A 144,179-nucleotide genomic window follows, 5' to 3' on the forward strand; every position below is an offset into this window, starting at 1 on the left:
AAAATGTCAACATTTCTTGTGTAGTGATTCACTAGAAATGTTCCTGAACACACAGTCACCTTTAGTGGAAAAGAGCAAATAGCAAATGAGAGACTGTATGTTGCAGATAGGATGCAGGAGTCAGGAAGTCTATAGTCCAGATTTTGTATTAGATAAGTGTTATCATTGTGACCCTGGACAAGTAACTTGCCCTTTCTGAGTATCGAATAATACATTGAGAATGGATGGGGTACACCTTTGTAGCAAGAATTAGCATGATCTTTTGTCCTTCATGTTAGGGGAGCAGGCAGGCTCTATTTACTGGATACTTAGTCTTAATATCTTTACCTATAAAATGGGAATGATAAAGATAACATCTACCTCAGTAGGCAGTACAAAATTCATGTATGTAATTTTGTTAATCTTTAAATGATATGTAAATATAAGCTTTTATTTTAATCTTGCAACTAAAATATGTAGTATTTGGAATATGAGTAGGAATCCATTCTGTCCTAATGCCTGGACTTCTCCATTGAATTAGTCAATCAAGAGATATATTTGTAATAGGCATAGCACAATGAAGACACTTTATCAATTCTTGTTCCCTCTCCTCTTCAATCGAAAGTATAAATAAAATAGGAGGAAACAATTCCTAAATACTTCTATTGACTCAATCAAGAAATTAAAGGAGTAAAGTAGGGACAGAAAATAATTAAATGATTTGGAAGGAGAGAAATGCTTTTAGCCATAGGACAAAATGAGATGATGTTTGATGGTAAGCACATTGAGGTTGGTTAATGAGATTTGGTCAGGTCTTATGAAATTTGGATAAAACAGCAAGCCATTTCAGAATCTAGTATTGCAATAGTAAACCAGACTTATTGTTTTTCATTTGTTTCAGTCATGTCTCCATCTGTGATTTTCTTGACAAAGATACTGGAGTGGTTTAATATTTCTGTCGTCAGATGACAGTGTTGGTGATTGGGTTCCAGTCAAGCCCTTAAAAGACAGTTGCTTCTAAATGGGGGAGGAGAGAGTCTCAATGCCCTCCTTTTGCACTTTACCTGGAGATAATCTTGTGAAATTCATTCAGAAGATTTGGATTACCCTTGGACAACAGGAAGAGTGTTCCCAGAAGACTAGTAACTGTCAGCAGCATCTTCATCAGGAGAAAAAACAAACAAACTAGAGGAAATGGGTCCAATAAAAAAACTAAGGAGAAATTTAATAAGGATTCTATAAAGGACTTCTATGAATAGAGAAGGTTATTTCCCAATTTCTCCCCATGAATTTTCTGTTATTGTTGCTGTTCAGTCTTTTAGTCATATCTGACTCTTCATGATGTCATGGATCATAGCTCTCCATGTCCTTCTATCTTCTAATATTTCCTGATGTCTGAACATGTTTTCTCATTGCTACCATGATACCATCTATACTTCTCATCTTCTTTTTTCCTTGTTTTTTGGGGGGATTGGGGGTTGGGGCAAGACAATGGGGTTAAGTGACTTGCCCAAGGTCACACAGCCAGGTAATTATTAAGTGCCTGAGGCTAGATTTGAACTCAGGTACTCCTGACTCCAGGACTGGTGCTCTATTCACTGCACCACTTAGCTGCCCCTCCATCTTATCTTCTATCATCCCCCTTTTTTTGCCTTCAATCTTTCCTGTTCCAGGGTCTTTTCCTATTAATCCTCTCTTCTCATTAGATAGAAAAAAGTATTTAAGCTTCAGTTTCAGTATCTGTCCTTTCAATGAATATTTTTTTAAAAAATTTCATCTATTTATTTAAATTTATTTAAGGCAATGGGGTTAAATGACTTGCTCAAGGTCACACAGCCAGGCAATTATTAAGTGTCTGAGGTTGGATTTGAACTCATGTTCTTCTGACTCCAGGGCTGGTGCATCACCTAGCTGCCCCTAGAAATTATTTTGAATTTTTTTTAAGTATTGTTACCTCCTTGCTATCCAAGGGACTTGCAAAAATTTTCTCCAGTTTCACAAATGGAAAGCATTAATCTGTGCTCTCACTTTTCCTTATAATCCAACTATTAAAGCTCTACATAACTACTGGAAAAACAACAACATTCTTTTGACTGTGTCACAAGGGTGAAGTCTTTGGTTTTTAGTGAATTGTCTATATTTACCATAGTTTTCCTTCCAAGGAGAAAGTATCTTTTATTTTCATGACTACAGTCACCTCCTACAGTGATCTTTGAGCCCAAGGAAATAAATTTGACACTGCTTCTATTTCTTCTCCCTCTATTTTCTAGAAAGTGAAGGAAACAGTTGCTATGATCTTAGTTCTAATTCTGAGCCTACTCTAAACCTGGGCTCTCTTGTTTATAGAGATATTCTGTATCAACTATCTCTATTATGAGATTTCTTCTAAAAGAAAATTGAGTCTATTCAAGGGGTAATAAATGTGGACCACATTGGTGGGGACTCATGAGCAATATGTTAGATAAAATCACCCCACTTCTCTAACCTCTCAGGCAATTTTGCCCTCTATTGTGAGTGAGAACTAAGAGTCTAGAAACTGCTCTACCTTTGGTCACACATTACTATTCCTTTTTGCTTTGTTTTTTCAGCATAAAATACTGAGGCAAAGGCTCAAGACATATGGGGTTTTATTCATTTCACAATCAGATAAGAATTCTACTTCTATATTAAATAAACCTCTGCCTTCATTGATCTGGGTATTACCTCATCCTCAGGCTCTCTTGTTCGTGTCCTCCTATAAAGCCACCACTGGGGTTCACCCAGGTTGCTTGGGCTTTCCTCAAGATTAGTAATTCTCAGACTTTTTGGTGTCAAGACCTCTTTATCCGACTAAAAATTATTGAAGTCCCTGCCCAATGGATCTTCTTATGAAGGTTATACCTATTGAGATTTACTATATTATAAATCAATCCATTTTTATTACAAAATAGTTTCTACCTCATTCAAAATAGTTTTGGGATACCTACAGGATAAGAACCACAAGTCTAGATATTTTTATTAGCTATAGATGGAGCAAGCACTCTGTCCATAAACTATAACATACTCTTATTACATGAACATCCCTTGTTTTGTTTCAAGCATATATCTCCAAATTACTTATTTTCAGGTTTTTTGGTAATGTTGCTGACTGCTGCCCATAATGCACTTCTCCATTGTCCTTCAGATGAGTCTCAATTTAATTCTTCAGATACAGTGATATTCCATGATTTTTGCCTATATTGTATCACTTAACCATACTGATGTTAAAAATTTGGGATTTTTGTTTCAGGAAGAAGCTCAGGATCCTTAAAAATATTGTCAGATTTCCCAGTGCCATTTCAGGAAAATCTACTGTTTAGTTTCTGGTCCAGATTTTCCATTTGTTTGTCTATATCTTAAATTCTATCTATCTATCTATCTATCTATCTATCTATCTATCATCTATCTATCTATCTCTAGCATATAAGCTCTTATATGGTATATAGCATATTGCATGTAAGTATATTTATAGATACTTTATATATATTTATTTATATGTGATATATATCTGTATACGCACACCCATAGACTAAATAGTATATACTATTCTATTTCAGAAAATAACTTCTGAAAAGGTTTCTACAATGCATATATATAAAAATAATACAAGATTCCTTAGAAAATGCAATGACAGGTTGGTTTGATGATTCCTCAATTATTCGTGAGGCATAAAATAGAAAAACAAATTTTTGCTAAGGTATTTACCATCATTGTACACAATGTCAACTGTAACTTTTACTTTTTTTACATTCATCCATATGCATATGTATGTTTTTAAATTACAAAATTCCATCCTCCCTTCCCACCCTCCTCTCATCAGTGATGAACAGTCACGTTTAGCATTGTACATACATATTTGTGATAAAAACATTTACAGATTAGTCATTTTTGGTATGAGAAATTAGGATTAAGGGAAAGAGATTTTTTTATAAAGTGTATCAGATTCTGAAGGGTTTTTTTTGGTTTTGTTTTGTTTTTCTTCCTCTGGATGGGGTTAGCTTGTCCATAGGCAATCTAATACTGTTGTCCTAGCTCTCTGAACTGCTGAAAGGAGCTTCTTCCATCAAGGCTGATCATCTCACAATGTTGTTGTTAATGTGTACATTGTTCTCTTGGTTAACTGTAACTTTTACATGGAAGATGCTGGGGTACTCTAGAAGCTTCTGTTTATGGATAGCATTATGTGAATTGCCTCATGGGTTAGGGAAAATTTCAGAGCCTCTTAAATGATAGCTATAATCACTGAAAAGAGTTTGTCCTAATTATCCATAATAGAAACACAAACAAACAAACAAGTAGAAGATAAGTGTCTATTCTTCATCTAGAGAGCAAGACTAGAGAATGTTACATCTCCCCCCAAAGAACTGTTGAATCTTAGTTTTGGAATATATCTTAGCTTATTCATACCACAGTGATCAGATGAGAATACAATCTGAAGTATTGTATTCAGTTCAGGCAGCACATTTTAGGAGAACATTTGCAAGTTGACACATTCAGACAGAGTGACCAGGATGGTGAAAAACTTCAAGATCAAGGCATTTGAGCATCAAGTGAAAGAACTGGAATGTTTAGACCAGAGAAAACTTGAACTAGAGAGGAGTATGGACAGTTCCTTCAAGTATTTGAAGGTCTGATGTATATAAAAGAGTTTCTATCTGTTCTGTTTGGTTTGAGAGGGCAGAACAAGTGGTAAGAAGTTCAAATTGCAAAGAGGCAGACAGGAATAATAAAAGAAAAAAAATCCTATTTATTAAAACAATCCCAAAGTAGAAATAGAATGCCTTGGAAGGGTTGCACTGGACAGCTTCCAGTGAAGACTGAAGACTTTTTAGATAGAATTTAAGGACTATGCATGTTTAGTGGGGTTCTACAGAGGACAGAGTGCTGAGTTTGGGAGTCAGAAAGAACTGAATTTGAATTCTGTTTCATATACTGACTGGCTATGTAATCCTGGGCAAGTCACTTAAGTTCTCTCAGTCTCAATTTCCTTGCCTGTAAACAGGACTTTTCTAAGGATCCAATAATGAGGTTGCATATGTAAAACACATTGCAAACCTTAAAGCTCGTCATTGTTGTTTGGTATTCTCCATGACCCCATATGTGATTTTCTAGGCAGAGATGCTGGCTTGCCATTTTCTTTTCCAGTTCACTTTATAGATGAGGAAACTGAGGCAAACAGGGTTAAGTTGCTTAAGATCACACAGCTACTAGGTGTCTGAGGCAAGATTTGAACTCATGAAGATAAGTTTTCCTTAAATCAGACCCAGGATTCTTTCTACTGCAGTACTTAGCTGCCATTAAAGCACTATATACATATAAGCTAAAATTGACTCTTATTCAGATATGGGTTGGACTCCATATAAAGAGTCAGTGTGATTCACTAGAAAGAAAATTGATTTTGTAGGCAGAGTTCTCAGGTGCAGATCAATACTCTAATGTTTTTTGGCTGTGTGATCTTGGGCAAGTCACTTTTCCTTCTCAAGTCTCAGTTTCTTCATGTGTAAAAGGAGGGAACTGGATTAGATGGTTGATGGGGTCCTTTCCAGTTCTATATGGATAATTCTACATGCCCCACCCTCTGACTTCAAGATTCTGTAATCATCCTTTTTCGGCAATATTAGGAAGCCCATGCTCCAGCTAGAAGAGATTTGGCAGGATTTGTTTGAAATGCAATAAGAACTCCAATATGGCATGGTCAGATTATCAGATTTGAATTACTATGCGTCAATTAATACTACATAAACTCCCCATAGGAGATCTTCAGTATGCTTCAATTCAATGTTATGGTTTGGGACATCCACTGAGCACTTAGAAACCCATCATGAGTTCAAATGCCCCTTGATGCCCATCAACCTCTATTCTCTCTCCTGCTGCTGTTGCCTAGAGACAGCCCTGAACTAAATTGTATGACAAGCCCACCTGGTTAAAAGAGGAGTTAGCACAGTTTAAACAGAGGTGTTAAAGGCAGATTAGCATCTAATTGAGGCTTTCTTTCTCATGGCATCAGGAGAATTGAAAGACTATTGGAAAGGGAGGGAGGGGAAGAGGTCTAAAGAGAAACGGGGGGTATCACTCTGAAGCATTTTGTACAAGGAACAAGTACTAGATTTTTCTCTTCTATGACCTGTTTCTAGGAATGGGGATAGTGATTTATATTCACAAAAAGAGCTGGTAACATAGGTGAAAATCCTTTCCATGTACCTTCCACTTTAATCTAAATATCTCAGAATAAGCTAAGACTTGATCATATATACAAGGTTTTATAAAATTCCATCTTTCTAGCATTCCTGGCAAGTTTTATAGATTTCACATTTTATAGATTTAGTTAGAAAGGATCTTAGATATCATTTAGTTCCATCTTCATCATTTTTATAGATAAGAAAACTGAGGTCCATAGAAATTCAGTGATTTGCCCAAGGTTACACATATAATAAGTTTCAGAACTGAGATTCAAATCTGTGTTCTTTGACTTATATCCAGGACTCAAATATATTGCACTTAAGCATGGTTATCTTTACTTTTTGTTCTTGTTTTTCAATCTTTGTCAGTCATGTCTGCTCTTTCTGATCCCATTTGGGGTTTTCTTGGGAGATACTGGAGTGGTTTGTCATTTTCTTCTATGATGATGATGATGATGATGGTGTTTTGTCCTTCACTCTTAAATAAGGCAATGACAGCAAGGCAGTGATGTCATGACAAGCACATGAGTTGGATTTGAGTGATGGAGTTCTGTGCTAGGCCACCAATCTTATTTTCACCTCCAGAGCCATCTGAGTCCAATGGCCAGATATAAATCAGGATTCATTATTGGAGATGGCCCTGAAGGCTAGGTAATCAGGGTTAAGTGACTAACCCAAGGTCACACAGCTAGTACATGTCAAATGACTGGATTTGAACTCCCATCCTCCTGAGCCCAAAGCTAGTGCTCTATACACTGGATCACCTTGCTGCCTTCATTTCCCTCTATAGTTCATTTTAAAGATGAAGCAACTGAGGCAAATAGGGTTAAATGACTTGTCTAGAGTCACACAGTCAATTAAGTGTCTGAGGCCAGATTTGACCACAGAAAGATTCATTTTCCTGATTCCAGGTTCAGCACTCTATCCACTGTGTCACCTAGCTGCTCCTATCTCCATTTTAAAAATAAGAAAATTGAAGTTTAAAGAGATAAGTGGTTTGTCCTTGTTTACTCAGCAAGCTTAAGTTGGAACTGGTATATGAACCTGTATCTCCTGACTCCAGGACCTCATCGGAAATGCTAGTAGTGTAGTCATTTACACCAAGCCCTTCTTTCAGAATTTGGATTACTGTTCTCTTTGACCAAAGACTTTCACCCTGATCTGAGACCATTTAGTTTAAAAGTCACAGTTTAGCAGAGACAAGGGGTATTTGGGGGGAGCAAGGGGAGAGGAAGAGAAGCCAGTGCCTCATTCAGATGCTAAGCTCTAAGTAGAGAAATCATTGCAGATGTCACTGGGTGAAAGGTTCCTATAATGGGTTCTCATAAAACTCATGTCCATTATGCATTGTGGTTTCTAATCCCCAAATAAAGTGCAGATCCTACCAGGATCATCAGCATGGTCTGATGTCCGACAGGCAGATATTTTATTCAAATCATCTCACGCGGCTCTGTGGGAAATACCATTTTCATTATGTTTGCAAACATGTTAGCATTCATTAAAATGTACACTGCCTGAAAGAAAGATTCATGTCGAGTTCCTTCTTTAAAAGGACATATTTGAGAACAGCTTTCCCAAGACCAAAGTCTAGGGCACTGATCTTCCAAAGTGTGCATTATTCTGTGGTGCTGCTCATTAGAAACCAATAGCATGCAGGTGTCCATCACCATTTTTATCCCTTTAGCCATCTGACACTATGGGCTTGAATAGGCTTTGAAGTTCATCAGTTTATATTTCAGCAGATAACATGAAAATACTGTACTTTTCAACTTGTCAAAAAGAAACAAAGGTGATAGATGGGAGCCAAGGCAGGTAGAATACAGGACAGGGATTTTTGCTTTCCCAGATGAAGACAAGGAAATTATTAGAATGATGTTTCCTCCCCTTGGAAAATGTGCCCTGGATTAAAGAGTATTAGGCAAGATTACCTTTAAATCAGAGACTCTTTGTGTTGAGAACTTAAAGTTTGTCTTTTTTTTTTTAAATTTCACCTGTCCAACTTAAGTCCTTTCTTCTTCTTCTCTAGCTTCATTCACAGTTTCTTCAAAACTTTCTAGGTCTTCCTGAAAAATCACTTATTGGTATACTGCAACATTTTTGTCATTTTTTGTTTTTTCCCTTTCTCATGAGTTATTTTTTGTTATTTTATTGACTCTATATCCTCTCCTTCTGCTACTGTTCAGTTTCTTATTCTCTTTATTTCTCTTTATTTTTCAACCACTGCTTTAACAGAGGTGTGGCAAACCACTCTAATAGGGTATTGACATACCATGGTCCATGGTGTTATGAAGAGTTGGACAAAACTGAACAAATGAACATTAAGGTATCCATTCCTGCTGTAACAGGCAAAAGGAATGTAGACCATTCAAAAAAGACCACAACTTACACTCAACTCATAGGTAGAGTCAACTTAAGATAAAGATGAACATATGACTTCGACTTGCCCTTATGGCATGGTTTTGGGATCTGTTTCTCTTCCTTTGAATGTCCTATCACTGGCAGAGACCAATGAAAGTTCTCTCTCATGGCTAATTCAATCTCATGAAGTAAATCTGTAGTAAGGAAAGGCCTGATATAGAGACAAACTCTGCTCTGATCACACACACACACACACACACACACATATATACATATATATGTATATATATACATATATATGTGTATATATACATATATATACATATATATATACATATATATATATATATATATATATATATATATATATATATATATATATATATATATATATATCCTCTGGCCCTCCAAAACTGAATGAATTAAATGATAGATGGGGATAGGGAAATTTAGAATAGGAATGGATTTTAGGGAAGAGATACTGAGATCTATTTTGGACATGTTGAGTTCCTATGGGACATCAAATTAAAATATATAATAATTATTTAGTGATATAGAACCTCATAAGAATGACCAAGTCTGAGATTTTTCAGAACTTGGAACTCATGTGATCAAGAGAGGGAAACTGTAAAGGAAAAAAAGGGGGGGCATAGGATCCAGGACATGGATTACCATGTATAAGATGCAACCTCTTTTGAAAAATTTGGGGTCTAAAAACTGATAGTGTCTTATACAGTGGTTGTAGCTTTTGTTTACTTGCATTTCCCATTTTTTGGTGCTTGTTGTCTTTGCACTCATTGCTTTCCATTTGTTACCAGTATGTTAGATTATGTTTTGTCACATTCTATGTCAGTGCTGAATTCAAATTCAAAGTGATCCATTTTGCAAGAGTGAATGGAAATTGTGCTGGTTTGGTCCTCCTCCAATTGAGAAAACAATTCAAGACTGGCTATGGGAAGAAGAAACCATACTGAAAATGTCAAGGCAGAAGAAGGCTGTGAGAGGCACGTCAGCAAAATGGTCTGAGTTAGGGAAGGAATTGAAGATATGGATTAAAGAGCAAAGGGCCATTAGAATTCCTGTTTCTACAAGGATGGTTCAGTTTGAGGCAAGAAGAATTGCTGATGGAAAAATAGTGATTGATTTCAAAGGAGGACACAATTCAGGTTCATGAAACAATGGCTAAGCATGCATCCATGCACCAGATTTGCCCAAAGATGCTTGAAAGATATAAGCAGAAGGTCCTTGAATTTCATGATGAATAAAACTTGAGTTCAATTAATTTATGCAATACAAATTTTTTCAAACTTTGGTCCCCAAAATTAAGGTGCATCTTATACATGGGGAAATATGGTAATTCCATAGTAAGAAAAGACAAGTGTCTTGAGGTGTCATGAGGAAACTGAGGCATAGAGAAGATAAGTGACTTGCCCAGGGTCATACAACTAAAAAACTCCAGAAAGAAAAGAGTATTCAGAAGACATAAGTCAACAGATTTCCTTAGGACATGAAGTTCCTTAGATTTGTTCTTAAATTCATAGAATGAAATTGACATTATTATGTATTGTTGCTATGATTAACAATAATCCAATGCCCTTTGAAAGATCTAAATTAAAATTATCATGAAAATTATAAGGATTATAAACTTAGCAATAATCTATTTACCCAATCCCTCTAATTGTACATATAAGAAAAATGAAGCCCAGACATGCCACATGACTTGCCCAGTGTTATCTAAGCATTAGATGACAGAGTCAAGGTTTGAACTCATGCTCACTAATTATATATAGATAGTATCCATTGAACCATAGGACTTAAATGTGGAAAGTGTTGTTTCCAAAAACCTCATCTTTTTGTGGCTCTTAGGGGATTAGTTTTACTGGGCATAATTTTGAGAATTCATAGGGATCTGACTACCTGGGGAGGATGGGATTATCAATGATTCCAAACAGTTCTCCCAGCTTCAGATATGTTCCCAGAAGAAGGGGAAAATTCTATGGAGGGTGGAGGGTATGAGGTTATAGGTCATCTTTTCTGCCTTTCCTCCTTTGGGAGAGCATGCACATTGGGCTAAAATGAGAGAAAAGAGCTAATTTCAAAACATTAGAATTGATTTAGGATCACCAAAACTTCTCTGTTTTGGTCCTGAAGGAATTATGGAAATCGAGTCACATTTCAAAAGCAATGACTCTCAATGAAGGACTGACATTCCATTTAGCAAAACAGTCCATTTACTATGACTCCAGGCTTTGCATTGAAACATTCCAGGAGAGTTTAAAGAGCTCATTCTTTCCAAAATTTTAGAGAACATTTTCCTTATGGGTCCCAATGGCCTTGACACAGTGTGCTCAAAGTCTATTGACAGATCCGGTTGGAGGTGCTGGAGATTACTGGAGATTATTATTCAGTTTCCTCTGCCTTAATAACCACCCTCTGCTTTAATAACTATTCAGATTTCTCATGTCCTGGATTTTTGTTCTCTGAGTACTGAAAGCTTTGCTCTTTTAATCTAACACTATCTACAACAGCTGCAACTTTATCATCTCCATGATTTGTTACCATTCTGTTATCATGACATTAACATTTCCTGAGCAGCATAGAATGAAAGTAAGGTTTTAAAGAAAATTAAGCAGAAATACTGGAAGGGGAAAAATGCTAATATCACCTAAAAGCTGGTAGAAATAGAATAGCAATCCCACTAATACCCAGAGAGAAACCTTGATGGTCTATTTAAGGCACATCCTTCTAAAGGACTGTCTATAGTACCATCTATAGAGTCTTTTTAGATCTCATGTAAGTGTGTTTTCTAGTTGTTTGTCTCTTGTTGGAGGGGGAAAAGTATTAAACTTATGAAGCCAATGGCCAATTTCCAAGTCTTTTTTCTCAACAGAAAGAGACTCTTTCATGACAAAGAAAAACAAAATAACCCCCCCAATCTCATGATGAAAATAATAATAATAATAATAATAATAATAATAATAATAATAATAGCTAATACAAGTACTGTGTGAAGCATTTTACAATTATAATTTCATTTGATCCTCATAACAAATTTAGAAAAATACAATGAACCTAATGGGTGCTTAATAACTGCTTCTTGAAATATATTTAATTAAATTGGATCCCAGTTTCCCTGGGTGGTAACTGCTATTATCATGCCCATTTTATAGAGGATCAAACTGACGTTAATAAAGTCAAATTAACTTGCCCAGAATCATAGAGGCAGTAAATATCTGGGGTAGAATTTGAACTCTGATCTTTCTGATTCATGGTTTAGTTTTCTATCCACAGCATCATCCATCTGAAAAAAAGACTATCTATCTATCTATCTATCTATCTATCTATCTATCTATCTATATCTATATTTATATATCTATATCTATATCTATCTATCTATATCTATATCTATCTATATCTATCTATATCTATCTATATATATATATATATATATATATATATATATATATATATATAGTCAGCATTTTAAATAAAAAAAAGGACAACTGTTCTTAGCTCCCAGGCTGCATTTGGTGCTGAATCTGAGTTTATTGAGCTCTAAATGGATTAATATATTTGATATAGAACCTAATTCAAGTTTATTATGGGCAAAGTCTGTTTTGTTTTGTCTTCGCAGACCACTTACCTAGTAACATGGTAGGTTAATAAATGCTTGCTGAAATATATTGAATTAAATGGAAGTGAAATGACCTATGTGTGTTATAGTGCTGAACTTGCCATTAGGTTACTTGAGTTCAAATCTTGCCTCAGGTTTTTATTTGCTAAGCTACCATGGAGGTAATTGCTCAGAATCTGTTTTCTCATCTATGAAATGGGGATAATACTTATAATACCTTCCTTATAGTATAGTTCACAAGAGCCCTTTACTTCTGACTGATGAGAATTCACCTTCCCCCCCCCCCCACTCTAAAGACATAAAGCTTTTCTTAGGAGATTTTGTTTTTGTCATGCTCCCTCAGCTCCCACTGTCCTCCTCTCCACAAAGAATCTGTGCTTTTTTCTAATTTCCCCCCTGTGTGCTCCAGTCTCTACCCTATGGCCCTTGCATTCCCTGGCTACCACTCTTGTATATGGGTTTGATGTTATCCATTCACATCTGACTCTTCATGACCCCATGGACCATACTGGCCATGGGATTTTCTTGGTAAAGATCCTGGAGTGATTCACAACTTCTTTTCCAGCTCATTTTATATATGAAGAAACTGAGGCAAATAGAGTTAAGTGACTTGCCCAGGCTCTCTCAACTAGTAAGTGTTTGATGCCACCTTTAAACTAGTCTTCCTAACTCCCAGCCCGTTTGGAGTTTTCTTCTCAAAGATACTGGAATGGTTTGCCATTTTCATCTCCAGCTCATTTTACAGCTGAGGAACTGAAGTAAATAGGGTCAAGTGACTGAATCAGGATCACACAGCTAGCAAGGGTCTAAAGCCAGATGAGTCCTCCTGACTTCAGGTCAAAGCATTCTATCTGCTGCCTCTTTTAGGAGGGATACTGACATATTATAGCATAGCAAAGGAAGAAAGACTAGGTTGAAAACATGGTATGAAAATCAATTCAAATATCTAATAATGTTGAATTGAAAAGAAAATCCCAAAAGAAAAAAAAGGATTACATGAATATGGAATGAGCCTCCTTCATAGTCTTAAGATTTTGTGATTCTGTAATCATTCATCCCTCATCTCTTTTCTACTTCGTTGATGATGATGATAGTGGGACATAATTTGTCAAATGTGGTTAGAGGATTGCTATAGTTTTATCAACTTACAGATAAGAAAATTGAATCCCAATAAGATTTAATGATTTGTCCAGTGACTATTAGGAAATTTTTTTTTTTTATTTTTCCTCCTGGCATCAAGTTGAAATCTACATCTTTGTTTCTCCTACTCATTGCCTCTACTCTTCAGCACAGTAAGCCTTCACAATTTTGAAGTCATTTATCATATACTTTCTTCCTTGTCTTTTGTTCTTTGGCTTAACCATTTCAATTCTTTTTTTATTTGTTTCTTTTGTTTTGTTTGTTTTGGTTTTGGTTTTTGCAAGGCAGTGGGTTTAATTAACTTGCCCAAGATCACACAATTAGGTAATTATTAAATGTCTGAGGCTGGATTTGAATTCAGATCCTTCTGACTCCAGGGCCATGCTATATTGATTGTGCCATCTTGTTGACCCCCTCCATCCCAATTCTTTCAGCCAGTTTTCAAAGATTTCAAGCCAATTGGCACAGAAACCTTAACTTGCTCCATTTTTCTGATCTGTGTTGATTGGGTTATCCTTGGTAACCTGATGACTCCAAGCTTCTGGGAGCTTGCCATATTATTGTTACCCTTAGGGTAGGCACCTAACTGATATTTTAGCTTTACAGTTGTTCAAAATTTTCCAACTCAATTGATTTACCAGTCTCAGACCACCCCCCCCAGAAGCAGGGATAATACTACTTTTTGTGGATCTCCTTGTATGTATGATGTTGGGTAAATCACTTCCTTTTCCTGGACCTCAGGTTCTTCTTTGTAAGATGAAGGCTTTTAGATTAAATCATTCCCTTCCATTTTTACATCAATGATCCTGCCCTTTCACCTGCTTTTCCAGTTCTATATCTTATGAATGTTTTTCTCCTTTTAAATTTATTTCTCATCCATGATAGAGTGAAACAAATGTAATCAATTTTTCACTTACAGGTGGTAATACTTGCATGTTTCTTTTTCTATCCTGTCTCCTGACTGGCAGCAGGGAGCACAGGCACCACATGGTGAAGCTGAAAGTATAATGAGGGAATAGATTAGAAAGGGAACTGATTGAGAAATAATATCCTCACATAGACTTAAAATGAGGGGAAAAAATCAGGAATGGTAATAAGCTCTCAAAGTCTACCTCTGCTTAACACTCACATGGAACCCTGGCAGACATCTACAGAACTCCAGGGTTCCATGAAGCAGAGTTTGGATAACCCTGCTCAATGGCTTAACTAATAATCACTGTTCATATCCCAGGGCAAATGTGCAAGGTGGAGTCTATGAAATTAGGTCCCAGGAGGTGGGAGAAAGACACAATTAGCTTCTTAAAGCAGCCAAGAAGTGCATTTATCCTTGAATTTGAAAGAGCCTCCATTTCTGCCAACTCAGACAGTATAAACATTTATATTGTGCTAATTCACTTTATTTCTTCATCTTTTAGAGTTCTGTCTATGTTTTTAAATTGGTTTTATCCCAATCATTATTTACTCCTGGTATATAGCATTCGCATGTCTATACAATGTGAGGATGTCTTTGTATGAGCAATTGCTAGGTGGTGGTGAGTGGTACCTCAGTTCAGTCCATAACATCCCATGAAACTGTGATTTAAATTCTAGCAATCCTCACCTCCCCCTTTCCCAATTTGAAAATTTAGTTTTACTGCTATTTCTTTGACCTGACTTCACTCTGTTTCAGGTTTGTGTACTCATGTTCCATGTATTAGCGATGATTCCAATTACACGCTAGGTAACAAGAGTTTAATAAAATGTGGCAATAAATTGTGGAAAGACCTCATGCATGTGAGGAAAAAATGTATTAAGAAATGTGTTCCAGGTAGGGCTTCCAGTATTAAATGACTAATCACTTCTGCACCCATATACAAAGTGAGGGTTTGATTTAATGGAACTTGGCCTTTCAAAATGAGAAGACCCAGCAGTTTTTGAAAAGGGTTCTTTAGCCTGTTGGAATTGTGCAGCAAAAGTTCTCATTCAGAGGTTCACTTCTCAGCTTTCCTGATGGGACTATTTGACCTAGAAGCAACATACAGATTTAGGCAAGTTCAGCCTTGGTCTTATTTGAGTGGACTTGAACCAAGGAATTTGCAAATGAGTGCAATGAAATTAATATAAGGATAACTCTGGTCAGAGATACAGCTGTGGTAAGGCAGTTGATCTTTACTCTATGGTGATGGAATTTAAAAGGTGCCAACATCATTTGTATTGCTTCAGCAAATAGAGACAAGGGGGTTAAATTTCTTGTTAGCAAGAATAATTAGTGATAATAGTAATCAACTTCCCCATAAATGACCTCTTGTATCCCGGTGTTTCTGATTACTATACACTGGTCAGAGTCTTGTTCAATGGGAACTGTTGTGATATGTTTTGAAGTTTCTCTCTGACTCTCTCACAAGCTGAATTTGTCTTAAAATAGCACCTTTTGTGCTATTTGCTATCATGTGTTTTGGAGGGTGCTAAAACAGTGATCAAATGGCTAGTTTTGGTTCTGACATCGACTTATATTGTACTTTCCAAATGGAACCATAACAGAAAACACATTAAATATCATTCAAGTGCAGCATGGAGATGTTAGGGGATGCAAAAAGTATATTTAATACTCAGCTGAGTATGGTCTCTGAGCTCCAGGGACTTGCAGTCTAGAATTGAATGAGATAAAAAAATGTTTACTATACCATGTGATAAATACATTAGTACATGACAGAGATGTACAACCAAAAGCTGTAAGACATCAGTGAAATTTTTCAGGCAGAGGAAGAAATTTAGTTGGGATTTTAAGGTAGAAATGACAGATGTACAAAAAAAAGGAGAAAAGGGAATTCTAGGTACAGGAAAGAGTGGGAACAAATGTATTGAGTTAAGTGAGGACAGTGTTTGTTTAATAGGGTCCAGTTTGATTGTTTAATACATGGTTGTTTGTATGGGACCTTGATTCTCAGGTAGAGGAGGTCAGATGGTAAATTATTAAGTCCTTTATTCACAAACATCTTGAGGTGGGTTATATAAGATAACTTCCAGTTAACCAAGTTCCTATTGCAGGAATCAATCTTATTTTTTCATTATTCCACATCTTTTCCATCTAAATGATTTTAATAATAATTAATAATGCTAGCCATTGTGCTAAGCACTTTATGATTACTATTTCATTTGATCCTTATAACTACCCTGGGAGGAAATTATTTATGGGAAAAGATCTCATGATGTGAGAAGAAATGCATTAAGAAATGTATTCCAGGTAGGGCTTCCAGTATTAAATGACTAATCAGTTCTGCAACCCATACTCAAAGGAAAGGTTTGATTTAATGGAACTTGGTCTTTTGAAATGAGAAGATCCATCAGTGTTTTGAAAAGAGTTCTCTAGCTTACTGGACTAGGTGAAAAGTGAGTGAGAAAAAAATGTCAAAGTATTACTCTCTCTTTTTTTTAAGGTTTTTGCTAGGCAATGGAGGTAAGTGACTTGCCCAAGGCCACACAGCTAGGTAATTATTAAGTGTTTGAGGCTGGATTTGAACTCAGTTACTCCTGACTCCAGAGCTAGTGCTCTATCCACTACACCACCTAGCTGCCCCTAAAGTATTACTCTCAAAGTGAACAATGAGATGCTAAGTAGATGAGTAAGTTTATAAACAGTGATGTGCTAAGCAAACATATTTATTAACATCTCCATTTTATAGATGAGAAACAGTGACTTGGTTAAGTGTCTTGATCAACTGCAGTATCTTATTGATCCTTTCTTCACCAAATATCTTACATCTTTTCTCTTCTTTTTCCTTTCAGTCAGCAACTTGGTTCAGTCCCTTAATTACCGAGAATATTGCAATAATTTACTAACTTATCTCCTTGCCTGGCTTCTCTTCCCTCTCCAATCCAAACTGCACACAGCTATTTAGGTGATTTTGTAAAGTATAAGCATGACCATGTCACTCCCCTACTAAAGAAACTTCAATGCCTCTACTGCTTCTAGGGCAAATGCAAATTCTTCTGTTTGGTAGTATACATCCGATATACTTTTCCAGGAGATTATATATAGTCCCTATCATACAATCTCTTTCAATCAAGTGGGCCATCACCTGCTTTCATATCTTTGCAAAGATTCCATTTCTGGAACATTCCTCCTCTTCATCCATGCCCCTTGGGACCCCAAGATTCTTTCAAGGCTCAGTTCAATTTAAATTGTTTATATGGAGTCTAAATTCCTCTAGTTGTTAGTATTAGTAATTCCCTCTTCTATCCCCATCAAAAAGCTATTTCTTATTTATTTTGAATGTATTTCATATTTATTCAGTTGTGTTCATGTCATTGCCTTTCACTTTCACACCTTGCCTTGTGTCCTTACAATAATTATTGAATAAGATGGTCTATAATGTGTCAATACAAGAAATCTTTGGTACCAGCTTCTTAAGTTCTGGCTATCTTCTAATTCTTACATGCTCAAATTGCATTCATTCTCATTACCTGTTCTGTTAAGAATGTAAATATGTTTGCCTTCATCCATGGCCTCATTTATAAGGTTATATAAAGAGCCCTTGTAATGCAATATGTCTTATTGGAGAAGAATGCATATAGCTCATCAGGTCTGTCTGTTTTCATTTTATTGTGCAAGCCTAAAATGGGAATCTGCGGGATCAGTATCATTGACAAACAGACTGATTTTACTGCAAGTACCTATTTAAAACCCCACAGAGAAGGAACTGCACTATATCATCTGTTCTCTCAGATTGTCTATGAGAATGGAATGTCATGACAGACAATGGTACCAGACAATCAAGTGAAGCAGAATGATATCAAGGTAATTTCCACTAATTTCCACTTCCTTTCAGGAAAGTCTGATATAAAATGTCTGTGGGAGGACAAGGCAAAAAGAGGATGATCATAGTGAATTATTTTTCTTAGTTCATTTCTAAATAAGAAAGAGAAGTATTCCATCTTCTCTTTCTCTATGTTTTTATTTTGGGGCAAATATACATATACTCTTAAATGGAATTGTTTTTAGTTCCCATGTTTATTTTCAACAATAATTTAGACCAGGAAGGAATCTTAGAGATCATCTAATTCAATTTCTTACTCAACAGACAAGTAATTAGAACAATAGAAAGATTATGTGTCTTACTCATTGTCTTTGAATGTCAAATATGACAATCTAATTTCTTTGATTTATAATTTAGTCCCTTTCCATTGCACTATATGCCCTGAAGCATTAGCTAAAGCATTTTTGTGGCCCTTTTGGCCTCCTTGTTATAGCAACTGTTTTGCACCCATAAAGCTTCTTTAAGAAATGATATTAGTTTCTTCCACTTTCATTTACATTTTTGAATCATAAGGTTATAGTATTGGAAAATACCTTGATAACCGTAAATTCAACCACTTTCCAGATGAGGAAATTGTCATCCAAAGAAGGTAAAGTGTCCTGTCTGAGGTCATATATTCTTTAATAATAGAAATGAGATTTGAACTCACCTTTTCTGACTTCAAATCCAAAACTCATTATACTATGTAAGACTGTCAGTGATTGAACTCTAGTAAAGATACAAACACAAACCAGACACATTCATATATATATATATATATATATATATATATATATATATATATATATATATATATAAAACTCATCTTAATCTTTTCTTTAATATTTACATTCAGTTTTACCCTAGCCATTCAGTGATAAGGCATATAAAGATAGTCAGACTAAAGTGATTACTATTTCTGTAATTAGTTCTTTTCTGTCAAGATATAATCAATTTTACTGAATATTCCATAAAAATTCCTAAAAGTTGAGGCAGCTTGGTAAAGCAGTGGATAGAGCATCTACAATGGAGTCATGAGGACCTGAATTCAAATCTGGCCTCAGAAATTTAATAATTACCTAGTTGTGTGAGCTTGGGCAAGTCACTTAACCCTCTTGCCTTGCAAAAACCAAATAAACAAAATCCTAAAAGATAGACCTCCAACTCATACTTGTTATCAAGTCTACAGAATTACTTGAGCCAACTTCTTATGGGGGCTTCCAACTTCAGAATCATCCCTTTTCTCATCTACTCAGCACCTCATTGTCAAGTTTGAGAGCAATATTTAACTTTTTTCTCTCAACCGTCCCTTACCGTATCTTATCAACTTACTTTGCCATTACCAACCACCATTTTCTTTGGGCCCTTTTGTTTAAATTTTTCTCCTCTGTCCCCTTACATCATTCTTTACTTTCAGCTTAGAATTTCTCTCTTCAATCTAGAATTTCTTTCTTATTTCTAGCAGTTATGCTTCAATTCAAGTTAATCACCATTCTATATTGCCTGGTACTATAACAACCACCACAACAAAAAGTTGTGTATTTAGTACTGATATAGTAGTTGGGACCATTCTCACCCATGATTCCTTGACTCCCTCCCCCACCCCACCAGTTAATCCCTGGATTCTGCCTTTCTGTAACTCTGGATCTTCTTCTTCTTCTTCTTCTTCTTCTTCTTCTTCTTCTTCTTCTTCTTCTTCTTCTTCTTTTTGTCTTTGCAAGGCAATGGGTTTAAGTGATTTGCTCAAGTCACTATTAATGTAACGAGACCTGATTTGAACTCAGGTCCGCTTGACTCCAGGGAGGTACTCTATCTACTCTGAATCTTCTAAAAAAAGAACTACCTTGTGAATCTGCACCAAAACCAATGTTTTTTTTTAATTAAAATGGCTTAATATATGCTTTAGACAATCTTTGTCTCAAGGATAAAAACATAATTAAGGAAGACTATTTCCCTTGAGTTGATACTCCCTGAAAGAGATGCATTATTCAGAGGAAAGATAGGACCTTATTAGGAATAATGCATGTGGTAGTCATTCCTGGGCAATATGAGTGGCCAGGGCACTTTTGTGGAGGATCATACATACAGGGAATGCATAATCTCAGCACACTCATGGAGAGGGAATCTCATGCATCTTACATTACAAAGTTGTGCTTATTTTCTATTATTGCTGAAAAGCAGTTTTGTTATATTCCTCTTTCCTGAGCTGATCTTCAGAAAGTATTACTCCAGGTTTCATCTCACCTATTACCTTCTTCACTACTCCCCACCAAGCATCATGTTTCAACTCCAACTGGTTTTCAGCTATAAAGCTTTTTTCAGAGTCACTTAGTACAACATCCTTTAAGAAAGCTGTAGTTAATAAGCCTTGTCCCTACTAGGAGGGCTTCAAGATTTCTCAGCCTCCTACTGTGCCTCAGTTATATCTTCAGTTGAGGTGCCATCTTCAGAGTCACCTGCTGCTCTATCCTATATGTCCTGAAAGTGTTGTTAATAGTAAGTCTCTCCACCACAGAGATAACCACAGGTCTCCTCAGTCAGTCTTCTCATAGGATGGAAAGTTTCTTAAATCTCCTTCATCTTTCTCCCACAAGTAAACACAAAGGACCACTACTGCCCCAGCCCTTACAGAACATATTTAGCTGGTCTGCTGTGATTGCTTCTCCATTGCCTGCCCCTGTGAGATTTCTTAGTTAGATTTCTTAGTCAACACCTTAGAAACTTAGCCAATGGTTAATAAGGTCTTCCTCTCATTTAGATTGCAACACAGTGTCAGTTAAGACCACATTTTGACTTGTTTTTCTTTCTTTTGTTTATTGTCTTTTGATTCTCAGTCCAACTGTTATCTAGCTATGTTATCTAATTAAGAATGATTTGTTTCTGCTCTTTATCATACTCTCTTAAGTAAATTTCTCCAGCCATGCACTTCCTTAAAAGGAAAGGAAGCTGTTTGGACTGGTAAGAAACTGTTTTTAACTTCTCCATGAAGCTTCTCTGCTCATTGCATAAAGCAATGGCTCTGCTACTAAAAGAAGACTGAAATATTATTAATTTTTGTCTCATATCTCTGAAGTAAGTCATTAAAGCCAGGTCTTTCTTGGGTCTCCCTACCTCAGCAACTACTGACCCATAGGATGGAACGTTTCTTAATTCTCCTTCATCTTTCTCCCACAAGTAAACACAAAGGACCACTACTGCCCCAGCCCTTACAGAATATATTTAGCTGGTCTGCTGTGATTGCTTCTCCATTGCCTGCCCCTGTACTGATACATACTGAGCATATATTATCAAGATATAATAACCAAACACTAACATTAAAAACACTTACTCATTCTAACAATTACTTAAGGGAGAAGAACCAAGACCAAGACACTAAAGTTCTACAATCTTGGACTTCTAAGTCTTTTCCATTCTTTTACCACCAGGTCTTTTTTTCATACCTCTCCAGATCTCATCTTCTTAAGCTCTGAGAATGTATCTATCTGGTCTTAAAATTTTGGTGTAAAATTCTGTATTACAGACCACCCATGGTTCCAAGGATGATCTTATCCATTATCAGTCACGATATACTAACACTCTGCTGACTTCCAGACATTAATACCCTGTTCCCTTTTTCATCTACCAAAGAAGTTATGAAGTGTGTGTTGAGGGAGTCCTATACTCCAATCTGCACTACAATTCCACTTTCCAAATCCATTGCAAATCATTGCATCATGGCTTCTCATTTAGAAAAATGAGAAATTCTATTACATATTTATGCAATCTTTATCCTTATTTTTATCAGAATTCAGAGGTCATTCACAGATCTGATCCCACTTATGTCTGACCTTGGACAGTTTGCCACTCTTTAGGTTCCACCCTCCCAGAAGCTCACCATTTTGAAACTAGATAGTGCATACATTCAATCATCCTAGCCTATTTCCTTTCAGAACTCATGAACTCAAGACATCCATTGGCTTTCAGTCTCCTTGGTAGCAGGGATTATAGGCTTATGTTACAACACTCAGGTCATTTCTATGAAATCTTAATGATATTGACCTATGGACATTCTGAGAACAACTTTTATGAAAATGAGATGAGGGAGAATGAAGACTTTCATAGCGGGTTTTCCTAGCAGACTGTGTCTTTATGTTTCCACCCATTGAGAGATATAGAGATTATAAAATTCTGCTGTGCTTATTTTGTATGTTTTAAGAAAAAAACCTTTGATATTGCAGAGCAAAATGTTGCCTTTAAAGTTTCAGAAAAGTTGTTTTTCATACCTACATTAATATCACAGAAGAATCTTTGAAAGATGGGAAAAAAACCCCAAACTTTGTTTAATGATCTGCTGTGTATTTATATTAAGTAGTCTAAATAGGGAAATACGTTAATCAAAGGTTCTTATTTTGGAAGATATCCTATGTAAAGTCCAAAGGATAGATTCCCTTTTATTGATAATGTTTTCTATTTGCAGATGACTATTCCAGATACAATAGGAAAGCCCTTATTTGAAAAAAACATAACAGAGAAATTAGTTCAACCATACACAACAAAAATTGAAGCGAATGAAATATTTATTTGGCAACTCATCAACTTTATCCATAAATGTATATATTTTAGCCAGGCATCAGATGGACAATGAGCTGGCTCAGAATTTAGAAGGAGAAATAAATAGCCTTAGATACCATTGGGGAAATTGTGCAGTTTTAAAAATGATATTAAAAATGGATCAATGTCACAAAGTTCATTTTTTTATGCCAGTATTCCCCAGAGATGTATATGACTGCTACCAGCCTCTAGCTCTATGAATATACATATTTACACACATACATATATAGGTGTTATATGTGTATAAATAGATATGAATATTATATATATTATATGTAATATATCCTTCTCCTTATCTTCAGATCTATCTTCATGTATCTACTTATCTATATATGTATGTATCTATATATCTGTGCATATGTATGTATGTATGTATCTAATTTGTGACTAACTATACCATAGCTCCTAAGATGGCTACTTTCTTAAAGTCAGCTGGCAAGATATTTGGATATCTTTCTGCTGCCTATTGTTGTATTACTTAATAGATTAAAAACAGCACTAAAATAATAATAATAGCTAGCATTTATGTAGAGTTTTAAAATTTACAATAATATGTAGAGTTTTAAAATTTACAAAGTACTATTACAAAGTATTACAAATTTGTTATTTGATTTGATCATCACAAAAGTCTTGTAAGATAAGTACTATAATTATATTATTTTAAAGATGGAAGTGGGGGGGTGGAGCCAAGATGCTGACAAGAAGGGATCGAGTCTTAGGAGCTCTCTGATAAAACTCATAAGCTAAGTACTCTAACTAAACTTTCAAGAGACAGAACCCACAAAGTGACCCAGTGAGGCGGTTCTCCTACTCAAGGTAACCTGGAAAAGAGCAGAAAGGCTCTGCTCCCCAGGATCGGAGAGGCGGCCTGCCAGAGGGGTGGCCCGCCAGAGCCAAAGAACTTCAGCCTCCTGGAGGCAGCCCCAGGGCGCTGGGAGCTGCGGCTCACAGCAGCGGGGGAGTCTCCAGAGCTGCACCCCGGGGAGCACCAAGCACAAAGTGGGGGAACAGCGGGGAACCTCTACCAGAGCAAGCACTTGGAGCCCAGCCCTCGGGGCACACAGGGAGCAGCTTGGTCTTTCTGCAGCCCAGAGCTGGAAACAGAAGCAGGTGGAGCTGGTAAGCAGGAGCCTCCAGGGCATGAGCCCATTGAGCTGAGGGAGGGGAGTGAAGAGAAACTGAGAGCTGGGTCCTCTGCCCCTGGAAGAGGACTCTGGGGCTCTGACCACATTCAGATACTGATCGAAGTCTAGCCCCCCCCCCCCAATAGAACAGCAGGGTCCCCCCACCACAGCCCCATGGCAGAGGGAGGTGCTTATGGTAATTCACAGACCAGGAGGGAGGACAGAGCCTCACACACTGAGACCCTTGTGGGAGTGTCCCAAAAGCCCAGGAAGCACCCCAAAACAAGGCCCAGGCAGGGAAAATGAGCAAGCAGAGAAACAAGAGGAAGACTATTGAGAAATATTTTGCATATGAGCCCAAGAAGGATCAAAATACTCAGTCTGAAGATGAGGAAGCACAAGCTCCTGCAACTAAAGACTCCAAGAAAAACAGAAATTGGGCTCAGGCTATGACAGAACTCAAAAAAAGACTTTGAAAATCAAATGAGGGAGTTGGAAGAAAAACTGGGAAAAGAAAGGAGAGAGATGCAGGAAAAACATGAAAATGAAGTCAGCAGCTTAGTCAAGGAAATCCAAAAAAATGCTGAAGAAAATAGCATGCTAAAAAACAGCTTAGGTCAAATGGATAAAACAGTTCAAAAAGTTATTGAGGAGAAGAATGCTTTAAAAAGCAAAATTGGCCAGATGGAAAAAGAGATAAGAAAACTCTCTGAGGAGAACAAATCCTTCAGACAAAGAATATAATTCAGGGAGATTGATGAATTTACCAGAAATCAGGAATCAATACTTCAAAACAAAAAAAAATGAAAAATTAGAAGAAAATGTGAAATATCTCATTGAAAAAACAATTGATATGGAAAACAGACTTAAGAAAGATAATTTAAAAATTATTGGAAGACCTGAAAGTCATGATCAGGAAAAGAGCCTTGACATCATTTTCAAAGAATTGCTACAGGAAAATTGCCCTGATATTCTAGAAGCAGAAGGCAAAATAGAAATGGACAGAATCCACCAATCCCCCAGAGAAAGATATCCCAAAAAACCAACCCCTAGGAATATTATAGCCAAGTTCCAGAACTCGCAAGTCAAAGAGATAATATTACAAGCAGCCAGAAGGACACAGTTCTAATATCGTGGAGCTGCAGTCAGGATCACACAGGACTTAGCAGCAGCTACATTGGAAGCTTGTAGGGCTTGGAATATTTAATATACCGGAAGGCAAAAGAGCTTAGAATGCAGCCAAGAATGAACTACCCAGCAAGGCTGAATGTCCTCTTCCAGGGAAAAAGATGGACTTTCAATGAACCAGGGGAATTTCAAAGGTTCCTTTTGGAATGGCCAGAGTTGAACAGAAGGTTTGATCTTCAGATACAGGACTCAGGTGAAGCATGGAGATTGGAGGAGAGGGGAGAAATAGGAGGGACTTAATGAGGATGAACTGCATGCATCCCTGCATAGAAAAATGACACTGATAATACTCATATGAACCTTCTCAGTTAATAGAGCAGGTAGAGAGAGCTTTTATAGTTGAAGCACAGGAGAAAGCTGAATTCGAAGATAAAATATGGTGTAAAAATGGAGTCAATAGAAAAAAAGGGAAATGGAATGGAAGAAAGAAAAAGGAGAGGGGGAATAGTCCAAGATATTTCATATATGAGCTATTGCAATGATATGGAAGGGGGGAGGCAAGGGGGAATGAGGGAAGCTTTGCTGTCATCAGAGATGGCTAGGAGACGAAACAGCATATATACTCAATGGGGTATAGACATCTGGAGTAATAAGGAGGGGGGAGCAGGGGGAAGGGGTGGGGATGTAAATAAAGGAGGAGAGGATGGAGCATGGGTGGAGAGTGGTCAGATATAACACATTTTCTTTCTTACTTCTTGCAAGGGGCTGGGATTGGAACACCTGCCCAGGACCATAGGGCCAGGTGGATTCTGGGCCTAAGGGGTATACCAGCCGGATTTGGGGGCTCAGGGCTTCTTGGCCCCAGGACCAGGGATCTGTCTGCTGAGCCATTCAACGACCCTACAGCAGAGTCAGAGTGAAAGGAGAGAAAAAATAGAGTACTTGGTAGTGGAGAAATAAGAAAGGAGGGAGTTGCGATCAGCAATGGCAACAGTGGAAAAATACGGAAGTAACTTTTGTGATGGACTTATCATAAAGAATGTGATCTACCCATGACAGAGTTGTTGGTGTTGGAACAAAGACTCAAGCACATTTTTTGTTATTATTATTTGGGGGGGGGTGCAGGGCAAGTGGGGCTGGGTGGCCTGCCTGGGGCCACATAGCGGGGTGATCTTTGGGTGTCTGGGGCCGGATTTGGACCCAGGTGCTTCTGGCTCAAGGGCCAATGCTCTGTCTGCCATCCAGCCACCCCTACACCCCTACTATTATTACTATTTTACTTTATTTTAGGTCTTTTTTTTCTTTCTTTCTTTCTTTCTTTTTTTTTTTTTCGTTTTTGCAGGGCAGTGGGGATCTGGTGGCTTTCATGTCACACGGCTGGGTGATTGTTGGGTTTACGAGGCTGGATATGGGCTCGGGTGCTCGTGGCTCCAGGGCTGGTGCTTCGTCCATTGCGCCACCTGGCCATACCTACAATTATTACTATTATTTTTTTTTTATTTTAATTTTTTTTCTCTCCCCTTTACTTTTTTCGCCCAAGCAAGTCTATCTATATTCATGGGGGAGGAGGGGTATTTTGTTTACTTGTAAACAAGAATATTTTATTAATGTAAAAAAAACATTTATACAAAATGAGAATAAAAAATAAATTAAAAAAAAGATGGAAGTGATTTAAGAGGTCATCTAGTTCAACATTCCATTCTTATTTTCCAAATAAGGAGATAGTCTTAAAGAGTTTCAGTGTCTTGCCTACCATCACATAGACAATAAAAGGCAGAATAGAAATCCAGACTCAGGTTTTCTGACTTCAAATTCAGCATTTTCTGCTCTCTCACAAATCAATATAATAAATCAAATTCAATTGTTTAATAAAAGATAATAGTAATAATATTATTATTTTATTTTTGCAAAAAAAGGAAATGTTTCTCTGTAAAGGATTTATCAAAGGCTTCTTTCAAAGGAGGATACCCAGGTCAATTAGCTATTTGAGGTATAATTCAAATTTGACTTTTAACTTGGTCAATTTGGCCCTGTAAGAGCAAACTATATGGCCCAAGGTGGTTGGGAACATACAAAGGTTTTAGATGAATTGTCTAGGCTGTGGTACTATGAGGTTGGGAGTATATTCAACTAGTAGAAGTAGTTTAAAGGGAGGATCAATGGGCTCTATCTTCCACATCATCACCAGCAATATAACTAACTGACCACTTACCAATAACAGACAGGTGAATACTCAAGAATTGGGAATGGTAGCACCACCAGGACCACTAATCCTACTTTCAATCTAGCCCTAGCCAGTCATCTGGGGAAGTAAATACTATACAAGCTCAAACCCCAAAAGCAGTCAAGTCAATCTAACAGAAGCAGCAGGAAAACTTAGGGAAAAATCAGGAGACAGTATGTGTCAGGCAAGTCGAACTAAGATCATTTCCTTTTGAATTCTGATAGAGATAGCTAAGAAGTCTGAGTCCGAGAACCTTGGTTCACATGCCATAGTGAAGTAGTGGTCAACAAGACAGTCCCACTGTCTGGACTTTTGTAATAGGTCATAGCTGTGGGAGATTCCAAGTTCTTCTGAATGAAAGACAGCTTTATTAGAATCAATGGAAGATGATTTATAATTTTGGAATGCATTTTTTTAAACTGAGTGAGACATGAAAAATATTTTAAATATCCTCATCAAATAATTATTCACTACTATTGAAAATAAATAACTGAGATCCAACTGCAAGTTCCAACTAAGCAGATGATATCACAGCACTTGCTAGTTTTCATTATAAACCTTGTTTTGCAGCCTGTTTATCCTTTGATTTAATATAAATTTATATATTTTTGGGTATACACACCTTATATATATATGTATATATATATATATAAACTATTTTATTATATTTTAATGTAATTGGTTCTTTTTATGACTCTATATTTTATGTATTTAAAATATAATTCTGTAAAGGAATTTCTCAAGATAGCCAAAAAAAGATCCATGACACAAAAAAGGTCAAGAACCCACGTTCTCAAAAGCTTGAGCTCTTGACATGTACATGCTGAATAGTTGATCAGGGGTTGCTCACATATCCTGATTTTAGCCTTATTCTTGATTGAATCCTGAAACCCTGATTAAATCCAAAAAAGACCTAAAACTCATCTTGTTTTCCTATGTCATATTGTATTGTCCACTTTGATATTCTTTCTATAATGTAGAAAAAGTGGTTTTAAATGCATGGAAGGAAAACAAATGTTGAAAAATTCAAAGCAAAGTAAGTTGGTAAAATGAATAGTCCCAGAAAAGTCAATAAATGTCAATGAAGGAAACGAAGGGTCAAAAGAAAGAGAAGTATGACTGGGAAGGGAAGGCACATACAATAAAAAGATCAGAACACCAAAATATCCGAAAAAGTAGACAAAAAGGGCAATTATGCTTAATTTTGATTTCTAGGGTTTATTTAATGGACAATAAGAACATTCTGGCAAATCAAATGATTCTTTTTTTGAAGGGTTTCTTGCAAAATGAACTTATTCCAAGAAAATAAGAGACCAGAATTAATATTTTTATTCTGATTAGCATTTGTTGATTAGACACACACACACACACACACACACACATCGACAACCACCATTACTAGCCTAGGATACTTCTTGGAGATTTCTAAATTCAATTAGCCTTCACAGCCACTTAGGGTGCTGCCGTTCTATTAATTCCACACACAATCCAGTTGTTCACTTGTTGACTTTTGTCCAGATGCACTCAATCAAATAAACTATCAAAGAAAGATACCTATTAGTTGTTAATTTCATATGCTAGATAGGAATCCTGAAGCTCCTGTTTATATCTGCTTGATAACCTCCTAATCTTTGGCACACTCTTCCTAACAGTGGCATTAACTAGTCTGCCATCTATCTTGATTCACAGCACTAGAATTCAGAAAGATACATAACTTCTGATAAGCCTGGGCACAACCCCAAACTTCAAGCTAAATGCCTGTGATACCGTGTATGGGAAAAGCCTGCAGTTTGGATTTCTGCTCACATACGTTTGGTAAATTCTATTGAATTGAATTGCCAATTGAATTTTTGTATGTTCTTTTGACCTGTCTAGATAATCTCATCATATTACATAAGGAGGATGAGATCCTAGAATGTAGGTTCTCTTTCTGCTCTAAGTTAGGATCCTATTATTTCTTTTTAAAGAAGAGAATTCTTTTGCACTACCTTCTCATAGAAAAAGATCTTCAGATTAAAGAGGATGATGATGTTTCTTTTATTCTCAATGAAGACTATGACATCAGGGAGGTGATACCATGACATTCAGGTGAATTTTTTGGGGGGTGGTGTTGGGCTAAGTCACCAATCTCACTTTCTCCTTCATAGCCATCTTGGTCCAGGGACCAGATGTGGATCAGGATGACTTGGACATGGCCCTGGATGTGAGGCAATCTGGGTTAAGTGACTTGCCCAAGGTCACACAGTTAGTTTCAAATATCTGAGGCCACATTTGAACTCAGGTTCTCCTGACTCCAGGGATTGTGCTCTATCTACTGCAGCACTTAGCTGTCCTCATAAAAAAGGATAGAAGAGAAATGGTTAAGAAGGTTATGATAAGAGAGCTAGGACAACTGTATTAGACCTGCTATGGACTATGTTATCCCTATCTAGAGGAAGAAAAACAAAACAACACATACACACACACACACACACACACATAATGCTTCAGAATCTTATGAACACTTTATAAAAATTATTCCTTATGCATCTCTTTCCCTTAATCCTAATTCCTCACACCAAAAAGATCAAATCTGTAAACACATTTATCAAAATATGTATGTTCAATGCTAACCTGACTGTATCCCACTGAGGTGAGGGGGATGGGTGGAAAGGGAGGGTGGAAGGAAATTTCATAACTTAAAAATATACATGTGCTTATGGATGAAAATAAATAAACAACAAAAAGAAGGTTGTGAGAAATAGTATGATGTAGTGGGCAGTGAGCTAGTATTGAAGCCAAGAAAACCTTGATACATAGTGGCTGTGTAACTCTAGGTAAATCACTTAACCTCTCAGTTCTGAACAACTCTCTTAATATAAGGAGATACCAACCTGTATTGATAGAGGGAGTTTCTTCATCAAGGATTTTCCTATTTTAAGATAATCCTAGATAGAGTATACATACTTATCCCCAAGAGAGTAATGAGAGCTATATAAGGAAGCTCTTAGTTGTCTTAAAGGAATTCAAGTAACTTGGACCAGGTGACTTGTATCTGAGGGTAATAAAATAACTTGCTAATGTAATTGTTAAATAATTGCTAAATGTAGTTAGAGCCTTCAAGAAATCTGGTTTAGTACCTCTATTCATTCTAAACATTTTTGATCAATGACCTTTAATAATGTCAACATACTAAGTCAGCAAGCATTAAGCCCTGACTATATACAATGCTAAAACACCTGTGAAATGAAGGAAAAAAGGAGCCTCAAGAGGCTCACAATCTAATGTAGGGGGAAAAGGTAAGTGACTGTGTAAAAAATAATGTATTTAACCAGGAATATTCTGGAACCAAGTCATACTTAGCTCTAGAATGTTGTTTGTTAACTCTGAAGTGTGACCATTTACCTCCCCCCCCAAAAAAAAATCAGGGTTTGATTTATTATTTTGCTAATTTTCTTGACTTAAGAAAATACTGGAGAACTGTAGATTAAACTTAAAAAGCATGTAGTACATACTTTTTTTTTGCAAGGCAGTTAAATGCTTACAAGTATAGCATGGATACTGTAGATAATCACAAAGGGAGATTACTGGCATTATATACATATATATGTATGTACGTATGTATATATGACTAGAGGTGGTTAAATGTTTTTATATATATGTATATATGTTTGTATGACTTAGAGTTGGTTAAATGGTTCCCCAATTTTATTTTTAATGAGAAAAAACTTTGGCTTCCAGAAATCATTACTTCGGATCTTGATATCAATTTCTGGCAAAATTGTAGAGCAGATTATCCACAAGATCATTGATTAATACTTGGAAAAGAAATACTGCTCTCATGGAACTGATGCCATTTGTCCGAGAATAAAAGGAAAAGTGTGGCTTAATGGAAGTAGTATTGGAATGAGAATCTTTGGCTCTAGTCTCAGGTCTGTGACTAACAACTCTGTCTGTAGATTAAAATAAGCCCATCAGACATTTATAAACCACCTACTGTATGTATGTAAGTACATTGGACTTGATATTGAGAGAAATAAAAAAAAATTTAGACAAGTTCTCTGCCTTCATTTAGTTTGTAGTAGGATGAAATGACATGTCCAAATAATTACAATGTGATACATTACATGACATATTTGTAAAAGAGGGACATAATAAGGATAAAACTCATTATCATTAAGAACAATACAAAATAATCTGACAGTTATTTGCTAAATGTCTAATAATAAAACATTTCATTTGGTTCTCTCAGGATAGGTGTTATTCCAACTTTATTAAAAAAGGAGTTAATCAAAAAATTTAGTCATTATGGAGCTATTTCTTCATCTGTACAATGGGAATAATGATATTTTCATTCTTTATCTTACAGTATTGTTATGAAGAAAGAGTCTTGAAACATGTTAAATGCTATAGAAATCTGACCAATTCTCTGTAAGATAAGTGGGTTGCATTAAATAATCTCTAAACTTCTTACCAGTTCTGAAATTCTATTATTGTGAGTCAGGTTAGACTAGCTTCATGTTCTTTTCAGTCAAATTTACTAGACTAGGTGATGTTAATTTAAGAAAAAAAAGTAGATTGGAGTTTGCGTGTGCTGTGGATAGGAGTCTCGATTTATATTAATATGGATTTCAGTATGGAATTTGACACAGCCTTTGTTAGTCTATGAATTATTAAGATCTTCAGTACAATGCTTATCAAATTTGTGAATGTCACAAAATTACAAGAGATGTCCAGTATGTTTAATCAGATGGCATCCAAAAGGATTTCAAATCTCAACAGGTTGGAATATTAGAAGCAGGGGAAATTCAACATTAAAAAAATATAAAGCTCTGTAATTAACTTCAAAAAAATCAACTGTTCAAGAAGATTATTTGAGGTTAGGGAGACAAGACTTAATGGGAACTCAGATTTAAGAAACAAAAACTAATTTAATTTTAGGCAGAATTAGTAGGAAAAATAGTATTTAGAGTAATGGAGTTGAAAACCCCTCTTTTTTTTGGAGAGTCAAATCTCACCTAGTATCTTGTGCTTAGTTTTGGGTGCTGGGAATTTAAGAAAAATATAGATAAGTTGCAAAAGACCTAATGAAGAGATACCACAATGATGAGAAGATTCAAATTATGTTAAATTAGAATCAGTAGAAGTAACTGTGGACATTGAGCTTTGGAATTGGTTTAACTTTTTGTTTTTGGTTTTTGAAAGGCAAATGGGGTTAAGTGGCTTGCCCAAGGCCACACAGCTAGGTAATTATTAATTGTCTGAGACCGGATTTGAACACAGGTACTCCTGACTCCAAGGCTGGTACTTTATCCACTACGCCACCTAGCCGCCCCTTTAACTTGTAATAGATCTTCAGACAGTTGGTAAATGTCTAGAATTTTAATTTATCACTATGAAAAATAGATGCACAACAAGTCCTATTAAAATGGTTCAAAAATATATGTTTTTAATAGAAATTTGTAATAGAAATTAAGTGGAAGAGGTATTATGCTAATTTTGCGTGATTTAAGATGGCAGAATTGGATGAAATTTACTAGACCTGAATGAGATCAAGCAACTGAACTATCTGAAAATGAATTGGTTTAAACAGTGAAGAAGTAGTCCTCTGAATTTCACATAAATTGATTAAAATCTGCTATGTGACAGACAAGGTGATTGATAGATTCTGGGCATGCAAACAGAACAGTCCATATCTTCAAGCATGTAACATTCTACTGGAATGTCAAGATGAAGTGTTCAATCAAGGTTTAATTTCAATACTAGTGTGGTTGAAGAAACTTCTACATGGGAGTTGAATTTGATGACATCTAAGAGTTCTTTCCAGTTCTGAGTTTATAAAACTTTCACTATATCTTGGTAATGATGATAATACTTTTATACTTAGTTCTCAAAGAAGACCATGGCATCAAGGAAGTGATGCCATGACAAGCACATGAATTGGATTTGAATGAGGAAGGTGTTGTGCTAAGTCACCAGCCTCACTTCTTCCCCAGATCCATCTGAGTCCAGTGGTCAGATATAAATCAGGAGTACTGGAGATGGCCCTGGATGTAAGGCAAACAGGATTAAGTAACTTGTCCAAGGTCACACAGTTACTTAGTGTCTGGTATCAATCAGATTTGAACTCCAGTCCTCTTGACTCCAAAGCCAGTGCTCTATCTACTGTGGCACCCAAGCTGACTTGACACTTACCTTAAGTTAGGTATATATGAGTATCATTATATACATATGGGAACTCAGTTATCTTAAAATTTAATTAACCAGAATGCCCATTTCCCATGTTTTTGAATAATAAATTAGCATTTATATAACACTTTAAGATTTTATTATCTCTTATTATCATTGTAATAAACCTAGCAGGTAGGTGCTAACATTATCCCCATTTTACAATTGAAAAAATTGAAGCAAAGAGAGGGTACATAACTTGTTCAAGGTCAATCTGAAGCAAAATTTGAACTTAGGTCTTGATTTTTGGGCTACTGTCTTATATACCCTATTGCCTAAATAGGAATTCATTATAATACTCTCTAATATAATATTTTAATTTTTACATTTGAAATGAAGTTAGAGATGGCTTAGGAAACCTAATATATAATATAATATCATAATATATCATATATCATAATATATAATATGATATGTATTATATATATATATATATATAATATTACAATATGGTAATATATCATATCAAATGAAATAGTCCAATATATTTCTCTAATTTTATTTTCCCTAAATGGGAAAACATTTTTCTTGGATGCATTTTAGAAAGACAATTTCCCTTAGAACCCTCTTTTGGTAAACATCTGTATTTTCTTATTGTCATATAAACTTTGTCGAGTATTCTTTAAGAGCAGTGGGGAACATACATTTTTGTACCATTTTAATAAGCTTTGGGCAGCTATTTTTCATAGTGACAAATCCACATTCTAGAAATTTACCAACAGTTGAATTTCTGTGCCTTTTTTAGTTTATGCATGTTGATTTCCCTTTTCAATTCAGTTCTCAAACTTATTGTATTGATGGGAACCTCAGAAAAAGTCTCTTGATTAGCTTCCATTAAGTAATGGACTGTCAGATACAGCTCTCTCCTGCCTCACTTGCTTTAAACCTGTTTACTAGCTCTATGTAGACAGAAATTGTTGGAGGTGGGAAGGGTTAGAGCCTTACTAGCTAATTAAGCATTAATGGAACTACTGAATATTCTTTTTTTTGGTGGGAGTAAGGCACTGAGTTTAAGTGACTTGCCCAAAGTCACACAGCTAGGTAATTATTATGTGTCTGAAATCAAATTTGGACTCAGGTCCTCCTGACTCCAGGGCCGGTGCTCTATCCACTGTGCCACCCAGCTGCCCCTGAATATTCTTAAGATATGGAAAGTTCATTTGTATTTTTGTTGAAACACTCTGTCTTCCACTGGTAATCTGAAAGATTGCATTCACCTGGAATATTGACTGTGCAGATTCACAAACTTCTGAATTGTGAGTAAAGGAAAGCTTAGAGATTATGAAAAATCAAAATTTGAATGATAACCACAGTCTTCAAAAATTTATCAAATCATTTGGTATTTTATAAGCATAAAATAACTGTGATATAGCATTTCCTAATATTTTACACTAAAGTTCCACAATATTCCCTCAACTTTTTAGTAATTTCACAGCTATTGGGATTGTTATTTTTCATACTCTGAATTTTGATTTCTTTAGAAAGATGGCACACACATACACAATATTTGTATACATGTGTAGATATACATTTATTTATGCATCCTGCTGAATCTTATATTGCCCATCTTAGAAATGTATAGTGCTTCATCATTTTAACTTCTTTAAGGATTACTTCTAACAATTGAACCTCTTGATGGTGCCTACAAAACCATGAGGGTATAGGCAAGCTGTTTCTTCCAAAGACTACATTTTTGTCACACAAAAGTAGTCACATAAAAATCTGAGAAGCATAGAGAATTTTAGATTCCAGTGTGTCTATTGCTGATCAACTTTGATACAGTATTTGAATTGGCAGAACAAAATGCCTCCTTAAAGATTGACTTCAAACAAGGTACGTCTCATGTGTATGGTAAAATAATCCATTACTCCATGACAGATGCAACTAGAGAAGTAACTGTTCAGTGAGACCCTTAAATATCAACGTTAAATGGGATATAAGTACAGACTGAAGATGAAAACTGATAGTTTTGTATATCATTAGGTGAATGTGATAAACAACCTAAGATATATCATTAAAGACATATATAATCAGAAAAGAAGGTAAGTCATTCAAGTAGTGAGGAATGATAATGGGTAAACAATCTGAGAGTAACCCTGGTAGCCATTAAATTTTGAAAGGATCAGGGGAAGACTTTCTAGGCAGAGGATACATCCTTATTGGGAATGTGCAGAAAAGCATGGCAGTGAATATTGCTGTATGTGATCTGTACTTCCAAGATTACCTACAATAGTGACCTCACAGGTTCACTGAGGTATTCAAGTCTAAGTTTCTCATGATGGAAAAAAAAAACATATATGAGAGGAGTGAGTTTGGAATTTTAATATTTAGTATCTATACTTGTTTTATGTAAATTTTAATAGCCAATTATTGGATACTCTCCATAAGGCATTTTGATTGCAAGGTGCTATCAAGGATAGGAATTATCCTTCAGTTCCACAAGCAAATACTAAGTAGCGCTCCAGAGAGTGTAAGAGTCTGTACTAACTTCTGAGGGAGACAAATAAGAGGTAATATTTGCTTTCCAAGAACTTGTAGGCTTTTAGGAGACATAAGAAAAACATGCAAGTGACTTTATGATAATGTGTATTATGATTTCATAGGTGATAGATCATTTTTAAATTAAGGAAAATGGAGGATTTCATTGGAAGACAGCATTCAAACTGGGTCAAGTTATTTAATATTGGAACTCAATATATGGGTGCACAGCAAGCATCCCAGGTGAGGGTTGGGGTGGCTTTAATAATTGCATCCTGATTGAGTAGATATCCTATGGAGTATTTATGGAGATATGTATAGCCCTGAGACTATTAGTTATACATTACTATGTATGCATTACAGTAGTGTAAGATGAGTGGAAGCAAAAGTTGGAACCAGATCATGGAGGATCTTAAATCTAGACCATAAGATTTGAATTTTATTTAATAGGTAATAAAGTAAGATAAACATCCTCTAGGCACTTACAGGGTAATTAATGGTGAAAGGGAAGTGAAATAACATTTTGAGAGATGCTACAAGTCATTAGTTTGTTATCAAATATGTAGTGGACAGATTCGAAGTGCTACTGACCATATATACAATACCAGGAACTATTGTATTTGATAGGAATATCAGGAAGCTATCAGCTGATTGAGTAGATGTCTTAAGGAGGATTTATGGAGGATATGGAAAAGAGTCAAACAGTCTGAGAAAAGCATGACTATAGATGGAGTGTAGCATTATTAGAAACAGCTGGAAACTGAAGTTGGTACCAGATTGTTGAGTGTGTGGAATGCCTAGCTAAAAAACTGAATAATATTTATTATGCAATATTGAAGATACATAGTTGAAAAATGTACCCACAATGATTACACTAAAGATACACTAAAAAGATATAAAATATTAGACCATTAATGAGAAATCTTGCCACCTTCAGACCATTCTAGTTTTCCTGAGAACTTTATGATTTTCTGATATTTTAATTTTTTTCTGTTTAATTTTTTTTGAGAGAAAAAAATAATGCACATACAAAAGCCAACAAAGCCATATAACTTGCAATTACTATTGGTCAGAAATACAGTACATAATAGAAAATGTTAAAGCAAACTGTCATTTAGAAAATATCATCTCCAATCTTTAGGACTTTATTCAAATGTATTTTTATAAAAAGATTCCCTTGATGTCTCATGTTACAAGTATCCCCTATTCCTATAAAATGCCTGTGAAATAGAGCTCTTGGAGGTGCCTTGTCCATTTGGTAGAGCTTGCATTATAACTTGTTAAATTTTAAGAGAGTAGAAGAGCTTTATCAATGAGGTTGGACAAAATGCATTATATCATATCTGGACCATCAGAGTTCTATTTTTCTGGAGTCATTCAGGTGTGGCCACAAAGCCCCGGCCTGGGTAGTGCTGTCTTGTTTTCAGTTAAAATGCAAGCAGTGATGGAAGGCAAAAAAAATTATATTTTTTGACTGATGATTCTTGGACCAAGTTCACAATCAGAAATCTGAATCCATGAACAACCTGGAAAGTTTATTCCATTCTAAAGAAGTCCTCTTATAAAGTCCCATCTTTCTAGGCTTTAAAAAGCAACTGCATTATTTTCAGTTAAAATTCAACATTTTAGTCTGTGTTTCCATTTCCTGATTAAAAAAAAATGTTCTACTCACTTACATAGGCTAAGTGAAAATGCTCACAACTCTGTAACCTGCAGCTGTGGGAATAGTTCTGGGTTACTTTTCTTCCCTGCCAGGTTCCTCCTGGAAAACAATATTAAATGGCTCTTTGTGCCTTCCCTTTTCCTCTGGTTTAATTACTTAATTTGGTGAGTACTTTTTAATCTGTTCTCTTCTTGTATGGAGGGAGTTCTAAGGAAAAGGTGAAAACTGTATGCAATTATAGAAGCTTTGTTATATCCTTTATTCATTTCTCCTTCCCTTTCCTCTCAAATCAGTATGAGTCAGGTGCCTTTACAGGGAACACTAAACTGGATCAAAGAAGCTGGAACATTTAATTGCCATCAGAAATGGTGTGAGGCTGGATAGCCAGCCACAACAAGATGAATAAATGATTTTCAGGGGTTTCCCCCACTCTTACCACAGTCTCATTCCCCAAAATATACACATGACAGTCTTTAAAAATAAGGCCCTTAAAACCATATCAAACCAACATCTGACTATAGTTTTGAAATGCATTAGTAATAGTAGTAATAATGACAATCTATAACTCTTTATGGTTTCTTATATCAGCTTTGTGAAGTAGAGAGAGTATTATCATTCTAATTATGCAGGTGAAGAAATGGAGACCTAGAGAAGTTAGTGACCAACAGCTGGTAAATGGCAAAGCCAGTCCTTGAAGCTAGGTAAATATATTCAATTCTGTTCAACCAATATTTAATAAACATTATGTGAAAGGTATTTATTTTAGGTACTGGGGTTAAGGGTTAAGAAGAGAAAAAGAAACTTTTGACAGGAAAACTTCACATTTTACTGGGATTATGTCGTCACAAATATGATGCCAATGCAAATATATATATGCATATATATACATATATATGTGTGTATATATATATATATATATATATATATATATATATATATATATATATATATATATATATATATATATATATATATTAGGGTTTTTTTTTTTGGTAAGGCAAATGGGGTTAAGTGCCTTGCCCAAGGCCACACAGCTAGGTAATTATTGAGTGTCTGAGACTGGATTTGAACTCAGGTATTCCTGACTCCAAGGCCAGTGCTTTATCCACTGCGCTACCTAGCCGCCCCTCAAATATATATTTTAAAAGTACACATATAGGTGTGTGTGTGCAAAATATGTCAATCTATCTCTATCTTTGCATCCTTCTTTAGCCCTCAGATGGTTCTCATTCTCCCCATTCTCTCATCTAAGAACTTTACCTCATATTTTATAGAAAAAATTGAGACCATTTACTGGGAGCAGCCCCTTTTGTCTTCTTCTACATCCCCTATCACTTGGATGCCTTCATCTATCTCCTCCTTCAACCTACCTCACATGATGAAGTGGCCTTACTCCTTACCAAAGTTAGCTCCTCTTCCTCCTCAAGAAATCTTATTCCATCCATCCCATTTCATCCAATCATCTCTCTATCATCCTAACTCTATCACTTATTTTCATTTTATCTCTATATATGGATTCTTTCCCTACTCTGCAAATATAACCCTGTCTCCCACATTCTAAAAACAAGAGAAAACAAAACCAAACTCTCTCACGTGATGCTTTCATCTCTGCTACCATCCTATATCTCTTCTGCCCTTTGTGGCTAAATTTTTTGTTTGTTTGTTTTTGCAAGGCAATGGGGTTAAGTGACTTGCCCAAAGCCACACAGCCAGATAATTATTAAGTGTCTGAGTTAGGATTTGAACTCAGGTCCTCCTGACTCCAGGGCCAGTACTCTATCCACTGCGTCACCTAGCCACCCCTTGTGGCTAAATTTCTTGAAAAGACCATTTGCAACAAGTGTCTCTAACTTTCTGTTTTCTTTTTTCTTTTCTTAACTCCTTACAATCTTACTTCACTATTCCACTAAAACTCTTCTTTCCAAAGTTACTAATCATTTCTTAATTGGTAAATCCATTGGCCTTTTCTTAATCCCTATTCTCCTCAAACTCTTCCTTACTATTTCCTCTACAGTTTGAAACACCACTTTCTCCTGATTCTTTTCCTACCCATCTGACTGCTCCTTCTCAGTCTTTTTCCCATTATCCTCATTAAAGCTATGTTCGCTAATCATAAGTGTCTCCCAAGGTTCTGTCCTGCACCCTCTCCTCTCTTTTGACTTCCATTGGTGATCACATAAAATTCCATGGATTTATATGTCATACCTCTCTCCTAATGTTATCAAATCTACCTTTCCTATCCTAATTACTATGCTAACTTCCAATTTGTCATTTCCATCTGGCTTTTGAATCTCTCACACTGAATGTACATTAGTCATATTAGATTTAACAGGTTCAAACACAAAATCCTTACTCTCCACAGTTCTATAAATCTCCTTACCAGCTACTTTCCTTATAACTATAGAAGGTAATATTTTTCTTCCAGTCCCTCAGGTTCACAAACTAGGTGTCACTCTTAATTCCTCAGTATCTTTCACTACCTGATCCATTCTGTTTTCAGGTCCGACAATTTTGCCTTTGCAACATCTTTTAAATATGTTCCCTTCTCTCCTCTCACACTGACACTTTGACATTCTGGTACAGGCCCTCATGGCCTTACAAATAACCTGCTGGTGAATCTTGGAAGAATCAAAGAAGCTGGAACATTTAATTGCCATCAAGTCTTCCTCAAGTTTTTCCTCACTCTAAATAAGCTTCTTTTTGGCCAAAAAAGTGATTTTTTCCCCCCTAAAGTACAGATTCAATAAAGACAACTTGCCTCCTCATCACATATACCCACACTCAATAAGCTCCATTGGCTCCCTATTTCTTCCACAACTAAATGCAAAATTTTCAGTGTGGCATTTAAAAACTTTCTTAACAAACCCCATTTCTATATTTCAACTTTAATTACAACTTTTGTCCCACAGTATAAACTCTTTGACTCAGAGATATTGAACAAAAGAAAACTTTCAAGACTGCATTGTTTAATAGTATATACTGAGTCTAATGCTTTCTTAAAATCAATAAATAATAAGCATAGTAGAATCATATTATTTACATATCTTGAAAGTAATGATGATATTGTCTACTTTAGGAAATTTTTTGCTTTTTCTCCTCTCATGTTTTCATCAAGGAAACATGTGATGTGAACATAGTTCATTTACAAATATCTTATATCAATCAAAAAATAAATAGGCACAATGATCAGTAAATTTGTCAGTTATTATATGAGGCAAAAGAGTCAAGATGAGAATGAAAGCTGATAGATGAATATTGTGTACATTGATTTGCTTGGGATTCTAAAATAAAAACAGGAAAATCTCTAGAACATGTTTTGATAGAAAATTCCTAGGAAAGTATAGAAATGAATCAAAATACACAGAGGGGGTGGAGCTTGGCATCATTACAAGGGAGTGTTCACAACATTGAGGTAATATAGCCACAAAAATATCAAAATGCTAAGTTGAGGAAATGTGGGCTCCCTCTCCTCCAAACTCTCAAGAAAATGAAAGGGACATGGTTATAGAATGATAATGTTTGAGGATCATGGCTATATTTTACAGTTCTATTTTATTGACATTGCCATATTATTCTTTGATGACCCTCCTCAGCAACCTGATAGAAAACTAAGTTTTGTGAAATCAGGACTGCTTGTCACAAACTACTTTATCACTTGTTCTTCATGACTAGAAATCCTTTCCATAAATCCACCTTCATTGCAAGGCAATAATTCTGGATTTGAAAGATTAGTTGAACTATTTTCCTATTTTCTTTTGGAAGTGGGAGATCTCCCCCCATATATATATATATATATATATATATATATATATATATATATATATATATATATGAAATAATAAAATTTTTTGTTATAATTTGCATTGTTATAATACAATGAAATTTGGGGTGATTATTAAATTGCCTGCAGCATAGTTGCCAGTATTAATAGCTGCCATGTATGTTTGCTCTCTTTTGAGCCTTCCCTTTTGAACGTAAGCTTCTATATTTGAATATCTTCTATATTCTGTGTAAATATAAGCTATGACCTATAAAGGAAAAAGGAGACAGTGAAAGAAATTTAATGCTAATAACAGGGTGTCAAATAATCAAATTCTTCTATTTATGTACATAAGGGATAAGTTCCATTAAGGAATAGTCCTTTTCACAGGCACATAGGTTAACTAATACATCTTCCAAACCCCTCCCTGACCTTGGTGGTTGTTACTAAGGGCAACTTGTTGAATATAGTGTCAAACTCAGCTAAAAATTAGTGCCACCAAGCTATAGAGAAGGATATCTCTACAGCTTCATTTTGATGTAGAAAAGCACTTATTTACATCATCTATAGTCAATTGTATTTTTATTTGCTTGGTTAAATATTTTTCCACTTATATTTTAATCTGCTTTCTGAAACATTTGGGAGTGTTGTTGCATGCAATTAATCTAGCTAGGGACAATGTGATACCTCTGATGTAGTGGGTAGAGCAATGGACTTGAAATGAGAACAGGTTCAAATCATACCTCTGACACTAGGTATTGGAGCATGAACAAATCATTTCACCTCTCAATCTCAGTTTCTTCATATTTAAAATGACAAGAATACCAGGAGTAATTTCTTCGAGAATTGTTCTGAAGTTCAAGTGAAACATTTTGTATACTTAAAAGGATTCTTTGTAAATGTTTATTAGCACAATATGATCTCATGATAGAGTCTCTTATGGATTCTTTAATGGTGTTAAGGACCAATATGCTTAGATTCACAACTAGACACTGCCCTCTTCTGATCTTTCCTATATGATGTAGAGGAAAGACTTTTTACCCTTTTCAATCTGGTTGATCTTTCATTAAAATTATCTGATTTTCTTATTTATAGCAAAATGCCCTTCATAGTAATCTTTTACACATATACTTTATCTATCAACACTGGTTACAATTGTTTATATTCACCTGTGTAGTCAACATTGCTGAAGTAGGGAAATGACACAGTGAATAGACCACTAGGCTTGAGTTCTATTGCTGCCTCTGACATTTCTAATTATATTGCCCAGGCTAAGTCATTTAAAGTCTCTTAGCCTTGGTTGAATATAATATATATGAGTATAATAATAGTTTCTAGGTTGTTGTGAGAATAAAATGAGATGATATTTGTAAAGTTCTTTGCAAATGTCAAAATGGAATATAAGTATAATAATAATAATAATAATAATTATTATTATTATTATTAGTGTTATTATTGAATTATCAGTGTGAATATCTGTTATGGAACAATTTTTAGTAAGTTATTCCATTATTTTCATCATGTTTTTCATCATTGATGATATTCTTGAATATTCTAGGCAATAGCTATGAACTTGGTTGGGTGGAGCTGCTTTCAGCCTGAGAATTCACAGAGTACTTAGTAAGACTATGGAAGATAATTAGTATTTTCTTCTATGAGTTCAGTAATCGTTCCTGAGCAAAGGAAGTTTCAGTGGAACCTGTAAATTCCATAATCTGAGAAGTAAAATGACAATAATATTTATTCTCTTTTTTCTTTGGAACCCTGACAGAGACTGTTGAATACAACTCTACTGTTGAAAGGCATAGGTACATTAATTTTGGGTCTTCCTAGGGATGTATTAGAATGGGTCTGATCGGAAACCTAAATTTTAAGGTTATAGTTCCTTTTGCCACTCACATAACTCAAAGAATTGCATTGAAGATTTTAAATAAGTGAATGTTTCATCTGGTTAGTGGAATCATCTTATCCTGCTGCAGATCTACTGGGGTACAAAGGAAGAAAACCTAAGCTTACATACATTGAGGAGTAATTTCCCCAGAGTAATCACACTTAATTGCCATAGAGTCAGAGCATGTGTTTCATAGGTACAAATTCAGATAGCTGGGCAATTGAGTGGCAGAAGAATGGTTGGGCACTTTACCTCTCTGTTCATAGAGTAACTCTCTCTATGCCTCTTAATTTAAAGATTGAATTTTGAGATATCACTTTAGATTGCTCTGCTGTGTTTTACTCAGTTTACATTCCATTTCAGGAGATTTGCATTCTATAAATTGTATTTTGAGACCCCCTAAAAAAAAAAGAGAAAATAGACTCACTTTAAGCAGTTTACAAGATACAGATCTTTATCTCCTACAAAAGAGAGGAAACAGGAATGCTGTAAATAATAAGTTCTGAATAGGAATGACATAAACTGCCTAATCAATGTCTTCCAGAACTGGCAAGTGACACCTCTTTGTTTTTTTGCAAATAAAAACCTTCTTAACATCACAATATAAACCATTATCTCTGCAGGCAAAAGGTATATTTAGAAATGTACAAAATGAACATTTCCTGCCAGCCTCTAGATCAGTAGGTGGAGATCTAAAGTCATGCAAATATTACAGTAAATGCAGGCAACCAATTTCTAATTATTCTATATCAGCAGATTTGTGAGGAATATAATTTATTAAAAAAAGAACAGTTTATGATCAGCAGACCTTGGTTATGACTGTTTAGGAATTCAGTGCATTTTGATCTAATCACAAAATCAAAATATTCATGAAACACAATGATATCTCCCCAAAGCAGCCGGGCAGCCATTAATTTTGAAATTCGGGTAATTTATTAACACTTATCTGGAGCTGTAAAAGCTTACCTCTGTGTTTGTAATACGGGGGAAAAGTGAAAGCAGTTTTAAAACTGATTCCTAATGATTTATAATGGTTTGCTGTAATTTGAGCCAGAAATTCAATTAAAATGTATGTCTAGTTTTGTTTCAAGATCTTTAGTTAAAAATTCTATTAAAATTCTATTTCCTTCTTGCATTAAATGTATCTGTTATCTGCATATACAAGAAATATAAGAAAATTCTATCATTTATTCCCCCGTCTCCATAAATGCTTTTAAAAGCATTCATTTTTATTTCATAATTCTGCTATGGTAGCATTTGGAATTTATATACAGTAGAGGAAGAATTACTGTAAGGGTTATTTTCTCTATAAGGGAAAGAAACTAATGATGAATACTTTAGCTATAGTCAAGTGATATTTGTCACTTTATCCAAATAGGAGAAAACAAATAACATGGGACCGTTAGACATTTTCTATCTTCTAGTCACCAACCTTGAAGTATTCTTCTGAGACAAGGTTTCTTTTACATACTATTAGGGAGGGGAATATGCAGCTTCCCTGAATGAAATATGAATAGACTAGAAGTTCAGGTCATGTTATTGTAGAATTTATAGTTGCAAGAGACCTTTAAAGATTGTTTAATCTAGCTTTCTAATTAATGATGAGGAACTAAGTTTTGAGACTTGGACAGAGGTGAATTTATGAAGATTTTTAAAAAAAACTTAATATTGGTTTATTGTTGAGTTATTTGGTGGGAAGCCAAATTAATTTCTGTTTGGTGTCAGCTTTATTCATGAAGGATATTAATCCTTTTAATAAGTCCTAAAAGATAGACATTAAGAAATACTTTCATATCTTTGTTTCATACTATCCAATGGGAAGAACTTAGGGGAAGTTAGAGATACAAAATTTTAGAGTTAATGATATCATAAAGATTATCAATCATTTGGTATTAATGTATTGAAGTTTAAAATATTAGATGACAAACATGGCAGATCTTGAAGTTTCTATTTCTATTTCTATTGAAACCAATAGAAGGGGCAACTGACATAAAATTGGTCATGGACATAGTAACACCAGAATTCAAAATTAATATAGTTCTAGAAATGCTAGCCATAAGTATGACAAAAGAAAGAATTCGACAAAATTTTGTTTGGTTCTTGTATGATGAGGGCAACTCTGAGCTTCTACTTCACTTCTATAAAATTGACAAAACTGACAAAATTCACTTCCATAAAATTTACCAAAAAATGGAAAATAATAAGTGCCGGAAAGTCTATGGAAAAATAGGTACATTGATCTCAGAAAGCTGACTAAAAACTAATTGAAACAATTTACAAGTTCAATAAAGTTGAAAGAAGGAAAATGAACCCACTTAAATCATTAGCATTTCTGATTATTACATAGAGAAGGAGATAGAAAAAGAAGTTCTACTTAAAGATATCACAGAAATTGTATAAAATTCTTGGGAATCCACCCAACAAGACAATTGTGGGAACTATATGAACACCATTAAATACATTATTTATGCAAATAAAGTTAGAAGTAAAAAATTGGAGAAATATTAATTGTTCATGGATAGGTTGAGCCAAAGTAATAAAATTGCTTACTGTGTAAATTAATTTACTTTTTCAGTGTCTCATTAATCAAACTGTGAAAAGATTACTTCATAAATTTTTATGGAAAATAATCACAAATTTCATTTGGAAGAACAGAAGGTAAAGTACCAGTTCTCAATATATACAGCAAAGGAAGAATTATTAAAATAATTTGTTAAAGGTCAAGAAATAGAAAGGTTGATCAATGGAACATGTTAGGTACACAATCTTAAAGAAGCAAAGTGCCTAATTTTTGAATATCGAAAACATACCTGTTCCTAGGACAAGAATTCACTATTTGACAAAATTGGCAAAACTGGAAAGCTATCTGGAAGAAATTATGTAAAGACTAAACATCATCTCACACCATATATTAAGAAAAATTCAAATGAATATATGACTTAGGTATGAAGGGTGACATAATAAATAGGTTAGAGGGACAAAGAAGCAATTACCTATTAGATCTATGGATGGTGAAGGGTTCATGACTAAAAAGATATATGATCAAAGAAGACACAATGGACAATTCTGATTGCATGAAATTAAAAAAGGGTTGCACAAACAAAGTCAATACAACTAAAATTAGAAGACAAGCAGAGAAGTGGGGGGGGAATCTTTGCATCAAATTTTCCAAATAAAGGTCTTATTTATAAGATATATAGGGAAATGATTCAAATTTCTAAGAATAAGAATTATTCTTCATTTGATAAAGGCCATAGAATATGCAGAGATAGTTTTCAGAGGAAGAAATTCAAACTATCAATAAGTATATAGAAATATGCTCTAATTCATCAGCAATTAGGGAAATGTAAATTCAAACAACTCTGAGGTTCTACTTAACTTCTATAAAATTGACAAAATTGAGAAAATTCACTTCCATAAAATTGACAAAAAAAATGGAAATGCTGAAAAGTCTGTGGAAAAATAGGTACATTAATCCAGAGTAAATTGGATCAATCAAGCAATTTGGAAGTATGCCAAAAAAAAATCTATTAAGCTGTTTTTACCCTTTGACCCAGCAATATCCCTACTAGCTCATATTCAAGGGAATCAAAGAAAAGGAAAAGAACCCATATGTACAAAATAATATTGTTGTTGGAAAAGGATTAGAAATGAAAGGTATAAACCATCCATTAGGGAATGAACAAGTTATGGTATATGTATGTGATATTGCACTATATTTAACGATGAAGGGGGTGATTTTACATAATAACAATATTGTAAAGACAATTCAAAAAATTTCAGAACTTCAATTAGCACAATGACCCAATAAAAATTCCAGAGGACTCAATAAAACATGCAAATCACCTCCTCATAGAAAGCTGAAGAACAGAGACATTTTTTCCTTGGACTTGTTCAGTGAGGGATCTGTTTTGCTTGAATATAGATATTTGTAACAACTGTTTTATTTTTCTTGGATTCTCAATGAAAGAGGTGATAAGGGTAGAGGAAGAATATAAGGATCCACAACTAAAATAAAAAAATTATATGCATATATTATTTTTTTTTAATTTTGAAGGAAGGTTAACTAAGGAGGGCTGTAAGAATTGCTGTGCATGAGTGAGAGCCCAGTTGAGATTAGATAACAGATATTTGTAGCAGTCAACAAGTTTGACTTTTTCCAGTGGCATTCAGAAACCTCTAGTTTTAGGACTATTTATAACCTAGCAAAATAAGGTAATTGCAAGGTATTATATCTTCACTGATATAATTTACAAGGTGCTACAACTTCCAGAGTCACGATTATTTCTTGTCACCATAGTTCATTTATAACTTAATTTATCCATATTTGAGATAATATCTAGTATATATGTGCTGGATCTGTGATTTATTTGGCATAGGAAATTCTCAAAAGAGGAAACATTTCTTGAATTCAAATTCAATTACATTTATTCTTTTCAGATTCCAGTCTTAAAGAATATAGCATTGAGATGTTAAGGGATTTACTCAGGATCCCCTAAAAAAATACTTGTCAAAGGTTAGATTCTGAAGAGGATGCTTCTGTTATATTGTCTAGTGGACAATCACTATAACATGAACTGCCATGGCAAAACCTTCCACTTACTAAACAGCTTGCCTTGTGGTAGGCCATCAGAAATATATTATATATATATATATATATATACATATATATATATATATATATGTATATATATATATATATATATACATATATATTTTTTAATTACAAAATAATCATTAAGTTATTGGAGCCAATGACCAAGAAATTGTTTGGTATTCCCTGATGATGCCATGAATAATTTGTATTTAATTCTGAGGTATAAAACAGTGATCATACTCATTGAATAGTTAATATGTGAATCACACTTGAATGATTGAATGACTAAATAACAAAAAATGGCTGAATTTATTAAGTATTGACTATATTTCAAGTACTGTTTTAAAGTATTAGGGTACTTGACTAGTATGAGCTGTGTGACCTTGGGCAAGTCACTTAACCCTGATTGCTTCCCATCCAGGACCATCTCCAGTCATCCTGATTTATATCTCTCCATTGGACCCAGATATAGGAGAAAGTGGCACAGCACCCCCGTTACTTCAATCCAATTCTTGTTCTTGTCATGGCATCTCCTCCCTGACGTCATTGTCTTCTTTGAAAATGAAGGACAAACTGAATACAAAAATAAAAATCAAGAGAATCATTGTCTTTAGATCTTAGTTTCTAATTGGGAAGACAATATGTGGGGAAGTTATATCTAGGGAGAGTTGTCTGGAAAGTCCCATTAATGGTGAATGGATGTATAGGACAGAGTTGTTACCAGTAGTTGTACCCACTTCTTCAAGGAGAGTGAGAAATTTAAATAATCTATTCTTTCTGCAAAACTATTCTTTAGCACTCCTTCCATTGGCAATGTCAGAATTTTATTCTAGAGCTGGAAAGCATAAATGAAGAGGAGGGTAAAACTCACAATAATAGGATAGAAGGAAAGAAGATGGTTGTAGTTAAGAAAGCTATTTCATTCATTTATTCAGTATTTCAAAAGTTCTATTGCATTAAGTGAAGAGGAGAGGGCATGCTGAATGTAGAAGGTGCATATACTATGCTTTAGAAATCTGTGATCCATTTGGGGAGCACATTCATGAACAATAATAATTAGAAAAATCATTTAGTTTACATTTCATATTTGTATCACTTTGCAAATTAATAAAACACTTTTCTATGTAACAATCTGGTGGGGTAACTGTGTAACTATAACACTGGTAGATATGGTCATTGCTATGATGGGTGTCTCTTTTTGCCTAATTATTTTTTCTTGAGATTTAATCAGCCACACCTTATTACAACAATTAGTTCATTATTTATTTATTTTAGCCTAGAACCAAAATATTGGCCCTCTGCTGCATTATTGAGTTTATATTAGACAAAAAAAATTAGGAGCACAATCACAATCATCACAATTTCTCAGAGCCTCCAGTTAGGAAAATACCTAATGTTATGGCAGCGTTTTGGTCTCTGCCTTAATTTAAATTTATATTTATCTGTAGCTAGCCCCTGGCCTTTTTATGGTTGAGCAAAAATTCATGTTACTGGAAATGTTTGGATAAAGAAAAGGGGATAATGTGTTAAATTATCTGCTAATAAATAGGTATAGTGTAGGGTAGTATTTGGAAAAAAAACCAGATCATTTCTTTAAATTTCCTTCCATTGAAGAAGTGGTACAACTGGTGATTTCAGCCCAGGCCTTTGACTTCAAGATGTCTATAGAATCAATGTTCCCTTGCAATCTCTCCCATCTCTGACACAGCTCATTCATACTTGCCATTTCTCCTTTTTTCCTGTTGCCTCTGTGTTGTTAACTCTTTCCTGTTCAGCTCTTTGGATGCCTACTCATACCTCTCAATATTTCTTGAACTCTGAAATTTATCTTTCTTCAACTTTCTTTGCCATATTCCCCTCAAGGGTTTGACTGTTAATTACTTTGTCTCCTGGCTTGCCAATAGATTTTGAACAGCTTTTGAGTCACCTGTTACTTTATACAAAACTCCTGAAGCATGACTGTCCATACATTACTAGAATACTTTTGATTGGTGGATTAATTCAGTTAGGGGAATTCTCAGTTGAAAGGAGTGTCAGGGTTAGAGTTAATTTCTTAAGGGAGGAGGGGTGATCAATTGACCCAATTGCACCCCCCACTCCCATATATCTCTTTGTTTTTATTTTAATATGTGGAAGCCGAGGAGGCTCATTTTAGGGTTACTTGCCAATATAATGATGTCTACAATGTACAGGACTGGGTTTTAACTCCAGGCCTTCTGATTCAAACTAGAGGGACCTTTCTACTGCAACATATTCACAGTGTAAGAAAAATAGAAGTTATCCGCCTTAAATATTTTCCATTAATCTCCTTTGCCTGGTACAAAATCCTTCAAGAACAAGGATGTATGCATTGTTTGATCATTAATATTCTGATGTTATTTTCAGGGGCATTTATTAGATCAATTTTGATACCAGTTGTGAAGAACCTGTCCTGTTAGGTTTGTTTTAAAATGTTGTTATGTTTTATTGAGTTCTATGTATTCAAAAATATTTAACATTTCACAAAAAAAGAGATCTACTTGAAGAAACATGCTGAGGTATCAAATAAAGCTGTCAGTGAAGTTTATTGGCAGGAGCATTAGACTATCAGTCAGAAAAAAATCCAAGCTCAAGTCTATCATTGAGTGATGCATTTTAAAATTTTGGAAAAGTCACTTCACATTTTTAGGTATCAGTTTCTTCACCTGTAAAATGATGAACTCTTAAGATCCCTTCTATCGATATTGCTCCCATTAGGATCCCATTAGTCTTCTTTACCTTTAGGAGTACAGATTTACAGAGGAGAAAGGAAAGGAACAGACATTTGTAGTCGATTATGTATCAGATACTGTACCAAGTACTTTTTTATACAAATATTATCTCATATGATCCTCACAACTACTCTTTGAGTAGACACTATTATACTATCATTATCCCAAATATGAAGTTGAGGAAACTGAAACAAACAATTAGTGCCTGAGGCCAGAACTTCCTGATTTTAGAGCCAATACTTTATCCAGCTGCAAATGGGAACTGGATGCTGAATAATAGAACAAATAGTAGAGAAATCTGGCAAGGGAGAGGGGAAATTTTACATTTTTATACAAGAGATATAAGCTAGATTTTCTCAAGTAAAGTAAATACTCTCAAGGAAACTGGAAGGAGATCTATAACTGCCATCATTTGAATGCTCTGGAAAAACTCCTAAAAATTAGAGTTGACTATAAACATCACTTTTTAAAGGTTTTTTTTTTCAAGGCAATGGGGTTTAGTGGCTTGCCCAAGGCCACACAGCTAGGTAATTATTAAGTGTCTGAGGTTGGATTTGAGCTCAGATACTCCTGACTCCAGGGCTGGTACTCTATCCACTTTGCCACCTAGCCACCCCTAAATATCACTTTCTTAAAAGGTATTGAATTCTCTATTGTTGGAGGTGGGTACTGTTGTTGTTTGTCCTTCATTCTCAAAGAAGCCCATGACATCAAGGGAAGCACATGAATTGGATTTGAGTGAAAGGGTGCTATGCTAAGTCACCAGTCTCACTTTCTCCTCCAGGACCATCTAGGTCCAGTGACCAGATATGAATCAGGATGACTGGAGATGACCCTGGATGCAAGGCAATCGGGTTAAGTGACTTGCCCAAGGTCACACAGCTAGTAAGAGTTAAATGTCTGAGCCTGGATTCAAATCCTAACTCCAGGACTGCATCATGTAATTGCCCCTATGTAAATAAGAAGAGATTGAATGAACACTTGTTGGGATGATTGTACACATTATTGGTTGAAGCAGGTGACTTTTTAGGTCCCTTCCAACCTTAAGATTTACAGTTCAAGGATTCCAACATCTTTATAAGTACATAGGTACAATGTAGTTGAGAATTAAGTAAGGAATCAATTAAGGAGGAAAATCCTGCTTTGTTAGAGCCTGGTTGGTGAAACTTGTGGACATTTCTAAAAACAAAAATAAATAGACCACCTCTCCTCACTTAAGGCCAATGTCAGCAGTTGAACTATTGTCACAATGACTGGGCAGAATAGGAGCTCTTTCGTGGCTGTTGACTAGAAGGGATGACCTAATAGAAGCTGCACAATTTAATTCTGAAAGAATAGTAGGAATTTATTCAGAGGAAATGAAATTTAAAGATTTCAGATTCATCTTCTTTCTTGCATACTTTAATGCACCTCTGATCTCTCTAATATCTGCCATTGAAAAAGATAACAACCCATCCTTGCCTACTATTTTTGTACAATTCTTCTTCTTCTATGAATCCTCTATTGTGCCCGATGTTCTGGAGACCTTCCTCTAGACCTCCAGAGGTTGCCTGGGTATAGGATCAGAAGAGAATCTCTCATAAGACCATAGTTCTAGAGCCAGAAGAAACTTCGGAAATCATCTATACAAACTCTTTAGTTTATAGATGGGGAAACTGAGGTTCAAGGAGGATAAAAGACCTACATAAGATCATATGGATAGTGAGTATGCTAGGGAAACAAATGAACCATTCACTATCTCTTACTTTCAGTCCATGACTGAACCAACATATGAATTAAAAAGTCATGTTTAACTAAGGGCCCCCTTTCTAGATATTATTTTGAGAACTAGCAAAAAATTCCTCTTTAAAAAACTGAATATGTCAATAACATAGATGTTGTAGTGGAAAGAAAACTGGACTTAGAAGCCATGGGATTAATGATCAGTTTTACCCTTAGCTACTTGAATGATCTTGCACAAGTCAATATGAAATAAAATAACTGCAACAACTCTCAAGACTGTGGGATATCAAGCAAGATATTATCAATTAAATATTTGGGAAAGGAAATGCACTATGTAAATATAAGATATAGTGAAACGATGTCAGGAATTCAGGTACTACCTCTAGTCTGTTGTTCATCCTTTATTTTCAAAGAGGTCCAATGATATCATCAATGATGTTTTGACTGTAAGTGAGTTGAATTTAAAGTGAGACAGTTATACAAAGTTATTATCTTTATTCTCTCTTCCTGAGTTATCTATCAATGATTAGTGATCAATGATATCTTTGATGCTTGACCAACTTCTGAGTACCTGGTTTAAGTGCCTTTATGGTAGCTAGAACAAATAGTTCTCATTTGCCCATTTTACTGGGGAAAGGCTTCACATGCCCCCAAATTCACCAACAGGTTTGAGAACTATTGGATACCATTGGCTGTAAAATCTTAGAAAAGCCATAACTTCCCAGTATCCCCAAGAAACTCTTTAAGATAATACATATACAGAAGAGATTCAAAATAGATACAAATTAATTTTGTGTTAAAAGCACAATGGCAGGGAGGGCTACTGGATTAGGAATGGTTTCAATGAGCGGAGTCCTGAATGAAGTAAGGGGTTTTATAATTTGGATGGGAGAAGGAAATATGTGCAAAAAATGAGTAAGGATATGGGCAAAGACAAGACACAGATGATGTAGTATTTTGTTTGAAGAGCAATTGCTGCCCTTTGATATTTATTGACATCAGTTGCTTGATTGTTTTGATTTCCTAGAACCTAGAAGTCTGAAACATAGTAGAATATTAATAAATACTTGTTGATTTATTAATAATTATGGATGCTTCACCTGGTCAATTATTTACTACCTTCATATTATTGACTATCTTGGTAAATTGGAATGAGTATAAGTTTAGGAGAGAGAGGATTTGGGGTAAAATCTGACCTCCACCTCCAGCTATTTTTGTGACTTTTCTCTCTCTGGATTTCAGTTTTTCTCACCATCTTGGACTTGTCTGTAGAAATATCATAATATTGTTTCCATGAACCTTACTGTGTGGCCCTTGTCACAGTAGCCAGTCAGCCAGGAAGTAGTACCCTTCACTTTTTAGAAGGGTAACAGAAGTTCAGGATAATTCTTTATCCTTGAATCAGGGAAGAAGAGTCATTATCTCAAAGTCTGAGTTATTTCCATGCAGAATGCTATCAAAGTTAGCTGAGAAATGTTGGTAACCTTCTTGCACTGCTAGACATGGGCTTTATAATTACTTATGAATTTGCTTTTTTTCTGTGTCTCTTTTTAAAAGCCTTAGCATTCCTTTAATGTTCATCTTGTGTGCAAATTAGAGAAGTAAGAGTTAAGAAGTAGGACTTCAGTGCCTGGCCACAGCTGTTAGAGCAATTCAGCATGTCAAACTAGGGTCAAATGGATAGGGAATGTCATTACTAAATGGTAACATTTCTGAGGGTTTTAAAGAAATTCAAGTCCTTTTTAATCTGCATTTATTTTATCTCCCCCCCCCAAGGGTGATAGGTTGCACTTCCAGTTCTTTCAGGCATTTGTACATTAAAATGATTTTAAATGTGACTATGTTAGAAATCAACTTTCAAAATAGTTGTTGATAGAGCCTCCAGGAATGTGTATCCTGTGTTAATTGGGAAACAAGTTTGTTCTCTCCATTGGTTCTTATATGTATTATTTTTTTTTGCAAGGCAATGGGGTTAAATGATTTGCCCAAGGTCATATAGGTAATTATTAAGTATCTGAGTCTGGATTTGAACTCAGGTCCTCCTGACTCCAGGGCTGGTGCTCCATCTACTGAGCCAGTAGCTGTCCCCTTATATGTACTTTCAATTGGTTAAATCTGTGTGCTTGTAATGGTGGTTTCTGCCTCTATATTCATCCTAGACTCTTAATCAAGAGGTGTTTTCAGATTCCATGAACATATGGGATTATAGCTATCAAATCAATGTTATCACAGTAATCAATGGGAAATACTGTAATTCATGGAAATTTAGTTTTCAATTCTAAGTATGTATGGCATGGAAGTCTATAAAAAAGTGCAATAATTTTGTGTATATGTTTTGTGCAAGGTAAATACCCATTTGCAGAAAATAGAGTACATTTCTCTGTGGAGGGAAATGCATGTATCTGCTTGGTATAACAGTAAAGTGTAGTTGACTGCCACTGTTGAATATAGTGAAAAGAATAAAGAGTTGACTATAGGAATGAGAGTATCTGGATTTTAGCATCAGGTCTGCTTCCTGCTAACTGGTAACACTTAAATATGTTACTTTTTCTGATTCTCAATTTTCTCATATAGCAATTGGGGTTAGTTTTGATAGTCTATAAGAACCTTTCTAGATATATGGTCTTGTGATAAGGTGATTTCTTATGGTTCATTTCAGCACAAAATTTCCAATTCCAGTTTAACTAGTTTAAATATATAGCCGTTATTCTCTGTATAAGAGTATTCTTCATAACAACAACATCATTGACGTAGTGCCTACTATGTACCAGGCCCTGGGCTAAGTTCTTTTTGAAAATAATTATCATCTTAGTTGACCTCTCAATAATCCCATGGAGGTAATGCTATTATTATACCATTTTATAATTGAGTAAACTGAATCAGACTGACTTGTCCAGTACCATAAATGTTTCATACTAGACTTGGACTCAATCATTCTTTACTTCAGGTAGCTAGTTGGCTCCTAAGTGCTATATCCAGAGCCAGGAAGATTCATCTTTTGGAATTCAAATCTGACTTCAGACACTTACTAGTTATGTGAACCTGGGTTTGACTTAACCCTATCTGCCCCAGTTTCCTAATCTGTAAAATGAGCGGGAAAAGGAAATGACAAATCTCACTACTATCTTTGTCAGGAAAACCCCAAAAGGGATCATAAAAAAAAAATTGGATATGACTCAGCAACAGCTTCTTGACTTCAGGCTCAGCATTCTATCCATTGTGCCATCTGCATATACAATAAATTTAATGAATGCAAAATATATAAATAATACATGAAGAGATTCTCTACTTCCCTTAAAGGATAAGAAATCAACTTGTTGATTGTAAACCATATAGCTGGGAAAGATGGATTGTTTTTCAAGGTTATTTATAAGAGAATCAGACTCATGATATTTATAGTAGTCATTATTACAAAGTTCCTATTGTGTAGTATTGTTATTTATGATACATTTGACTTAAGAAAATGTATAGGTTTAGTTGAAGAAGTTAAATTAAAAAAAGGAAAAAGAAGCATGAAATTTAGAAAAATTACTCTTCCTCGAAAATTTATGAAGATTTAAATAAATATACCACTTATTTTAATGATATTAATACACATTTAATTGCATCCAATGTAATTCACAAGCATTTATAAGCACCTGTAAAGTACTATGGTAAACACTGGAAACAAAAAGATAAAATAAGAAAAAGACCCTGACTCTAAGGGACAATTCCATTTTTCTTGTAAACTAAAAGAGATTATATGTGATTATTTTGGGGGGGGGAAGAGATTAACATACAAGGGATAAATGAAGAGTGTTTCCTATAGATTAAAACTTGAAGGAGGTCAGAGTTAAGTCTAAAATATTTAGTTGAGGAGAGAGTGACTTCTTTGCATGAAAGAAAAATTGTATAGAGGCATGGAGGGCTTTGATAGAATGCTAATTTTGGGGAATAGCAAGGAGATTGCCTAGACTGTAGAATATGTGAAAGGGAGTAGCATGTAATAAATTTGAGAAATTAAGGTGGAGATTCAAACTGTGAAGAGCTTTAAATGATAAGATGAAAATGTTGGTAGTTGTGATCTTGAGCAGATGGGTTTCTTAGAAAAAATATTTTGACAGTAATGCAGAAGGGAAGAGGCCATGAACCTGTTATCAAACTAAAAGATTACTAGCCTTATGAGAGATGATAAGGATCTATTTCCCTATTCTATGGTAGTGGCCAAGTGAGTGAAGAGAAGGGAATATATTGAAGAGATTATGGTGATCATATATATAATATTTCCAATTTATTAGTTAAGCTAAGTGAGGAAATGAATGACTTAAAATTATGAAATCATGAAACTGGGTGACATAAGAAATGAAAATACCCTCAACAGATATATGAAAAATTGGAAGATGAATTATTTGCTTGGGGAGAGTAGAATTAATTCAGTTTTTAAATTATTAATTTTGAAGTGCTTATCAGAGAAGAGAAAATTTTCAGCAGGCAGTTGGTGAACTATGGAGAGAAATTAGGTCTGGACATAAGGATCTCAGAGTCATCTACATAGAGATGTTAACTGAGATTGATTTTCAAGAAAGGTATAGAAACAAATATCCAAGTCCAGTGCTTTGGGTCATACTCATAGTAAAGGAGCAAGGCTTCATTGATGATTTAATTATGGAGACTGAGAAGAAGAAACCAGGGAGAATAAAAACAGAATGGCATCACAAAACCAAGGGAAAAGAATGCTTAGGAACAGATGGCAAATAATGTCAAATGTTACATAAAGCTAAGGAAGAATGGATACGAAGAACAATAGATTAAAATAAATAAAAGATTATTGGTAACCTTGGAAAGAGAATTTACAGTAGAGTCATGAGGTAAAAAACTTCTCAACCTATTTTGGAATGACAATCAAGATAACATGGAATTTTAGCCTTCTTAGTTGATTGTGAAAACATGAAAGGTATGATCTAAAAAGTGCTAGATTTCATTTGAGAAGGGCATGGTTTGGGGTCAAATCCTGGCTCTGAAGTTACTTCAACAAGTCACTTAATATTTCTGGGCCTCAGTCACCTCATCTATAAAATGAAGTTTCATTCAAAGACTTCTAAGTTCCATTGCTGCTCAAAACTCTAAAAGCTTTTATATATGCAGAGTGAATAGAGAATGTGAGATAGTAAAGGCAAATAATGAAGGTGGGATAAATAATGAAACAAAATAATTTCAAAAATAAGAGTTGTTATAGATAATGGTTGATTACACTGAATAAGTGATGCTGGACTTTTTCTTAGTTGTCATTCATGTATTCTTTGTAAAGACTCTAAACATTCATATAACTATTTGGGAAGACTGGAAAGAAGTGGAAGCAGCATTGATCCTGATTTTCATAATCATTCCATTTATAGTATTTGTATATAATTTTAAGTAGTTAATGTTCCTAATAAAATGTATATGATCTGCATTCCAAGTTTAGAAACCAAGAAGCATATTTTTGGCTTGCGCTCAGTTTAATTAGATCTTTGTTTTTGTCCTTTTTAAATAGAATAAAAGTACAGTATAGAAAGGAAAAAAGAAAAGAATAGGAAGGAAAGAAAGAAGCAATATAAAGATATGATGGGTTATATAACTGCTGTTTCTTATATGGAAGTTGCTGTAAAAACAACTGTAGCAGGGAGCTGTCCACAGCTGAAGCTGCTGAATTTCAATGGCAAATAGAATTTATCTTAAATAGGGTTCCAAAAAGTGTCAGATGTCAAATGAGTGTAATTTGGAAATATACAATTCATGGTTATCAATTAAAAGCCTTTTGAATTTCTGGAGACATTTATTTATTTATCATTTTGAAGTTTTCTTTTACATTACCAAGCAATATTTCCAGAATTTGGGAAAACTTCGTACTTTTTGTCTCCTATCTGCTACTTGCTTGCCACCTGATGATAACTAAGCCTTTGGCCTTATACAATACTTATTGTTTTATTGTCTTTGTTTCTAGTAGCTAGTTGCCCGTTGCAAGATGTAGACTGCTTCATGGAAGACCTTTCAACTTTAGTGTCGTGATAAACTTGACCTTCTCCAAGGAAAAAGTAAAACCATTCTGTTGTGAGACAGAATTGAGTATAATAAACACCAGACTGGGAGAAAAGAGGTTTTTATTTTAGTCCTGGTGTTCAAAGGACAATAAACCTATGCATACTTTTTTATTCAGCAATGCCACTACCAGATCTGTATCTCAAAGAGATATTATAAAAGGGGAAAGAACCCACATGAACAATATATTTATAGCAACTTTTTATATTGGCAAAGAATTGGAAATTGAAGGGATGTCCATCAATTGGGGAATAGGTGAAAAAACTGTGGTGTATAATTATGATGGAATACAATTGTTCTGTAAGAAATCATGAGTGGGCATACTCCAGAAAAGCCTGGGAAGACTTGCATGAACTAATGCTAAGTGAAATGAGCAGAACTAAGAGAACATTTTATACATTAACAGAAATGCTGTATGATGATCAGCTATGATGGATTTAGCTCCTCTCAGCAATTCAGTGATCAAAGACAATTATAAAAGACTTGTGATGGAAAATGTCATCCATATCCAGAAGGAAAAAATTATGGAGTCTGAATGCACACCAAAGCATACTATTTTAACTTCTTGAAACGTCTTTTATACTTTTTTCTTTCTTATTCTTAAGAGTAAAAGGGAGTTTTGATTCTTCTTTCACAGCATGACTAATATAAAAATATGTTAAATATGATTGGACATGTATAACTTATGGGGAAGGATGGGAGGGTGGTAGAAAATGTGGAATTCTAAAGCTTACAAGAAGTTGAATGTTGAAAGCTATCTTTTCCCATTATTGGGAAAAAATAAAATAACATTCAAAAATGAAGAAAAAAATTAGTTCTGGTTATGTTGCTATTTATATGATATTAAGTTCATTAACCTCTCTGAGTTTCATTTTTTCTTATTTGTATAAAGTCAGAGAAGATTGTCTCAAAAAAACCATTTTAGCTAAATTCTCCATGATTCTAACTCATCTAATGAGAATGAATAAGGAAAATATAGTACTAGCTAAATGTGGGTCCAGGAAAATTACAAGTTCTTTTTGAGAAGTGGATTTTGTGGAATTGAAGAAAGGGTTTGTAAGAAAGACAGATATGCTTCAACATGTGTTGGGTTCAATCTTGGAAGTGATACCAACATAAAATCTCTGACTCATTTTGACTCTTTCCAGAGTTTTCTTCTTTGAACTACAGATTATAGCTTTTATTCAGATTTCCACATATGTGGATAAAAGGTTCTATCCAACCCTGTGCAAGTATTTGAGGTAACAGGGCCTTTTAAGTATAAGACAATCTTAATTTCATTATGTAGAAATGGAAGAAATAAAAAGGACTCATAAATGCTAGTACCTCAAGATATGATACAGTCCTCCTTCCTCTCTAATAACTCTATAGGGAATTATACAGTAACTCAAAGTTATACTATCACCTTGTGCTTTTGACTTCCTTCAAAAGGTAAATCAACTTAAAACTACTCATCCTTAAGAGAGGCATTTCATTTAACATCACAGTGAATCTCTTTTTAGTTGTTTTCTACCCCTATCTCTCTGTCACAGAGTTCAGAAACTTATAGTTCAGTAGTTTCTGCTTCTGAATTTGATTGAGAGCATATGTGACTTTTCTGTATCCTTCCTCCAAAGGTGACACCAGAGGCCTCCAGAGTGGTGAGGATAGAAGTTAGACAATACAAATTTATTAACTTCATCAATTCCTCCATTTCTTGAGCTCAGATCCACTAATATTTTTGGTTTCTTGTAATTAATTGATTCTCCATTTGGGAGCAATTGGGTGGTATAGTGAATAGAGCACTGGCCTTGGAGTTTACAGGACCAAGGTTCAAATCTTGGCACTTACTAGCTGTGTGACCCTGGGAAAGTCACTTTAACCAATTTCCTTGCCAAAAAATTCTCAGTCTGAATAGATATCTAGATATCTAGATAGATAGACAACTTGGTATTTGCCAAATGTCAATCATTGTGCCAAAGATTGATAATACAAAAATTAGCTAGAAAGATAATTCCTATCCTTGAGGAGTTTATATTCTAAACAGGAGAAAAAATACAAAAAAGGGAAACTGGAAATTTGGGTGAAGGATATAGAATACACACATAAGGGCGATATGACAAGTGTGGAGAAAGGTGAATGTCTGGATGAGTTCAGGCATGAATGAGGTGATTTATAACTGGAGTCTTTCATAAAATGATGGTCTTGGGGGAGGGAGTCACCTATCAGGAGAGGAGAGTCTTAGATTGGAGATTTTTTTCTAGGGTTCCAAAGCAGCAAGCTTAGAAGCTATACAATGAGTCCAGATATCAGTGTTCTCCAAAAAAAGATAAGAATCAAGAGGAGGTTCTAAACCACAAAACTCTAAGTCAATTGATTCATCCCTATTCTATTTATAATAGCCCAAGTCAATTGGCCCATCCCAAACTGTCAAGCCTATAGAAAAATATATCTGTCTGTAATCTCATCAAACTGATCAGAGAACTCCTATGAATCTGTAACAGTAAAATCCTTAAAATTGTGTATATATATTCTGTTTTGAAAGACTGAATATAATGGCTACTTTGTCTTAGTTTAAGTGGTAGCCACTGAGTGGATCTTCAAACCAGAATCCTCAAGTGATGTTACTGATGTACATATTTTTTATTATTATAAAACTGCTGATAAACATATGGATATCCAGAACATGCAGTTATATAAAATTAATAAAAAAGTCACTGTCTTTCTATAATGCTTATAATAATAGCTTGATCTGTCCTATATACTCTAACTTTTTTCTCTTTAAAGTGTTTTTAAACATTTCATGAATAATTTTACTTAATGATAATGATACTTAATGAATCCTCAGTTATTATTACTTCTCCCTGATGGTCATAATCTGTTCTACAGAGCCATGAGATTCTCTCCCCCCTTTTTTAGACTTTTGCAAGGCAAATGGGGTTAAGTGGCTTGCCCAAGGCCACACAACTAGGTAATTATTAAGTGTCTGAGACCTGATTTGAACCCAGGTACTCCTGACTCCAGGGCCGGTGCTTTATCCACTGCACCACCTAGCTGCCCCTCTCCCTTCCTTTCAAAAGAAAAACCTTCATTGACTTCTTCCTGTTCTTAGTGTAATTTTGTCCTGTTCCGATATCATCATCATTTACTTTTTGATCCCTCAATCTCTCCCTCAATTAAAAATAGCTCACATTTATATGCAATAATTGATAGTTGATAAAGAACTAAACTAATTATATCCCCACTGGGTAGGTTGCCTAATGTAATGGAAAGAGTGCTACACTTGAACTCATAAAGATGTAACTAAAGGGTGGGGGCCAAATCACAATCTCTCCCAAACCCACTTTCCTCAGTTACAAAACTAGTCTGGGAAGACTTTTTAATACCAACTGTGGTTGGTTTTTTGGGAAACTCCAATGAATTGATACATATAAAACATTTTTTCAAACTTTACAATAAAATATAAATACAAATTATTACTTATTTAGCCCAGACCTCTGCTTTTATTGGCAGAGAGACCTTTCTCTACCAGGGCAGTTATAATCCACATTAACAAAAACTTTTGGGGAACTTTCATAATTTTAAAGAGTATAAAGTGGTGATTAAAGCAAAAAAGTTTGAGAACCTTCTCTGCAACTTATAGTCTTTTTTTTCTTTTTCTTTTTTTTAGTTTTTGCAAGGCAATGGGGTTAAGTGGCTTGCCTAAGGCCTCACAGCTAGGTACTTATTACGTGTCTGAGGCCAGATTTGAAGTCAGGTACTTCCGACTCCAAGGCCAGCGCTCTATCCACTGTGCCACCTGGCTGCCCCTGCAATTTATAGTCTTAAAGAGTTTCCTGGAACTATTTAAAGATGAAATGCCTTAACCTTTGGGTCATTTGGTAAATGTGTGTGTCAGAGGCAGGTATTGAATTCAGATAGTTCTCTATTTGCTAAGGCACTTTGTATTCTGCCTCTCAAAAAGTGAAAGAGAAAAAGAGAGCTTTTATAAAGAAAGGAATACAATGAGAAAAAAAATCTCTGCTCTCAAAGTAGTCTCACTAATAGAAGTAAAATAAACTTAAAAGAAGGTTTATCAACAAGCAGAGTTGGAGGGGAGAAGCTAGTAAAGATTAATCCAAATTTTGAACATTTTCCTGGATCATCCAGACAATCAATAAAACAAAAAATCAAGACCTTATTGATAGCATTTTCTGTTCTCCACAGTGTAAATACTCACGCAGAAATTTTAACAATTGATTCTGTGGAGCCTTTCAGGTTTGCTTCAGCATACCCTTGGGGCCAGAGGGCAGATGAAATGCCAGGGAATCCTACGGGTGCAGGGACCAGGTGAGTGGCAAAGATGTCACTTATTATCATTAGATAATGCAATTATTATCCTCATTTTTTAAGTTGATGAAACAAAGACTCAGATATGAAAATGATTTTCCCCTAAGGTCCCACAGTTGACAGGTAGGAAAGTCATGTCCCAAACCTTTCTTCTAACTTTTTTCAAACCCAACACTTGATCAACTGTGCTGCATGCCTCCCATGCGATTTCATTTGCAGAATTTAATATAAAGAGATTTCATACTGCCCTGACTAGATGTCTATGGCATGACAGGCTGTTTCCACAGTCTAAGTTACTGCCTTTTCAGGTAGTTGAAATAATTGAGAACAACCTGCATGTTTTAGACCTTGAGGGCAATGGAGGGTAAAGACAAAAATAAATGTTGAATATGAAAAAGACTCCATTTTAAACATTTATTTATTTTTTTCCAAATGGAAGTCTTGTTCTGCATGCGCTGCTTGGCTAGTCGGCAGCGGGCTGCTTTGGGTTTCCTGGGCACCTGCTGCTCTACAGTCTGTCTGCCTGGCAGCTAGAAATGCTTTTGAATTCCATGTGTTTTTTCTTTTGCTTGCAGCTATTCTTGGTTGAGGAATATCCATGTGAATAGATCGAGTTCTCTGTACAGAGCCATATGGGGTCAATACAGCATCACTGTCACTGAGAAGGGGCTTCCAGCAGAAGGGCTGTCACTGGTAGTGTTTTTCAGGTGGATTAGCTCGGTTTATCGGGGCTTTGGCATCTAGAGCCTCAGGAGCATGGTGCCTGTAACAGACATCTTGCAATCCAAATGAATGAGAAAAAATGTACTAATGTATATGGATATTTTATTAGATCGACAGCTTGGCTATGGAAATAGGAAAACATTACCTGCAGATATGGGAATATAATTGATATTCCTAAAGGGGGGTCAGGACATACCAGCATGAAGACACATGGAACTCCCATCCCTCCCATGAACAAAGAGTCATGCACTTGATGTCCAACAGTGCTTCAAGTTCTGGGGGTGCCTTTACCCTGACTTCCTGATTATTAATCAGTCTCTTGACTTTCTGAGTCATCTGATGGATGCATGTTTTAAATTGATTCCAGGTTAATTGCTCTGAGTTAATTCAATTAAATTCAGTGAACATTTATTAAATGCCTACTATGTCCAGGCATTGCATTAAGCACTGGGGTTAGGGAAGGGGACCCCAATGTTTCTTAATTGAAAGTGGGATTTTAGTTGGAATTTAAAGGAAGTCAGGAAGATGAGTAATCAAGAGTGAAGGGGCAGAACTTTTCAGGACTGAGAGACAACTAGAGACAATACCTAGAGCCAAGAAATGTAGTGTCTTGTTTCTATAACATCCAGGAGTGCAGTTTCTATAAGGCAGAAAGAGTCCTTTTTGGAGGAATAATGTGCAAGATGATTGCAAAATAAGAGGAGGCTAAGTTATGAAGGGCTTTGATTGCCAAACAGAGCATTTTGTATTTCCTCCTGGATGCAACAGAAAACCACTAAAGTTTATTGAAGTAGGTAAGGTGATATGATTAAATTTGTCTTTTAGGTAAATCACTTTAGTGACTGAATGGAGAATGGATTGAGTGGGGCAGATCCACCAACAGGTTATTATAGTAATCAAAGTATGTTGAGATGTGGGTCTACACTAAAGTATTTGGGAGATTGTTGCAGAAATGAAATAAGCAGCCATTGGCAACAGTTTGGATTTGATTGGGTTAACTCAGAGAAGAAACTGTGGAACCTGTCATCTGACAGATACCTCAGAGGTCTTTTGGATCATCACATCAATTCTATTTTCTACAATTTCATGCTCTTTCCATGTTGAAATCTATTAAAAATTCTTGGTGGTGGTAATGGTTCAACCACAGTTGGACTTTTCTCAAACTGGACCACTTGTAGGTATTACAACTTGTTAGCTTTGAAGCTGAAGTGGTTTAGTTGGCAGTGAATGGGGGCAGTTCCATATCTTTGTGATTTTTCTAAGTCTTTCCCCAAGCCAGATTGTTATAAATTCCATAGACTTTGAAGCTACTTTAAGTTCTGGGGAAGTGCCATAGGAGAGGGGTTTTATAGTTTGTCTGTATCACTTGGCTATAGATCACACTAAGAAACTATCATATTTTTTTGTGTGTGTGTTTTGGCTACATATAAATAAGAAACTCTTAAGAAGTTAAAAAAGGACATGTCAACAGAATTTTACATGGGAAAGGGAAACAGCAAGCCATTTTAATAGTTTGTTAATACAAACAAGAAGGTTAAGTTGAGCTGTGGGAACAGGAGGACAGCAGAGTCTGTTGAAGTAGTGGTCTCTTTTTTTTAAAGATTTTATTTATTTTGAATTTTACAATTTTCCCCCAATCTTGCTCCCCTCCCCCACCCCCACAGAAGGCAGTTTGTTAGTCTTTACATTGTTTCCATGGTATTCATTGATCTAAGTTGAATGTGATGAGAGAGAAATCATATCCTTAAGAAGTATAAATTGTGAGATATAACAATTACATAATAAGATAACATTTTTTTAAAATTAAAGGTAATAGTCTTTGTTCAAACTCCACAATTATTTCTTTTTTTCTTTTTTTTAGGTTTTTGCAAGGCAAATGGGGTTAAGTGCCTTGCCCAAGGCCACACAGCTAGGTAATTATTAAATGTCTGAGACCGGATTTGAACCCAGGTACTCCTGACTCCAGGACTGGTGCTTTATCCACTGCACCACCTGGAGCGCCCTAAACCCCACAATTCTTTCTAAGGATATAGGTGACATTCTCTATCACAGATACCCCCAAATCATGCCTGACTGTTTCCCTGTTGGTATGAGCAAGTCCATTAATGTTTGATCATCACTCCCATGTTGCTGTTAGGGTGTAAAATGTTCTTCTGGTTCTGCTCATCTCACTCAGCATCAGTTCATGCAAATGGATTGTATTAGTATCTCTTTTATTTACATGACTTAGATTTCCTCTTGCATATGAAGAAAAAAATTAAAAAAAGACAAAAATCAGTAAAACAAATCAATCCATTAACAAAATCTGATTTTATATAAAATGTTCCAGATGTTTGAATGTCCTAGCTATCACAAAAGTATGGAATAGTATCCTATCCACCTCCAAGTAAACCATTTTAACTTCAAAGTAAACAAGTTGAAACAGTTAAAAGTATTTGGCCTAAGGAAAGTCCAACTATAGTCAAACCACCTCTGTACTATGTGTATTCTTAAAAAATTCTTATCTAATGGTCTTTTAATTTTTTTAATTTTAGTTAAAAATATTTTATTTTTCCCAATTATGTGTGTAAAGATAGTTATCAACAAACACTTTTATAAGATTTTTGTGTTCCAAATTTCTCTCCTCTTCTTCTACTCCTCACTTCCTAAAACAACAAGCATCTGCTACAGGTCTTCTATGTATACTCATATAAATTATATTACCACATTAATCACATTGTAAAAGGAGAATAAGAAGTAGAGGGGAAAAACATGAGAAAGAAAATTAAAAAAAACACAAAAAGATGAAAATAGTATGCTTCACTTTGCATTCAGACTTCATAGATTTTGGGGTTTTTTTTTGGATATATATAAAGTATTTTCCATCCCAAATCTTTGAAAATTATCTTAGATCATTGTATTGCTGAGAAGAACTGTCTATCATAGTTGATCAATGCACACAATGTTGCTGTTACTGTGTACAACTTTCTCCTTGTTCTACTCACTTCAATTAGCATCAGGTCATGAAAGTCTTTTCATGTTTTTTTTTTCTAAAATTTGCCTGCTCATCATTTCTTATAGCATGATCATATTTCATTATATTTCATATGTCATAACTTGTTCATACATTCCCCAATTGTTGGGCAACACTTCAATTTCCAATTCTTTGTTATAAAAAAGAATGCCTCTAAATATTTTTGTACATGTGGATTCTTTCCCCCTTTTTAGTAATCTCTTTGTTATCTATCACCTAGTAGTGGTGAATCAAAGGGTATGTACAGTCCTTTGGGAATAGATCCAAATTTCTCTCCATAGTGGTTGCATCAGTTCACATCATCAGCAATGTATTAATGTTTGAATTTTCCCACATTTTCTCCAACATTAATAATTTTCTTTTTTGTCATATTAGTTCAATCTGATAAGTGTGAGGCAATATTTAAGAATTATTTTAATTTGTATTTCACTAATTATGATTTAGATCATTTTTCACATGACTATTTTTGTTATTTTGATTCTCTTCATTGAAAAACTGCCTGTTGGTATCCTTTGACAATTTATCAATTGGAGATGATGTATTTTTATAGATTTGACATAGTTCTTTACACATTTTAGATATGAGACCTTATCTGATAAACTACCTAAAATTTTCCCCCAACTTTCTGCCTTTTTTCTGATCTCTTTTTTGTATAATTTTTTTGTTTGTTTTATTTGTACAAATCTTTTAAATTTAATATAATTGAATATCTATTCTTTTTCCTCCTTTTTTTCCCCTCTCCTTCCTTCTCTTGACCTCTAATTTTAGGTATTACCTAAACTCAATTCTTGACTTTGTCCACTTCACTCTGAAATTTTTCCTCAATGATCTAGTCACCTCAAGCCATTATCGCTAGCTTTGAGTCTTCTAAGTGAGTTAGTGTTGTATTTCCAACTACCAACTGTATATTTTTGATCATCTTAAATTTGACATATTAAAAACTGAACTATCCATCTCCTTATTCCAAACAGACAAATCAAGTTGTCTCTCCAGCTTCCATTTTTCTATCAAATAGTATTGCCATGCTGTTTACCCAGACTTAAAATGTTGGTATCATCTATGAATCTTTTCATTCTTTTATCTAATGCATCTTGTTAGTTATTGAATTGTACAAATTACTGCTTTGAAATTTCTCTTAAATTTACTAAGCCTTTTCTAATATCATTGCCATTATCCAAAGTGAATTATTTCAGACTTGGATAATAATTTTGTAACTGTTCTCCCTACCTACAGTATCTTCCAGATCATATCTAATCCACTTCCTTGAAACTTGACAAATCATCTGAAAACAGTCTGCTTTACTATGTGACTATAACTTTCAGAAACCACCAATGATTCCCCTTCTGCCTGCATGATAAAGATTAGAATCTTCAGCCTGGTATTTAAGAAGGTAAGGATAGGAAAGAGAACTGGGATTTCATTGACATAGGTAATTCTCAGTGAAGGGCTTCTCCAATTAAAAACTTAGAGAACTGCTTAGGACACAGAATGCTTGAATCATTTTAGCATATTTGAAATCAAGTTTTTCTGTCTCTAAGATCAGCTCACTAGCAACAATTGTCTCTAGCACTCCACTGCTCTAGAAGCTCCATGTGTCTGGCTCCAACTACTTATTGTCAGAGACACATTCATCCTTATGATGTATCACTCTGACTTTGGATAGACTTGCACCACCCTTCTTTTTTTGGAGCTTTTTGAGTTTTCAAAGATGTACCTTTCAGTTAAACTGAATTCTGAGAAGCCTTTGTCATGATTGTCTCTTAAAAACTGTAACTGTTGAAATGGAGAGAGAATTTCCAAAAAAAAGTGACCAGAAGTTTGAGACCTAAACTCACTCTTGGAGACCTATGAAAATTATCTGTTCTTTTGGACTTCAGTTAACCAGTCTTTAAGAGGAAAACTCAATCACTAGGAAGAAATCAGGGTTTTGCTTTATCTTATCTGAAAGGGGTTAGGGAACACATTTAATCTCATAATGATTTGCTCTCTTCACTTTCAAACTCACATGGTTTTAGCCAGTTCCAAGTCTCCTTCAGAAAAAAACAAACAACAAAACCAACAACAAAAAAACAAAGGAAGGCAAAAAGGGGAAGCCTAAATACATGGACCACAATGCAAGCAGCCTGGAAAACCAACACACCTATGTTTATCTTTCTTGAAGATTACTTTTAGATAACTCCAATTGTTAAGAAAATTTCCCTTTTATATGAGGTCCAAATTCCTTTCTCTCAACCTATCCCAGAGCTATCAGAACAAAGTCCAGACCTTTTTCTTTTGAAAGTCATTCCAATGTTCTTTTTTTTAGGAGTTTTTTTTTTTTTTTGCAAGGCAAATGGGGTTAAGTGGCTTGCCCAAGACCACACAGCTAGGTAATCATTAAGTGTCTGAGACTGGATTTGAACCCAGGTACTCCTGACTCTAGGGCAGGTGTTTTATCCACTGCGCCACCTATCTGCCCATTTTAATGCTTTTTGAGAGAGCCATCTTATGCCCTGCCCCCCAATCTTTTCTTAATTAGGTTAGTTTTCCCAATTTCCTTTAAATTTTTATATGGCATTAACATGAAGTCCTACAATGCCTTGTTGCATTCTTCCATATACTCTGTAGTCTAAAAATATCTATTCTAAAATAAGCTGCTAAGAATTGAGTGTAATACTCTAAATTTGGTCTGACTAGGGAAAGTACAATAGGACCATACCTAGGATGTACTGAAGTCAGCTAGTACAAAACATTTAGGAGCTGATTGTTAAATTTTCAGTGTGAGCTGAAACTCAGAAATTAGCATATGCTAGGGCTTACTTTATTGTTTGTCTGATTGTCTAAATTTAAGAAAGTATGGGGAACATGTTAATAATACCAATTAAATTTAAAAGTGTATATATATTTTATTCCTCTAGAGATCTGGTTGGTAAACATTTCTTAGTGTACACATTAATGATTCCCTCCTTATTGCTAGAAGTAGTGCATCTCTTTGAAAAAAATAATTTTTAAAAAATATTTATTTGAATATCTTCTTTTTTTTTTGCTATTGGACCCAAAGTCAGCAAGAATTCCTGGAAGAGTAAAAGAAAGAGATGATCAGAGGGAAAAATTGGGAAAAGGAATGAGAATGATGTAAGAAAAATATAAAAAGAAAATAATAGCTTAGTAAAAGAGGCTAATGATTTTAGCCATAGTCTTTCTTTTCTAGACCCTTCTTTGTAAGAGGCTTGTACATCCCCCAATACCTTAGTTTACAATGATTATTCAATATACTTCCCAAATTTTAGTTTCATAAATAGTTAAGAAATCATTGTATTAAGTCAAAATCCTCTGCCCTATAAATTCTTTATCTTGATATGGGTTCTGTCCTCTGGAGGTACATGAACAAGCTTTAGTAGTTGAAGCTAACTAGCATTTCTATCTCCTATCCAAATCTCTTCATCAGGTAACATATATATATATATTTAGTTTTTGCTAGGCAATGGAGTTAAGTGGCTTGCCCAAGGCCACACAGCTAGGTAATTATTAAGTGTCTGAGGTCAGATTTGAACTCAGGTACTCCTGACTCCAGGGCCAGTGCTCTATCCACTGCACCACCTAGCTGCCCCCCATCAGGTAATATTTTCAATCCCTTCAGCTACTCATATGTCATTTTTTGATTTATGTTTTATTTTTAAAATAATTTTGATTTATAATATATATGTATATTTACATCATGCAACTTTCCCCCTCTTTCTTTTCCCCTTCTCTTTTCTAGAAATTTCCTCATACAATAATTTCTTTAAAGAAAAAGAAAATGAAGAACAGAAAAAAATCAGCAAAATCAGTCAGTATTGTCCCCAATTGATAAAAGGTCAAAGGATATGAACAGATAGTTTTTAAATGAAGAAATTAAAGCTATATTTATATCATATGAAAATTCTCCACTCTCTGTTGATTAGAAAAATGCATATTAAAACAACAATGAGTTATCATCTCATACCTATTAGATTATGCAAGATGAGAAAAAAGGGAAAAGTAATCATATTGGAGAGGTTGTGGGAGGACTGGGACACTAATATATTGCTGGTGGAATTGTGAATTGATCCAACCATTCTGGAGAGCAATACGGAACTAGATCATACCCTTTGACCCAGCAATTCCAATTCTAGGTCTATATCCAGAAGAAATTATAAAAAAAATGGGAAAAGTCCTATCTGTTCCAAAATTTTCATAGCAGCTCTTTTTGTAGTGTCAAAGAATTGGAAATTGAGGGGATGCCCATCAAGTGGGGAATGGCTAAGCAAGTTATGGTACATGAATACTATGGAATATTATTATTCCATAAGAAACCCTAAAAAGTTGGTCTCTCGAGAAGCATGGAATGAATTACACTAACTGATACTGAGTGAAGGGAGCAGAACCAAGAGAGCAATATACACATCAACAGCAACATTATGAGATGAACAACCTTGATGGAAGCAGCTCCCTCCACTCAGCAGTTCAGAGAGCAAAGACTGATCTATATGACTGACTATGGACTATATTATCCCCAACCAGAGAAGGAGAAACAACCAAAACAAAATACACAGAAAAAAACAACCCTTCTAAATTTGATTAACACTTTTTTTTTAAGGTTTTTGCAAGGCAAATGGGGTTAAGTGGCTTGCCCAAGGCCACACAGCTAGGTAATTATTAACTGTCTGAGACCAGATTTGAACTCAGGTACTCCTGACTCCAGGGCTGGTGTGATTAACACTTAATAAAAATTATCTCTTATGTATCTCTTTCCATTACACATAACTCCTCATATAGGGAATTACTAATTTGTAAACATGTTTAACAAAATATATATGTAAAATGCTAACCTGACTATTCCCTGCTGAGGGGAAATGAGTGGGAAGGGAAGGTAGTGGGAAATTTTGTAACTTGGAAATATGCATGTACATATGGATGAAAATAAGAAAATAAATTTTAAAAACAATCAATATGTAAAAATCTTCTTTATATTCAATATTGGACATTCTTGGACAGCTATCCCCACCCCTTTTTTTACCTCTGCAAAGAATAGGGTAGGTGTCTTTCCATATCACCTCTTTGAGCTAGTTGTTCTTTAAAATATTTAAAATTTCATTTTTTAATTTTTTTCCATTTGCATTGCTTAATAATTACAAATATTATTTATTTGATTCTGCTCCCTTCACTTTGTATCAATTCATGTAAATCTTTCTATGCTTCTAGGCCTAAGAATGGTTTTTTATAGCACTGTAATTTCATTTGACATAACCTTAAGTCTTTGCCTCACCTTGTTAGTCTTCTGGATGCTTTAGTTGTCACAATCTTTTTAAATTATAGTCATTTGTAAGATTATAAATAATCCCCAAACCTACCACCTCAGAAGCAGCCCATTCTACTTACGGTAAGATAGCTCCAATTATAAGGGTTATTTCTCTACATCAAGCCTAGATATATATTTTTGCAACTCCCATCAGTCCTGGGCCCAAGCAGATTAAGTGAAATACCTTTTGTATAAAATAACACCTCTTCAAATATAAATATGCAGTTTATCAGTTCCTGTCTTGAATAATGGATTTTATGGGGGGAGGGGGCTCAGAGATCCTGTGCCTGGTTGTAGGTAGGAAAAAGGAAAAGTGTTCAGAGAGGGAAGTCTGGGGGAAATGAATAGAAGATGATTCGCAGGATGTTGGCAATATGTCATGATGTTATTGCCACATAAATGAATGGTGAGGAGGAGAAAAAGCTAGCATACTACGTTCTACTGAGTAACAGAACAAAAGTATTCCCAAAGTTGATAGGAAATGGGAAATTCCTGTCCCATTGCTTTCTGCTTTTATCTCTGAGAAAATGCAGGTATTCAGTCTTGTTCCCAATTTACCACATTGGTCCTAACATTTATACAATCTGTTTGAGGAGCAGAGAAGGCTCAAATTCAACAGAGTTGTCATAGACTGACTAGGCATTTAGACTGCATTTGTAAGGTTAATTTACCAGATCTGCTTGCCAGGAAAACAGAATCAGGTGTCATCACTCATAACAGAAAACCTTACATTATCCATGCTTACTGCTTCCCAGTTTGGGATATCAGTAAAAGATTCCTGTCACTCAAACTATCAATCAGACCTATTAAAAATGTTTAAATTCACTATTAAAAAGCCACTGATTGAAGTAGATAGCTTGGATGGTTTTAAAATTGTATGCATGTTAATATGTTTGTATGTTTGTATGTGTTCAATATACAATATTTATGTTTGTATATACAATATATATATATATATATATATATACATTGTTATAAACATACATATCTGTATATGGATATACACATATAAATGTATATTAATTCCCCATTGAGCTACATTTTAGAGTTGGTCCTTTTGATAAGAGGTCTTGATTTTATAAGTAAAGGAACAGAAGAAAAAGGTTATATTTTTGACACATTAAATATCTAGAACAGATATTTTCTTCCTAGCTCAGTGACTTAAACCACAAAGTCTTATTTAACTAGAAAAATTGATGCTTATTATCTTTGAAGTTAAACCCTGCAAAGCAAACAATTCTTTTGAAAATGATTGTGAAAGTGCTGAAATATTTCACCATAGTACTAAATCATTTGTGAAAACTCATGAAAAGAATTTCAAAACATGAAGGTCTTTGAGTTTTTGCTTCCATTCTAATAAATGAGGGTCACTCAGAGTCCAAAATGATGCCCTTACAACATTTCCTATATCTAAGTTTTGGAAAAAGAAAAATTACTCAACAAACATGGTTTCTTGGCTCTATATATGGTAAAATTATTTTAGGCAAATCTCCTTCTGTTTTCCAATTGCCTCTTTTTTGTTTACTATAATTACCTGATTACCTCACTTGATGTAAAATAACTTAAACGTTTTTTCAGATTCTGACTTTTTTGCATCTTAAATAATTCTTTGAAAAATTAGCAACACATTTACATTTTTGGTATATAGTAAATTTGTCAAGGAATTAATGTTCAGACCCTGGCAAATATATCAACCCTTCTCTTATACATTTTGAGCTATTATCAACAATGATTAGAAAAATTAGTATGTCATGTTGCTTTTGTAGTCATTATTTTCTATTATCCAGTGGTTTAAGTGATGACTGACTTTCATATGGTCTGTAAAAGAGCAATTTGATCAGTTTGGCCAAATCATAAATTGAGCTCATATTTACCTCATTTTCCCCAAATTAATTGTCTAATTGTCTTTCAATTTATTAATGTTCATTTTATTGAAAGCAGTTCTCAGGTTCTTCCTTTTGGTAGGCCTCATTTTCTATCCTGAATATGTTTGCTGAGAGCATAGGCAATTTTAGTTCCTCTACTGGTTTCCTGATTTTATAGTTGTTCCATCCAAAAATGCTCTTGTCTCAAAGTTCTTCCTGATATGTAGTAGTTACCTGGAGTCAACAGCATATAAATTAGTGGAAAGAGGGATAGAATTGACATCAGGAGACCTAGCTTTGAATACTCTCTCTGACATTAATTATATGTTTACACTAAGCCATTCAATCTCTCAAAGCCTCAAATTCTTCATCTATAAAAAGGGGTGATTCAATCAATAAACATTCCTTAGTCTCTCAATAGGTGAAAGGTATAATTGAAAATACTGGAGATATAGATAAAAAGCAGATAAACTCCTCCTTCAAGGAACTTAGAATATTACTAGGAGGATAGAAACTATATTGTTTATGTTGTAGTGAAAAACCATCATAGTGAAACCCATAACTATATGACCATCAGTCATCTGCTAATTCCCAGTATATTTTAGTCTCTTTCTATAGTACTTGACTTATAGTCAAAAGACATGGGTTCAAATCTTGACTCTACCAGGTACTGTATGCATGAGCTAGGGTTAATCACTAAGTATCTCCATATCCCAATTTTCTCATCTATTAAGTAAGTGGAGACAGTAATATCTTTTCAGTCTACCTCAATCAGGTTATTATAAAGATCAAATGAAATAATTTCTATCAGAACTTTTTAACATATAAAGTGTTCTACTTCTATGTTGGTAATTTCTATGTAGATCCAGCAATCAGATTCTTTCAACTCTTCAAAATAACTCTGAATAACTTTATTCCATCATTTTTATTCACTATTTTAACTTAATCTTTCATTGGCTCATATTTAGATTATTATTTTCATATCTCTCTGCCTTCATTCTTCCCCTTTTAAATCCATTCCATTCATGACTGTCTAAGGAAATGTCAGTCAACTAGTGATAGCTGAGTACTATTTTGATGTCATGGCCCTATTCTTGCTAAGTGTGTATTTGTGTGTGTGTGTGTGTGTGTGTGTGTGTTTGTGCATGTGTTTGTGTGTGTGGGGGGATTATATGATGCTAATTACTGCATTTTTATTTTTAGTTTATGTGTCTGTACTCAAGTGGGTTCTAGAAAATTATTTTATGAGGAAGACAATCACAGAAAATTAAGCAGGAATGAAGTATATGCTCTAATCAGTGGTATGCTGGAATTGGCTAATACTAGCCACAAGAAACTATTGTTAAATTTTCAAGTATGATGATTGATCTTAGAAATTGGTGAGGGTTGATTAATTTATTTGTGTATTATCTAGGTTTAATGAATGATGGAAAATATGCTAATAATGTAGATTAAATTTAAAAAGCAAAGCAGTGAAAACTTTCTATTTTCAGAGTTGATTGTTATATATTTACCACTCTACCCCTAACTATACTATACTCATACATAAATGAAGGATCTGTCTGTCTTTCAAAAATTTTTCTAGAGATTTCAGGGGCAGTGAGGGTTAGATGAAGAAGGGCTGTACTTGGACATTAAAATCCTCAATTCTTGCATTTACTAATTGTATTCCCTTGGACAAGTCACTTCAGTTACTCTTAGTTTCCAGATATATATTTAACACTATGTGGAACTAATGGAGACTCACTTAATGCTGTTCAAATGAGAGTGATCTAGGGATTTGGGGAGTCTTCCAGAGTCCAGGATGTCCTTCACACTATCTGCTCTCCACACTGTGTCCAAGCAGAAGAGGAGAAAGAAGAGACTGATTACTGAATATAAATGATCTGTGAACCGATCAAAGCTTTTCTACCTTATTTCAACATATTCAACCAACCCCCTATTCCTTCCACTCAGTATTGCCCCCTCCCCTCCCTCTACTCCGGTCCTTCTTACAAGGAAAAAATGCCACAATTATGTAGATAGAATAATAGAGCATTAGCATCTCTTATACACCCTCAAGAGAGATTTTCAAAATTAAAAATGAGAATAACTATCCTCAATATTTAGCTCTGAAGTTTAAACAGTTGAGTAAGAATTCAGGCTAGGGTGGACTTCATAAAACTAAAGTCACTTAGGCTCAGGGGCTAAGAACAAGGAGAGACTATAGAATTTAACTCCTTTTTTCAACACCTAAAAATCAGGTCCAAATTACTCAAGTAGTTAGTAATGAAGTGCTGTTTTTGAATTCAAATTCTTTGACTCTCTTTTCCCTTCTCCCCCTTTTCCTTCCTCCCTCCTCCTCCCCACTCTTTCCCTCTCTTCTCCCCAAGTCACCTCACCTCCACTCCCCCTCACTTTTTCCTTCTATCCATCTGATTATACTTATATAGTGACCTTCCAGCAAGGAAACTCCTAATGTCAATGCAAATCTAGGGAAATGGAAGAGAATAAGCATTTATTTATAAAGCACCTATTAAATGTCAGGCACTTTATAAATATTATTTCATTTGATCTTAAAAAATTTCTCAACATCAGACCCTTTTCAAAAATAATATTTATCCATATTGATCATTTTGTGCAATAAAATGAAAAATGAAAAAGGAAGGAAGAAAAAGAAAGTGAAATAGTATGCTTTGGGATTTTTTCAGATGACATTTTTTTCTTTGGAGGCAGACAACATTTTGCATCATGAATCCTTTGGGATTATCTTGGACCATTATATGACTGAGAATAGCTAAGACATTTATCCTAGGTTCGTTATACAATATTGCTGTTACTTTGTACACTGTTCTGGTTCTGTTCACTTTACTTTTTATCAGTTCATATATATTTTTTCAACCTTTTTCTGAAATCATCCTCCTTGTCACTTATTATAACACAATAAGTTTCTGTTTCAATCATTGTACTACAGTTTGTTCATCCATTTCCCCAATTGATGGGCTTCCCCCTCATTTCCTATTCTTTGCTACTGCACAAAGAGCAGCTATAAATATTTTTTGTACAAATGTATTCTTTCCCTTTTTTGCTACCTTTTGGGGATAGACAGCAATATCATTGTTTGATCAAAGGGTATATATGGTTTTGTAACCCTCTGGGCAGAGTTTCAAATTGTTCTTCAGAAACAGTTCATAACTTCAGCAATGTATTAATGTCTCAATTTTTCTACATCTCCTCCAACATTTATCATTTTTCTTTTCTGTAATATTAGCCAATCTAATGGGTATGAGTTGGTACATCAGAGTTGTTTAAGTTGTAAATTCACACCTGTTTTGAAAACTTGCAATCTTAGGGAGTTTGCTGGACCTGAGAATTTAAACAACACAGCAAAGACACAGTCAGTATGACTCAAAAATTGAATTTGAACCAGATCTGCCTATCTTCAAGGCTTTCTATTTATGGCCACACAGGGTAATCAAAATTTATGTAGCCCTTTAGAGTTTGTAAAATAATTTACCCACAGCCCAAGGTAGCCATCTTCTCATTTTCTACCTACCTACTTACCTGGACTTTTTTTAATATCTCCAGAGATTTTTCCTATAAGATCCTATCAGTTTGGTAATTTGTACCTCCTTAGTTCTCCGTGGGCCTGGGATGCTTTCTTCCTTCTGATATGGTGGATGTTAGAGAGTTCTCTCATCCTCCATGTAAGGAGGATGTCTAAGGAATTCATCTCATATTTCTCATCTGGCTGGCAGGACTTCATCATACCCACCTCCCCCCCTCCCCGATTAACCTATGCACCACCAACCCACTTTTCATGTTTTTAATATTTTTGTCTTATACTATTCAATTGTGAGATCCTTGAGGGTAGAGACTGTCTTTTGTCTTTCTTTGTATCCCCAGAGTTTAGCACAATACTTAGAACATAGTAGGGAGAGAAAAGATTTTTTTAGATAGCTAGAGAAGAATAAAAATAATAAAAATTCATGGCTATATAAGATTTATACATTTCAATAATTTTGTGATGTAGATAATGTACATACTGTGTATTTTAAAGATGCAAAAATAAATCATGAGAATTTAGGTCATGTTCATATGGTCATAGAGATAGCAAATGGAAACATATATGTATATTATGTGTGTGTATATATATATATATATATATATATATTATAGCACCTATGTCAAAAGATTTATTATTATCAACTGAATTAATATTTATAATACATTAGTAAACTTTAAAGTACTATATAAATGTCAGTTACTTTTATTGACTATAGTAAATCTTAGATACAGGACTGGAACCCAGAGATCTTCCTACTGAGAGGTTTTGTTCCTTAAGAAGAGGGGTATTCTAGATGAAATAAATAATTTGAGGAAGAAGGAGGACATGGAGGTGAAAAAGATGAAAGTTTGTCACAGACTCTTTGAGACATCTCAATTCCCACTTGATTTAGAACAAATATACACCCTGGGTTTTTGGTATTTGTCTACACAGTCCAAGAGGTCACTCAGGTTAATTGCACTTTCATGTGCCATTATGAAGGTTGTTTGTTGCATAAGTCTACTAGAAGAACTACAAAATCAGATTTCTTTTTTTCAAATATTTTATTTATTTTCCCAATTATATTCAAATATAGTTTTCAATAATCATTTTTCTAAGGTTTTTGAGTTTCCCATTTTTTGTTCCTCCCTGTCCCCCCTTCCCCTGATAGAAAACAATCTAATATAGGCAAAAACATCTTTCTGATGTGTAATTGTCCTAATCATAGGGAAAACAGAGTCTAAGAAGTGCTAACTTTCTTTAAATTTACTAGTGAAAGGGATTATCCCTTTTAGGTCTTCAGTGGCTATATTACAGGATTTAGCCAAAGATCATATGTGGCACAGTAAACTTGTAGAATTTAATTTTGTAAACAAGTTCCTATTATTGAGATCTAAGTAGCATAAGAATACATATACAATAGATACCTTCTTGTTCCCTTGCAAAGATATACTTAGGAACTTCAGGTAGAGGAAACCCACAAGGTTTCAGGGGTTCTGGGAAGTCTAAGAAGCCGAAGTAAGTATATGCAACTCAGGAGTCCCATCCCTATCAAATGATGTTAATAGCAAGACCTTTGCTTCCTCCCCCATCCCACCTGCCTTAGGTTATGTTCCTGGAGGAGGTTCCTTATTGCCTACCCTGGTTTCAACTTGTTTGTTTTCAAAATTTGATACCCCCTCTTCCTTTTGTCTACTTAGCACATTATAGCTGCTATTTGTGTAATAGCAAAGAATAGGAAATGGAGGGGAAGCCCATCAATTGAGTAAATATATATAATACATATATTTGGTATATATATACTAATATTTTATTTATATGTATATATATATATATATATATATATATATATATATATATATATATATACATATCTATACCTAATATACATTGTAAATGCAACAAGTAAATACCAAACAGTGTCTGTGGATCTGGTGGTGCCAGTAGTACCAAGTGGTACCAAGACATTGAGGGATTCAGTTATCCTAGGTCTTTCAAGGAGATAAAATTATGTTCCTTTTTTAAAATTTTTGAAACGTAGGGCAGTTAAATGACACAGTGGGTAGAGCATTGACCCTGAAGTCAGGAGGACCTGCGTTCAAATATGGTCTCAGACACTTACTAGCTGTGTTACCTTGGGCAAGTCACTTAGCCTTGATTGCCTCATAACCAGAGACATCTCCAGTTATCCTGTTTCATATCTGGTCATTTGACCCTGATGGCTCTGGAGGAGAAACAGAGGCTGGTGACTTAGCATAGACCCTGCCCCCACTCAAATCCAATTCACTTGCTTGTCATGGCATCACCTCCCTGATGTCTAGGCCTTCTTCAGAAATAAAAGTCAAACATATTATTATTATTTTGAAATGTGGGTACCATATCAGCTTCCTCACTCAGTATGCATATAGGTCCATCTTAAATTGTTTTGTGTTATGAATTGAACCTTACTATTTCAGTTGCTATAACTAATCTCTTTTTGAAATCTCCAGTATGTCTCTCTGAGTTTGAATAACAAATACATTAAAAATAAATTTAGTTCCAGCAAAAGAAGTCAAAATAATTTCAAAATGTATTGTTATTTCATATTGGAAAATAATTTGATTGAATGCTTCATGCTCCATTGGTTGACAAGTCTATATTAAAATACTATAAAGTAGAGAAGAGCATTATATTTATGAATAGGGACTTTGAAGATTCAATTTTTTCAAATGCCTTTCATCATATATTTTTATTTTAAATTTGAACTAGTGGGTTGATCAGCAGTCTTAGTGAAACATTTTAGAGCAGTTTGTTCAGATTTTTTTCAAGGGAATTGTATGTGAATCTTTTTCTAAGTACAACAGATTCATGCTGATGATGTTCATTGTAAAACTAATTTATGTAAAGCAAATCTGATTTTCTCAAGGAACTTTCATTATGAAATTGGAAATACATTCTCTTAATTGAGATTCCTGGATCAATAAAGTTGAAGATGACAACTCTTGGTTAGGATGCTTTATCTATCCTTTGAAATAATGATCCAGTGTAGCAAGATAACAGTAGCCAAACTACAAATTCCTATATTTGTACAGTGCTGTATGATTTTTAAATACTTTGATTCCATTTGGTTATTAGAATCTTGAGAGGTTAACAACAATTACAACAATAACAGTACCACTTTTTTTTTTAAGTTTTTGCAAGGCAATGGGGTTAAGTGGCTTGGCCAAGGCCACACAGCTAGGTAATTATTATGTGTCTGAGGCTGAATTTGAACTCAGGTACTCCTGACTCCAGGGCCGGTGCTCTATCCACTGTGCCACCTAGCCACCCTTACATTTCTAATACACTTAAAGGATTCCAAAATGCTTTCCTTATAATATTGTAACTTGGACAGCACAAACATTTTCATTCCCATTTTGAAGATCTAGAAGTGGAGGATCAGAGATTACAAGAGATTTACCAACAAATAATAAATGGAGGAGATTGGTTTTGAAACTTGGCCAATGCAGTGTAAGTTTAATATAATTTTTACTTTGCTTCCTTGATAGTCAGATTACCCATTTGAGTTTTCACCCAGAAGCTTACAGTAGCTATTTACATTATCAAATGAAGTTGGACTATGTCATTTGGCTCTTTGGTATGTCATAATACCTTCTTAGTTTAGAACAGTGTAAGACAAATACTGGACACTTAAAAATGTTTACTGGCTGATGAACTAACCTTATAGTATGTGATTTACACCTGTTTAAGATAATCAGGTTCAAAGTTCACTTAGGTTAAATAGATGAATTTGCTACTTCAATTATCTCATATGTTTGTAATTTTGCTACAAAAATGTTATTTCTAACAAATGGTGCTCTATTTGCAAAAATTCCTTTGCTTACAAATAACTGCACTGGTGAACTGAAAATGTCATTTTAAACAATTATTTATTATTTATATGCTAGTTTAAGCTTCACAAATCAGGAATTGGAATTATTTTATCTCTATTTTACAAATTATGCAACTGAGATACAGTGAAGTTAAACAATATATTCATTTTCCTTAACTAAAATACATGAATTAGGATGAGAACTCTAGTCTTTCTAGCACTCTGATCATTAAACCACATTGCCTCATATCTCAAGACATGGTTAAAGAATCTGAGTAATATATGTGTATCAAAGAAGAGCCCAGTTTACAGCTAGTTTACAAGGCTTCTAGTACAGATAAAGTGAGGTAGTAACTACTTTTCTGCAATATCTCTTTATCCACACAGAGGCAGAGTATCTTCTCATTCTCTTCACATTCTTTTTTGTCTTCTATTTGCCAGTTCTGAAAATTGATTCTCTGACTTTTGAGCAAAAGATTTCTTGGGATGAGGGCATTATGAGATCATTGTTCTAGACCTAGAAATGGGATTCTCTATTCTAGTTTCTTTATTTTATAGAGGAAAAATGACCCTTAGAAAGATTAATGACTTGTCTAAAGTCATATTAAGTACCAGTTTCTAATCACCAAAGAGAAAAGTTGAACCTAGGTTCTCTGACTTCAGAGATATTTTCCCTGTTTCATGATGCAAAACTAGTCTCTTCCCCATCATATTTCCTATTTAAACATACTCTATTTTCTTTCTCTTCCTTTTTCTTTAGTGGTAACCAAAAGCAATTTCTTTAGTTTTTGCATTAAGAATATGCTTCTGTTGCCATTGTTGTTGATAGGAGTTAATTCTAGATCAATAAAAATTCAAATTTAGTGTTCTTCTGATGCAGATTCTCTCATTACACTCCTATTAATACTATATCATCAAGATTTATAGTTGATATATACTGAAGATAAAATCATCATCATCATTATCATCACCATTAGATGAATAGAATAGATAGTGATTTAGAGAGTTATCTTTGTGGTCTGGGTTCAAATTATGCATTAGTTTATATTGACTCTGTGATCTGGTAAAATAGTTGAACCTCTCAATGTTCCAGGCAACACACTAGGACTATGGGTTAGACACAACTTTTTAATAGTCATTTGTGGAATGCCTCTTTCTATGCTGGTGGAATCACAGAGCTGAACTAAAAGAGCTATAATGATATTTACACTTAAATGGACCTTTAGAGTTTGTAAAGTACTTTTATTTTCTATTTTACTAAAATATTTTTAAAAACTCTTTCAAAAATTGCAGAGTTCTTTGTAAATATTATATCATTTGATTCTTACTAGCTCTGGGAGGTAGGTGTTCATTTTATAATTGAAGAAACTGAGGCAAATAAACACATTGAATAATTTTCCTGGAGTCATATAGTTAGTGTCTCAGACCAAATTTAGACTCAGATGTTCTTGACCCAAAGTTCAGCAATCTAACCACTAGATGCCACAGTGGAGAATTTACTGTGGGTCAAGAAGATCTGAGTATAAATATTCCACATATACAATAGAATAACAGAATTCCAGTTTTGGAAGGAACTTCAAAGGGCAGAACTAAACATGATTGCCATGTAAAATATGTGCACACTCATTCTCCAAAATGAGGTTTTAGTTTGAATTATCAGATAAAATTATTATCCAGACAATTTAGCCAAAATTTTAAAAAATATAACAGCATGGTACAATATCATCACATATAATATCATGCTAATCTATAAATTTTACTTAAGCACCAATTCATGTGCCAGTCACTGTACTAGAGCATGGGATATATGAAGAGAGACAGACTCTATTCCTTACTCTCAAGGAATTCAATCTGTAGGGGAGACAAAAGGCAAATAAATAGGAAAAAATAAGATATCTATATATATATATGTAAGTATGTATATCAGATATATTGGAGAAAAATAATAAAGAAAAGACAATAGAAGGAAGGAGATAAGGACATGTAAAAGGTAGAATTTTAGATGGGGTTGGAAGGAAGCCAGGATGTAAAGGTAAGGAAGGAAACCATTCTGGGCATATGGGTATTTGTAGACTACTTAAGAACACTAGATTTCTTCCTGCACTTTTATTCTCATTTTTTTATATGTAAATTGCCTCATTTTTCCCCCCTCTCAACTCTAGCTCCCCTTTTACTCCATTTTCACTGGTTGAAAATTCAAAAATATTCTTTAAATTTAAGATCACATGCCATTTAAAAAAGGAAACCTTCCTGTTCTAAGTAAATTTGATTTTTTTGTTAAAACTTTGCTGTAAATTATTTTTCATTATCTTTATTTATGAATATGAAACTTCACTATCTATTATGAATTTTTTCAGGACAGAGATGATGATTTTCTTGTCTCTTTTTTTTAAACCAACAATTTAAATTGCACATAACTTTTTAAATGGTGAATTAATGGCCATCTTAGAAAGAAGCTTCATTAAATTGGATGATAGAGCAAAATAGCTATCATTTTACATAGTGTTTTTAAGATCTAAAAATCACCTTACGTGCAAAATCAAAATTTGATTTTTTTTATGAATATTGGAATTTTATCCCCATTAATTTGTTTAAATTTAAAAACCAAGAGCTTACTATGTGTCTATTGAGCCAGAAAACACAAACAAAAGAAAACAATGATAGTAAACTCACAATAATCCATGCTATCAGAGGCTGACATTGTATTTGGGAGTATAAGGGGAAAGGTACATCTTATAAATAGAAAATTAGGTATAAAATAAATTATATATATATATATATATGCATATATACACATACATACACATATATGTGTATATATATATACATACATATATATATATATATATATGTAAAGTGATTTATAGGAGAAAAGTAATAGCAATTGATCAATGGGAAGGAAGGGTGAGGGAAGACTATATAGTATCTACTATTTATGCTTTACTGAAAAGAACCAAAGGATTCTGTGATATGGAGGTTTAGCTATTAAATGTCTGAATGGCAACTGAAATGATAATCAAATTAGTTATTAAAATTTGAATACTACCAGGTGCCTTGTGTTCATATTTTATCCTTGTTTTTTTTTGTTGTTGTTGTTTTTTAGGGGGTTTTTTTTGCAAGGCAAATGGGGTTAAGTGGCTTGCCCAAGGCCACACAGCTAGGTACATATTTTATCCTAAATGGAGAAGTTGTAATATATAATAATAACTGTTTGGAGCTGGTTCGACAAGAGGCTTGCCACTTCCCATATCATCTCTTGCTTTTTGGGGTTTTTTTTTGTTTTTCTTTTTTTTGCAAGGCAATGGGATTAACTGGCTTGCCCAAGGCCACACAGCTAGGTAATTATTATGTGTCTTGAGGCTGGATTTGAACTCAGGTACTCCTGACTCCAGGGCTGGTGCTTTATCCACTGTGCCACCTAGCCGTCCCATCATCCCTTGCTTTTTCAATGCCATGTTGATACCCTTAGTTGAGTGTTCAATGATGTTCTCATTCAAACTAACTTGCTAATCTGATATTTCATCTTCTGCCACTTTACCTTTTGTACAAGAGGTGTTCCATGTCTAGATATATTGTCTCTTCACCTCTACTTTGTATAATCTCATTTCCTCCAAAGAACATCTTTGGTACTACAAGGGTTATTTTGATTCCTGCCACTTGGAACAGCTAAACCTGGAGAAGATAAGACTGGTGGCACCAGAGCCCCATAGATAGATTTGATTGTCATAGATAACTCTCTTAAGTTGTTAAATAAATATTATTCAGAAAGACATTTGCTTGACCCTAGAAAGCAGAACCAGGAGTATTGGGAAGAAGTTGCTAATATAGAAATCTGAATTTATTCTAAAGCAAGATGTTCCAGTATGATTTGATATAGAAAAGACTGCTTAAAACCACCAATGAGGAGGGAATTAAAGAGATAATTCAGAGCTTTGTTGAATTGTATGGCAAATAATTTGATAACCCAAATGAAATGGATAAATATTTGCAAAAATACAAACTGCTCAGATTAACAGAAGAGGAAACAACATGCTTAAATAATCCCATCTCAGAAAAAGAAATTGAAGAAATAATCAACAGTTGCAAGTCATTCTCCAATTGATAAATTATCCAAGGATATGAATAGATAATTTTGAAATGAAGAAATTAAAGCTATATATAAAATCATATGAAAAAATGTTCCAAACCATTATTAATCAGAGATATGCAAATTAAAATATCTCTGAAGTATCATTTCATGCCTATCAAATAGGTTATTATGACAAAAAGGGAAAATGATCAATGCTGGAGAGGTTGTGGGAAGATTGGAACATTGGTACATTGCTGGTGGAGCTGTGAATGGATTCAACCTTTCTGGAGAGCAATAAGGAACTATGTCAAAAAAGCAATAAATCTGCTCATACCCTTTGACACAGCAATTCCAATTCTTGAAGTATATCCAGAAGAAATCATAAAAAAAATGGGAAAAGTCCTACCTGTTCCAAAATATTCATAACAGCTCTTTTTGCAGTAGCAAAGAACTGGAAATTGAGGGGATGCCTATCAATTGGGGAATGGCTATGGAATATTATTGTTCTATAAGAAGCCATAAATGGTCAAAATCTAGAGAAGCATGGAATGACTTATGGGATTGGATACTGAGTAAAAGGAGCAGAACCGAGGACAATGTACACATTGACAACAACATTGTGAGATGATCAACCCTGATGGATACAGCTTCTGTCAGCAGTTTGCAGAGTTAGGAATTATTAGACTGGCTATGGACAATGCTATCCTCATGCAGAGGAAGAAAAACATAACAAAGTAAAGTAAAACAAAAAAAATCCTTCAGAATATAATGAACAATACATTCAGTTTTTTTAAAAAAATATTTCTTATGTATTTCTTTATCAATTCTAATTTCTCATACTGAAAATGACCAATCTGTAAACTTGGCTAACACAAATATGTATGTACAATATTAACCTGATTGTTTGCTGCTGAGGGAAGGTGGGTGGGAAGAGAGGGTGGTAAGAAATTTTGTAACTTAAAAAAATACATGTGCAAATGAATACATGTTGAAAAAACTTTTATAACATATATTTGGAAAAATAAAATATCAATAAAAAAGAAAAAATAAAAGACTGCTTAATAATTAGAACTATCCAAATATGGGATGGACTACCTAAGGAAATTGTGACTTGTTGGAAATTCAAGGAAGGCTAGATGATCACTCATAAAGGTTTCTATAGAGTTGGTTCTTTTTCAGTTATGAGTTCGACTATTGTTCATGACATCTTAGCTAGCTACTAAATATTCTGATTCTGTAAGAACTGATATGTGTATATAACTCTATGATATTTTTCTAAATAACAATGTTTTATTCTTATATAAACTACATTTCCTTAAACGTCCTTCCACTTCCTAGAGAACTATCTTCTATCATAAAGAATAAATGGGGAGGAGGGAGTAAAGAGTTTTGTAAACCCAAATGCTACATTGAAAACATTATATTATATTCAATATTCATTACCTATAGTCTTCCATCTCTCCAAAGAAATAAGAGAAAGTACAAGACAACTTTCTATGACAATTAGTTTTACATGAATTGGTGATTTGTTTAGTTACAGGGAGTTTCTACCTTGGGAGCTATTCCAAATTGATGAAGTCACATATCTAAGTCACCTTTTTGTAAGGAAGAATGTTATGGAAAGGATTACATTTATCACTATACTTATTAGGAAAAGTATGATCTATGAACAAATTTCATTACAAATACTTGGAAAAATAGATTCTTAGTTACTTAGACCATACTTATCTGGGTATATAAATTATCCATCTGTAAAATGTAAGATTTTTGAGGTCATGGGCTATTTCATTATGCCTTTGTCTCCTTCAGTCTCATAAAATGCTTAATAAATGTGAATTGAATTGAGTGGAATGAAGGAAAATCCTTTATTTTCTGGGGGGGGTAGCCTTTCCATGAAGGATACTGCTAATATCCAAGGGACTATTGGGACTTGCCTATGGAGCTGATACATTGCATTCAATAGCTATGCATCGCAAAGGTAATATTCTTTCAGCTTCATAGAAACTGGTACACATGAAATGTACCCAGGGTTTAAATAGCATCAGCTAAATTATAAATGGGAGAAATTTTATAGCAAAGATCAGGACCAAAGAATTGCACCCAGGGAAGGAAAAACTAATGACCATAGAACAAATATTAAATCATAGTTAAAATAATTTTTGTATGTAGGGGGAAGAAGTAAATTTAAATAATGAAAAAGCAAGGACCAGAGTTGAAATGATTTCCTATTTTAATGGACAGTAGGATGAAATCATGTTGAAATTCCACAGTTGCAGTGACATCGAAGCAAAGGACAAGTTCCCAGGCAGCTGTTATTGAAAAGGAAAGTTGTAGCTTAACTAAAGAATGAGGAAAATGCCAACAGAATTGAAGGACCCTGAATCTAGGGGACAGCCACTGAAACTGTATATACTCTCCCACACAAATTGAAGCGATCAAAATAAATGCCAAGGACACCAAGAAAGTGAAAGTAACTTATCAGAGGTTAATGCCTTTTATGCTTTGTTCATATGGCAACTTGCTCTGGTAGTAAGATAAAAAGGATTGGGGACCAAGAAAGGGCATAAGGTTTTTCTAATCCACACTGAGCTGCTGGCTCTGTATGACCTGACAACTCACTGGAGTTTCTTGTGCTTCACTCGGTCTAGCCATAGGTTGATAAAAAAAAAGAAAGAAAAAAGAAATAAAGGAAAAAAGCACCATAACTCAGCTTTGCAGAAGAAAAAGTGTGAGGAAGAAGAATCCTTATTTCCAGTTCAAGAGCCCAGGCATAATAAAATAACTATTTGGTGGGGAATAATGATAATAAAGAGTTGAATCAGCATGTCAGATTGAATCTGATATCTTGTTTGGGACTATCTAATTTCCTCTTTGGTGGTGTGAGAGAGAAGGGATCATGAAATGTGCCTACATTTCAATTGGGAGTTAGAAATTTAGTTTTTTGCTTTTTAGCACAAAAACTCTCCCAAGTAAAGAAAATGGGTTCACTGACTTCAATTTAACAAGTAATTATTAAATGTCTTCCACATGTCTGGTATTGTGATTGATATTAGGAACCTAAATATAAGCACAAAATTGATATAAGATACCAATAGAGTATTGAAGCACATCATAACATTTCCATTCCTGAAGAAGTATTGAAATAGTATTCTAGTAGCTGAAGGAATAGCATATTATTTAAAAAAAGGTATTGTAGTACATCATCATTTCTATTCCTCCATCAAAAACATTTCATGAATAACCACGGTAAATATCTAATTAGACAGAATTGTGAATGCTTAAAGATTCTCATGATACAGGAAGATAAACATTTGATCTTGGGGGCTACAGATTCCATGTATCTGAGCCGACAACAATAACAAAAAGACTCAACTTTTTCCCCCTTCCTTTTTTCAGTTCCTCTTTCCAATAATCTATGATAGGCAGCACATGCTCTTTTTCTTTCTCTTAAAACTATAGAAAATCTGGACAATATTAAAAAGCAGAGGCATTACCTTGCTGAGAAAGGTCCAAATAGGCATAGCTATGGTTTTTCTAGTGGTAATGTATGACTGTGAGAGTGGGGCTATGGGGAAAACTGAGCTCTCAAATTTAATGCTTTTGAATTGTGGTCCTGGAAAAGACTTTTGAGGGTCTGTTGGACAGCAAGGGGTCAATCAGTTAATACTTGAAGAAATTAATTCATGCTTTTCAGTGAAAGATCAAATAATAAAACTTAAAAAATTTGGCCTCCCTCAAAATAAGACAGAACTAATTGGAAATGGCCTTCCTGTTGGGAGAGATTGAAGGGAAAAGGTAAAGGGAATGGCAAAGGATGAGAAGGATACATAATAGCATGGAAACAATTAACATGAACTTGGACAGACTTTGAGATGTATAGAAATGGAAGGACTTTGTATGTTATGTTCACAAATATAGACTCAGAATCAGACACAACTGAACAATAATAACAAAAGTTAACTGTTACTCATATCACTAGAGAACTAGGATTATTGTGGTGGGGGGGGGATGGAGAATCCAATATGTCCGAGTGTTTCTGATGTAGGGAATTTTTTCCCAAGGAGTTGAAATAAAGAAGGGAGAAGACTATAATCAATGCAAGGGTGGGTTTTTTGAGGTTAAAAATACTGAGGGGTAGAAGGAATTCATCATTTGTGTGCCAACTTACTAGGGTTTGAGCCTCTCCAAATTTTGCTAAGGTGGTTATCAGATGGTGAAATGAGATTGTCACTTCAATTATACAAAAGACAGCTAGGTGGTGAGGCATGGAATCAGGATGACTCCTGAGTTCAAATTCTGTCTCAGATTCTTATTATCCAAGTCTGAGCAAGTCATTTAAAACTTTGTTTACCTCAGTTTCTTCATCTGCAAAATGGATATAATAAAAATAGCATATATCTGCCAGTATTATAGAATAGTTTCTATTTCTATTAGAAACTAGAATAGTTTCTAATATTATAGCGATAATATATTATCGCTATAATATTAGAAACTATTCTAGTCTGATGAAACCTATCAATCTTGCACTACATTCCTCTCAAGATCATCTCTACAAGTGCCAACATAACAGAAGGGCATCAAGAACATAAGAACCTAAAGAGCTTAATGTTTCATGATGACTTTTAAAGAATTTGATTCAATTAAACAACATACAGTCTCTCCTCCAAAAAGGTGTCTACCATAAATATGTTAAGGCCATAAAATAATCCTTTGATTCAAAATTGAAGGAAGGACTACACAAGAATTTGCATGATCATCAAAACATCTTGCCACTATAATGGAGTACAGCAAGTGCAAAGTCCAAATGAAAGACTAAAACAATATGCTTCTAACATGTATTATGTGACCCTGAATGAATCACTAAATCTCTCAGGATCTTAGACAACTTTCTAAGATTCTAAGTGTCAGAGGAGGTCCCAGCCTGTGATAGTAGAAGGAGTGTCATTAAGCCATAAAACTGTAGGTCCAACTTTGGTGTCTTAAAATTAAGGCATGTGTACTGAAAGAAGTCTGAAGATAGTAAGAAAGGAGCTGCAAAGAACTCCTTTTGCCTATTGTCCTGGACCTAGCTGAGAGCATATAAATGTTCCAAAATCACTGGTGTGCTCATGTGGAAATAAAGGCAGACATTCAACAAAACAGCATGCTCTCAAATCCAGGAAAAAGGAGTAAGGAGAACGGCAACCATTCCGGCTTACCAGGAGCCTGGTAAAGTCTACCATAGGTAATGAATCAAAGGGTTAAGAAAATGGAAAGATTTCTTAGAGCATAGGGAAGAAACCTTTTTCCAGTAAATCTGATGATATGCCTGTAATTAAGTCAAATAGGTTAAAGGCTTGTTATGCTAGCATTAACACGTAATTCATCCATTGAATTACAATGAGATTCATGTAAGGATTACACGTAAAATTCCATGTAATGAGATGTATTCATCATCAAAAAGCTTTTTGCCCTTTAAGAAAATGTTACAATAATTATCCCATGAACGTGAAAAGTCAATAGAGGTGAAAATGCATGTCTTTTTATATCATCATTCTGATTGTATTTATATTGGCAAGGCCAAACCCTGCTGACATTTAGCTATCCAGAGAGAGACCTGGTGATGCTGCTTTCTCCTCTCATCTCATCCTTTCCTCTTGGGGTACCCAAGAGATGCTCTTTGCCCTCACATTCATCCTTTCTATTAATGCTGCAGAAATGAAAATCTTGTTTCTAAAGATGTTCCCTCCTTCTCATGGCTGCTATTTCCTGTTTCCTCTTATTTCCTCCTCTCTTTGGAGAAATGGTATTAACTTAGTTAAAAAATATGATTCTTGATGTGAGGATCCATAGGAAGTAATGAGTTCAAATTCTATGGAAATTTTTTTTTCATCTTGTCTACTGAAATTTCTTTGCCCATAAGTTAACTCACATATTAGTAACACAGATTTGGAAATAAATGTAGAGCTCATCTTGTGAAATATAGATTCTCATTATCCAGGATAAATTATATCCCAAATATTAATTCATAAACAACATCTATTTCTCTACCATGCATCTTATGGGATGAAGAACAATGCATTAGCTTCCTTCAAGCATTTGGCTATTTTTATTTTGTTAAAGCAGCTAAAGTTACAATGAACTGAGAACACGAAGCATCTTTTCTTAGTACTGAAGTTCCAGTATCAAGTACTGTATCCTTCTTTAAAGATAGGAGGGATGGATAATTTTTCTTTGATTTTACAAATTTATCAATTATTAGAGTCCTTTCCACTTTTGTGAGTAAAATAACTTCAAGGAAAGTATTTGTCTATTGCAAATTCTTATTAATTTTTTTGAATGAAATAATTATAGATTTTTACTTCCTTTTGTAAGGAAACAAAAACTTTGGAGATGATATTTGTCTATGACAATGATATTACCACAATCTAAGAGAAATAGCAGTTGAACGGTGGAAGCTGGAAAGAAGTAGCTGCCATTAATAATCTTAATAGCCTCATACTTACACTTAAGCTGCTTGAAGGTAGCAGATAAAAGTGGGGACTACACTGGATATGTAATTATAAACTGGCTTTTAAAGTGCGAATGTGAGACTTAGTCCATGATAGGAGAGAGAATAAGAGAGCTGGATCTATATCTTCGTGAAGGAGCAGTACAATTCTTGGGGGGGCAGGAGCATGATGTCCTTAACTAGGTTTCCAAATGTGTTTGTGTTTTAGTTCCTCTGTATGGTGTGTGGTCTAGGGAATTCTGTATATCAGTATTCACTTCAAACTGTTTTAGGTGTTGGGGGTAGAAAACATTGATGGGTATGTGGAAAGATAACTGTTCAAAGTTAATGAAAGCTCTGATAAAACTATCTTAATTCTTTCCTATTCTCTTAGACATGACTTTGGTTGAGATCACAAGGTAAGTATTAATTCAATTTGGCTAGAATATAGAATGTTTAAAGAATAGCAATATGAACTGAAAGAAGACAACTAGATTGGGGGGCGGATATAGAGGACTTTGACTGCCAGGCTAAGGAGTTTGTATTCCTGATCATCCCTGAAATCAGTCCACATATTAGTGCTTTCTACCATCACAATTACTTTACACTTACTATATACACATATTTTGTATTTTCTTATTTACTTCTTCCAAAGTAAAATTTGAGCTTCCTGAGGAAAAGGATAGATTATTTTTGTACACTGGATCTTGACATATTATTTGTACTTAATAAATGCTTATTTAATTGAATTGGGATTTCATAAAAGTTTTTTTTTAGTTTTTACAAGCCAGTGGGGTTAAGTGACTTGCCCAAGGTCACACAGCTAGGCAATTATTATGTGTCTCAGACCAGATTTGAACTCAGTTTCTCCTGAATCCAGGGCTGGAATTCTATCCACTGTGCCACCTAGCTGCCCCAAAGTTTTTTAGAATAAGGAAGACATAAAAAACTTTACTAATTATGTTGTAAAAGAAAGCATAGATAAAAAAAAAAAACTCCCAAGAAAGATAAAAGTTCAAAAAAGTATGCTTCAATCTGTATTCAGAATTCATCAGTTCTTTCACTGGGTATAGATAACATTCTTTATCATATGCCCGTCAGAATTGTCCTGGATCACTGTATTGCTGAGAATAACTAAGTCAATTACAAATGATCATCTTATAATGTTTCTTCTCCCAGTTCTGCTTATATCACTTTGCATCAGTCAATGTAAGTCTTTCCAGGCTTTTATGATAACATCTTGTGCATCATTTCTTATGATATGACAGTATTTCATCATATTTGCATTCGTCAAGTTGTTCAGACAGTCACCTATTGATGAGCATCACTTCAATTTCCATTCTTTGCCATAAGAAAAGAGCAGGTATAAATATTTGAACCCGTATAGGTTTTTACCTTTTGCTTTTCAACTTTAGGATACACATCTAGTAGTGGCATTGCAGAGTCAAAGGGTATGCATTGCTTTGTGTAATGGTCAAATCAGATTGCAAGTCCACCAAAAATGCATTAGTGATTCAATTTTCCCACATTCTCTCTAATATTTGTCATTTCCCTTTTCTTTCCTAATAGGTATAAATTAGTACCTCAGAATTGTTTTAATTTTCATATTCCTGCAGTCAGTAGTGATTTATAACTTTTTTAAAATTACTATAGATAACCTTGATTATTTCATCTGAAAAGTGACTGTTCATATATTTGGTAATTAATCAATTGAGAAGTGGCTCTTATTTTTAAAAAAAATGACACATTCCTTTAAAGATTTGAGAAAGGAAGTCTTAATCAGAGAAACTTAGTTCAAATTTTTTTCACAATTATGATTGCTCTTTCTCTCCATCCTATTTGGCCCTGTTTACTCTCTTCTTTTTCCCCCCCTTTTATCATGTCTCTCCTCAAAAATGCTTTGCCTCTGATTACTGCCTTCACCTTCTCTCCTATTAATAACCCCCTCTTATCTTATCTCTGTTTCATACTTTCCAATAAGATAAAATAGATTTCTATATCAAATTGATTGTTTTCTCCTTAATTGCAAATTATCACTTTAAGCCAATTCTAATGTCCCCTCCACTTTTTCTTGCTTCCTTTATGAGAGATAATTTATCTGATTTTACTTTTATGAGAAATGTCTTTTCTTTTGTTTTTTGCAAGGCAATGGAATTAAGTGACTTGCCCAAGGTCACACAGCTAAGTAAGTATAAAGGGTCTGAGGTCGAATTTGAATTCAGGTCCTCCTGTCTCCAGGGTTAATGCTCTATCCATTGCACTACCTCATTGCCCCCTAAAAAAGGTTTCTTTCCTTTCTTTTTTTTTGGGGGGGAGAGGTCTCAAGAGTTGCAAGCATCATTTTCTCATGCAGGAATAAAAATAATTTAACTTTATTAAGTCTCTTAGCTGTTTACTTTTTATTCTTCTCTAGAGTCTTGTACCTGAAAGTCAAATTTTCTATTCAACCCTGTTTTTTCATCAGTCATCACTAAAAAAGTTCTTTATTTCATTTTCCCTCCTGAAATACTATACTCAATTTTGCTGAATCAGTGGTTCTTTGTTTTAATCCTAACTTTCATGCTCTCTGGAATATCATAGCCCAAATCCTCTAATTTTTTTAATATAGAAGCTGCTAAGCAGAAGCAGGAGAACATTATTCCCACTAACAGCAACAATATGAGATGATCAACTAAGATGGACACAACTCCTCTCAGCTATTCAATGATCAAGGACACAGTTGAGAGATTTGTTTTTTCCCCTTTCTTTCTCATCTTTTTCATCTCTTAGTTCTAGCTCTTTTTCACAGTGTGAAAATTAATTTTTAATTAGAAATTAGATGACTAATTAGAACTATGTTAAATATCATTTTGTATCGTTTTCTGCCATGGGGAGAGGGATAGGAAGGGACGGTGGTGGAAAAATGTGGAATTCAAAAATTTGCAAAAGGATGAAAGTTGAAAAATAATATTGAATGTAACTGAAACTAAATAAATACATACTAATGAAAAATAAGTTGCTAAATCTTGCCTTAGCTGTTTCTTTCTGGCTGCTTGCAAAATTTTTCCTTGACCTGGGAGCTCTGAAATTTAGCTATAATATTATAGAATATTTTCATTTTTTGGATCTCTTTCTGGAGTTGTTTGGTGGATTCTTTTAATTTTTATTTTACTCTCTTATCCTGGAATATCAAGACAGTTTACCTTGCTAATTTCTTGAAAAATGATGTCTAAGCTCTTTCTCTTAAATCATGGCTTTCAGGTAATACAATAATTTTTGAGTTATCTCTTCTGGACCTATATTCCAGATCAGTTGATTTTTCCAGACATATTTTATATTGTCTCTCTTTTTTTTTCAGTTTTTGGTTTTGTTCTATGCTTCTTAATGTCTCATAATGTCATTATCTTCCACTTGCTCAATTCTAATTTTTAAGATATTATTTTCTTCATTGAGTTTTTATATATCTCCTCCATATAGCAAATTCTACCTTTTTAAAGTGTTTCTTTCTTCAGGGACATTTTTGTCCTTTTTTCCACTTGACCGATACTTTTCTTTAAGGAATTTTCTTTAATGATTTTTGTGCCTCCTTTTCCATTTGACCAATTTTGCTTTTCAAGACACTCTTCTCATTAGAATTTTGAACATCTTTTACCATTTGACCTATTCTCTTTTTAAAGTATTTTTTGTTCCTCTTTCACCAAATTATTGAATCTTTTACATAATTTTCTTGTATACCACTCATTTCTCATCCCAATTTTTCCTTCACTTCTCTTACTTGATTTATTTTTTTTTGAGTTCTTCTATTGTCAGAGATCAATTATTATTTTCCTTTCAGACACTGAATGTAAGAGTTTTGAATTTGTTATCTTCTTCTAAGATCTATCTATCTTCGAAGTCTGGGTGTTTTGATTTCCCTTGTTACCAGAGCAACTTTCTATGGTCAGGTTTTTTTTTTCTCTTGGTTTGCTATTTTCAAGTCTATTTTTTGACTTTTAACTCTTTGCTAAAAAGAGGCTTTTCTTTAAGGGTGGAGGGCACACTATCCCAAGTTTCAAGGATTTTATGCAGCCATATTCGGATCTCCTTCTAGGGACCTGTAAATTTTCATTTATTCCAAGGTGGTTATGATCTAAGGAGAGGTGTGTTTACTACTAGACAGTGTTTTGGTCTAAGAGCAACCACAAGTACTCTTCTCTGACCTGGAAGTGTGAAAGAGTCATTGCTCCACTGTAGACATAAGCTCTGGCATGCTATTAATCTTTCTCACTCTGGGACTGCTACTTAGGATCTGAATATTGGAAGAGCTCTAGACTGCACTTTACTCTCACCCCATAAGATAGCTCTTTCCTGTCAAATTTCTAACCTTCCTTGGGTTAGCAAATTGTTTCACTTCATCCTTTTGTGAATTCTGTGACTCCAGAATTTATTTTCTGGGAATTTGTTCATTGATGTTCAGAAGGATTTTAGGGAGAGCTCATGGAGTCCCTGTCTTTTCTCACCATTCTTGTGTTCTCGTTCTCTCTCTCTCTCTCTCTCTCTCTCTCTCTCTCTCTCTCTCTCCTTATAATTGAAACAAGTATTTTGGGTTCTTTGGTAAATTTATTCCTGAATATTTTATGAATTTAGTAGCTATTTGGGTAACTTGGTGTTGCAATCTATAGAGACCCAAGCCTGAAGATAGGAAGACTCACCTTCCTTAATTTTAAATCTGACTCTGATATTACTAGCTATGTGACCTTGAACAAATCATTTAATTCTTTTTACTTTAGTTTCTTTACCTGTGAAATGAACTGGAGAATGAAATGGCAAACTACTTCAGTACTTTTGGCAACAAGACCCCCAAGTAAAGTCACCGAGTCAAACATGACTGTGAAAAGTAATTGATGATAATTTGGAATGAGGCTCTCCATTAATGCAGTTTTTATTTTTATTTTATTGTTTTTTTGCAAGGTAATGGGGTCAATTGACTTGCCCAAGGTCACAAAGTGACCTTATTAAGTGTTTGAGGCTGAATTTGAACTCAGATCCTTCTGACTTCAGTGTCAGTGTTCTATCTATCCATTATGCCACCTGGCTGTCCCTGTGCAGTTGATTTTTGATGATTTATTTTGTACTCTAAATTTTTTCATAAGGTATTAATTATCTCAATTAATATCTTACATAATTACCTAGGATTCTCCAAATATGACATCATATCATCTGAAAATGAGGATAGTTTAATCTTTTATCTTTTAAAACTTTTTTCTCTTGTGCTATTGGTATTGATAGCATTTTCTGAACTATATCAGACAATAGCAGTGAGAGTAGATTCCATTGTTCTTATATTTATTGGGAGTCTGTATATATTCTTTTGAAAACTCCATATTATTATGCTTTGGTTATTTATTGGTTAAGGATTGCTAAAGTATCTGCAGAGACATAGTATTATGTTTACAGTAGATGAAAGAAAAAAATCAAACTTAAAAAAATTCAATATTATAGACAAATGGAGGAAAATAAAACTAATTTTCATATCTCTAAATGTAAATGGATTTTAAAAATTCAAATAACATTTATAAAGTGACAAGATTTCATAAGAAAACAAAACCTCACAATCTGTTGCATAAGGGAAATGTGTTTTTTAAACAAAGACTAATAAAACAAACTGAGGAGCTAGAAAATTTTACTATTATTAAGTGAATCCAATGAAAACAAGGAAGTACAATCATGTTATCCAAAAAATCCAAAAGCATACTTTCAAAAATTCAAAAGGAATAAAGAAGGAATGCTGAAGAGAACTATTAACAACCAGTATTAAATATTAAACACATTATCTAATTACCTTTGCACTAAAATTAATAAAGTAAACATTAATTGAACTACAAGAATATGTAAACAGTAACAATAGTGGCTGGAGATTTCAATGTCTTCACTGTTTTTGATAAATTTAGCTGAAAGATAAGGAGAAATAAAACAACAAATTGCTGGAGAAATAGAGATTAAAGATGTATGATATCTCTAAATTGATATATCTAACTACTAAATGGATATGATATCTGGACTACAAAAGAGTGTGTGTGTGTGTGTGTGTGTGTGTGTGTGTGTGTATTTTGCAATATTATCCGGAAGTTTTTTAAAAGATTAGCTTTGTATCAAGTCATAGAGATATTGGAAACGAATGCAAAAAGGCATATACAATAGATGTCTATGGGTGAGAATCTGGTTGACACATTGTTTGACTTCATCTAGCTAAGGCTAGATGCTGATTTATTTGGAATGATATAAATACAATTGTTGATTCTAGACTAGAGGAACTAGATGGGTTCAGATGCTCCTTTCTTTCACTGAGATTCGGTGACTCCAAATCCAATACTCTTCCACTGACTCTGAACATGGCTTGCCTAATAATAAATTCTTTTTTACTGAATATCCTAACTCTTCCAGTCCTGATCATGACTTGAGACCTACATATCTAACTATAGCACTCTCTGCTCTATTTCAATTTCTTGTCTATTATTTCATACATCTGTAATTCCTTATTGAAATAATCTTGACAGTGATACTGTTAAGTGTTTCCGTCCAACAGACCAGATATAGCTTTGGTCAGGAGAAAATCATAATCAAGCTTCCAATCTGATTAAATTGTCTCAAAAGTCCTTTTCTGAACCATTCTCTATTCTATAATCTCCATTCATGAATATTTATTTTTCAAAAACTGCCCTATAGAAAAGGGAAATTATGAACCCATTTTGAGACATTGAAATTGATTTCATACAAACCATAGTATATCCACTCAATGCTAAGGGACCACCAAGGGTAGTTTTAACATGATGAAATCATAGATGCTATTGGGCTAGAACAGTAGCTTCATTTCTCAAAATATTAGACCAGGGTCTCAGAGGGGTTTACTTTTTATTTCTTTTAAGACATCACAAAACATAGAATATCTGTATAGATCTACTTGGTAACAAGTATAGTCAAGGGTAAGTATTTTTAAAACATGATATAATGATTTCATTTCATATGTTGATGAGAAAAAGTACAAACTCATGCCACTATATATCACAAAAATGAATAACTATCTGGCTAAGTAGATAAGGAAAGACATAATACAAACAACCAAAATTTTTCTTCCTTACAATCAACCCAAAGGTTCACAGTCAGGATACTGAAGTTTCTGTTAAGCAAGATGATAAGAAACCGGATACTGTGAATAGTTTTCAAGACAGGATACTTTAATTACATTGAAAAGTCTTGTATAGAACAACCTCATCCCACCATCACGTCTGTCTCTCTAGGAAGTAGAATGTATGATACAAAGAGAACACAAATCTTGCATTTTCCATTAATCTCTCATGAGCTTCACTGCCCATCAGATTTTTTATGTTGTTTTATTTTTAGATTTTTGCAAGGCAATGGGGTTAAGTGGCTTGCCCAAGGCCACAGAGCTAGGTAATTATTAAATGTCTGAGGTGCATTTGAACTCAGGTACTCCTGACTCCAGGGTCAGTGCTTTATCTACTGCACCACCTAGCTGACCCTGCCCATCAGATTTGCTGGAGGGCAAAGCACAAGCAGAGGAAGTCAATGAAACCTCAACATCTCTTCATGAAAACTCAAATCAGAGTCAGAAATCAAGAGACCAACTCTTTTAGATGGGAATCCTGGTCATGGACTTAGGATGCTCTAGACTTTCATAGTTTTTTCTTCTTTCAAAGACATAATTTATTCTGAACTTTGCTCCTATATTTATTGGGAGTTTGTATATAGTCTTTTGAAAATTTCAATTCCCACATACCACTGGTAGATTCCATTTCCCAAACTTTCAGACAATCGAAGACTTTTGATACCATTCATGATCATGTGCACTGAGATAATCATTGTTCTGGACTGGACCCAAGGACAGGTCTAGTTTATATTTCAAACTGAAAAGAAATGAAATATCTACAGTCCCTCTAAGTGTTAAGAATGGAGGGCACTTAAACATAACAGGGAAAGGGCATTCAGAACAGGGAAGGGACATTCATTTCGGATATAACCTTGATTCAATTGTGCACAGTTTTTCCACTGTTGGCATTGTCATCTGGCTGGTTTGAAGTCAGACGTCTGTTAGAGAAGCTTCAATTGCCATCCTCTGGTACCCAAGTGACCAGGAAGCTACATCATAACCATATTCTTAGTTCCTGAAACCAATGAAGCCTCTAACAAAATTTAAATATATTTAAAGGAAAAAAAGTCTTTTTTGTTGGGGGGGGAGTAGTCTGTAAAGTTATTACTTTTTTCCTAGTTAGCATTAAAGAAACAAATTAATTAGGAATAAACAGTGAAAAAAATGTTAGCATGAAAGAGGAAACTAAAAACAAAAAAAGTTTTTATCTAAAAAGCTAAGGGATAACCATTCATTTTTATATCATATTTTTATATTCTAAATGAGTGATAATTATTTTTATAAAGATCCACCATTTACCTTCAAATTATTCTTAGAACTTAATAAGGTAAATAAGATCGGGCAGATTCTACATTTAAAGGATTTCTTTGGACATTGGTTAAGAAACAATTTGTATTTTTCTAATAAGAGTTGCTTACTTTCCCCCAGAAAAAAGCATCTTAAGCAAAAAATAAAATAAACTTGAATATTGAATGCTCTTTCTTTGCCTCCCTACATGCAAAACCTCCTTGTAGTCTCAAAGTTTAGTGGGCAGCATATAAAACTACATGATGATGATGTTTTTCCATTGTTGTCAAAGACAGCATGACCTATCAATTATACTGAACTGGGCTCTAATCTATGGAGCCTAAAGGAGCAAGCTAAAATCATGAGAATCAGGAATCAAACAGAATTTTAATTTGAAAGTGAAAGAAACAACTTGTAAGACAGCAGGCAAATGAAACACATGCGCCCACCCCTCTACCCTAGTGGGGAGACTTGGGGTAGTGTGGAGAGATCTCCATATTTATACCAATGATTGCACCATGAGCTATATTCATGGTAGAACTTGTCTGAAGTGCTTGTCTGGCTTCAAAGAACACCTGGTACTGGACAAAGCAATGTAAAAATTTTGCCAGAGTGTGAGATCATTCAGAGGGTGAGCACAAAGGTTTGTTGCTTTACCAAAATAGAGGCACAGCAGGCTTGCTTACTAGGGGCTTACCTCTAGAAAATGGGGTATCTCTATTGGCATTCACCCAAAGAACCACGAACAAGAAACAATTCACAAAAGATGCTTAAACTGAGAGTTCAACTTGCTCTGCTCTTTCTCTTATATTTAAAATGTTTTGCTAATAGATGGAAAGAAAAAGTAACTAAATGAAGATAATTTCAGGGAAGGTATTATGTAAGAATTTAGGAAGATAAGGATGGAGAGGAAGGCCAGGGCCATGTTCTTTAGGTCTTTAAATGCTAAACTAAGAATTCTGAACTTTATTCTAGTGGGAATGGAGAATTAATATTTTAATCAGGGAAATGAAACTATTCAATGAAGTTTTTGCATTTAAAAAGAATATTAATCTTGTGTTATACACATTAATCATGTGTATCACATGGGTTGTATAAAGAAAAAAATTGGAGGAAGGAAGACCATTATCTTCCTCACTAATGAATACTTGTTGATTACTTATTATGGGTAAAGGACAGTGAATAGCCTTCAGGAATATAAGGATGCACAAAAATATAGTTCCTGACTTCAAGAAATTTCTAGTTAATCTATGAAGATAGGGCATGCAATAAAATATTAAAAAATGAAAAACTCCATATACCAAATAAGTGCCACAGACACAAATGCCAAATCAGTATAGAATTATGATAGTGTAATGGTTGTGGAGTCAAGATCTATGATTAAATTCTCCCTCTGATGTTTGCTCTGAGAGTCTGTATGTGTGTGTGTGTGTGTGTGTGTGTGTGTGTGTGTGTGTGTGTGTGAGAGAGAGAGAGAGAGAGAGAGAGGAGAGAGAGAGAGAGGGAGGGACAGAGAACAAATTGCTTAACTTCATTTCATTTTAATTTTCTTTAAAAAGGCAGCATTTGTATTCTGTAAAATAGGTATATCCATTTCCTTTTTCTCCCAGCTGTAAGCATTGCCCAAAATTTAATCTTTAGCTTTACCCTTTGGCTCCACTTTCCAACTCTCCTGAACTTGTGCTAGTTAACCAAGTTTCACTGGGACAATTCCCTTAGTCAACTCTATTGACAGACTATGATCAGGCTATGGAAAGATTCGAATGCTAGGTTAAAGTGGGTTAAAGTTTATTATAGAGGAAATTGGGAATCAAGATTTTGAACCAGAAAACTGATTTATCATTGACATAAAATTGGAAATCAATTCATAGTGCCAGCTTGGGGAGAAAATGTTAGATTAAAAATAATGACTATACATTCCATGAGGAAATAAGAAGCATGTGGTCTGACAGTTTAAGAAAGCAGATATAGCCAGAATCCCCTCATATTTCCTGAATGAATGAATTTTTATCTTCCATTCTTTTGGTATATTAGCATTTGGAAATAGAAATGATGATACATGGTTTTGATATAATGTTGGGTGTTGAATGCTGTGTTAATTGGCAGGATAATGTGTGTTGTTGGAAGAAGAAATGAAAGTGAACATTTTCTCCTAAAAGTTTTACTTTTCATGTTTCATATAAGTAGCAATAATATTGTCTCTTTTCTCTTAATTGGCCAATCTAATTTCTATTTTTTTATCTGAAATGTTAATAGCTAAAAATTCTGTTTCTTGCTTGTCAAAGTTATATTAAGCAAAACTATGAGCTTTCGTCTAGAAGTTTAAAATTCCAGCACTTTAGTCCTTCCTGGAAATGCAGCTGCCTTTTATGGAATTTAAAAATAGTCCCAAGTTTTTATCAAACGTCTTTCTTTCATGTTCTTTGATTGTTAAGCTTCATAACTTAACTAAAAGATAACTATGCATTAACCCATGTTGCAGGTTTTTTTATCTTCTTTGCCAATCCCATGGGTTTAGTTAAGTACATTAAATGGAGCATAAATCTTTACATTGTTTTAATTAAGTCACATATTTAGAATACATCTCCCAGTTTATTTGATCAATTGTAAAATATTAGCTGTGGCCATGAAGATCTGTGACATGGAATGAAGCAAATGATCAAACACTTCAAGAGCATTCTTGAGTGTGCTGGAATGTAAGGATATATTACTTCAATGATGGGAGCTTGGAAATATTGTCATTTTCTTAATTGTATTTGCAAATATACGTATAAAACAGACTAGACTTTGAAAATACTTTAAACAGCTAAGCATCTTTTCTGTTTGTTTCACTGATCAATTCTGTAACTTTTCCATCACCTTACTAGCTGTGTGACACTGGTCAAATCACTTAACTATTCAGGTCCCCAGTTTAGTCATTTGTAAAATAGAAATAATAGCAATATCAAACTTCATAAGATTTTATGAGGATAAAATGTAAAACATTTTGCTAAACACAAATCACGATATAATTATGGGACATTATTATTGATATTAATATACTTTTATTTGTTCTACCTGAGTCAAAGAATGCCTACTATCAAAATCCTACATTGTGGATAACAGACATAGAAGACCATTTTTCAGAACCCAGAAGGATGATTTGGTATTTAATTATTATTCTGTGAACTCCTTATAGATAGGAGCTTATTTTTGTTTTTTTTTAATCCCTATAACATTGCAAAATATTTTTTCATATTAACCCCTTAATAGATGTTTTTTAAATTAATTCAAGTTGAATTATTTCATTTCAAGATAATGTGGTATTGTTTTAAAAGCAAACTTATCTCATGTCAATCCTTCACAGTTTATTTATCTAGGGGAGTGGCCTGGATATTCCATTTAAATAAAGACACTGTTGAAATGTAAGGATCATCTATAAGGATTTAGTACAAATGGAATACTTCTTAGAGGCAGAAAGGCAAACTGGGTAATTGGATAGGATAATGGAATTAGAATCAGGAAGCTTTGAATTCAAATACTATTTCAATCATTTACTAACTATGTGAACCTAGAGATGTCTTTTAACACCTCTATGCCTCCTGTTCTTTGAGAGATTTTCCAACTTCTAATTCACTGATTCCATGACTTCTGAGAAAAAGAAAAGATTTGGGGAGCTTCATATAATTGTTAACTTATACTACCTTCAAATAAAAATGAACATATTATCCATAGATCTGTCTCTCTGTCTCTCTGTCTGTCTCTTGCTCTCTCTCTATATATATCTATAATATATATATATATATATATATATATATATATGTATATGAATTTTATTGGTAAGTCTTCAAAAAATTTACCTTGAGAGATACATAAATTAACACATTTAATGTTTTGTGCTATAACACTCAGAACATGTCAAACTTTTTCTCCTTTTTCCTAGAAGTTTTATGAAATGTTGAAGTGGTTAATCTAAATTCATTTATTTATTCATTTATCTCTTACGAACTTTGGAATTGTGCAGCATAGGAGACATTGGTACAGGACTGCCCAGCAAGACACCCTCAACAGTGAGGATACTCTGTTCTTTGAGCAACGCTGAATTGAAGTAGCTCAAAGGCAATATGAGATGCATAAGTTTAGAGAATCCACCTTAGGTGTTTATATGCACTATTTGTGTGTGACCTGTTGATAGAGCATTCTGAATTTGTGTGGTCTGATCAGTCAGAGTCAAACATACTGGGTCTTGTCTCTAACATAGTGATATCATTTTGGAACACACTAAGACCTTGTTTCTAACACAGGGATGTCATTTTGATCCTCTCCAATAATGAAGAACAAGAAGCAATCATTACACATGAATTGAAAACCAGATGTATATTAAGTTCTGGGCTAAGCACAGGGGGAGAGAGGAAATTGAGAAGTCACTATCCCTACCCTATTGGTTCTTTGTTACATGGCTCCACACAACTACTCCACACTTTATTCCTTGAACTCAAACAACTCAAATATTTACCTAAATCTCAGTGTGATTGGTGGTGGTGGTGGTTTGGAAATAGGAAAGAGAGCAAGAGAGAGACACAGAACAGGGGAAGGAGAAGAGAATAGAGCAAATGAGAGGAAATAAGATGGATTTTCCCTCCAGATATTTCAGACCTGTTCTTTCATTAAGTATCAAATGAAGTAATAACAAGTAATTAAATATCTATATAGAATGAGATGAACAAGTAGGTGGTAGAATGAATAGGGTGCTGGGTCTGGAGTCAGGAACTCTTCCTGAGTTCAGATCTGGCCTCAGACACCTATAATTGCCTTCCCTGAAAGATTAAATAATTTGTCAGGGTCATAGAGCTAGTATATGTTAGAGGAAGGTTTGGAATTCAAGTCTTCCTGAAAGCAAGATTAGATCTCCATATACTACATGATAATTACAAGAACAGTTGTGACCCTGGGAAAGTTATTTAAACCCATCTGCCTTGGTTTCCTCATCTGTAAAATGAGCCAAAGGAAATGATGAAACACTCTAGTGTCTCTGCTAAGAAAATCCCAAATAGGATCACAAAGAGGCAGAAATGACTGAAAAGTGACAAAAATACCAAGAAATACAGTTTTTTTGGTGTTTGTTGAGTGCTTTTAATCCATTATCTCATTTGATCTTCAACTTTCTATAAGATAATTATTACCATAGCTAACCAAGAAGGTAAATGATGTCTGAGAAAGTGTTTAATTCCAGGTCATCCTGTCCCAAATTTCAGTGCTCTATTAAGACACTTCAGGTCTTCATGTAATGTAATATGATTTGTAGACCTTAAAACATTATATAAATATCAACTGTTCTTATAATTACCATGTTGTATATAGATACCTCAGCCAGGTAGACTTGGGGGTCCAACCCTTTCTCTAACTTAAAGTGGCTCTGTAACCCTGGCAAATTATTTAATCTTTCAGAGAAGGCAACTCTTTTGAGGACCACAGTTATAGAAAATTTCTGATTAAAACTGGTGGAATAAGTTGCCCTCTGTAGAGTTCCCTACAGAGATAGTATCATAGACCTACTTCAGTACATGTTATCATTGGAAACATTTCTTTTTAAATGTTACAGGTTCTATTTCATAAGCGCTTTCATTGTTAATACTTATTGAAGTAAAGGAGAGGAAGGAACCAGACTGAGATCCTGAATTTGCCTCCTCAGATAGGTAGGAGGTTTCACACTTGGTGGTAGATTAGGGATTTTCATTGAAATACAATGTAGTTTATAGCTCTCAGATTCTGTTCTTCATTTCAGCGAAGGGTTTTGGCCTGATGAGAACCCCCTGCCAGGAAGGCCCTCCTATTGTCATCAAAGGAATGAGTAAAAACAATCATCTTAGAACCTGAAGGTAACTGGGTTTCATAAAAAACCTCTGGAACTTGAATTAATTGCCATAGTTCTATGAAATTGAAACAGGGTAGGTTGGGGTAGGGGGAATGATTCCACTAACCAAATGAAACTCTAGGCAAAAAATAATTTCTTTTAAAAATAATTCTTCAATCTGCTTCTAGGACTAGTAGTAAAATGTAATGTTAGTGAAGTTCAGCTCAGCCCATGCTTTGAATGTATTTGACCGTTAACTCAGTAGCTTCATTTTCGAGTTAGATTTAAAACTGGGTCTTTACTTGAAGAAGCTAGAGTGCTCAGTGAACTGATACTTGGTAAAGACAAAACACACAAACGATGGTTGTTAAAGGAATTAATGACACATGCCCAATACTCACTGAGACCTAAGAAAAGATCCTTGATGATTTTTTCCTATCCTCCCCCCCATTTATATGGATGTGCCTGTAATTTCAGTAGTAATCCATGGTAACTCAGATGAAAAAGCTAATATATGTTAGGCTGGGCTAATGGAAATCAGTACCTGGTTGGCATAGTGAATAGAGTCTGGCCTTAGAATCAGGAATTTTTGAGTTGGAATCCTGCCTCAGTCACTTATTAACTATTTGTCCCTGGGCAAGTCATTTAAACTCCCTGTTTCTCAGTTTCCTTTTTCTATAAAATGGGGATAATAATGATACCTCCCTGACAGTATTGTTCAGAGTTAACATTTGTAAATCAAGTTATAAATCTTAGACTGCTGTATAAATGTGAAACTCTTCTTCATTATTCTTCTCATCCCCATCCCTATCATCATCATCATCATCATCATCATCATCATCATCATCATCATCATCATCATTATCATCATTATAGTGTCTAGTAAACAGGTAATGATAGTCCTACTGTATTCTGCTTCTGGACACACATTTCAAGAAAGACATTGAAAATTAAGCACATATTTCAAAGCTTAGTGGCAAACAGTGAAGGAATTTACAAAATCATATGACTACTGACTGGCAGAATTGTGTATATTTAATTTGGAGAACAGAAGACACAGAGGATATGATTAACTGCCTTCAAGAATTCAGAACGCTGTCATATGGGAAAGTGATTAGTCTAATTCTGGTTGATCCCTGAGAAGCAAAGTACAAAAAATGACTTGAAATTACAGCAGAACATAAGGAAGAGCTTCTTAACACTTAGAGCCATACAAAAATGGAATGGGCAACTTTATGAAATAGTGAGTTCCCCACCATTGGAGACGAACTTCTGGATGATCTTTAATTGGTAAGGACTTCATGTGGAGAACATTGGATGAACTTTTATTGACAATATTTTCTAAGGACATCAGGCTTTAGATAGGTTTTAAACTGGTTGATCTCAAAATTCTCTTGAAAATTTGAGATCCTATGAATCTCCACAAATATTATGCCTGGTCTCTGCCCCTTCTCCTCTTTCCACTGGAATTCAGACTAAACCTGAGCTTCTACCTTATCTTGCCCATAACCAGGTTACCATGCCACTTCCTAGCTTCCAAATCATGCCGCCATCCCCATCTTTCTAACTCTAATTTCTTCATTAGAATGTAAGTTCCTTGAGAGTAAGAATTGTCTTTGCTTTTATATTTCCAGTACCTAACACAGAGTCAGACACATAATAATTCCTAATAAATGTCTTTTTCCTTCACTCATGGTTCTTTTAGAAGTATTGTCAGACCAGCTTTTAGTTCCATAAGATAAATGAGCAGATCAGAGGAGTAATGCCCAGTTGAATTTCTGAAGGCTTGTTGCTAACAAGGTCATAGGTAAATGGACAAGGTAGGTCTTGTGTACTGGTTAAGTTAAAATATTTACTGTTTGAAAATTCTGGCACTCTTGAAATATGGCTATTATAACAATAAAAAAAAAATTTAAAAACCCAGGCAACCTTATGTGGGGGTCCATCATCCCAATGGAGGATTTACAAAGGGGATTTATCTAAGTTGAATAAACTGCATTTATATTACTACATTAAGGAAAGCCAGGGCAGCTAAGCTGCAGGGCCAGCTAGCAATGTCTGTGGGCAATGACCCTGAGGACTACATCAGCTTTTCTTTTGCTCTGAGCCTGCCTATAGGCAGAAGATAAAAACAGGAAAGGAGAGAACATCTGTGCTGTTATTTGTTGTAGTTGCATAGCACATTTTCTTGGAAGTAAGGATAATAGGAGAACCAATTGTGACCTCTTTCTAAGTGAAGTAGAGGTTCTTTGCCTGTCTGTCGTTTATGGGCAACTTTTCTTGTGTGTCTCTATATTTTCTGTGTAGTGTTTATCACTATAGGTCTTGTGTGCTGGGCTATGATGCCAGATGCCTGTGGTCTTAGACTCAGAGAATATCGGTGAGTTTGGGAGAACAATGACAACTGTTTTCTGATTAAATACTTTAGAAGGTATGCTAGTTACCTTCTTTTAGATATGGCAATGGTAGAGGTAGAAGGTCTCTGTAAGATCCTAAAACATTGGCAAAATATGTGAAAAGGAACTTTTCTAGGTAGCCTTTGCTATGTTGTGATTAGGGTTCTGTTTTCTAGTCCAAGAAAGCTAAATTTAGTAGTAATGTTACTGTCTATACTGCCTATACTGTGAAAGAAGAGAAGGAATTTTACAGATGGAACATTATTTCAGACACAAAGAATGACTTTCAAAACTGAAATTTGGAAGAGCTTAAGATAAAAACAGGAGATGATTGAACAATCCAGTTTTGATGGGACTCAGAATTTGGTGAAGAAATAAAGCTAAAAATTAACACCAGATTAAAGTATATTTTGAATGTCAGCTTTTTAAACTTTACCTAGTAGTCCTGTAGACTCAGTGAAGGCTTTGGAATAGAGAAGTGATATGATACAAAATTAAAAAGATCAAAACAGAGATTTACTAGTATATATTTAACGATCAACTCTTTGGGGAAAAATGATTTGTACATGGCACACTTTTTTTTAGGTTTTTTCAAGGCAAATGGGGTTAAGTGGCTTGTCCAAGGCCACACAGCTAGGTAATTATTAAGTGTCTGAGACCGGATTTGAACTCAGGTACTCCTCACTCTGGTGCTCTATCCACTGTGCCACCTAGCCGCCCCCATGACACACACTTCTAAATTTAATCTGCATTATTTTTTTCCTCTATCATGCTCTTATATCTATAAAATCCATAAATCATGACCTGATTTGTAGAGTTTCTTAATTTCCAAGGTGAAAATGATCCAAGTGAAAATTTAACAGTTGATGTTTCCTGGGTAGTTTGAATTGACTCTAGCACACTTCTATCAGAAGGGTTATATGAATAACTGTGTGAATGATAGAGAGAAGATAGTATAGAGAACAGGATCACTTAGGAGGCTATTAAACTGGTCTGGTTGAAGAGTGATGGTGGAAGTATCAGCAGAGCAGAGAGGGTAAATGTTAAAGATATAAAATGTTAAAGATAAAAACATCCAAAGGATTTGGCATTCTGTTTGTTCTGGAGGGGGGGGGGGAGAGAGAAGAATCAATTCATTTCAATAGATATTAGATAAATGTCTCCCATATTTAAGTCATTCTGTTGAATAGTGGTAATGTATAATAAATGTTAAGCAATCCCTAATTTCCAGAAGTTTACATTTTTCTAGGGGGACAAAGCAAGCAATAAGAAGCTGACTAAATTTTTTATGCCCGAGGTGATTGAATGGATGTTGCTTCAAGCAAAAGAGATGCTGAAACAAGGAGAAGGAGCATGTATTCTGGAGAAGATGACGAGTTCAGTTTTGTAATACCATTTTAGCCAGATGGTACACTTGCTAGCTGAACGTCCTAATTACATGAAGACACTTTCCCCCTTGAGCTTTTGCCCACATATCACAAATCCATAAGGAGTATAATTAAGTGTTGTAATATTTGCACTGTATCCAACTGTGGAATTTTCCATGTTTCAAGTTGTATCCTTAAATAATGCTAGAAAAAAATCCATCTTTTGTTAATGTGCTGTCCTTTAAGCCCTCAAACAGAATGATTATAGTTGAATTGTTTTATAATCAGTAACACACCATTTGGGAATCAGTAACACACAGTTAATAAATTGTGTACCGCTGTCTTTTGTTGGAAATGCAATAACCCTTTTGTGCTAACATACACTGTGGCACTGTTTGTTTTAAGTGTGTCATACATTAGGAAGATAGGAAAAGTTGGTCTTCCTTGATGAATTATGTGCGTTGATTAGTAATCTGAAATCTGCATGAGTCTTCAATATGTTTTTCATGAATGCTATGGCTAAAAAGTGCTCCTTAGATAAAAACCCTAAGACATGAAAGGAAGTGAAGACTGATAACCTTCCTTAAAAAGAGCCAGGCCATTAGTAAGTACCATTGCTTAGCTGTCTGGTAAACACTTGAATTGCTTTTGATTGCTATTAGCTTATCCAGTGACAGTTTAAAAAAATGACATGCAGAATGGGGTGTGTACACTTGCACAAGTGATCTGCTAGCAGGTTTAAGCATATTGACTGCTCCAGAATTCATAAATTTAAACTCAGTAATGTCCTCTGATTTTCAGGAAACTGATCATGGAAGAAAATTATAGAGATCAGAACTTTTGTCTGTCTCAACAGTGTTAATCAAATCACCAAATGTTAGTTAGAATGTACCTTAGAATTGTTCAACCTTTTCATTTTACAGAGGAGGAAATTGTCTGTGGATTGATGAAATTATATTCTTAAGGTCATAAGGTTAGTAAATGTAATATATAGGACTTTAACCCCATCTTCTCTGTCTTTTCTAAGTTTCATGTTGTTTTCTTGACTATTCCTTTTGTCATGGATAGATTATCACTTTTTTTTTCCTAGTCTATAAATGTACGTGCTGAAGTGTATTGATTTGTAAAGGATCAATCATTGTCCAGGATAGTGCCAGGCAGAGCTGAACAATAGGTGAAAGAGATCTTGATGAGGTTTGGATCTCCAGGAAAAAGTAAGTAAATGGAGAGTCAGATCAAGAAGTTAGAGAGAAATCAGGTGAATAGATGTCTCCTTGTTCTATAGATATTGAGTACCAGGACAAATAGCTAGAAAGTCAAACTGCCACCCAAAAGTGAAGTTTTCCCCAGTTAGGGAAAGAATAAACAATAGGAGCTACCTCTTTTTTAAATACACAGGAAGGATGAATTCATTGAAAACTGCAAAGGAGAAAGCTCAATGTCTTTCATAGTGACTATGAAATTAAGGATAATGGATTTCCATTAGTGTTGTAAAATGTAGGCTCATGGTTAATAGGTGTGTTTTCAGGTTTCAGAGCATGGCAAAATATCATCCTTTTACAGAGCAATATGAGAATTTGAGATTTTGCATGTAGAAAAGAACTAGAACATTTCTGACATTGGAGGTACCTCACCTTATGGCAATTCTCCTTTGAATGTTTTCTAGTTTATCTAAATCCTTCCAAACATAAGGTTCCAAGAACAGAACATATTTCCCATAGTGTGGATTGAATAGGTCAGAGTAAAGAAGGTCAACTTTTTTTCCCTTATCCTGGGAACTTGCCTTCCTCAATTTAGGCAAAATTGTATCTTCCACTTTTGGGGGGAGTTGTCATATTGTATTCTGACTTATATGGTACTTTCAATTCACTAAAATTCCAATATCTTTTTTTCCAGACTGCTTAATCACCCTACCTTCTTGTAGTTATGAAATTGATTTTGAACATATAACAATTTTTTAAAAATGTCTCTATTGAATTTTATTCTATAAGATTTAACCCATTACCTGTCAAGATCTTTTTTGTGGTGTCCATTTTGCCCTTCCATATATTATCTATCCCTACTAGTCTGAAAATTGGACTAATAGATCTTTTATACTCTTAATACTTGGAATGTAATTCATCCAAAGTGGTTTACAAGAACTAATCAGAGTGGATTGAGTTTCAATTTTTTATTAATAATTTTTATTCTATTTTCCCAAAATAGAGATAATAATCTTGGCATTGAAAACATAATCAAATAATCTGAGGATTTCCTTGTTTACTCTCCATCATCCAACATCATCACTCTTTTCCCATCCCCTCTCCCATTCATTCCATCATTTTTTGATTATCTTTTTTTCTAATTCATTAGAAAAAACATTTTTAGAAATTTGTTTTTAGCATGTACACTAACCTCACTTCTGGCACTGTTATTAAAGGATCAATCATACAACATTGTTTTGTACTCATCCCCTATTATCTGCCCTTCCTTCCATTTTAAACTATGCTTTTTAAAAAATATCAGTTGGCCAATGAATTCCTTATGCAACTACATTATTCTCTATAGACATTTTCCCTTTTCTGAGTACTTCCTATTCCTTTTGAACTGATTTCTCCTGCATAATTTTAGACCATAATAGAATTACCAACCTTTCTCTAAAGCTTTTGAAATAAGCTCTTCTAGAATTTTAGAGACAGGTCAGACAATGCCTGAATTTATTTCCTTTCCTCGTGAATTTTAAAATGCAGAAATTGCCTCTAGCCAAGGTTCTCCTCACTTCTATTTGAGCAACAAGTTTTTTCCTTACTGATGAAAATAAGGTCCAGAATAGCAATTCTGCAAGTCATTCCCACTATCTTCTGAAGGTTGTAATTATCTTTAAGGGAGGGCAAGAAGTGATTTTTTTTTTGCTGTGCTTTGGACAGCATGAGAGTGTTAGTAGATGTCTAGATAATTGAAGTTCACCCATCATTTCTATGTCATGTTTCTAGGTCAAGCTTGTGATCTATTGCCAAAAGTTCCTTCTGTCCATGTAGGGCATGACACACTTTCTTAATAGAACCATTTTATACACTGATGTGCATTTAGATGATATGGCCCTCACTCCCCATTTTCCCTCACTTGAGTATATCTTTTTGATATATAAATTATTATTGTTTTCTCTAATATTTTCCTATTAAATAATGTATAACTGTTTGTATCCATTCATGGAAGTCAAATTTGACTTACTGCATCAAAAACATACGAAGGCATGATATTTCTCTTTTCTTGGATTTTGTTCCTTTATAGTAATTTAGTGCTTTAAGGATTTTATATAGTAAAACTCAGTCCCCCAGTGGGGAGTTTGAATCTCTCTTTCCAATTTCCCAATCCCACCAGCTATGATCTGGAGGTCCAGGGCTTCAGAGGTAACAGAGGATTTGAATTCTGTTTTCTCTTGATTCTAAGTTCAGTACTATTTGTATTATACCATTTGCCTCTCTTATGAATTACTGGATCTCACTATTGCTAATCTTTGTTTTGTAGTTGCTGTTTTCAGTTGGTATCTACCTTACTCTATATATGTAGGGAGTTTTCTATCTCCTCTTCCATTTTAAACATAAAACCTTCTTTATCAGATTTGCAACTGAATATATTCTAGGCAAATAAATTTTTACTAGCCTTCATGAGGTATTTTTATCTTTTATTTTATTTTGGTCAAGATGCAATCATTATAACTTAAACTGTTGACAAAACCTGTATTCTATTCTAAGATGCTATTTTCTTAACCAGCTATTCATTTTCCAAAGCTGCCATTTTATTTTCTGAAATTCCTGCCTTGAGTTGGTAGTAATGATGACATGAACTTAACCAGCTATTCAATTCTGAAGTCTGCCCTTCACTCTGAAGTGTCTTTCTTCAATCAGCACAAATGATGAAAACACTACTCTTGCCCATTGTGAAACAATTCCAATGAGGGGAAAAAAGCAAATTGTCTACTTGTCCAAAGCAACTGATAGAGCCAGAGAGAAATTTTTTTACGACATATTCTTTTAAAAGATGGAAGCAAGAACAAATAAATGTATGAACACAGTTGTATTCCATAGACTTAAGAATAACATTAGAAGCATCAAAACTTAAAAAGAGCTAAAGCTGAGAAAGCTAGTTAGGGACCACAAAAAGTGTGCATGTTGTATTTGTGTATTTGTGTGTATAGTTTTCTCTCTATGTCTTAGCTATCTTAGAAAAGAGAAAAGTTCAAGATAAAAATGGTATCACTGTCCATAATGAATGGAACAATAATGATTGTGTAACAGAGAAGCCAGAAATACTCTATTCTTATATTTTGTTTATCAAGGAGATTGCAATGGAATATACAAAAAAGTGACTAATAGGGAGTTGGTTGTCTTCCTTTGAATAATATTCAACTAATCAGTCTTTAAAAACAGAATTCTCCAGATGATACCGGATCAGCAAAGGGTAAAATGGAACAACTGATTTCTGATAACTGAATCTCTTGATGTCTCCCAAGACATTAGCTATGAGATGATTTGTCTCATAAAGGTACAAGTGTGTCCACATTATTTTCCCCTGGAGTACAAAAAAGTACCAGTTCTTTTTATAGCAAGTTTCATGTACATTTCTTAGCTCAAAGTGTTCATTCAATGGCCCTTCTTCCATTTGCTACTGGTGTCACATTTTTATCATTGCATTTTCTGATCCAAATTCTTTTCTATCTCTTCCTATTCTTTTCTTCATTGTTCTTTATATTTTTTAATTTTTATCTTTCTAAATGTAAGAAACAAGTTACTATAAGCAAGAGATAATGAACAATATCAAATTATGTATAAACAGTATAATAAATAAAAGATAATCATATAATAAAATAAAGCAAACACAAAATAACACAAAAATAAAGATTTCTGTATACAAATGAGAAAAGAATGAGAGATTTCTACAAAAACTAAGAATTTCTGTTACATATATAATGCTTTTTCTTTCAATTATAAGATACATTTATCTTATACCTTTCAAAATTTTTCTCGTTGTCTATGTTTTTCCTTCTAGTTTTTCTTCTACTCTCTTTTGTTCATTTAAAAAATACTTCAAAAACATTCCTTTCTTTTCTTTTTTTTGGGGGGGAGGCAAACTATTAATAACTACTTCTCTGGTTACCCCATAGAAAAATAAAGAGAAATAACATCCTTATAACAAATATATGTAAGTAGAATATCTCTTTTGAGTCCTTACATTGATACCCTTTACCACTTTTTCCATTTTCTCTAATAACTTGGATAATTATTCACATGACCTTCTTACTAAAAATTTGCTTTATCAAACTAACCTTATTCAATTTTTAATTGTATAACAACTGCTTGACTAGGCTTTCTTTTTTCCCTCTTATTTTACTTGCCAGATTTATATATCAGAGAAAATTAAAAAAGGATAGAGTTGATTTGCTCAGAATAGTTAAAAGTAGTTTCCCACCTTTGTTTTAATTTCTTGATGCAGCTGCTTATTGTAATTTTCTTCTAAAATATTGAATAATTTTGCTTGAGATTAATATCAAACTTGTTGGTTGTTCATTTCTGGAGAGGTGTCTGTGCTTTTTTCCTTTATAAAAGCAAAAATTTTATGGTATGTTTCCCATTATCCATTGTTCTCATTGAATGGTTCAGTGATAATCACTGCAAATTCTTTCAGCAAATTGAAATTGGCATATGTATACAGACATGGACATTAAGATTTTTCTCATCATCTTCTTACCTATCATGGAGTTTAATTCTTTTTTAATTGAAATTAGTGGGGCTTCTCTATTGCCCCTTCAACCCCAAGGAACATGGTCAGTTGCTATTCCTATTTTCAGGAGACATTGTGGAAATTTTTAGTGAGTGGAGTGGGTATGGGTGGAGAGGCTGCTTCTGACAGGGGCTAAAGGGTTGGCAGTCTAAGATGATTAAACAGTTCCCTTCTTGGCAGATGAGTCAAAAAATATGATAATTCAGATGATCTGTAAGAACCACCTACTGGTATCTCTACCTTTTCCTTTCTATCTTCATTCTTGGTTTCATCTTTTCCAGTATCACTATATAAACCAATTGAGAGAAGAACAATTTGTTTTTTATCTTGGTATTTCAAAATGACTTCTCCTCATATGTTATTCAACTTGGTTTGTGTTAGGAACTCAAATGTTTCTTCCTATTTTGTGTTTATATTCTTGATCTTAAAAAAGCTTTTTTTAAATTTCATTCTGAAATTAAGAAATAAAATGAACATTTCCATAACATAGAATAGAACAAAAAGATGAGTGTACATGAAGCTGAAAATTTGTTATGTAAAATTTGCTATTTCTTTTAAATATATATTAAAGTTATCTTGCAACTTTCTTTTTTCCATTTTTCCTTTTCTCCCCTTTCTCATCCTAGAGATGGCTACCATTAGACACACATACACATATATTTATGTATAGATGTGTACATATACATATATAAAGACAGTATCGTTGTATACATACTTCTATTTATCAGTTCTTTATCTGGATGCAGATAGCATCTTTCCTTATATGTCCTTTGTAGTTAATTTGGATATTTATAATAGTCATAGTGACTTAATCACTCAAAGTTGTTCTTAAAATAATATTGTTGTTGTTGTAAACAATGTACTCTGGATTCTGCTCCTTTTGTTATTCCTTGTTTCTTGAAAATCTATTCATATTTTTCTAAGATCATTGAGCTCATCATTTCTTATAGAACAATATATTTATCACAATTATATATATCAAAATTTGTAAGCCATTCCCCAATTGATAGATATCCCCACAATTTCCAGTTCTTGGTCACCAAAAAGAGAGCTGCTATAAATATTTTAGAACATGCAGTTTATTTTTCGTTTTTTTTCCCTAATCATCTTGGTAAACAAATGTAGTAATGGTTTTATTGTGTTAAAAGATATAGACAGAGTAGATAGAGCAGCAGCCCTGGAGCCAGGAGGACCTTAGTTCAAATTTGACCTCAGACACTCAAATAATTGCTGAACTGTGTGACCCTGGGCAAGTCACTTAAACCCATTGCCTTGCAAAAAACAAACAAAAAAAGGAGATATAAGCAATTTAATAACTCTTTGGGCATAATTCCAAATTACTTTTCAAAATAGTTGGATCAGTTCACTGTTCCCATTTACAATGAATTAGTGTTCCAATTTTTCCATATCCCCTCCAACATTTGTTACTTTCCTTTCTTTCACTTAAGCCAAATGGTAAAATGATATCTCAATGTTGTTTTAATTTGCATTTCTCTAATCAATAATTAAATTGATTTTATTTCTTCATTGGAAAATTGCTTTTCATATCCTTTGACCATTTATCAACTAAGGAATGACCAATATTATTATAGAGTTGGTGAATTTTTTTTATATATTTGAGATAAGAGACTTTATCCATAAATCCCCTCCCCCCCAGTCTTCTGCTTTCCCTCTGATCTTGGCTATATTTGTTTTATTTTTACAGTCTTTTATATTTGATTTAATTGAAATTATCTATTTTATGCCTTACATTGCTATCTCTTCTTTTGTGTATTTTGTTTTGTTTTTCTTTCTCTGGTTGGAGATAATATAGTCCATAATCTGTCAAATACAGTTGTCCTAGATCTTTGGACTGCCAAGAGGGGTTGTTTCCATCAAGGTTGTTCATCTCATAATGCTGATGTGTAAATTGTTCTCTTGACTCTACTCCCTTGTCTCAGCATCAGATCCTGTTAAGACATTCCATGCTTCTCTAGAATCCGACCATTTATTGTTTCTTATAGGACAATAATATTCCATAGCATTCATGTACCATAACTTGTTTAGCCATTCCCCAATTGATGGACATTCCCTCAATTTCCAATTCTTTGCCACTACAGAAAGGGTTGCTATGAATATTTTGGAACATGTAGGTCTTTTTCCATTTTTTGCAATTTCTTCTGCATAGAATTCTAGAATTGGAATTTCTGAGGCAAAGGGTATGAACAGTTTTATTGCTCTTTGGGTATAGTTCCATATTGCTCTCCAGAAAGGCTGATTTGTTCATAACTCCACCAGCAATGCATCAATGTCCCAACCCTCCCACAATCTCTCTAACATTGATCATCTTCCCTTTTTCTCACCTGGGATAATCTTAAAAAAAAACAACCAAAAACTAGATGTGAGATGATACCCCATTGTTGTTTTAATTTGCATTTCTCTAATCAATAATGGAGCATTTTTTCATATGCTTATATATAGCTTTAATTTCTTCATTTGAAAAATTGTCTTTTCATATTCTCTGACTACTTATCAATTGGGAATGACTTGTGATCTTATAAATTTGATGTAATTCTCTCTATATTTTAGAAATGAGACCTTTATCAGAACTCCTGGTTGTGAAGATTGTTTCACAGCTTTCTACTTTTCTTCTAATTTTGTCAGCACTGATTTTATCAGTGCAAAACCTTTTTAATTTAATATAGTCAAAATCATTCACTTTGCATTCACAATGTACTCTAATTCTTGTTTGGTCATAAATTTACCCCCTTTTCATAGATCAGATAGATAAGAATATTCTTTGGTATATTAATTTATCTATGGTATTGCTATTTATATCTAAATCCTGTACCCATTTTGACTTTATTTGGTATAGAGTGTGAGATGTGGATCTATACCTAGTTTTTGTCATACTATTTTCCAGTTTTCCCAACAATTTTTCTCAGACAATGAGTTCTTATCCCAGTAACTGACATCTTTGGGTTTGTCAAATATAGTAGAATGCTGTAGACATTTACTGCAGGTTTTTTCTTTTTGAACCTATCCTCATCCACTGATACATTACTCTATTTCTTAACCAGTACCAGGAAGTTTTGATGACTGCCGCTTTATAGTATAGTTTTACATCTGGAAGAGCTAGGCCACCTTTCTTCCTATTTTTTTTCCATCAGTTCCATTGTTATTCTTGTTCTTTTATTACTCCAGATGAATTTTGTTACTATTTTTTTCTAGCTTGGTAAAGTATTTATTTGGTAGTTTGATTGGTATGGCAGTGAATAAGTAATTTAATTTGGATAGAATTGTCATTTTTATTATATTAGCTCGACCTAACCATGAGCATTTGACATTTTTCCAATTTTTTAGAATTTATTTGGGTGAGGAGAGATTTATAACTGTGTTCATACAATTTCTGGGTTTGTCTTTTATCTCTTCTTTATTCATAAATTGCTCACCTATTCACAAGTCTGATATTATATTCCATGTTTTCAAATTTCCTTATAATATTTCTTTTCATATTTAGGATACGTTTTTACCTTTATCTTAGCTTGGTAAATGGTATAATCTATGTCCAATTTCTGCCAGACTCCTTTCTAGTTTGCCCAACAAGTTTTGTTTTTGCCAAATAATGAATTCTTAACTTCTGAACTTAATCTTCTTTATTGTTGTCAAATACAAAATTGTTATATTTATTTGCTATTATAAATTGAATGTCTATCTTGTTCTACTGATAAGATTTTCTACTTCTTAACCAGCATCAGATAATTTTGATAATTACTGCCTTATAATGTAGTTTAAGATTTGGTACTGCTAAATCTCCTTCCTTTACATTTTCTTTTCATTAGTTGCTTTGCTAATCTTGACATTTTTGTTCTTCCAAACAATTTTTTACTATTTTTTCATTTAATCATTTTCTGTAATATAATTACATTACAGTGAAAATATTTTGATTTAGTTAAAATTGTCATTTTTATTATATTAGTCCTGCCTACTCATGAGCATTTAATATATCTCCAATTATTTAAATCTGATTTTATAAAGTTTTTTGTGATTTTATTCAAATAGCTTCTGATATATGTTTTTCTGATCTTAAGTCATTGAATATCCAAAGATTGACCTGTCCAAATTTTGAACAACCTTGTGATTTCTAAAGGTCCTGAGTTCCTATGTCCCAGTGCGGGGTTGGCAGGGGAAGCTTCTGAATCAGAGTGCCCAACAGAAAGAAGACTGGCCAAAACCTCACCTATTTTGTCATCAGATATTTGTAAGCTAGCCTGGGTCAGTGAATCAAGTGTTGGTACTGGAATCACAAAGATCTGAGTTCAAATTTGATCTCGGTCACCAACTATGTGGTCTTGGGCAACTCACTTAACCTCTATTTCACAGGAAAAATAAATGGCAAACCACTTCAGTGTCTTTGCTAAGAAACCCCTATGGATAACATTGGTGCCTTATGGTCCAAGGGGTTATGAATAGTCAGTCACAAATGAAATATTGAACAACAACAGCATGTGCCAAGAGATTTTTTTTGACAGTGTCTGATATGAAATATAAAAATCCTAATTAGTAATTCTATAAACTGCTTTTTACATTCTGATGAAGCTTAAGCATCATTCCCTCTGCAGATTGACTTCTGTTCTAATTATTCTGTTAATGTGTGCTGTGATTCTCTCTTGTTCGGCCTTTCTTGTGAGTATAATAATAAATTACCAGGCCTATATTAGGATTCAAACTGTGCATTTAGTGACTCTTTTATTTTCCCATTCTTGAGGAAGAAGAGAATACACCCCCTTTGACTTATGAGCCATAATCTAATTTACCACAATTAAAGTCATCCCAGAGACACCCGAATGGAAGACTTAACTTGAATGGAAAACCCCTTTCACTAAAGGCAAGTTCCCCTGAATTGAATCCTAATCAAACCATACAGCTGAGTATGGGACAAGCAATAGTATGTGAGCCAGTCCTTTTGGGACCAGCTGAGCAACCTAAATGTTAAACATCTTTTTTGCTCCCAGTTATAGCCTGAAGATAATTTTCCTTGAAGGATATTATGAAAATTGAGTTATGTCTGCTTTTTTCTGCCATCTGTTAATAGTATCTAGCAGCTCTGAGCAATGGATCCATTCTTTCTTTGTACTTGCTCCATGAAGTGCATTCTTTTTTTTAAAAAAGTCCCTCTGACACTATTCACACTAGTATATGCTGCACATTAATATTTATCCTTGGTTATGCACTCCGCCTTCCATTTTATCATATGTTCTTTAAAAATAAGAGCTTACCTCTCTGCACAGAGGATTCTTTGGATCTCATTCCCCTTTATACCTCACTAGAATCATTTGTGGTGATATTGTTGGAATTTAATGGGGGTTTTTTGAGTCTCAGAATACTCAAGAGCCATGCTCTTCTTAACAAACTTTGATTGAAAATTTAAAAATCTTTCTCCTAAAGTTGGGGCCTATGACTGATTAAATCATCAATACTCTACTTTTTGGCTATTAAGAATTCTAAAGAGATATTAATCTCATCTACAACTTATTTTATTCCCACTACAAACTCTAAAAGTTTATTTTTCCTAGAACATTATAGTAGTCTTTTTGCTCTCTCTGATCCATTCTCCATACCAGTAGTCTTTTCAAAACTCTATTCTGATTAACTCAGTGATTTATATAAACTTTTTAGTGACTCCCCAGTGCCCACCAAATAAATGCCTACCTGACCCCCAGCAATCAAAATTCCTCAACAATCTCTCTCCAATTGGTATTTTCTGAATTATATGAAACCATTTCTTTTTTTAAAGTCTTTCAACCTCTGTTCTCATGCTGCCTAGTTTTGTTTGTTTGTTATTTATGCCAACTTCTATGCTTGAAATAAACTTTCCCATAATCTCCATCTGTTAATGATCCTTCATTTTTTTCAAGGTCTAACTCAGGTGTCATCTCTATAAATTTCCATAGGTAAAAATGATATCTCTCTCTTTAAACCTCTTGTACTTTAATTGAGTTCTTTTTATTTATTATTTTTATATCATATTTATGTCTGTTCCTATGAAGGTCCTCCACTTCTTCAACTAATTCCTAAGATTCTTTTGAGTAGACTCTGTGCCATATATTTATGCATATACATGCATACACATATATATTTGCATATCCAGTGCCTTACATAGTAGGTGGTTTTTGCAAAATTTTTATTTATTTACTTAAGGTTATGGGGTTAAGAGACTTGCCTAAGGTCAGTTGGGCAATTATTAACTGTTTGAGGTCAAATTTGAACTCAATTCCTCCTGACTCCAAGGCTGGTGCTCTATCCATTGTGTTATCTATCTGCCCTCATAGTAGGTATTTAATATATTTTTGAAAAATTAAATTAAAGGGAGAAAAAAGAGTAAATGAAAGCTTGAGACTATAAATTCTTCAGGCATATTCTGTGCTTATGATCAATTTATCTTATGTTATTCACCTTTTTCATATTATCTATTTTATTTATCATAAATACATAAAAAAATAACATTTCCATTCACCACTTTTTCCAGTCATCTCAGAATTATGGTCAACCAAACAATTTAAGAATTGATCAGAAAGCATGTTCTTTAAAGAAGCTAAATTTCATCAAATATCTAAACAGTTAAAATTCTCTTTCATTATTATCACTTTTATCCCGAAATGTTTCAAATATGCATAATCCAAAGCCTCCTATGACTCAGCCTCCTACAGAGATATTACTTTTGTTTCTCTTCCATTTACTGCTCATTCCAATAGTGTTTTATTTACTTTCCCCTGGAGGTTTGTGGATTTTCTCACAGCTGTATGTCTTGTTGAGATACAATGCAAATTTTTTTGCATCTTTGATTAGATCTTAGAAGAGCATAGAATTTTGAAATTTGAAAGTACCTTTGAGATACTCTAGTCTACCCCCTTCATTTTAGGATATGGAAGTGAGATATGGAAACACGTAGAAACTGTGACTTGCCCAAGGCAACAATATAATGGAAAATCCAGTATTAAACTTCAGGTCTCCTTACTCCTAATTCTCTCTCTCTTTTTTTTTTTTTTGTTCTACTACTTCCTTTTTTTTTTCTCATCTGCCCAACCCTTGCACAAAGTCATACTCAAATGTTAAAAAGAATCTGTGATCTCATCCTTTTGGAAGTCCCCTTCAACAGCACAAACTACTACTTAAAGATAAATCTGTCCATCCCAGTCTTTCTGCTTACGTTCTCCCAAAATCTTGCCTAATATTCTGGAGGCTTTCCTTGCCATTTACTAACACCAGAAGAATATTCTGACTACTTGCTTTCATATTTCATCCTCCCTATATGACTTCATCCTCCCCATTCATTTTCTCTCCTTTATAGTATCTACTTCTTGAGAGCAGGGACTTTTTTGTTGTTGAGTCTCCTTTTAGTTTGTATTGCCTTTCTTCGTATCATCAGATTTAGTCAGTTTCTAGAATATATTGTGTTAATAAATGCTCAAATAATTAGTTTTTCCTTTCATACTTTCTTAACAACATCCTTTCCTTTTTCAAAGTTCCTCATTGGTATTATATTGCATCCTGCTTATACCCATCATACACCCTGCTTGATATATTCAGTTCTTAATGGACTGCTTTATTCCTGCCATATGGCATCACCTGTAGAATATTGATATTTAAAAATGCATATTTGTTTCTGAGAAAAGCTTAGACTCATTGAAGGAGCTTTACAATTTCCCAAAAAGGAATCTAGTTTGATTTTCTGCTTTTATTCAAATCTTATCCCAATCTGTTAATCCATTTGCATTGTCTATCCTAGTTATAAATTCTAATGAAGAAGTTCTATAGATGGTCCATTCAAAAATTTGTCATAATTTGAGCAAAAGGAATGATTGATTCATTTAGGTTTTGTTATTTGGATAGATAGTCAGAACATGTTGTTATAACTACATACCTTCTATAGGAGGTTCTTTAATGATTTCGAATTTTATGCAAAATATATAGAAGTCATGTTGAAATAAAAGCATCTACAAGACCTCAGATGGAGAATATCTTTTTATCTTGCATTCAACTTGGCCTCTGATCTGCTGAATGGCTTCAGAGATAGAGTTCTGTCCTCTAATGTGGAAGAATTAGATTCAGTCCTGCTTCTGACACTCACTCTAAATATACTCAGCTATACAAATTTCGACTTGTATAAAATTAAGATATTGGATCAATTATGTCCAAGATGTTTTTTCCTCTCTATATCTATTACCTCACAATCCATCACATTTACTAATGCTTTTGGGCTCTAGGAAATTTGAACTCTTTTTGATTGTTATTAGTAGATTGAACCGACTTGAAGTAAATAAGTCAACTTCAATGAATTAACAATGAATATTCTTGCTTTCATTTAAAAATCTTTTGTATGACTATTTTTTTGGGGGGAGTATCCACTTTTCTTTTTCAGTTTCCATTCTTAGCTTCTTTTCACTTGCATCTTCTTTTGCCACAACCCTCTTTCATTCATTTATTCTTTTTTTATCCCCTTCTGACCAAACATTCAAATTTCTGAAATGCCTTCAAAGAACTTAAACATGAACTTTCAGGCCTGAGTTCTAGCAGTTACACTTTGCTCCACTACCTGGGTGAGTTCCTCTTTTTCTAGGTCAAAAAGTCACTTATAAGCCCAATGCTACCTTCATTTATGTATGAGCAAAGTTTGGCACGCAACAAATTAATTTTTACTAATATATATATATATATTTATGAAACTAATGAGGTGAAAGTGACATACAGATTAGAAAGTGTCACTTTTAATCAGCAAGAATTGTTGACAAGGTATGTACAATCTGAAAGTCAACATTTCAGAAACCCTTATTTTAAGTGCCTATACTTTAGTATTTGGGGGTTTTTCAAAACATCCAGATCATTGTCAAAGATAAATGACATAGGAGCAACTAGGTGATGCAGTGGATAGAGCACAGGCATGGAGTCAGGAATACCTGACTTCAAATCTGGCAATCAGACACTTAATAATTGCTTAGCTGTGTGACTGTGGGCAAGTCACTTAACCCCATTGCCTTAAATAAAATAGAAAAAAAGGAAAAAGATAAATGACACATGTGGTCAATAGAGACATTAGATCAGAGCACATATAATTACTACAAATCAGGTAATATGTGTCAAAAAAATGAACCCAGGGCTTGAAAAAAATGAGTGGGGTTATCCAGTTGGAAAATTATTTGCATAGTTTTATGCATTTGTGATTTTAAAATATTATTTGTATATAATATAGAATTAATAACATTTTCTAATGTAAGATTTACAAAGTTCTTTACAAATATTATCTCAGATCTCATATTTATAGAAAGAAGGGGAACTAAATGTCAGCTAATACAATGCACTCAGTTTACAGATGAGAAAACCAAGGCTCATAGAGATTAAGGGGGAGGGAACAAACATTTGTGGAGCACATATTATGTGGTGGACACTGCTAAAGGATTCTAAAATTATCAGACATAACAACAACAACAACAACAACAACAATAATAATAATAATAATAATGTTGATGCTGCTAATGATGATGATATTTACACAGCACTTTGGGGATTGGGAAAGTATTTTACAAATATGATTTTAATTTTAATCTCACAACAACCCTGATAAGTGAATGCTATGATTCTTTCCTTACATATGAGGAAACTGAGTCATACAGAAGTTAAATATTAAGCCCATGTTCTGAGGCAAGATTCTGAGGTATTGGAGGCAGGATTCAAAAGCAGATATTTATGATTCCAAGTCCAATATTCTATACATCATGTTACATAAACACAGGGTTTTAGTATTTTGATTTGTTAAGACTCAAAATGGCTTCTTTAAACCAGTCTTCTCAAAAGGGTCTGGTTGTCCAAGTATTATCATCTCTCTATACATTTGCTACGATTGATCTCTCCTTGTATATTCTTACAACCTAGTTTGTTGTTATAAAGGACATACTCTACTCTCTGTCCCACTTTCTTCATCGCTGAATTTAATATTTCAAATATGCTTTTCCGCCAAAACTTTATTGTATGAGTTTTTCAAGCTTTGCATTTAACTGAAGATTGAATGGTTTATCCCTATTACAATTACCATTAAATCTTTATCATTAAAATGACAAATATTTCTAGAAGTCTTAAATTTAAAAGTTATTTGCATATATTATCTCATTTGATTCTCATCAAAACAAAGAAAAATTTTTTTATTAGATACCTCATGATCAGATCATTTTATATCCCTTATCAATTGCTGAAATTGACTGATATCAGATCATTCCTTCTCAATTTCCTTTGCTGGGTTCTCATCTAACCACAGGATTCAGTTTTGGGTATTCTCTTCTCTCCTTATGCTCCTGCACTTGGTAATTGCATTGCTTACAATAATTTGATTAATTAATTTAATGTATTTAATTAATCAATATGTTGATGACTCTCAAATCTTCTTATCCAAGCTAACCTCTCCAATAACCTACAAAGTTGTATCCCCAAATTGTCTTTCAGATATCTGAATCTGGATGTCCAGTGGACATCTTTTTGTTTTCATTCAAGAAAGATTTTGTTTATTTTGAGTTTTACAATTTCCCCCAATCTTGCTTCCCTCTCCCCACCCCAGTAGAAGGCAGTCTGTTAGTCTTTACATTGTTTCTATGGCATACATTGATCTAAGTTGAATGTGATGAGAGAGAAATCATATCCTTAAGGAAGAAAAATAAAGTATAAGAGAGATAGCATAATAAGAAAATTGCATAAAAAGATAAGTTTTTCCTAAGTTAAAGGTAATAGTCTTTGGTCTTTGTTTAAACTCCACATTTCTTTCTCTGGATACAGATGGTATTCTTCATTGCAGACAGCCAAAAATTGTCTCTGATTGTTGCACTGATGGAATGAGCAAGTTCATCAAGGTTGAACATCACCCCCATGTTGCTGTTAGTGTGTACAATGTTTTTCTGGTTCTCCTCATCTTACTCAGCATCAGTTCATGCAAATCCTTCCAGGCTTCCCTGAATTCCCATCCCTCCTGGTTTCTAATAGAAGAATAGTGTTCCATGATGTACATATGCCACAGTTTGTTAAACCATTCCCCATTTGAAGGACATTCACTTAATTTCCAATTCTTTGCCACCATGAACTGGCTGCTATGAATATTTTTGTGCAAGTGATCTTTTTAACCTTTTTCATAATCTCTTCAGGGTAAAGACCCAGTAGTGGTAGTGCTGGATCAAAGGGTATGCACATTTTTCTTGCCCTTTGGGCAACAGGGTTGGATTAGTTCACAGTTCCACCAACAATGTATTGGTGTCCCAGATTTCTCACATCCCTTCCAACATTGATCATTGACCTTTCTGGTCATATTGGCCTGTCTGAGAGGTGTGAGGTAGTTCCTCAGAGATTCTTTAATTTGCATTTCTCTAATATGTAATGATTTAGAGCATTTTTATATGACTATGGATCACTTTGATTTCCTCATCTATAAATTGCCTTTGCATATCCTTTGACCATTTGTCAATTGGGGAAATGGCTTTTTGTTTTGAAAATTTGATTCAGTTCTCTGTATAGTTTAGAAATGAGTCCTTTGTCAGAAATACTAGTTATAAAAATTGTTTCCTAATTTACTACATTTTTTTATCTTGGTTATAGTGGTTTTGTCTGTGCAAAAGCTTTTTAATTTAATGTAATCAGAATTATCTAGTTTGTTTTTAATGATGTTCTCCATCATTAAACTCCTCCTTGATCTTCAAGTTTTCTTATAATATTTTTTATGTCTAGATCCTTTATCATTTTTGATCTTAGGGTGTGAGGTATTGGTCTAATCTAAGTTTCTTCCATACTAACTTCCAATTTTCCCAACAGTTTTTATTGGAGACAATTTTTATTCCAATAGCTGGATTCTTTGGGTTTATCAAACAGCAGATTACTATGATCGTTTCCTGCTATTGAACCTAGTCTATTCCTCTTGTCCACCACTCAGTTTATTAGTCAATACCAGACAGTTTTGATGACTGATGGTTTATAATATAATTTTAGATCTGGTAAGTCTAAGCCACCTTCTTTTGCACTTTTTTTCATTGAATCCCTAGAAAGACTTGACTTTTTATTTCTCCATATGAATTTACTTACAACTTTTTCTAATTCATTAAAGTAATATTTTGGGATTTTATTTGGTAGGGTACTAAACAAATTTTGGTAGAATTGTCATTTTTATTATATTAGCTCGACCAATTGATGAACACTTGATGTTTGCCCAGTTATTTAAATCTGATTTTATTTGTGTGAGAAATGTTTTGTAGTTGTTTTCAAAAAGTTTTCAGTCTGCCTTGGCAGATAGACTCCCAGGTATTTTATATTGTCTGAGATTAATTTGAATGGGATTTCTCTTTCTAGCTCTTTCTGCTGTATCTTGGTAGTCACAATATATAGAGATGTTGAGTATTTATGAGGGTTTATTTTATATCCTGTGACTTTACTGAAGTTGCTAATTATTTCTAGTAATTCTTTAGATGATTTTTTGGGATTCTCTAGGTATACCACCATGTTATCTGCAAAGATTGAGAGTTATGTCTCTTCCTTCCCAGTTCTTATTCCTTCTATTTCTTTTTCTTCTCTCATTGTTAAAGCTATTATTTCCAATATAGTATTGAATAGTAGTGGTGATAATAGGCATCCTTGTTTCACCCCTGATCTTATTGGGAATACCTCTAGCCTATCACTGTTGCATATAATGCTTGTTGATGGTTTGGGATAGATACTGCTTATTATTTTAAGGAACAATATATTTATTCCTACACTCTCTAGTGTTTTTAATAGGAATGGGTACTGTATTTTTTTCAATATTTTTTTCAGCATCTATTGATATAATCATATGATTTCTGATAGGTTTGTTATTGATATAATTAATTATACTAACAGTTTTCCTAATGTCAAACCAACCCTGAATTCCTGTGATAAAGTCTACTTGGTCATAGTATATTATCCTAACTTGCTGTAATCATTTTGCTAAGATTTTATTTAAGATTTTTGCATCTATATTCATCAGGGAGGTAGGCCTATAATTTTCTTATTCTATTTTAATGCTTCCTGGTTTAGGTATCAGCACCATATTGGTTTCATAGAAATAGTTAGGCAGAGTTCTGTCTTCACCTATTTTTCCAAAGAGTTTACATAGAATTGGAGCCAAGTGTTCCTTAAATGCTTGATAGAATTCTCCAGTGAACACCTTAACCTCTTCTTGTCCAAATCAGAACTCCTTATCTTTCCTTAAGCTCTCCTCCACCATCATTTCATAACTTTCCTTTTACTGTTGAGGGCAGCATCATTTTCTTGGTTCCTCAGGTTCACAACCTAGGTTTTGTCATTCTCCACTCCTTCTTTTCTTTCACCTTTCTGTTGCCAAGGTCTGTTCATTTTACCTTTGCAGAATTTCCCAAAGATCCTTACTTCTCTCATTTGATACTGCCAACACCATAATGCAGATTCATATAACCTCACACCTGGACTATTGGAATAGCCTCCTGGTGGGTCTCTCTCTATTTCAGTCTATCCTCCTTTTAGTCACCAAAGTGATTTTCCTTAAAAACAAGGGTCTAGGGACAGCTAGGTGGCACAGTGGATAAAGCACTCCCTGGAGTCAAGAGAACTTGAGTTTAAATCCAGCCTCAGACACTTAATAATTACCTAGCTGTCTAACCTTGGGCAAGTCACTTAACTCCATTGCCTTGCAAAACCAAAAAAAAATAAAACAAACAAAAACAAAAAAACAAGAGTCTAGACATGTCATCCCTATCCAACCTACACAATAAACTTGTTTGTCTCTTTTTTGTTTTGTTTTTGGTTTTTGCAAGGCAATGGGCTTAAGTGTCTGCCCAAGTTCACACAGCTAGGTAATTATCAAATGTCTGAGGCCACATATGAACTCAGATCCTCCTGACTCCAGGGCTGGTGCTCTATACACTGGGCCACCTGTCAGCCTCTCTACACAATAAACTTGAATGCCTCCCTATTACTCCTTAGATCAAATGAAAAATTATTTCTTTGGCATTCAAAGTCCTTTATGACCCCTCCCTTTGCAATATTCTTGTTCCTTATCTTGTTCCTTATCTCATACTCTGTCTCAAAAGATAGCATTGGTTTAATGGTTGTTTCATAATCCATCTCTCAATTCTGGACATTTTCTCTGCTTGTCCTCCAATACTCTTTCCTCATCTCTACCAATTGGATTCCTTAGTTTTCTTTAGGTCTAAGTAAAATATTATATTCTTTAGGTAGCTTTTCCCAACTTCTCATAATTCTAGTGACTCCCTTCTGTTAATTATATTCCATTTGTCCTGATGATGTTTGTCCTTCATTTTTTTTTTTGGCAAGGCAGTGGGGTTAAGTGGCTTGCCCAAGGTCACACAGCTAGGTAATTATTAAGTGTCTGAGGTGGGATTTGAACTCAGGTACTCCTGACTCCAGGGTCAGTGCATCTCCACTGCACTACCTAGCCACCCCTGTCCTTCATTTTCAAAGAAAATTATGATATCAAGGAGGTGATGTCATGCTACACATGTGAATTTTATTTGAGTGAAAGAGGCTAGTTTGCTATGTCCCCAGTCTCATTTACTCCTTTGGAGTCTTTGGGTCCCAATGGCCAGATGTAAATAAGAACAACTGGAAATAACTCTGATGTGAGGCAATCAGAGTTGCCCAAGGTCACACAATTAGATTTGAACTCAATCCTCCTGACTTCAGGGTTAACCACAGCATCATTTTGCTGTCCATTTGTCCTATATATAGTTTGGTTGTACATACGGGTTTCTTTACTTTATTAAATTGTGAGCTCCTTGGGATTAGGTACTGTCTTTGGTCTATTATTATTTCCCCAGCAATTATTACAGTGACTGGCATATAGAAGCTTTATTTAATGAATGTTTATTGACTCATTGAGCATTTCTGGAAGACTAAATTTTCACACCAGTGTGGAGCCATCATTTACAATCTTGTAATATGCTAGGTTCATAATAGCCACTCAGTAATACTTGTTGATGAATTGATACAAATGAAAGAGAAAAAATTATTACTGTGTTAAGTAAGAAAAAAGTCAAGAAATTTTGATTAATTTATTTACATAATAATCTAGATCTGAAACTTGAATTTGTGAGTTGTAAAATGTTAGCTTTATGCCTCCTTCTCAGAGATGGGTTGATTTCTTTTTTAAAAATATATTTTATATCATAATGAAGTACATTTTCCAAAAGTTGTATTTCCCTACTAATTGATATCAGTTGTCTAACTTTATGTATCCCTGTTATAATTGGTTACTTATTTTAATTAACTATTATGCATTTATATTTTCTTAAGATGTGTGTTGTATATATGTTTGCATATATGTATGTATATACACATATATACACAATTCAATAACATGGCAGAGTGAAAAAAGGGTCAGTCTCAGGGTTACAAGTACTTGGTGCAATCTGATTTTTTTTTCAGAGGAGTACCTATATCCATGAGGAAACAGACACATTAAAATACAATAGAAGTGCATATATATATACATATATTTACATATATGCCAATTGCTCATAGAATATATATTACACACATATAGTATATCCACATTATATAACATGCAAACATATATTTATACATATACCTGTATTTCTATCCACACAGCATAAATATATGTATTTGTACATGTGTTTATATATATATATATATATATATATATATATATCCAAACATAAATAAATAATTATGTGAAGCACCATACCTTGTAGATGGAGGTTTGGACTTATAGTCTGGATAGCATGATTTCAAGTTCTCCTTCTGTTAAATATTAGGTGTGTGATCATCAACAAGTAATGGCTTCTCTTTGACTCTGGAAATTCTCAGAAAAAAAGTTTTCAATCTGAATGAGTGGAGGGAAATTCCATACTGGAGTCTCCCCACACTAATGAAAGGTATATATAAAATCCACATAGTTATGTATATCTTTGATCTTCCCAAAGCACAGTTCTTCAAGTCATTCTCCATCCCTCACTCCTCTACAATACATGCACACATATGCAGTCCATAAACTCTAGTGACTCCCTATTACCAGGATCAAATGACAAAAATAAATAAATAAATAAATAACACATCTTTCTTTTTAAGTCCTTCAAAATCTGCATCTTTCCTATCTTTCCAAGTTGTTTACATTTTATTTCTTTTTATGTTCTCTATAAACTAGCTATATTGGTCTTCTTACTGTTCCTCACACAAGCTGCCACAGAAAACCTCACTGATAGTTAAAATGGATATTTAAAGCTCCTCTTATTATTGACAAGTAAAGGAGGGATATAGAGGATGAATGAAACTTTGTTCTCTTTTTCGGATACATGCTGGCAAAATGAATTCACTGTCCTTTTTCAGAGTTGTGTCCCTTTGCTATAAGGTTCTTGCTTCTTACCTCTACTCCCTGTTTCCCTAGCTTCCTTCAAGACTACTCAGCTCCAAGTTCACCTTCTATAGAATGCCTCTTTCTTAACTCTTTCTTACTTCGTAAATTGTTCTCCTATATATATAATATATATTATATAATATTATATATATAAAATATATATATACACACATGTATGCATGCATGAATATGCATGCATATATTTTTGTACATCCATATATGTGTACATCGGAGATTTATTCTCTGACATATTTCTATATTTTACATGTACTATCACATACATGAACATGAGAAGGAATATTCCTTGATATTAAAACTAGAAAAAATATTCTACGGGAGCTACTTTCAGTCACAGTATAACTGATTGCAGCCTAGAGGATAGTGGATGCTGTGAGCATTCTATTTGCTGAGACTGACTCTGCTGTGAAATAACACCAGGCAGCTGACATGAGACCTTCAATATAAACTTTAGGGAGGAATTCTGAAAGAATGAACTGTGCTCCTAATGTGGGTACCATAAACTTAGTAATGAATAACATTCCTTTGAAAGTCTCTACAAGAAAAGACAGCTCACTCCAGGAGGGATGTTTTCCTTTCTATAACTAAACTGTGCTTAGCCGATATTTGAAGCCTGACTTAACGCTTCTTGGAGATATTCTTTGATCCAGTACGGTTTAGTCAAATTGACCATGATATGTTTGTAGACTGGGCATGGGGCCTAAGAGATTGTTAGAATGTATGTGAAGGGGGAGGTGTAGGAAAGTAATAATGAGGGCGTAGCCCCATGCATTTCACTTGAATTCAGTTTGCCAGCATGTATCCAAAAAAGGGAACAAAATTTCATTTACCCTCTAGATTCCCCCTCCACTTGTCAATAATAAGAGGAGCTTTAAATATCCATTTTAGCTATCAGGGAGGCTTTGTGTGGCAGTCAAAAGAACTTTAAAGTATGATTAGTATCAGAGTTCAACTCTGTCTTCTCATACTTGCTAAGTGACCTTTAAAAGTTCTTTAAACTTCCTAAGTGTCAGTGTCTGATCCATAGTAGGCACTCTGATAAATGCTTTTTCATTCATTATTCATTCATTCATTCATTCATTCATTCATTCAGTGTAATTTTTAGTCTCCTCATAAATAAAATAAGGAATATGTTGCCTGTTGTACCTGCCTCACAAGGTTATTATGAGCATGAAGTGTGATAATGTAAAAAAAACCCAACTTTTTGAAAATCTTAAATCACTACATGAATGTTGGCTATTTTACCCAAATGCTTTGGGGAGGGCTCTAAGATTAATTAAAAAATTTATGTAAGATATTGAAAATAAGTCTTATAAAAGGAAGTGAAAAGAAATGGTTCAATTAGTCTCAAGAAAAGTGGTAATTAATTAAAGAGAGCTCTTCAAATACAGAAAGAGAAGGGAAACAACAGTTCTCCATATCTCTGGAGGACAAAACAAGAGACAATTGACTTGACCTATGACATAATACATTTCAATCGGGTATAAGAAAGAAAGTATTGACAATGAAGCATTTTAATCCTGAAGGATGATTAAGGAGGAACTTTTCTTTTGAAGGTTTCAAAATGGATAGATTTTCAACTGTCTTATCTGTCAGAATTTGGGGTACCTTGAATAATATTGGAGGGAAAGTTCCTTATAGTATGAATACTTTGCATATAATTGGCACTTAATAAATGCTTATTGAATGTAATTGCACTCTGTGGGTATTAATTATTTATAGCTAGCCATTATTATAGTTGACATTTCTGTGGTGCTTTAAGGTGGGGGAAATGATGATGAATTTAGAGTCATTGTTAGCACAGTGATTCATATTCCGTCATGGTATGGAAGCAAGTCCTGTAGTAAGAGAATTAGGGTTCAAATTCCACCTTTTTCTTACCATCTTAGATTTAGCATTTATAAAAGTGCTACATTTACAAAATTTACATTGCTTCATCACAAGAGTCATACACATTTTGAAAAATTATATATATATATGTATGTTGCATAGTAGCATTTCAAAACAATTTTGAAAAATTCTAAAATATGTACTGATGAATTATCCATCTATATATCTATCTGTCCAAATATGGAGAGACAGTAGCTAAGGTCAATTTTTTATAGATATTATTAATCTCTGTGCATACTATGACATATTTATTATCAGAAGATGCTAAGGAAATATACTTTTGTCATTGTAGAAAACTCTTAGAGGGGGAAACCATAGCAGATCTGCAGTCCATGTGTAAATTCATAGATAAGTCCTAGAGAATTTTCTGAAGCACAGGGTAATTAAATGATTTTCTTAAAATCACACAGAGAGTGAGTATCTGAGTCAGGATTTGGAACTGGGACTGTTTGACTATTTGACAGCAGTGTGTCAGCAGAAGACGCTGCCACTTCATATCCTAGCTAAATGTACCTAAATATGTAGCATTTCTCACAGTTACTTCAATTTAGAATTGTTCTTTCTGAATGAAAGTATTTTGAAGATACCTTCAATCAATTTCCACTATTGTCTGAATGTATGTGCATATGCATATTCTGTGTGTGCAGACTCCAAATCATATACATTCTTTACTTATTAACAGATGAAATTTCTTACTAGAAATGAAGCTGAGAAAATTATTTAATTAAAAAAATTAGACTGAATAAAGTCAGAGACAGTACTTTGAACATAATTAACCTGTATAACCATTAGAAGAAGAATTAAAGTCCATCAAATGAAAGGAATTGAGTTTTGAAAATGGTAAGAGGATCAAGAACCAAAGAGAAAGCTCATATTTTAGATCTAGATGAATATGAAATGTAAGTGGTTAGTTTATGACTTTAAAAGAAATAAAGGTTGAACATGACCTCAGCAGGAACAATCTATCTTTTCCTGACAGAGGGAATATGTCTTTTGAGAATTCTAAGAGTTCTTATCCTAAGATTTATAAAGCATTTTTAAATATCATTATCTCACTTTATAGATACAATAGCCTGAAGCCCTATTTTTGTTCCAGTGTAGCAGAAAAGGAATAGAACCTTCAAGATGTTAAGTGACTTTACCCAGAGCTGAAACATCTCCCAAATATCTAGGATAGGAATGGAGCCCAAGTCTTCATGACTTCAATTGGTCTCCACCTGCTGCTACACCACACTGTATCTCACTCATAAGATTCATTCAATAATAGGGGAGTTTTGTGAAAGTAAGTAGAGGCAAAAACAAAACAAAAGTCCATCAACCTTAGACCATGAATTCTAACAAATGGTGAACCCATTCCTCTAAATAGTTTTGTAAAAATTTTTCCCTAGTAAATCTAGGTTCATTAGCATTTGGAAGTAAAGATAGAAGGATGTAAGAATCAACGTGAGAACCCTTTGCCTAGGTTGTGTAAAAAACTGGAAAGTTCTTTTGTCTTTACTTCTGATCTCAGAGTTGCAGCTGATACAAAGCATGTAGTATTCAAAGCATCACAAATATGCTCTCTGACTCAAGTCTTCCGCTCCCTAGTTTTTTTTTTTTTCTTTTCTTTCTACATAACCACTTTGGCATGTTTGGAGAAGGCCTGTTTTTTTCTTTGTTACTTTCCCCATATCAAAAGTAGCCCTTAGCCAAAGGGTTATTTTCTGTATTTCTCCTTTTCACACAGAATCCTCAGAAAAGTTTGGGAATGACTTTCAGTGAGACATTTTTAATTGTTTCAAATTTATCTAAAAACAGGCTAAAAAGTTTAATTAACAAGCTCTGAGTAATAGTTCTACCATTTTTCCTCTGCTATCAGCTTTCACTTTTATTTACGATGGGTGTCCCCCTTGTAGCTCCTTTCCCACCAGCCTCACTATCACTAATATTTCTGTGATCTGTGAATAAACTACAACTTATAGTTAGCCCTTGCAATCAATGCAAATTAATGATTTTTTAAAAAAATTTCAATCAGGAAAAGCAGCTTTGTAGTTGAAAATCCCATGCTGGCCTTAGAGTGGGAGTTTTTCCAGCTTCTGCTTAAATCCAAAAAATACTGCAATCTTCTGGCACAGGCTCACTGTAATGCTTTAAAAACAATTTAGCAACTGTCATTGCTGTAATTACAGTAACTAATTACCATCCTTAGCAAACAAATAGCTTAACATAATACGCAAGCCGAATCAATTTTGAAGAAATGCAAATTCCAAAAGCGAAAAAGGGCATTTTGGCAAACCTGAAAGAGAAGCGGGAAAATAATACACTTTGTTTTATCTGCACATAATTCCCAGGGAATATCATATCATAAATATTTGCATTCAGTTCTTATCAGGACATTTGCATTTGCTTCTTATCAGTCTGCAGGCCGGACTCTGCCAGATAGAGAGTGGAGCTCTACACCATGCACATATTTCTAATGAATCACGTCTCAGGCCCAGAGAATATTTTGGCTGGAACTTTATCACCCAGATGAAGAGGTCATTTACTCTGCGAGTTGGTTCATCTTGGAATTGTCTTGAGATTTTGATGTGATTCACCCGACCTGCTCATTTATTTATTTATTTGTTTTTAAAGACAAACACCAGGATTCCGTTGATTGCTAAGGCGTTCCTTTCCAAAAGCAGCTGTTGAAAGGACCCTTCTTCCCTGGCTCCCATCCTCAACGCCTCCCAAACCCTCAACACCAAAGAAATCATATGTAAATAATGCTGATACCAATTATTTCAAATTCTATAACAGGCCCTGCCATCTTTATTTTGTAAGAATCAATAAAGAGAATAAAAGCAAGACAAAGGATAAATCAACCCCCACTCGACAATCATTATTGCAAAATTTAGTGCCAAATCCGGTTGTAGTTCTGGAACACATTTGATTAGTGGCAGTTTCCTCCATAATAGGAAGGCCGTGTTTATGGCAAGGAAGCAACCTCACTAATGAGATCATCAGATTTCCCTAACAGTTTACCTAGATAAATTAATTTTTCAATCTTATTATAAGAGCCAGGACATCTTCCTCTTGAGGGAAAAAAAAATAAGAATAATAAGCACAGGGATAGGTATTTCTTTCAGATGTGAGTAACAATTCAGTTCTTTTTTAACCCTTGAATTTCACTTCTGATATGGTACCTAACACAGCCTTCATGTGTCTGAGCAGAAAACATGGAAGGAGTCTATTTCTATGGGAGAGAAAGGCAAGGATATTTTTCACATTGATTGGAGTCATTCTGTTGAGTCTCTGGCTTAATTAAACTGGATCTGTATGTTATTTTTCTGGATAAAGACAGGATTGAAAACAATTAAATATATTATAGAAATGGGAGTCAGATTGATGTCCCCAGATCTAAGTATTTCAATCAAAGATTCCTAAATTTATTCGGTTATTACATATTTTTTCTCAACATAATTTTATCATCCACTTGATATTGTTGTGGAAATTCTAGAATCAAATTTAAAAGTAAAATCCTGGAGGCATCAATATCTGGTCCCAGAATTTCAATTTCCAATTATAAATTAAAATTCTATTATAATGGGGAGGAAATGGTCATTTGTGTCAGTATCAGAATATATTTAATTATTGTGTATAGTGATATTATTCATGGGAAAGATTGCTTAAACTTAGTTTCACCTCCTGCCCAAATAGAATTCCATTTTGGTTTATTGGTTTAGTGCAAAGCACAGTTTCTGGTTTATTATTATTCAAATGATTGACATAACTCTATTTGGACCTAGAATATGCTGTTTCAAATATCAGAAGAACTTTAAATACCTTGTGAAACTTTATTCCTATGATGGAAAGTTTTCTGCCAGAAATGACACTTCTCAATCTTTTCACATTTTTGGAGTGTTTGCATTTCTTTACCTAATGCAGCATTAGCACTAAGTAGTAATCTGTAGACCCATACATCATGATTTTTGAAGCCCAGAGAGGCACTGTGATGATTACCACATTAATATCTAATTTGAAGTTAGGATATATTCAATTTAGGGAAATTTACTAGACTAGGAACTTCATAAGGGTTGAGAGTTTTGACTTTCATTTCACCTAAGTTATTGAGTAGTGGTCAGTACAGTAGGCACTCAGTAACTATAATGAATGAATTAAATTATTGACAATTATTTTGATAATTTCATGTAGGATGAGTATTTCAAACTGTAATCATGTAAGATAATTTAAGAAATTTGCAATGGTAAACATAAAACTTTGAGGATATATTGTTATTGTGAATTATTTAAAATGAATTTGAAGTCTCTTCGTTGTCATAAAGTTTTTGATGTTCCTAAATTCTGTTGTGTATATATTCATATAAGGAAAAATTATAATGTGTCCAAGATATTATGTCATATACTTCTAGAACTATAGACCAATCCAAAATAATGTTATACAAATGTTTATGTATATACATATGTGTACACAAATACACAAATATGTATATATATATATATATATATATATATATATATATATATATATATATATATTTAAGGCAATGGCCTTTAGTAAAAAAAGGTATTTTGGACTCTGATAAAATTCATAAAAATACATGGAAAAGAAATCCCATCTATCTTTTATGTCTTATCATTGGTTTTAGCTTTTTCTTTGAGGTGGGGAGGCGCTACAGTTAAGAGCTTATTATCAGGGTGAAGGATGCAGGAAATCCAAAATATTTATGTTTATTCATGGCACCCAGACAAAAGACAGTACTCAGGAAAAGGATTTTCTGATTAAGTGATTGAAAACACTCTGGTGTATTTTAATAGCTTTGTCCATCCAAGAGATAACATCATATTCATCCTTATCACTGTTCTTAAACTTATTTTAAACATCCTCCTATGGTCTTCCAATTAGATATTCTGCTCTCTTGGCATCTTGCTTCCCAACTGCAACTCATCTCATTTGTTTTCTTTCTAATTTTTGTCAGCAGGTTGAGTGTCAAACTAGGCATTTAACAGATAATTGAAGTTAAAGGCTTTCTGGGTTAAAATTCATTTCTGAGGTCCTCAGTTACAGTCTTTCAGAGAGAGAAGCCCCAGGAATATTTTTAAAGTAAATTTCACTTTTACATAGGCCAATTTAATGCATGAAGAGCAGGATAAAATAACATCAAAGAGGGTATGTCATTATTAATTGAGAATATATGACATTTGATAAGATAAAAATCAATTTAGATCTTAGTTTTGTAGTTAAAGGAGAAATCTGTGCAAGAACAGAAATTGTATCATCAAATGACATATAAATTTCTTAAGAGAATGGTACTCATCTGGAAAAAAATGATTGAATTGGGCTAGAGTATATTTAAGGTCTCATATAACTCTAAATTTTATAAAGTTATAGCTTTAAATATGTGTGCATATTGTAACAGAAGAAAATAAGACCATGCTTCTGGAAAGAGGGACAAAAGTTGAAATAAAATAACTAGTGTTATTTCTCTTTCCTCATTTAAAAGAATGTTTTCTTTCACATTAGAGTTCCCAATTTGGGGAAAATTGTAAATATATATATATATATATATATATATATATATATATATATATATATATATATATATAGTTGCTTTGGGAAAATCACCTGAGAGCTAAGGCTTAGCAGAGAAAAGCCTTTGTTATCCCCATGAAATAGAAATATTTTGTTTTGTCCTCTTGGTAGAAATAAAAGGAGAAAACTGAAATAATATCGTAAGGGGGACATTTACAGCTGACTAAATAAAGTACAGATAATATTTTATATATGTAATAGACAGTAAAACAAAACAGAAAAAAATGCTATAAAGGTAAGGGGGCTTCCAATTATCCAATTCAAGCTTAACTTTTTGAAGATCAGAGTGCCTTCATCAAATATTTTCAATGCTTTTCCTTTGAATTTAGCAATCACCAAAAATAAAAAAATACTTCTACTCACAAAGAAAAAGAAAAAAGTTTATGTAAAAATAGAGAGCTTCTTTTATGCACTATTTTTAAAACTACTTGTATATTTAAAACTACATGTAAATTTAAACTAGATATCATTTAATCAGGTACTGATTAGATTTTTTCTATGTCTCTTTATTTTGAGTTTTTTGAGAGTATTTTAAGATGCTTTATTGATTCATTTTTATATCTAAAACCACCTACTAAATTAACCCACCACTTCCTCAAATCAAATATGTACTATAAAAGTCATAAATATTTACTTCAAAAATAAAATGGACTATAAAATTATTGCTAATTAATTCTTGTTATATTTAGCAATTCCATGTCTCTGAAGATAGAAGGATTAAGGTTACTGTGTACTTAATTCAGACCAACATGGAAGAATGAAAGGAAAAGAGAAATTTAGAAAACCTTTGGAATAAATCACAATCTCTTTTATCAAATTGAAAGAAGGAAGCTTGGCATAAGGGAATGTGATAAAGATAACTATAATAAATACTTGTTGAGTTGAATTAGTTTTGAACTGAATTGAATTTGAATTGGTATGATATATGTTTAAAGACAATGTGGCTGACGAAGCTCCAGGAGCAGAATAAAAATAATAATATCAAACACTTATAGAGTGTTTTAAACTTTGCAAAGTGTTTTACTTATGTTATTGCACTTAATCCTCGAGTTTTGCAATAGGTGCTATTATTATTCCCATTTTAATGCTGAAAAAAAATAAGACAAATGACTTAAGGTAATTTCTTCTAGTAAATTTTGAGGCAGGATTTGAATTTGTCTTTCCTATTGTAAAGAGAGCCACCAAGCCACTGTACTACCTGTCTAAAAGTTCCATGTCTGTCAATATTGACAAAATTGCTTAAAATAAACCTATGACAAAGGCAGGTTGAATGAATAGAGATAAGATTTTCACATTATCAAGGTGTTGCTGGTTTCTTCCCTCATCTGATATATTTTAGAGTACTCTCTTGTTCATTCATGAGATATTTTTTGAAGTCATTAACACTCTAAAGCACCATTCACAAATATTGAGGTCAAAGGTCTATGAACCATTTCTAATTTTTATCATAGAACTATAGAATGTTAAAGCTATCAGCTAGCATATATCTGTAAATTTTACATATGAGAACATTGAATTCCATAGAGGTCAAGGGATGACTGCAAAGCCACATGATGAGGAAGAACACAGAAAGTTGAATCTCCACAAATTATAAAACTTCAGAAAGAATTTTCTTGTATTGTCCAATAAATAGTCAGTCTAATAATCAACATGCATACCAAAATCAATAAATAATCGAAATATAGCAACAAGAAAGTGAGCTTCCTTGGAGAGTAGGAGAATTTTGTAATTTTGTGTATATGTCTATAGGTAGGTGTGGAGGGGAGGATGAAAGAGGAAAAGACACCAAGAGATTCTTCCAAACAATCAAGTTCTGTGTGTCTAAAACTATCCTTCATACAATTATGTCTTATGAAAACAGATTCAGAAAGATTACTTAACAGTAAACAGAGCAAAATAAGTTAACTTCCCAGCATGGCACCTTCTCCCATTATGCCAGAAGGCAGAGATTTTACTTTAAATATATTTTAAGTAATTATGATTTCATAGGATCATCGATCTAGAACTGGGAAAGTCTTCAAATACCACCTAATCTAAAACTCATTTTATGGGTGAAGAAAATGAGGCTGGAGGAATTAAATAATTTATTCATGGTCATATAAGAGCTTTGGTGGCAGAATTTGAATGAGGGAATCCTTGTAAGCTTCTCCTTGAATGTACATAGATCGTAACACATCTAGGCCCTAGTAGAAAGTCTCCATGGGTGACTCTTACAATCCCTTCAAATAAATCATCATTTAATGACTAAGCTAATCTGATATTGAAGCTCTTTGAATTTAGCTAAGACAACTCCTTACAGAAAGAATCAGGAAAACATTGTACATAGTAATAGCAACATTGTATAATGGTCAACTGTGAATGACATCTATTTTGAACAATACAATGGTTCAAGACAATTCCTAAGGATTTATGATGAAAAATGTTGTCCATCTCCAGAGAAAGAACTGATGGAGTCTGAATGCAGATTGAAGAATATTTTTTCTATTTTATTTTATTTATTTTATTTTTTGCAATATGACTGATATGGAACCATGTTTCACATGATTTCACATGTATAACTGAAATCATATTTCTGGCTTTCTCATTGGGTAGGGGAGAGATAGGAAGAAGGGAGAGAATTCAGAACTAAAAAAATTTTAAAAATAATGTTAATAATAAATAAAAATCTAGTTAGAAAAATGACTATATATACAAAATATATAGAACCTGACACAATACTGCAAATGAATAAGGAGTTGCTTAGAAAACTGTTACTTAATTTCATGTCTCATAACAAGATTGATTGAAGAGGGTTATTATTTTCTCTATGTGTGTGTGTATATAGTTTTTTTAAAAAAGTTTTTTTTCAAGGCAAATGGGGTTAAGTGGCTTGCCCAAGGCCACATGGCTAGGTAATTAGTAAGTGTCTGAGTGAGGATTTGAACTCAGGTGCTCCTGACTTAAGGGTCTGTGTTCCAGCCACTGCGTCACCTAGCTGCCCCTATGTGTATATAGTTTTTAAGAAATTTAAAAAGGTTCAAACACAGGTTAATAATTTCAGCAGGGAAGAACAAGTAACAATTCATGAATTAGAATCCATTTATATACACACACACACACATACACACACACACACACACACACACACACACACACACACACACACACACACACATTTCATTGAAGGATAAAGTAGCAGAAGAGTAAATAGAGTTCCTGGCCTGAAGTCAAAAGACTTCAGTCTAAATCTAGTCTAGATACTTATTTAGTATATGGCAATGGAGAAATCACTTTATCCCTGTCTGTGTTTACTTGTCTGTAAAATGAAGATAATTATAGTACTTTTCTCACAACGTTAGTTGAGGATCAAATAAGATAATAATTGTAATACATAGCACAGTGTCTGGAAAACTATATGATGTTAGTTATTATTTATTATTAATAATCATACTATTATTAAAGAATTAGGATAGCAATAGAACTTTCTTTACCAAACTATTGTGAAGATCAAATGGGATAATATTTGAAAAGTGTTTACTAACGTTTGTAATGGGACTTCCTAAGCTTATAAAGCATCTACTGCACTGGCACCAAGTTGCTGCTTTATAAATACTTGTTATCTTCCTTCTTTTCTTGGTTTGAACCTGTCACATAGGAGCACGAGGGAAAATCAGTCCATTAGTTCCAATCCTGTCTTAAAGAGATTGAGAACAAGCATGAAAGGCCTCCTTTGTGTGGATCTTCCTTTGATGGGTAAATATGAAAAAGAGCTATCAGGATGATAAGCATAAAAGATTTCAGGTTTGTATATATTTTAAATTTAGATTTTTTTTTCAAGGCAATGGGGTTAAGTGGCTTGCCCAAAGCCACACAGCTAGGTAATTACTAAGTGTCTGAGGCCCAATTTGAACTCAGGTACTCCTGACTACAGGGCCAGCGCTCTATCCACTGCGCCACCTAGCCACCCTTATCTTTTAAATTTAAATTAATTTTTCCAACTTCATGTAAAACATTTTTAACCTTTATTTTTTTTTAGGTTTTTGCAAGGCAATGGGGTTAAGTGGCTTGCCCAAGGCCACACAGCTAGGTAATTATTAAGTGTCTGAGACCGGATTTGAACCCAGGTACTCCTGACTCCAGGGCTGGTGCTTTATCCACTGTGCCACCTAGCCGCCCCTTAACATTGTTTTTAACAAAAAATCTTGAGTTCTGAATTCTCTCCCTTTCTTTCCCTTTTCTCCCCATTGAGAAGACACACAATTTGATGTAGGTTATACTGTATAGTCATGCAAAACAAATTTCTGTTTTAGTGATGTTGTGAAAGAAAAGCACAGAGCAAAAAAATTATAAAATATAAAGAAAATAAAAAGTAAGTTTCAATCCACATTCATACTCCATCAGTTCTTTCTCTGGAAGTAGATAGCATTTTTCATCAAAGATCTATCAAATTTGTCTTGCATCTTTGTTTTGCTAAGAAGACCTAAGTCATTCACAGATGATTATTATACAATATTGCTATTATTATGGACAGGGTTGTCCCGGTTCTGCTCAGTTCACTTTATATCAGATAGTGTAAATACTTCTTGGTTTTTGTGAATGCAACCTACTTATCATTTCTTTATGGTCATAGTATTACATTGCAATCAAATACCACAAGCTGTTCAGTTATTTCCAAATTGGTGGGCATTCCCTCAAATTCTAATTCTTTGCCAACATTACAAGAACTACTAAAAACTTTTTTGTACATATAGATGCTTTTCCCCTTTTCTTTGATCTCTTTATGACATAGTAGTTTTGGTGGATTAAAGGCTATATGTGTTTATAATTTGTTAGCTATAGTTCCATTTTCCTCTCCAGAATGACTGAATCAGTTCACTATTTCACCAAGAGCATATTAGTGTCTCAATTTTCCCACATTTTCTTTTTCTGTCATATTAGTGAATATAATAGGTGGAAAGTTGTACCTCAGGGCTGTTTTAATTTGAATTTCTCCAATAAATAGTGATTAGGACATTTTTTTCATATTATAATAGATAGCTTTATTTTCTTTTTCTGAAAAATAGTCAATTTATCAATTAAAGAATAAATTGTATTATTATAAATTTGACTCAATTCTCTCTATATATCTGAGAAATGAGACCTTTATTAGATATTTGTTGTTAGTTT

Source organism: Macrotis lagotis, chromosome X (assembly GCF_037893015.1).
Source record: "Macrotis lagotis isolate mMagLag1 chromosome X, bilby.v1.9.chrom.fasta, whole genome shotgun sequence".
Classification (NCBI taxonomy): domain Eukaryota; kingdom Metazoa; phylum Chordata; class Mammalia; order Peramelemorphia; family Peramelidae; genus Macrotis; species Macrotis lagotis.